General features: G+C 41.6%; 1 protein-coding gene across 2 annotated transcripts; it reads right to left on the bottom strand.

Moving 5' to 3' along the window:
• Window positions 1-5,266: 5,266 nt before the first annotated feature.
• Window positions 5,267-55,719, bottom strand: OTUD4 (OTU deubiquitinase 4). Of its 2 annotated transcripts, XM_075860383.1 has the most exons (20): window positions 55,087-55,719; window positions 49,388-49,471; window positions 47,474-47,524; window positions 46,163-46,209; window positions 43,201-43,273; window positions 38,909-38,990; window positions 37,541-37,688; window positions 33,463-33,520; window positions 31,327-31,438; window positions 30,296-30,360; window positions 28,054-28,154; window positions 25,701-25,813; window positions 25,437-25,605; window positions 24,926-25,088; window positions 24,439-24,559; window positions 14,570-14,619; window positions 11,173-11,302; window positions 10,525-10,782; window positions 10,363-10,403; window positions 5,267-8,215 (listed from the first exon to the last, which is right to left on the bottom strand). In XM_075860383.1, the coding sequence occupies exons 1-20, from the start codon at window positions 55,240-55,242 to the stop codon at window positions 7,085-7,087; spliced, it is 3,153 nt and encodes a 1,050-aa protein (XP_075716498.1). In that variant the 5' UTR covers window positions 55,243-55,719; the 3' UTR covers window positions 5,267-7,084. The 2 variants fall into 2 exon arrangements, with proteins under 2 accessions (XP_075716498.1, XP_075716499.1); XM_075860384.1 differs by lacking the exon at window positions 47,474-47,524.
• Between the last annotated feature and the right edge of the window lie 69,925 nt (window positions 55,720-125,644).

The raw sequence follows: 125,644 nt of genomic DNA, 5'->3' as shown, positions 1-125,644 counted from the left end.
CTGTAAACAGTTTTGCTGTTTAGAGGAGCTATAAAACGGACCTTCCTTTGAGCTAGTTGAGAATCTGGAGCATTACATTTGTGGGTTCGATTAAACTCTCCAAATGGCTAGAAAAAGAGAGCTTTCATGTGAAACTCGACAGTCTATTCTTGTTCTTAGAAATGAAGGCTATTCCATGAGAGAAATTGCCAAGAAACTGAATTTCCTACAACGGTGTGTACTACTCCCTTCAGAGGACAGCACAAACAGGCTCTAACCAGAGTAGAAAGAGAAGTGCCCGCTGCACAACTGAGCAACAAGACAAGTACATTAGAGTCTCTAGTTTGAGAAATAGACGCCTCACAGGTCCTCAACTGGCAGCTTCATTAAATAGTACCCGCAAAACGCAAGTGTCAATGTCTACAGTGAAGAGGCGACTCCGGGATGCTGGCCTTCAGGGCAGAGTGGCAAAGAAAAAGCCATATCTGAGACTGGCTAATAAAATTTAAAGATTAATATGGGCAAAAGCACACAGACATTGGACAGAGGAAGATTGGAAAAAAGTGTTATGGACAGACGAATCGAAGTTTGAGGTGTTTGGATCACACAGAAGAACATTTGTGAGACGCAGAACAACTGAAAAGATGCTGGAAGAGTGCCTGACGCCATCTGTCAAGCATGGTGGAGGTAATGTGATGGTCTGGGGTTGCTTTGGTGCTGGTAAAGTGGGAGATTTGTACAAGGTAATAGAGATTTTGAATAAGGAAAGCTATCACTCCATTTTGCAACGATATGCCATACCCTGTGGACAGCGCTTGATTGGAGCCAATTTCATCCTACAACAGGACAATGACCCAAAGCACAGCTCCAAATTATGCAAGAACTATTTAGGGAAGAAGCAGGCAGCTGGTATTCTATCTGTAATGGAGTGGCCAGCGCAGTCACCAGATCTCAACCCCATAGAGCTGTTGTGGGAGCAGCTTGACCGTATGGTACGCAAGAAGTGCCCCTGTAATTGCTGCAAATGGAGCATTCTTTGACGAAAGCAAAGTTTGAAGGAGAAAATAATTATTTCAAATAAAAAACATTATTTCTAACTTTGTCAATGCCTTGACTATATTTTCTAGTCATTTTGCAACTCATTTGATAAATATAAGTGTGAGTTTTCATGAAAAACACAAAATTGTCTGGGTGACCCCAAACTTTTGAACGGTAGTGTGTGTGTATATATATATATATATATATATATATATATATATATATATATTATATATATATATATATATACCATAAACAAAAGAACAAGTAACAGCACCAGGACTTCAGGGTTGGGGAGATGTTGGTTTATTCACCACCAGGTGGAAGAATGAGCAACGTTTCGGTTCACACCTGAACCTTTCTCAAGCTTCAGGTGTGAATCGAAACGTTGCTCATTCTTCCACCTGGTGGTGAATAAACCAACATCTCCCCAACGCTGAAGTCCTGGTGCTGTTACTTGTTCTTTTGTTTTTGGTATTCTTATCTAAGGAGTTGATTCGTCCTTCTACTGGTAACGTGCACATGGCCTGATGTTCAGTTTGCATTGAGTGCTGTGTTTTCCTCTACTATATATATATATATATATATATATATATATATATATATACACATATACATACATACATATGTATGAATTTGGTGTCACCATATCATATTGAGCCACAGAGTAAAGTTAAGTTGTCGTTTTTACCACATGGTGAAAGCTGTAAAAACCAAACCCGAAAAACAATTGAGGAATCTGTTTTTTCCAATTTCAGCCCGCAAATAATTTTTTTTCAGATTCCCAGTACATTATATGGTACTTTAAATGCTACCAATACAAACAAAATTTCCTTACGCAAAAAATAAGCTCTCACACCACTAATGACTAATGGAAGGCGGCGAGTGGAAAAACGAACATGAAAAATAAAAAAATGGCTGCGGCGGAAAGGGGTTAAAGGAATGGTTGGATGAGTTGTGTGGAAACTCACCAATAGGCAAATGTTCCCCCAGACAAAATTCCAAAATCTTGTACAAAGCTTTCCCAGAAGAGGGGAAGTTGTTTCAGCTGCAACTACATATTAATGTCTATGGATTTAGAATGGGATGTCATAGTAGGTGTAATGAGTAGATATACCAATACTTTTTCCCATATAGTATAAGATGTGACTGCTGCAACTTGCGGTCACACGTGACGGATACGGAGTTTATCCACAACAATGGGTATTTGTTGGGGATTTTGACTTTGACAATGGGGAAAGCCTGCAGCGATACCGCAACATAAATTGACATGCTGCGGATTTAAGATCTGCACTGCAGGTCAAACCGGCTGTTTATACTCTGATATTAGGCGCCAAAGTACACTTGAACATGCATGCAAACAACTTCCCATTGACTTCAATGGGAAACATGCTGTGAAGTTTGTATGAGGCCTATTTTTACGCTACTGAAATAAAAAAAATAAAAAACAAACTGCATAAAAATGGGCTACCTGAAAAACAAGTGACATGTCAGTTAAAGCGTTTTAGGAGCTGATTTTTCCCGATGGAAGTCTTTCACATTGATGCTTTAAAAAAGCTCTAAAAATACGCTTGCAAAATTTTAAAAAAAGCTTTGAAAACCAGTTTTACTAGCCGATTTTGAAAGACCCTTTTTCTCAAATAGCCTGTAACATTTGCCGTGTAAGCATCGCCTAATTCATGTATTCAGAACTTATTTTTTTTCCACAGCGTGTAAATGAGAATTGTTCAAATCATACACATTTTGCCGGTACTGTAAAAGCTGTGGATTTTCTGCACAGAATGTCCACCCAATGTAATCATACCCTAAAGTTTGACATAAATGAAACTATAAGGCTATGTTCACACAGATTTTTTTTGCACACCGTTTTCCACGTTTTTCGCCCGCGGCCATTGAGCGCTGTGGGCAAAAACGCTGCGAAAAACGCTTTCTCTGCCTCCCATTGATGTCAATGGGAGGTCAGAGACGTAAATGCCCGAAGATAGGGCATGTCGCTTCTTGTATCTGAGTACGGGCTCAATAGAAAGTCTATGAGCCCGTACTCCGATACATCGGCTTTCCGGAAAAAGCCGAACAGAAACGAAGCGGCCGAGCACGCACCCAAGCGCTTCTGCCGCTCCGCTTTAGAGATTGGTGGGGGTCTCATTGCTTGGACCCCCTCCAAATCAAAAGTTCTGACATGTCACTAGTTTGTTGAACGTTTAGTTACACTTTAAGTTACAATAACCTCCTATAGATATTTTACTTTCTCCAGAAACTGCGTGTTTTGCCATGATTGGGTTTTTCAAAATTCACCTGAAGCTCGGAAACTAATATTCTTCCCGACTAGTTTTTGATGGGTAGCCTAGCCAGTAAGCTTTTGCAAGACCTTACCCAGTCTCATATGAACTTCATGGGGGCATACACATCCCAAAACTACAACTTAGCCTCAAATGGTCGACAGGAGTAGAAACTCAACAAGCAAATTATTGGTAGAAAAGTATTCCACTGATTAAATTAGAAGAAAAAACAGATTTCTCCAGAAATCTCTCGCCATTCATTAGAGCCTTCTCCCATGCATTAATACCACCAATTCAATCTCTTCAATTCCTGACCTTTGTTGATGCTGCACAAATCCAGAATATAGAAGACCAGCTGTTTAGCTACTGAATAGAATAAGATGATCTAATCCCGGTTAATATCTCCCAGGGACAGGACATAGTGCCAAAGGCTGGGAGTTCAGAATATGACCACCACATTGGTCCCTGAAGTTCAGCATCAACAATTATTCATTTACTTGCATTGAAGGTAAAGGCTCATTGTATCCTGAAACCTATAACATTATTAAATATAGATGAAAGAAATGAAAATGCGGCACTCGCCCGTTTGCAAATCTTCTTAACTTTATTGTGTCACCTTGGCGAGGGTAAAAGCATTACAGGGAGGACAGCTAGTTGTAGGTTACAGCCTGTTTCGCGCTGGAGATCGCGCTTCTTCTGAATGCTACAAGACCGTCTGTTTTTATGCTGAGCACCGCCCGAATTTTGCTTAAATGAGAAAAACCCTGATTCCACTTGCATCTATATGCCTGTTCCATGCTGTGAGGATTGAGAGTGGTGCCGACTTCCTTCTACTGTGCTTGATTTATAACATTATTAACTGCTTGGACACTGCGATTTAAAATTCTTTGCAATTGTACACAGTGTTTTTTTTTCTTTTATTTAATCAATAAATTGCCTCTTCCCCCTTAATGGCACTCATGCTGGCCACCTACTCTGCCTACTACTCTTTCCAGCCATTTGGTCTCTACAAAATATATTGGGATCCCGATTGGTCTTTGGTATTCTAAAAAGGTATATCAACCAAGAACAGAGAACTTGACGATAGATAAAGATACATGGTTGACATTCTCTGACGCACCCCTTATAAACACTATTCTCATCATGCCACCCTCCTCACCCTTTCAGCTTAAAGAAAAAAGGATATAGAAACAAAATCTGCCCTTTAAGGCTATGTTCACACGGAGTATTTTGTAGGAGGAATATCTGCCTCAAAATTCCGTTTGGAACTTTGAGGCAGATTTTCCTCTCCCTGCATGCCGTTTTTCGCCCGCGGCCATTGAGCGCCGCGGGCATAAAACACCGTGAAATACGCTTTCTCTGCCTCCCATTGAAGTCAATGGGAGGTCAGAGGCGTAAACGCCCGAAGATAGGGCATGTCGCTTCTTTTTCCTGCGAGGCAGTTTTACTGCTCGCGGGAAAAAGACGCCGACGCCTCCCATTGAAATCAATGGGAGGCGTTTTCGGGCTGTTTTTGCCGAGTTTTGCGACGCGGTTTCCGCGTCAAAAAACTCAGTGTGAACATAGCCTTTGTTTTTTTTTTTCTCTTTCTTTTATATTTTCTTGACTGTGTTTTGACTCATCTTTCTTTGTCCTACTTTAGGTTTATCCCAGACATGTAGTGCTTTAAACATTCGCATAAAGCTAGTTCCAAGGTACCATTTCCAATATTGTCTTTCCCTCAATAATTTTTAATGATGCCCTTGTTATTCCGTTCAACATTTTTTGAAAAATAGGCACCTGTACCCATTTGTATAATACAACTAAAAAGTTAGCAATTATTATTATTTTTTTTTTTTAAAAAAAGATATTGCCATAGTTTGTTAATATGCCCAGCTGGATGAAGTTACATACCTTTATCCTTAACACATACAATGCTGATTTTTTTAGATTGTCATTTATGAAGATAAATTAGCCATGCATATTCAAAGTAAGTTCAGTTCATATTTTATTTATTTGTTAGGAAATATTTTTTACTAAATATAAATCAAGTCAAACATATAAACAATTTTTTTTTTTAGATAATATAAATACATAAGAAATAAAGTTCTACATACCAAGGCGTCAGTAGCACTTAATCCTTTAATCTGGATTTATGTAGTAAATAAAAACCAACAAACTTAACATGTAAACATAACAGCAAAAGCTGTTTCAATAGCACACCACACACAAAAGATATAAAGAACAATGGCATACAGTATGCTTCTGAGAAACTGTCCCTGGAAACAAGAGGCATCAAGTACATTTTATTTGCAAGAAACCGTTCAAGTCCACCTCAAGCTTTTAAAAAAAACGCAAAAAAAAACCTCTATATAAAAGAAGGGTAATAAATGAGGACATTAATTATTTCAGCATGACAAAAACAAACGTTTTTATTAAACAATGAATATTTAAAAAAAAAAGAATCTATAACAAAGTGAAAAGAACGTCTTAGGCCTCATGCACACGACCGTAGCCCTGTGCACGGCCGTGATGTTCGGGTCGGCCGGCTGCGGAGTGACTCCCAAAAATCGCGGGCCGTGCACAAGGCCGCGGCCATTATTTCCTATGAGCCTGGACCGCAGAATACGGCCGTAATAAGACACGTTCTTTCTGCGTTCCAGGCTCTTAGGCCATGCACGGACAGTGGAAACCACGGTCGTGTGCATGGGCCCATAGGAATGAATGGGGCCGCAATTCTCCCATGGATCATCGGGGGAATTGCGGCCGCAAAAGCACGTTCGTGTGCATGGGGCCCTAGTTTTATAGAGAGATTTAAAATAAAATACTCAATGTGCTTACACGTCTTTTCGATATGTCAGTGCAAAATAGAGCATATATCTTTGCTTTCACAAGTTCTGTCTGAACACAAGCCCCCAATTCTTTATCCTGTAGCCTTAGGTTATTGCTAGCAGCTATATAGTCCAATGTTACACCCTCAATCTAATTCACTATGGCCTCTGGTGCATGTCTCGCCATCACAAATGGCATGATATCCTATAAACTTCCCAAGATTAAACAATGAACTGCTAAATAATGGTACTAGAAATTACCATGAGACAGAGGGGCTGTGAAAAAAAATACTCAACATTCCCATGATGACTTGGAAGTTACACAACAAATACTGTTAATTTCTTTTAATTGCCGCATAGACATGCAACGCTTTTTGCCCCCTCAAAACAGTGAAGCGGTTCAACAGATTGCTATTTACAACACGTCACCAGAAGTAACAACATTCAGGTTTCTCCTCTGTATAGGAGATTTTTTTTTTAAGATGAAAGGCCTTTGGAATGGAAGCACAATCAGAAGCAACAGCCATCAAAAATGGATCGGTAGTCTTAAAGAACAATAAGGCATTCAAACATACAGCCAACTCCATATAGCGTAACAATCTGATATATCACTGCAATTCTACTAAGTGCTGAGAAACTGGAGATCGGGCTGTACAATCTGTCCTCTTCTTACCACATTGAATGGTTCTGGGGATAAAAGGTCTGCATAAACACATGAGTACCACACAGTCACTTTATTTTAATCTATACCCACTATCAGTCTATTTTACAAGAACAATAATAGTAGGAAACCCAAGTGGTAGAAATATAGCTAGGAAGACAAAACAAAAACATGGGCCTTTGCCCCTCCCCCCATTTCTCAACCATTACCTGAACTTTAAAGAATATATGATTCGCTTTATTTTCTTGAGTACATATTGTCCAAATAAATATAAAGAAAACATACAAACATTCTTAACGGAGATCAGCCAGGAACCTCTATTCATGTTGCGGTTTATAAGCATCTCCAAATTGCCGTCTTCGATTTGGCCTGCCTCTGATATTTCGGTAGGAACCATCTTCTCTGCCTCTTTGTCCCCTCCAGCCCTCATCAGTTCTATTATACTGGTAGCCTCCCCTGTTGTTTTGATAATATCTGTCATTTCGAGGCCTCCTACTACCATATGACTGATTGTAAAAGTTTTTTGATCTTCCACTATTTAGCATGTTCGATACCTCCCGCTCATCCTCGGAGCTCTCTTCCTTTGCTCTCAGTGGCCTCCCATCAGGTGGAATGATCTGTGTTGGGGCTACTGGTACTGAACCTACTTCCTGCTCTATTAATTTTTTGCCTTCTGGTATTTTAGTTAAAACCAATGGAGACACTTGATCATCAGTCAGTTTAGCTGGAATCTTCCGCTGCTCCATTCTGGCGATATCTGACAATATCAGTGGTTCGCCAATGTCCACTGTGGTATTCAACCCAGGCTCTCTGGCAATAGCAGCAGCAGGCAACAGAGGCCTAACTGGTTCATTGAGAAAATGATGGGATTGATTTATTGCTGCTTGAACTGTATTATTTTCTAAGACAGTCCCTGTTGAAATGTTTTCAGACAAACTTGTATCCTGAGGGTTAATGAAGATATTATGCCGTACCATTGGGTTTTCAATAAAACCTTGATATGGATATCCATACCAAACATGTGGGAAAAATGGAGAAGCTATGGGAAGCGGTCCCATATAGGAACCCTGCCCAAAAGAAGGTTGTGGGAACATTGTCTTGTTTGATTGCAGGTCTTCAAATCCACTACCCTGTGCATGGAGTTGGCACATTTCTTCTGATGAATGAGGTTGCGACATTTCCTCAGCAATGATGGGGATTTGGACAGGTAGGGTTTGAACCACTGTGGGACATACATTTGCAGGGTGTTCACTCTGGTTCTCATTCCTCTCCACACTCTGATGAGCAAAAACTGAAGGATCAACTTCACTTTGGTTTACCGCAGCTTCTGGTACCCAATGGTTTTGTGGGTAAACATGAATATTTGGATACATCCTGCAAGTATTTAAATAGGCTTGATGAAGAGGGTGCAGGTATAAGTGTGGGGGCCACATTGGACATGTATAAGCCTGCGAAAAATAAGTCAAGAGACAAAATTAAGATCTAGTCTATTTATCGTGGTGCAATTCTAAACAAATCAAACCATTATAATCCTAAAAACAAAATGAACTAAAAAGGGAATAAAAACGTCTGTTAAATCACAGGATATAGATATCTATAGTCGACTGCGCTATGGATTCCGTCAAAATAGCGGAACCCTGTCACAAAGGTGACAAACGGAAACATTTAGCAACATTTCCGTCACCATTGAGATCAATGGTGATGCAAGCGGAAGCCAAGGTTTCTGTTTGCATTTCCGTTGAGGGGCTAACCAGACGCAAACCTCCGACGGAACCACTCAACAGTAGGGCAACACTGATGTGAACAGGCCCGAAGTGTAGTAGAAAAAAACCAGAGCCGACAATTAGGACATATGTGCCGCTCATTCTGAGTAATTGAATCATTAGTTGAAAGGGGCTTGTTCAAAATAATAGCAGGGAGGAATTAAATTGGTGAAGTCATTCCTTATGTGGAATAACAGGTGTCAATTTTGGCCCTTATTTAAGGTAGGAGGGTGGCAAATGTTTCAAAAGTTGGTTATAGTGCATTTCCTTGTGAAATACTGGGGAAAATAGTAGTTCCAGATATTGTTCTGATGAAAAACGTACTTTGATTAAAAAGTTAATTGGAGAGGGAAAAATATATAGAGAAGTGCAGCAAACCATAGGCTGCGCAGCTAAAATGTTCTCAAATGCCTTGAAGTGGCAACCAAAACCTGAGAGCTGTGGAAGGAAACGGGGAATTACTGTTCAAATGGATCGAGGAATAGCTAAAATGGCAAATGCTCGGCCAACGATCACCTCCAGAAAGATCAAAGAAGATGTGAAGTTAACCAGTGAGGACTGCTACAATCAGAAGACCATTAAGTGAAGCCAACTTACCAGCAAGAGCTCCCCACAAAGTCCCGTTGTTGAAAAAAAATGCACTGAATAGGTTAAAATTTGCCAAGGAACACATTGACTGGCCCAAAGAGAAATGGCGCAACATTTTGTGGACTGATGAAAGCAAAATGGTTCTTTTTGGGTAATGTGGCCGCAGACAGTATGTCAGACAACCCCAGAGCACTGAATTCAAGCCACAGTACACTGTGAAGACAGTAAAGCATGGTGCTGCAAAAATCACCATATGGGGATGTTTCTCACACTAGGTGTTCGGCCTATTTATCGCATACAAGGGATCGTGGATCAGTTTGAATACATCAAAATACTTGGAGATCATGCTGCCTGATGACGAAGAAGAAATGCTCTTGAAATGGGTGTTTCAACACGCCAATGACCCACAGCACACCAGTAAGCAAACACCATCTTGGTTACAGACAAACAGGATTGAGGTGATGGAGTGGCCAGCCCAATCCCCTGACCTCAATCCCATAGAGAACTTGTGGGGTGACATAAAAAATGTGGTTTGTAGTCCAGAACTGTGGAAAGTAGTCCAATCTTCCTAGCCTGGAATACCTGTTCAGAGGTGCCAGAAATTGGTTGACTCCATGCAACACAGATGTCAAGCACTTCTCAGACACAATGGTTATGCCACTAAATATTAGATCAGTAACGTGAAATCTGAAACATTTTTTCAGTTTATACATGACATTTTTGCGTTTTTAAAGAATAATGCGGTCACTGCTCATTTTTTGAACAGCCTACTATACCTTTTTCTTTACTTTCTGTAAAGGATTAACACAAACTGGATACATGTTGTTATTGTTTTGATTTGGAATTGAATGTGTAGTATTTCCACTGCATTTGCATTTTAGCAAATAAAAATTATAATAACGATTTTGCGCCTTATTTTCTTTTCTTTTTTTTAAACTCACTGCTATTTTTTCAACACTGCTGTATACATATATATATATATATACACACACATTTTTTTTTTTACCGATTATGTATGGCTGATACCGTTATGCCTACACTGTGTAAACTATCACCCCCACTACTCCCCTCAGGTTCCCCAAGATCGGCAATGAAGAATATAATTTTTATGCAAACTAAGATAAAGAGTGTTCGTTGCAACACATTATTCTGCCTTAAGTTACAAACAAAACAATATATTTACAATGGACAGGATAGTCAAGCATCTGTAAAATCAAAGTCCCGCAACATGACAGAACACTAACCTTTATGCCGAGGTTGTAAAAGAAATGAAGGATGCTTTTATCTGGGAGGGGGGGGGGGGAGAGAAAAGAAATGTATAAGACTTCCAAACATTTGTTTTGAAAAACAGCATATATTTATTTTAAAACAACTGAATGACAAGAGTTCACATCAGTCGGACTTACCGGCAGGTAGGTCATCTCCATTCTTACAGAGAGAGTAGGGGGGAGGGGCAGTAGCTCGCTCTCCTTTTTCATTTACAGGAAAACCAGGATACAGAGGGTCCTGGTAAGTACTCAGTGACTGTGGCATAGGCAGTAAAGGCTGGTTAACTGCTGGAATTGAAACTGGAAGTGGTGAGAACTGGGCTGACGTCACCTGAGGTTGTAATAAAGAAGGGTCAGATCCAGCTGTAGGTGAAGTGGGTATATCCGCTGAAATCCCTGAAAAAAAAATAATGCCGATGCATCAGCCACTATGGAACTCTGGATTTTTATGAACATGTAATATCAAGTTCTTTGAAAAATAAACAGATAGAACATCATGAAACTAACTTACTTGCCATGTGTTTGCAGCAACTACTCTACTGGACTGTGGTTTGTCATCTTCCCCAGAAAATTTGTCATATCCATCCATCTATCTATCTATGACACACAAACACACCCGCACGCACGCACGCACGCACGCACACACACTGCAGAATGTTTGCCACATTTCTGTCAATTCTAATAAGTCATATCTCTCTTCATAGTTCAGTAAAGAATGCCTATTAATGTGTTGCTGCCTTCTATGCAATGTACTTACGGACTAGGAAACTCAGACAGGAGACTAACCTGACCAAGGCAAGACCACGGCGGGTACAGAAGGCACTGCGGTGGGTGTCTGCTGCTCAGCAGGGGTTGGAAGAACTGTGACATCATGTAAAATAACAGATTCAGAGGTAGCAAGTGGCTTTGTTATTTCCTGCCAATTAAAGATCAGCAATAAGCAAACATTTTATGTTCCACATATACATAAACCCCTCTTATGCGCTAGGATTTTTGTAAAACCGATGGACACTGGCATCACTTACTTTCCTGCAAATCCTCATACTTCTTAATATTAAAAAGGCTTTCATTGACAATTTTCACCTAGCATCCCTTTAGAATAAACATTCTTGTGTCTTTAAAGGAACAGTGTCATGGCAAATAATTTTTTTATATGTTAAAGATGTTAGTGCTGTAATAAAAACGTTTATATTCATTTGTGTGTTTGTGTTTTACTGTTTCTTATTTTTACACTTTTTCTTCCCTATGGGGGCTGCCATTTTTTGTTCCATTTCTGTGTGTGTCGATTAACGACACACACAGACATGGAGTACGGCAGCCACAGTCCCATAGGGACTGTGAACGGCTCCCGTCCCATTCACGTCCGTGTACGGCGTCTGTGTGGGAACTGCGCATGCGCCGCTCCCACACAGTCCTATTCGAAATTGGCGCCGTCCGGCGCCATTTTCCTGTGGACCGGAAGTCGCGGCCGGACTGTAATATTACTACTTCCGGTCGCGGCTTCCGGACTTGTGCACATGGAACAGCGGCAGCAAAGGGAGCGGACGGGCCGGAGGGAGCCGCGGCGGCAGGAGCAGGTAAGACATTTCAATGTATGTTAGTGTTTGTGTGTGTTTACTACTGTATGTAAACCTACTACACTGTGGGTTACCTCAAAAAATGGCGACACACAGTGTAGGAGGTTAAACCTTTCAAACCCCTCGTTTATCCCGGCACTAGCCAGGATAAAGGAGGGGGGGATGCTGAGAGCTCACTAGAGCGAGGGCTTTTAACCCAATGTTGCAATGCTGCAACATTGGGAACAGCTCCATCTAGTGACCAAAAATGGGTAGTATTATAAATTAGAAATAATTTATAATATTTCCTGGACTCGTGCAAAAAAAAAAAAAAAATTTGAACAATGTTTAATCACCCACACACTAAATGTTTAATTTTTAAAAAAAAAACATGTTTTTAGGGCAACACCATGCCTTTAAGATCTAAACGATGGTACAGCAGCCGGTATGTGTAGTTTAAGGCTAGGGGTACAGAGTAATTCATCAAGCTTGCAGGTCTCAACGTGGCCACATTCGCTTTTATTACTGCCATGCAGGCACCACACAGTGATCTTTGGCAGTGCTACCTGTGTTGCGGCCAAAGTCACTGTGTAGCTCTAGCTTTTTTTTTTACCACTGGGCGTCAAAGTGGCGAGTCTATCCCCTAGGCAACTGCTATATATAAATAAAAATCTAAATTTTTTTTTTCAATACTTCAGGCGATTTTCAATTTGAATCTCGAGTTTCTTATTGTTTTCCTGTTTATTTAACAGTAATACCAAGAGATAATTTAACACATTTTCTTTATATAAATAACTTAATATATTGCTATAATTATTGGACGTAACTTCACAACTTTTAACCTCTGCAAATACTTTTTTTTAAAATCATAAATACAATTGGAAAAATGTTTATCTAATTGATTATAACTTCTGTGTGCCCTGGCAGGGAACAGGTTAACAGAATCTATAATCAATGAGGCACTGTGTGCACTAACATCCCCCTCTGCCCGTCACCCACTCAGCCGGTCTCAGACATTGCAGGTGAGAGCAGTGTAAATTGCAGCAGTGCCAGGCAGATGGCACCGTGCGGGCACTCTGGGGAGAGATTACATTGTAGTGTCTGCGGTCTGAGCAGGACCTTGTGCAGTACCGGCCCCACCATGGGGTTTTAAATAAATTACATTAAGGCTGGATTCACACGACCGTGAAAAACAATCTGTGTGTCCATTTTGCATCAGTGTCCCCAAATTCTCATCCATTTCCAGTCCGTCTGTCCGTTTTTCACGGCCATTAAAAAAAAAAATATATGAATTTCATTTGTCAGAGTTTTTTGTCCCAATCCCCTGAAAACACCACAGTGCCCATGTAGATAGTGCTGCAATGTCCCTGTAGATAGTGCCACAGTGCCCACATAGTGCCACAGTGCCCATGTAGATAGTGCCCACATAGTGCCACACTGCCCATGTAGGTAGTGCCCACATATAGTGCCACAGTGGCCCTGTAGATAGTGCCCACATATAGTGCCAGTGCCCACATATAGTGCCACAGTGCCCACATATAGTGCCACCCCCCCCCAATATAGAGCCACAGTGCCCATGTAGATAGCACCCCCCTAGTAGATTGCTGCACCCCCTCCCTTGTAGATCGCAACCCCCCTCCCTTGTAGATCGCATCGCTGTAGCTGCCACTAGGAGCTGAATCCCCGGCCAGAGATTGCCGACACTTTGGCCGGGGATTCAGCTCCTAGTGGGAGCCACAGCGGCGCAATCAACAAGGAAGGGGGGGGGGGGTTGCGATCTACAATGGAGGGGCGGTGAGATATGCAAAAGGTGTGCCGTCTACAATAGGGCGGTGTGGATATATACTAGGAATCTCTGCTTCCCCACGGAACTGCTGTTCCGTACTGTATCATTTTGTTCAGTACAGAACATGGGGAAGCAGAGACAGGATGGGCAGATCAGGCAGTGACAAGGCGGCAGGGCGGAGCTTCCCCTTGCAACTTGGCACGACGGCGCCACTACAGAATCGATTCAACGATTCTGTTAAAAAACAGAAACGTGAGAGCCCTTAGGGGCGAATTAATCAAATTAATCGTCCATATTCCCCAGGAAGCCAAAGAAAAACCTTAAGGGGATCATTATGAGCATTCCTCTTCCACCTCTATTAAGTGGTAATTAACAGTACCGATTAATCGTGTTTACTACAATCAAAATAATATAGGGATGGGGAATTATAATTGTATATTAAATTTTTACGCCATTCTTTCTTTCTTCCTCCGATTGGTAAAACAGCCTTGCCACTATAAAATACCTTCACTCTAAAGATATGTTCACACAGAGTTTTTTGCAGGCAGAAAAATCGGCCTCAAAATTCCTTCAAAAACATAAGGTGAAAACTGCTTTCTCTGCCTCCCATTGATGTCAAAGGGAGGTCAGAGGAAGAAACGCGGGAAGAAAGAGCACGACGCTTTTTTTTACCGCGAGCCTTTTTTTCGGATGAGATTTCGGATGGTTTTTTGCGCGGTTTCCGAGTAACTCTTACAAACTTAGTACTGTCTGGTAATCACATGATCAGCATATCTTCACTGGCAGGAATAAAATATTTAAATAAATGGGATCCACATGGTGTTGTGAATGTTGCACCTACCTCACTTAATTTCTGCTCAATCACTTCTGGAGGCTGTGCCAGTTTGGAGGCTTAAAAAGGGAAAAAACAATTATTTTTTTTATTTTTTAAAAATGTTAATACTGTAAGACATGTCAATATAATGATGCTATTAACCCTTTCACGACCAAGGACGAAAATGAACGTCATGGTCGGGTGCTAGTTCCCGCACCATGACGTTCATTTTCGTCCGCATTTCAAACTGTCACTCTGTGTAAACACAGAGTGACAGACCCGCGCTGACAGCTGTCCTAGACAGCCGAGACATCAGTCTCGCCGGACAGCGGACCATCGCCGCTGCTTTCGCCAGTTAACCCCTTAAGTGCGGCGACGGATTGCCGTCGCCGCATTTAAGTGGTTTGAAGCACATCGGCAGCCCCCACGAAGTGATCGTGGGGGCTACCGATGCTTGTCACGGCAATCGGAGGTCAGATAATGACCTCCGGGTTGCCATGTACAGAAGCCTCGGAGGAACAGCCTCCGGCCGTTCCTCCTCTGCTTCCTGTCAGTGTGACAGTCACGTCACAATGACAGTTAGAGTACATTACACTACGTGTGTAGTGTAATGTACTCTAGCAGCGATCAAAGCTGCAAGACTAAGTGTCCCCTAGTGGGACAAGTGAAAAAAGTAAAAAAAAGTAATAAAAATGTTTTCAAAAAGTGTAAAGATAAAAGTTATAAGTGATATAAACACAATGCTTTTTTCCCTATAATAAGACTTTTATTATAGGAAAAAAAAAAGAACACGTTAAAAAAAAGTACACATATGTGGTATCACCGCGTTCGTAACGACCCCAACTATAAAACTATAATGTTATTTTTCCCGCACGATGAACACCCCAAAAAAAATCAATAAAAAACTACGACAGAATCACAATTTTTTTGGTCACCACCGCTCCCTAAATAAAGACTAAAAAGTGATCAAAAAGTCGCATGTACCCGAAAATAGTACCAATAAAAACTTCTATCCGTCCCGCAAAAAAACAAGCCCTTACACCGCTTTTTTGACTAAAAAATTAAAACATTATGGCTCTCTGAATATGGTGACACAGAATTATTATTTTTTTATAAATAAGTCATTTTATTGTGCAAACGCAAAAAAAAAGGACCAAACCTATATACATATGGTATCGCCGTGACCGTACCAACTCGCAGAATAAAGTAAAAATGTCATTTATAGCGTACGGTGAGCGCCGCAAAAAGAAAACCTAAAAAACGGTGATCAAAAAAGTGATCAAAAAAAAAAATCGCATGTACCCCAAAATGGTACCAATGAAAACGACAGATTGTCCCGCAACAAATAAGCCCTCACACGTCTCCGGTGGTGAAAAAATAAAGTTCTGTCTCTCAGAATATGGCGATGCAAAATGTGCAGAGTGTCCAAAAGTGGATAAGATCGGGCGCCATTTATCAGTGCGACACCGGCCACATATCTATGAATTATTATTTATTTACCCCATTATTATACCCTCTTATTATACCCTGATGTACCCCGCACAGATTACATATACCCCCACATTATAAACTGAAATACCAGCGAAACCCAAAACAGAAAAACTACCAAGCAAAATCTGCGCTCCAAAAGCAAAATGGCGTTCCCTCCCGAGGTCTGCAGCATGCCCAAACAGCAGTTTGCGCCCACACATATGGCGTCCCCATACCCGAGAGAACCCCCTTAACGTTTTATGAGGTATTTGTCTTCTGTGGCACAAACTGGGCACAACATATTATGCACTAAAATGGCGTATCAGTGGAAAATTGAAACTTTCACTTTGAACCATCCGCTGCGCATTAACCCCTTTGCGCACTATGACTTAATTGCCCGTCATGGTGCGGCGGTGATGTATGGAGCGGGCTCACATGCTGAGCCCGCTCCATAAGCTGCGGGTGTCGGCTGTGTATTACAGCAGGCCCCCTCAGTACTAACGGACAGGTACAGCGATCGCTCTGTTACAGAAGCCTGTAAGAATAACAATATACTGCAATACATTAGTATTTCAGTATATTGCACCAGTAATCCAATGATCGCTGGATCAAGTCCCCTAAGCGGATTGATTAATAAAATGTGTAGAAGAATTATAGTTATTAGTAGTGAGAATTATTTTTTTTAAAGTTAAAAAAACAAAACACCTTTTCGCATTATTCTTCTAAAGTAATGTAAAAAAATGAACAAAATTGGTATCGCTACGTCCGTAAAAGTCCGAACTATTACAATATACCATTATTTAATTTGCAAAGTGCACACCTTAAAAAAATGTAATAATTGAAACCGCCAAAATCGCTGTTTTTTTTTTTTTGTCACCTTCGCTCTAAAAAAAAAAAATGTAATACAACTTTTTAATCACTTTTTATGTAAAGAAAAATGGTACCAATAAAAACTGCAGCTCCTCCCGCAAGAAATAAGCCCTCCCACCGCTCTATTGATGGAAAAATAAAAAAGTTATGGCTCTTGGAAAGCGGGGAGTGAAAATCTAAAATATGAAAGCAAAAAATGGATCAGTCCTGAAAGGGTTAATTAATTTCGAATGAAAAAACTTTTGACCACATGTGGGGTATTTCTGTAGTCGGGAGAAATTGCTTTATAAAAAATGGTTGTTTTTTCCTCCTTTATCCCTTGTGAAAATGAGAAAATGCAACATTTTAGTGGGAAAAATGTTGATATTAATTTTCACGCCCTAATTCTAATAAACTCTGCAAAAGACCCGTGGGGTGTAAATGCTCACTATACCCCTAGAAAAATTCCTTGAAGGTTTTTCCAAAATGGGGTCACTTTTGGTGGGTTTCCACTGTTTTGGTCTCTCCAGTGCATTGCAAATGCGACATGGCACCGAAAACCATTCCAGCAAAATCATAAATCCAAATGGCTCTCCTTCCCTTCTGAGCCCTGCTGTGGGTCCAAACAGCAGTTTATTACCACATATGGGGTATTGTCGTAATCGGAAGACATTGCTTTACAAATGTTGGGGTGCATTTTCTTCGTTATTCCTTGTAAATAATAAAAATTTCTATGTTGTTTCAGAAAAAAAGTACATTTTAATTTTTACAGACTAATTCCAATATATTTAGCGAAAAACCTGTGTGGTCAAAATGCTAACCCTAGATAAATACCTTAAGGGGTCTAGTTTTCTAAATGGGGTCGTTTATGGGGAGTTTCTATCGTTCTGGCAGCTCAAAGCTTCTCCAAATGTACAGTGGGGCCTAAAACATTTTCAAGCAAAATATGAGTCCTGAAAGCCTCCGGGTGCTCCCTGCCGTGTGTCCAAACAACGCATTAGGGCCACAATGTGGGTATTTCTGAAAACAGGGTGATAGATTTTGTGGTGTGTTTCTTCATTCTCATGCTCGCTTTACAAAGAAATTGGTCTTCAAACTGATACTTTTATGAAAAAAAGTGTAATTTTTTTTTTCACCTGCTATGTATTAAATTTAGCAAAAAACTGTGGGGTCAAAATACTTACTATACCCTTAGGTAAATACCTTAAGGGGTCTAGTTTTCTAAATGGGGTCATTTGTGGGGGTTTCCATCACTCTGAGACCTATGAGCCTCTGAAAACCTGGCTTGGTGCAGGAAAACAAAATGTACTTCAAAATTTATAAAATTATTATTCAATTTGTAAGTCCTCTAAATTGCTGAAAATGTATTTTATTTTTTCAAAAGTGCTGCCAAAATAGGGTAAAGAGATAGAAATATATATTTAATTAAAAAAATTGTACAGTATGTGTGTGCATATGTGACATATTGCAGTTAAAAATAGGGAAAAAAGGTAATTTTTACAAAATTTCTTCCATTTTTCTATTTTTTAATTAATTTCCGCAAATCGTATCAGTCTACTTTTACCACTAAAATAAAGTACAACATGTGACGAAAAAACAATGTCAGAATTACTTGGATATTCAAAAGTTATTCTCTGATAAAGTCAGACATACCAGATTTGACAAATCTGGCTTGGTCATTAAGGTACAAACATGCCCGGTCATTAAGGGGTTAAGCCATTATAAACTCAACAACCTGAGACCAGTGATCGCTGCACTTGTTTTTCTTTATTTTCTATTAATGGTGCTAGAGAGCAGATTTGTTTAGATATAGTCATATTTACTATTCACTATGGATCCATTGTTTAGTTGGACTTTTCCATCAGTTTTCCTGCTGCATAATGTAATATTAACCCTTTCCCGCCGCAGCCATTTTTCAGATTTTCACTTTCGTTTTTTTCTCTCCATATTGCTGTATGAGGGCTTGTTATTTGCGGAAACCAAGGTGTAGATTTTCACGGAACCATTTATTGTACCATACGATGTGGTGGGAAACTGGGGAAAAAATATTTGTGGGGGGGGGGGGGCAATAGGAAAGAAAAAACAGCGATTCCTCAATATTTTGGGGGGAGGGGTTTGTTTTTAGGGCGGTAAAAACAGCACGTTAACTTTATTCCACGGGTCAATACGATTACGGTAATACAAAATTCTTATCGTTTTTTTATGTTTTACTGCTTTTACAAGGAAAAGACAGATTTTTAATAACACATTCGGACAGCCATAACTTTATTTTTCTGTCAATTGATTGGTATGAGGGCTTATTTTTTGTGGGGCGAGATGTAGTTTCTGTTGGTACCATTTTGGGGTACATGAGACTTTCTGATCACTTTTTATTCCATTCGTTGTGGGAGATGAAGTGACCAAAAAAACTGTGATTCTGGTGTATTAAAAAGGGTAACTAAACGTTTGACAAACTTCTGACATGTCATCGTGACAGGTCAGAAGTTTTGATTGGTGGGGTTTGGACCACTGAGACTCCCACCAATCGCTAAAACGAAGCGGCAGAAGCTCTCGTGTTAGCGCTCAGCCGTTTAGTTTCTGTTCATCTTTTTCCGGAAAGCCGATGTATCGGAGTACGAGCTTATAGACATTCTATGGAGCCCGTACACCGCTACATTGATTTCCGGAAAAAGATGAACAGACACGAAGCGGCTTAGCACTCACACAAGTGCTTTTGCTGCTTTGTTTTAGCGGTTGGTAGGAGTCTCTGTGCTCGGACCCCCACCATTCGTGGTGGGGGTAATTTTTTACGGCGTTCACCGTGTGGACTAAATATTATATTGTAATAGTTCAGACTTTTACGAGTCTATACCAATTATGTGAAATTTAGTTCTTTTCATTGTGCTTGAGGGAAAATGGGAAAAGGTTTTCTTTTTTTTTTAATTTAGTTTTTTTTCAATAAAATTAAAAAAAAAATATTGACTTTTTTACTTGTCCCCTAGAGGACTTGAACCAGCGATCGCTCTTTCATGATGTACTGGAATACTTATGTATTGCAGTATATCGTGATACGGAGAGCCCCTTATGAGGCCCTGCCGGAGGCAGGGCTTCATAGAAGTAAAGAGATTGCGTCGCGGTGGCCATTGCAATGTTACAGCGGGCCTTCGCCTTTTTTCTAGTCATTTAAATGCTGCAGTCGCTTTTGACCGCAGCATTTAATGGGTTAAAAAAGCGGTATCCCGCTCATTACCCTGCATTGTCGGCTGCAAGATACAGCCGACACGCTCATTCTATGGAGCGGGCTTATATCGCTCCATATGCTCCCACCCAACATGCGCTGTATATATACGGCGGATGTCGGGAAGGTGTTAAAAGGGGTTTTCCAGTTTTTATTTATTTTTTTACTTATTGGTAGAATAGGAAATCATACAGGTTTCTAATATACATGTATTTAAAGTTCTGCTCACATACCCTTATTATATCAGTGCAGTTGTCTTTATAATTTCTGCTCCTCAATAACCTATTATTCACCTGTTATATACATGGACAGTGTTACCTGAATGCCAGGGGTCACATGATGTGGGTCACATGAATGCTGCCATCTTTAGTCCATTCAGTTATCCTATGGGTATTTCTATGGACTAATCTGCGAGCTATACCATTTATATATTTATTTTTTGACAGACAACTGCACAGATATAAGGAAGGCATGTGAGCAGACCTTTAAAAACATGTATATTAGAAATCTGTATGATTTCCTATTCTATAAATAAATTAATAGAACAAATAAAAATCGGACAACCCCTTTATGCTTCTAGATTGCCTATAATCAGTACATATCACTACGCAGTAACACCTACTGACTCATATAGATATGCAATTTACACTGCGTGCAATAGCTGGACCAGGAGGAAAAGCTGACCTTAAAGAGGCTCTGTCACCACATTATAAGTGGCCTATCTTGTACATAATGTGATCGGCGCTGTAATGTAGATTACAACAGTGTTTTTTATGCTAATGAGCTAATGGCTGGAGGTAATGTATATTCATTATCAGGACACTGCAGTAATGTTAGTGTTCGTGTATGAGGCTGCAGATAGCGATATATGTATATCGCTATCTGCAGAGTAAATGAATGGAGAGAAGTGTATGACGCTGATTGGTCAGCGTCATACACTTCTCTCCACAACACCCACTTTGTCATATAGTAAAACACGCCCAGTTGTCCATTGAGAAACTCATTAGCATAGACCTAATATAGGTCATAACTCCGTCAAAAATGATCGTTTTTCTAAATAAAAAAACTGCTGTAATCTACATTACAGCGCTGATCACATCATGTACAAGATAGGGCACTTATAATGTGGTGACAGAGTCTCTTTAACTAGTTGCCGACACAGGACGAGTATGCTCGTCCTGAGCGGAGAGCACTCCGCGCATTAGGACGAGAATACTCGTCCTGTGTGACAGCCGTCTGTGCGCGCGATCAATAGCGGTGCAACGGCTGTAATACACAGCCACGGCTCCGCTCTGACAGCGGAGAGGAGAGAAACATCTTCTCTCCGCCGTTAACCCCTTGAATGCCGCGATGAAAGCTGATCGCGGCGTTCAAAGAGGGGGGACTGCACATTGATGGCGTCACAGAAAATAACTGTGACGCGATCAAAGCCCACAACTTGTATGGGCAGACAGCACAGGGTCCATTGAAGGACCCCAGGGCTGTCTGAACATATATTTCGTGTTGTTAGGGTATACTGAGGTATGTCCTAACAACTGCCTGTGTACAATCAGTACACAGGCTAATGTACTGGCATATAGATCTATGCCAGTACATTAGTTACAAAATAAAAATGATAAATCCCTTTATGGGATTAAAAAAAAAAGTTAGATGAATGTAAAAAAAAATAATGAGAAATAAATAAATAAAAAGTATAAAAAAAAAAATACACAGAAACACACATTTTCTATAATAAATAAACTTTTTAAAATATAAGTCCCAAAACATGAAATATAGACATATTTGGTATCGCCACGACCGTAACAACCTGTACAACAAATGTATAACATTATTTATGATGATCGGTTTATGGTGTAAAAAAAAATAAATATTAAAACTGCAGCGAAACTGCTTTTTTTCTGCATTTTCGCCAAAATAAAAATTTATAGAAATTAAACGATAATGTATTTGTACCAAAAAATGGTACCTACATAAAGTACAACTCGTCCCGCAAAAACCAAGTCTCATGCAACTACGTCGTACAAAAAATAAAAAAGAGTTATGAGCGTCGGGATGCAAAGAGGGGAAATGTAAAAAAATTGGCCGTGTCCTTAAGGGGTTAAAGACTGAGGGCCAAGAGAATATTTTCGTTTTTGCCTTTATATTTTTTTTAGACTTTTATTTGTATTATTTCTTTTAAAACATAATGTACTGTCATATATTTATATATGTCATATTTATATGAAAGTACATTACTGCCTGTTAGTGTCCCTCTAGTTGCCCGAAATGACGTAGAGAGAAACTCCTGCACACTGGGCAGTACAGTTTCTGTGGCAACCGTACACCGGTGATGTATATGTTCGTCATTTTGCGGTAAGGGGGGTCAAAGAAAAACGGTCACCTTCCAGGTTTACCTTAGAGTGTTTTAATATTTATTTTTAGATCTTAAATATTTACAGCAGTATTTTCAGTGTCTTTTACAAATTATGCCGTAGGTACCAACATCTTGTATGCCTTAAAGGCAACCTGTGACGTTGAAAATGCAGACGAATCTGCAGGCAGCAGAGGAGCGAAGTATATATATATATATATATATATTTTTTTTTTTGTAGCACAAGATTGTGTTACTATTAATTTAAACCTCTGCTCATTCTGGGCTTAGAAGTCCAGTGAGCGGTCCTAATTACTGATTTACAGCGATCACTGTATTAACACTCATACAGGGAATGCTGTCAATCAATCAGTAGGACCACCCACTGGACTAAGCCCAGAATGAGCAGAGATATAAATGAATAAATTATAAGTTAGTATAGTTGCCAACATTTTTTTTTCCCCAGGGACACATAGGGTGTGGCTTAGTTGGTGGGTGTGGCTAATGGGGCATGGCTTTCTTCGGGGAATTTCTGCATGCAAATAAATGAACAAAAATGTCTTCATTAGTTTGGCTGACAACTATTATGGTGGTCAGTATCTCTCACTGGTTATCCGCTTCTTTACAGGCAGATGATGTCTCACTTTATAACTAAAGCTAGGTAATATGTGCTTCCACTACCGGTAGCGTAAAAAACAGTAAATGGTGCTACACCCCCCTAGGAGATGGTGCCACACACACCGCCCCCCCTAGTAGATGGTGCCACACACACTGCCCCCCTAGATGGCAGACGCACCCCTAGTAGAGGGTGCCAGACACACACACCCCCCACCTAGTAGATGGTGCCAGACACACACACCCCCCACCTAGTAGATGGTGCCACACACACCCCCCTCGTAGATGGTGCCACACACACACACACCCCCCTCGTAGATGGTGCCACACACACACCCCCCTCGTAGATGGTGCCACACACACACCCCTCTAGTAGAGGGTGCCAGACACACCCCTAGTAGAGGGTGCCACAGACACACCCCTAGTAGAGGGTGCCACAGACACACCCCTAGTAGAGGGTGCCACAGACACACCCCTAGTAGAGGGTGCCACAGACACACCCCTAGTAGAGGGTGCCACAGACACACCCCTAGTAGAGGGTGCCACAGACACACCCCTAGTAGAGGGTGCCACAGACACACCCCTAGTAGAGGGTGCCACAGACACACCCCTAGTAGAGGGTGCCACAGACACACCCCTAGTAGAGGGTGCCACAGACACACCCCTAGTAGAGGGTGCCACAGACACACCCTTAGTAGATGGTGCCACAGACACACCCCTAGTAGATGGTGCCACAGACACACCCCTAGTAGATGGTGCCACAGATACACACCTAGTAGATGGCGCCACCACCCCTTAGTAGATGGTGCCACACACACACTCACCCCCCCTAGTAGATGGTGCTACACACCAAGCTCCATTGGGGCTCCATCTAGGAGTGGAACTCTCAGCCATAGCGTTGCCAACGCTCTGGCTGGGGATTCCTCTCCTAGAGGTGGCCCTGACGTCACGGTCCATATATGGGGAGTAATGTCAGGGACTCCTCCTGGACCGGAATCCCCGGCCAGCCCACACTCTGGCCGGGGATTCCGCTCCTGGAGGAGTGACTAGCAGGGCAGAGAACAGATAGTTTCCTGCTCTGCCATAATATTCAATTGTATCTGAGGAAGCAGATACAAGTGAATATGGCAGTTGCCAGGACACGTCTTGGACAGTAATTTGCCGGGATGGTCCCTGTAAATTGGTGTTTCTTGCAAATTGGATTGCATTTTTAACCCAACAGGTTCCCTTTAATGCTAGACAGGCTCTGTGAAATCAGCACTTTGTCCAAAAAGCTTCTTCTCTAGTGAAGTTCCAGTTAGTCCAGATAGAGATAATTGTAGAAAGGCTTAGAGGGGGAGGGCATTGTAGCCTGGTTTATAGTAAACATAAAAAAATAAAGAATAGTAAGCCAACCTTTGTTTTTTTGATCTTCTACATCAGACTGCCTCCTAATGCTTTTTCCATTAGTCAGAGCTGGGATCTTTTTCAATGGTAATATATCGGAACTCTGTATAGAAGTATCAACAGTCGAAGCCTGTATATTATATATATGTAAATAAAATAAAAAGTAGCTTAGAATAGATATTGACTGTAGGAAGATGCATATTACTTTATCAGTTATTAGAGGGGTTGTCAATATACTTTCAATGAATGATTGGTAAGGGTCCAAACCGCGAGACCCCCTGTGCTCAGCAGCACAAAGTTGTCACATATAGTAACTTTATAACCATCGGCTTTGTAATGTACATCAAATCCATCAAACCTATCAAGCAATAGGAAGCCATTTGGCTTTGTTTCCCCCGTGATTTAGAGCCTTGGTAGATTTTTGGTTCATTACAAAGCTTCTTGTATTGGCTTATTTTATTAAGATGAATGCATTAAAAACACACAAATAACTTACAGAGAGGGCTGGAAACGCATCAGTGTCTCTGCTTTGCATTTCATACAAAGACTTGGATTCCTCGATCACTTGTTTCTCTCTTCTTTCCTCTGGAGTTAAACCAAAGTGACTACTCTCTCGTTTGAAATAATTGGATTCCTCAATTTGCTCCCGCTCAAGCTTTCTGTAAAAAGAGGGCAAAAGAAGTCATGTTTATCACATTTTTTCCCCCAAATCACGTAATATTTGGACAACCCCTTTTATATTGCATGTCCGCTAACAGCAAACGGATTGCAATAAAAAGTAAAGTGCCATGTAATTTTGCCCATATAAACAATGTAATATTTTGAATTCCATTACGGACACTGGGAAAAAAGTGCCCTATTTTTACCAACGGTTTAGGAATTTACAGGCGTTTGGCAACCATGGGAAGGAGGCGACGATTATTTCCAAAGTATATGGCTGGTGTCATTTACTTCAATTAAATTTGAAACCAGAATTCCAATCTTTGTAACACTTCACAGCAGTTTACCTTCCAGGCACTTTCGGAGGAGTCCTGCTCCGTCCCTTGCTCTCAATTAGGGTAGTTTGATCTGAAGACAACACATGCGGCTTGTTTGTGGAAGTTTGTTGCAGGCGAGAGGTTAGAGGCTGAGCTTTTACAGCTTTACTATAATTCTTTTGTCCTCTGTAATCTCTCTCTAAATATTAGAAAGAAAAAAAACATATGAAGTTAGAATAACCCCTCCCCCATTATCTTAATACATAGAACCAATCCATAAGGATATATGCTTACCTATATGGCCACCTGCAGAGGTCTTCTTTATTTTTTTTCCTGCAACAGTGTTCCAGCCATCTACACTAGTGTTCAGGGAAATTGATTTAAGGTTTTTCATCTGAACAGTACGTCTACAGAAACAAAAGAATTTGTAAACAACTGATCAGAGCAAAGCTGAAGTTGGTTCAAAATTCTATGCAGACAAATTTCTTAAAGGTCGAGTGTCACGAAAAATAAATTTTTGATATCAATTTGCATTTAGTGTTTTATTATAAAATCTTTTATTTATGTGTGTGTTTGTGTTTAACTTTTTTATATTTTTTAACTTTTTCTTCTCTATGGGGGCTGCCATTTTTTTGCCATCTCTGTATGTGTCGATTAACGACACATACAGTGATGGAATACGGCACACACATCCCCATAGAGAATGCAAACGGGAGCCATTCCATCAACTATAGCGTACGCGGTCTGTGTGGGAGCGGCGCATGCGCCGCTCCCACACAGACCAAAAGTCAGGTCTTCGCTACAGCGAAATCCGGCGCCATGTTCATGTCGACCAGAAGCCGCGGCCGGACTGTGAGATAACGACTTCCGGACGTGTGTTCTGAAGCAACCGGAGCAGACCGGAGCGGACGGACCGGAGGGAGCGGCGGCGGCAGGAGCAGGTAAGTTAGGTCTGTGTATGTACGTGTTTTAGTGTGTGATTACTACTGTATGTAAACCTACTACATGGTGTGTTAGCTCAAAAAATGGCGACACACAGTGTAGGAGGTTTGACCGTTTCCCAAAAACATTTTTTTATTGAACTATTCAGTTCTGAAGTGGCTTTGGGAGGCCTATATATATATATATTAGAAACTTCCATATTCACCCTTTTGTAAAAACTCCAACACTCAAATAATTCAATGTTTTTAAATAGTAATAGTCGTTTCATAAAACTTGACATGTCAAAGTAACATGTCAGAAGTTTTTACTAGTGGGGGGGGGGGGCAGAAGCGCTTAGTCCGGAACAAGCTGTGGTTTTGCTATACCTTTGCACCAAAAATACCCCAATATATATATATGAATAATTATCTTTATTGGTGTATGATGTGTAGAGGGGGAGGGGCATACGAGCCCATGATGAGCATGGTGGTAACGGTGTAAAACCCGCTGAACTAAACAAACAACCTGAAGATCGGAGTCGGACACACCAGAGATCAATTAAAAAGGTATAAATTTATTATTGAATAAGATTAAAACAACAAACAAATAAATAAAAGCATAGCGATGATTACCACAGTACAGATGGACAACTAAACAGTGATATGCAAAAAATGGCGCTGTATCAGAAACAAAGGGGCAGAGCTGTGCAATGAATAACTCAAGGCACACAAATGTGCATGTATGAGGCCACAAAGGGCCGAGAGAGCCTGCTCCCCTGATGTCACATGAAACTATACATAAACCTATATAATCACAGCAACCAAGAAAGCAAGAAAACAATCAGTATACATTGAAAATAAACATGGTATGGTTCAATAATGGGTATAGCTGTGTATACACCGTATATTATCTCTGCACAGTGCACTGAAAACCTTACCCATGTCATGGACAACACTGTCTGGCGTCACACCCCGACGCACGTTTCGGCCAGAAGCCTTCGCCTGGGGGTCAAGCTGTGGTTTTTATTAGTACCGTTTTGGTGTACTGCACATGTGACTTTTTAAACACTTTTTTGGGAGGCGAGGTGACCAAAAAAATAGCAATTCTGGCCTTGTTTTTAAGGCGCTCACCTTGCGGGATAAAGAACGTGACAATGTTATAGTTCGGGTCATTAAATTTTTTACTTTTTTCTATTAGTTCTACTCGGGGATTTGAAAAACCACATTTCTGATCAATGATATACTTCTGTATTGCAGTGTATTATGCCTTACAGTTTTACAGGGTCTAATAGGCTTCCTGCTGCCATAACAACCCATCGTCACCATGCAATAGAGTCGTGGGGGGGGCAATCGGTCTCTAACCACTTAGATTCGATGGTCGCTATTTACTACGTCATCTAAGGGGTTAAATAACTGGGATCGGAGTTCTCAGATCCTGGTCGTCTTAGCAGTCTCAGATGTAGTGTACAGCCGACACCAGCTGCTGATCGTGCAGGCTCAGTTTCTGCACGTGTAGTATTTTGCAGAAAGACCTTCCTAACAATGAGATCCAAGTAAGATAAATGTCAGGAAACGGTTAAGGCTACTACTGCCAACACCTTGGGTTATGTACAGTATGTGTCTATACAGGTACAACAAGGTTGTTGACCGTGGCCAAAAGAAACTACCACTTTAAAACACCAGTGTAAGATTTGAGCACAAACTCAGGAAATAAGAAAAATACATACTTTTGTCCCAGTTCCTCCACAAAAACAACTGTCGGTCTGTTATCCCCACCAACTTCCTGGATGTGCGCATTATAAAACATTCCACCTGACTCCAAGCGGACCTATAAACCAGTGATTACAATATTGGTTTAAATGATCATAGTGCACTTATAAAATGCTGAGCAGCAAAAGGGTTTCCCAAAAATATCTTAAATACAGTAAATTATACACTAAATGTGAGAAGAGTCATGAGCAATCAATGTGCGCAAAAGTTTCATTACCCTGTATTTGTTGTGCAGATAATGTACACCCACTCGTCACTGATTGACAGCTGTCTCCCCACTACTATTATAATTGACAGCTGTCTCCCCACTACTATTATAATTGACAGCTGTCTCCCCACTACTATTATAATTGACAGCTTTCTCCCCACTACTATTATAATTGACAGCTTTCTCCCCAGAACTATTATTATTGACAGCTTTCTCCCCACTACTATTATAATTGACAGCTGTCTCCCCAGAACTATTATCATTGACAGCTTTCTCCCCAGAACTATTATTATTGACAGCTTTCTCCCCACTACTATTATAATTGACAGCTTTCTCCCCAGAACTATTATTATTGGCAGCTTTCTCCCCACTACTATTATAATTGACAGCTTTCTCCCCAGAACTATTATTATTGACAGCTTTCTCCCCACTACTATTATAATTGACAGCTGTCTCCCCACTACTATTATAATTGACAGCTGTCTCCCCACTACTATTATAATTGACAGCTTTCTCCCCAGAACTATTATTATTGGCAGCTTTCTCCCCACTACTATTATAATTGACAGCTTTCTCCCCACTACTATTATAATTGACAGCTGTCTCCCCACTACTATTATAATTGACAGCTTTCTCCCCAGAACTATTATTATTGGCAGCTTTCTCCCCACTACTATTATAATTGACAGCTTTCTCCCCACTACTATTATAATTGACAGCTGTCTCCCCACTACTATTATAATTGACAGCTTTCTCCCCACTACTATTATAATTGACAGCTTTCTCCCCACTACTATTATAATTGACAGCTGTCTCCCCACTACTATTATAATTGACAGCTTTCTCCCCAGAACTATTATTATTGACAGCTTTCTCCCCACTACTATTATAATTGACAGCTGTCTCCCCACTACTATTATAATTGACAGCTTTCTCCCCAGAACTATTATTATTGGCAGCTTTCTCCCCACTACTATTATAATTGACAGCTGTCTCCCCACTACTATTATAATTGACAGCTGTCTCCCCACTACTATTATAATTGACAGCTTTCTCCCCAGAACTATTATTATTGGCAGCTTTCTCCCCACTACTATTATAATTGACAGCTTTCTCCCCACTACTATTATAATTGACAGCTGTCTCCCCACTACTATTATAATTGACAGCTGTCTCCCCACTACTATTATAATTGACAGCTGTCTCCCCACTTATTATAATTGACAGCTTTCTCCCCACTACTATTATAATTGACAGCTTTCTCCCCAGAACTATTATCATTGACAGCTTTCTCCCCACAATGATTATCATTGACAGCTTTCTCCCCACAACTATCATTGACAGCTGTCTCCCCACAACTATTATCATTGACAGCTGTCTCCCCACAACTATTATCATTGACAGCTGTCTCCCCACAACTATTATTATTGCCAGCTTTCTCCCCACAACTATTATTGCCTACTTTCTCCCCACAACGATTATTATTGACAGCTTTCTCCCTATATGGCCTCATGCACACAGCCGTGCCCGTAATCATGGCCCGCGATTGTGGGCACGGCCGGCCACCGACGCATTTTTAAAGTATGGGAGCACGGCCTATAAAAAACGAAAAGTAGGACATGCTCCATAATTCCGGGCACGGTTCTACGGCATGGACACCTATCCATAGCAATACGGAAAAGCGTCCGCGGCCAATAGAACTGGGCGACTCCTTAACCTCGGACCGTTTTACGGTCCGCAGTTACGGAGATTTTTTTTACGGTAGTGTTCATGGGGCCTAACTGTGCATAGGGAGAAAGCTGTCAATTAGCAGCAGGTTGAGGGAGCCCACGACTCATGAATGCAACTAATAAACTAAGTTTCTGAAAAAATACATTAGTCATACACAACTGATATACCGCAGAAATCAGAGTTCCTGACACTACTTCATGCTGCCCTCAAAGGGAACCGGTCAGCAGGTTTATGCTGGCCCCTCTAACATAATAACTTACCTGACATTTGTCTCCAACAGAATACTGCATACCAGCAGCGATGGAGAAGTCAAGGTTTTGCTGATCTAAAATACAACACAGTAAAGAAATATAGAAAAGTGTGATCAATATCAAAATTTCAAGAATATAATTATCGATCTAATCATAACGCTTTCATTTCCAAGAAATGTTCACAAAACGTAAAGAATATAGAAAAAAACAAAAGTCAAAATCAGACTCCTTATCTGAGCACTCTCAAAAGAAAACCTAAAACATTCAAATCCTTACAGAACAAGTAAACTAGACAAAATTACTTATACATTTAAAGAACTATTTTATTTGAACAACTTCTGTCATATTCCACTGTAAACCATTCACAGATAATTCATTTCTTGCAGTATACATAGTGTTACAGGACACAATGTAAACGTAATACATTAAATATAGCCCAACCTATAGGAGCTTACAATCTATAAGAAATAAGGGGGAACCAACAAGCAATTATCAGATAGAGGCAGAGTTGGAACAGCAGCTCTGGGTGAACTTGACATATATTCCTAACTAGTGAACTGACAGGACTTCATCCCTTTCCAAAAAAGTAAGTCCACTAGTCCACATGTATTATGCAGCACTATTCTGCAAGTAAAATCGAACAGAAATGCCAGAGGAAGCTCCAAACGCAGAGAAGGAGAATAGACCGATTCGACAATTACATTTTCATTAATGACTTCAGCGTCTGTCACATCCGCTCTATTTTTTATTAATGCTTTTATGACTGTGGGTATTTTAGGCCTTGATGCTTATAGCAAAACTTTGCCTTTTGGAAAGCTGCATTTTAGAGAGGACTTTTAACTTTTTGTATAAAAGTCTATACCGTGGCATTAGCCCTTTAATTTAGGTGGGGCAGTCAGGAAGGGGTAAAGAGCCCAGCACCAATAATAGTGGAGGCGGAAACAGTATGAAATATTCCACTGTATATAAACTCTTGTTCTGACGGTTTTCTTTTGCTAGTTTAGATACACGGTGGCTAGTTTTTTCTTTCATATTTTTACCTTTTTGTGATTTCATCCAAACCTCATACTCCACATTTCTATACACTCCGGGATTAAGTGATCGAATAACAGATGGGGAGACAGAAGAATGTCCAAACTTTCTTTGGGGAACCTGCAGAAACAAATACGAGCCTTCAGTGCTACATTAATGCGCAAAACTAACATCGATGACAAGTGGGTCTCTGTTTACGTTATGTATTATAAAGGCAAAATAAGTCATAAAAAATTGGTTTGTATGTTCTTCTCCATGTTTGTGAGGCTTTCCTCCCACACTCCAAATACATACTAATGGATTAACAGGATTCTCTGTACAGCCCTGCAGAACATGTTGGAACTACAGTATATGGCCAAAAGTATGTGGTAACCCCTTCTAACTATTGAGTTCAGGTGTTTCAGCCACACCCATTGCAAACAGGTGTATAAAATGAAGCACACAGCCATGCAATCGCCAAAGAAAAACATTGGTAGTATCAGCTATAGTGACGCACATAGTGACTTTAAATGTGGCACTGTCCTGGGATGCTACATTTTGAAATCTGCTAGATCTGCACGAGTGTCACCTGTATGTGCTATTATTGTGAAGTGGAAGGGCCTAGGAGTAACAACTTAGCCATGTAGTGTTATCACAGAGCTGTGCCGCCGAGTGATGAAGCACATGGTGCGTAAAAATCACCTATCCTTTGTTGCATTGCTCACTGCAGGAGTACCAAACTGCCCCTGTGACATCAGCACAAGAACTGTGTGTCAGGAGCTATATGAAATGGGTTTCCATGGTCAAGCAGCTGCACACAAGTCTAAGATGACCATGTACAATGCCAAGTGTCGCCTGGAGTGGTGTAAAGCACGCTGCCACTAGACTCTAGAGCAGTGGAAACGTGTTCTCTGGAGGGATCAATCACATTTCACTACGTGGAAGTCAAATGGATGAATCTGGAAGAACACTACCTACCGGAATGCAAAGTGCACTGGTGGAGGAAGACTTACGGTCTGGGGTTGTTTTTTAAGGTTTGGGCTAGACCCCTTATTTCCAGTGACGGATAATGTTAATGCTTCAGCATACAAAGACATTTTGAACAATCGTATGCTTCCAACTTTGTGGGAACAGTTTGAGGAAGGCCCTTTCTTGTTCTAGTAGGACTGTGCCCCAGTGCAGAGCGAGGTCCATAAAGACATGGTGTGATGAGTTTGGTGTGGAGGAACTAGAGTGGCCCGCACAGAGCCATCACCTTAACCACATCGAACACGTTTGGGGATGAATTAAACACTGACTGACCCAGAGCTTCTCATCCAACATCAGTGCCTGACCTCACAAATGCTCTTCTTGCTGAATGGACAACAATTACCACAGGAACACTCCAAAATCTTGTGAAGGCTGGTATAGCCCCAACTTCATATTAATGCCCATGGTTTTGGCATGCAATGTCCAACAAGCTTAGGAGTCCACATTGGCCACAGTATTTAGAAGCAACAGCAAATACATTTCAATTCCTGGAAATACTGGTGAGCCAATCCCATGAATCCAGTATATAAGTCAATTAATAAAATGGCATCCAAGATACCCATAAAGGGTTAAACTTAGTGCTCCAACTACACAGTACCCAAAGTCAGTCAGCTGCTGTCAGCCAATGACAGACAGAGCTCTCCTCACAAAGCACCACACAAATCTCCTTTCTAGCTGGATGATAGAGATTGAGATATATATATATATCAGTGAAGGAAATAAGTATTTGATCCCTTGCTGATTTTGTAAGTTTGCCCACTGTAAAATTAACCTAGCCTAAAAATTCTAGACTGTTCATGTCTTTGACAATAAACTTGCATTTAAAAGTGTTTTTTCAGCCACTTGACTTTTTCATTTTGATACGTGTCAATTAGCTAAGCCATAAAACTGTTAATGCTGGGACCCCCATGAAACCAAGAACGAGTGGTCCCCAGTCCCCCCTGCTCACAGCGAGATATGGTCAAGAATGGGTGGGCATAAATAGAAGTTATGAAACAGGAGAAAGAGCACATTCGGTAGTTTTTGTAGTCCCCATTCATTTTGCTTTGGCCTTACTTTGTTTGCAAATCATTCCAGTATAGTCCAACCAAGAGTCATCAGTATAAAAAAAATAATAACACACACACACGACATACCTTTCCATCCTTGTGAGATTTAAACCCATTCATATCGGCAATACTCGGATTATTATTTCTGCAAGAATTTAAAAACATTATTCTAATAAACACCACAGCGAATCTGGAGATGAACAGTTTTATACCTTGAGCTATAAACTTAAAATGCAAGTGTAGACTTTGCCCCATCATTAAAAAAATCCCGTCAATTGCTCCTCACATATTAGTCAATCAAAATAATTAATAAAATGGCATCCAAGATACCCATAAAGGGTTAAACTTAGTGCTCCAACTACACAGTACCCAAAGTCAGTCAGCTGCTGTCAGCCAATGACGGACAGAGCTCTCCTCACAAAGCACCACACAAATCTCCTTTCTAGCTGGATGATAGAGATTGATATATATATATATATCAGTGAAGGAAATAAGTATTTGATCCCTTGCTGATTTTGTAAGTTTGCCCACTGTCAAAGACATGAACAGTCTAGAATTTTTAGGCTAGGTTAATTTTACCAGTGAGAGACAGATTATATAAAAAAAAAAAAAACAGAAAATCACATTGTCAAAATTATATATATTTATTTGCATTGTGCACAGAGAAATAAGTATTTGATCCCTTTGGCAAACAAGACTTAATACTTGGTGGCAAAACCCTTGTTGGCAAGCACAGCAGTCAGACGTTTTTTGTAGTTGATGATGAGGTTTGCACACGTTAGATGGAATTTTGGCCCACTCCTCTTTGCAGATCATCTGTAAATCATTAAGATTTCAAGGCTGTCGCTTGGCAACTCGGATCTTCAGCTCCCTCCATAAGTTTTCGATGGGATTAAGGTCTGGAGACTGGCTAGGCCACTCCATGACCTTAATGTGCTTCTTTTTGAGCCACTCCTTTGTTGCCTTGGCTGTATGTTTCGGGTCATTGTCGTGCTGGAAGACCCAGCCACGAGCCATTTTTAATGTCCTGGTGGAGGGAAGGAGGTGGTCACTCAGGATTTGACGGTACATGGCTCCATCCATTCTCCCATTGATGCAGTGAAGTAGTCCCGTGCCCTTAGCAGAGAAACACCCCCAAAACATAATGTTTCCACCTCCATGCTTGACAGTGGGGACGGTGTTCTTTGGGTCATAGGCAGCATTTCGAGTTGAGTTAATGCCAAAGAGCTAAATTTTTGTCTCATCTGAACACAGCACCTTCTCTCAATCACTCTCAGAATCATCCAGATGTTCATTTGCAAACTTCAGACGGGCCTGTACATGTGCCTTCTTGAGCAGGGGGACCTTGCGGGCACTGCAGGATTTTAATCCATTACGGCGTAATATGTTACCAATGGTTTTCTTGGTGACTGTGGTCCCAGCTGCCTTGAGATCATTAACAAGTTCCCCCCGTGTAATTTTCGGCTGAGCTCTCACCTTCCTCAGGATCAAGGATACCCCACGAGGTGAGATTTTGCATGGAGCCCCAGATCGATGTCGATTGACAGTCATTTTGTATGTCTTCCATTTTCTTACTATTGCACCAACAGTTGTCTCCTTCTCACCCAGCGTCTTACTTATGGTTTTGTAGCCCATTCCAGCCTTGTGCAGGTCTATGATCTTGTCCCTGACATCCTTAGAAAGCTCTTTGGTCTTGCCCATGTTGTAGAGGTTAGAGTCAGACTGATTAATTGAGTCTGTGGACAGGAGTCTTTTATACAGGTGACCATGTAAGCCAGCGGTCTTTAATGCAGGCACCAAGTTGATTTGGAGCGTGTAACTGGTCTGGAGGAGGCTGAACTCTTAATGGTTGGTAGGGGATCAAATACTTATTTCTCTCTGCACAATGCAAATAAATATATATAATTTTGACTATGTGATTTTAGTTTTTTTTTTTTATATAATCTATTTCTCACTGGTAAAATTAACCTAGCCTAAAAATTCTAGACTGTTCATGACTGACAGTGGGCAAACTTACAAAATCAGCAAGGGATCAAATACTTATTTCCTTCACTGTATATATATCTATATATAGTGTGAGCTTGTTTCTAGTTCCTCTGGTGTATGGCAAAGTTGATATTTGCCAAGTAATTAAATTATATATAACGCCTATATAAAAAGGGCAATTCTCTAGTTGTAAACTTATTCCATTAAAGGGGTTTTCCCACAAACGCATGTATCCCTTATCCACAAGATAGGGGATACATGTGTAATCGTTGGGGGTCCGACCTCTGGGACCCCCAGCGCAGAGAATGTGGGGGACCGAAAGACCCCTTTGAGAATGGAGCACAGGTGCACATGCTTGACCAGCGCTCCATTAATTTCTACGTAGCTGCCAGGGACAGCAGTCCCAGAAAAATGAACGGAGCGCAGGCCGCATATGCGCACCAGCGCTCCATTCTGATTGAGCACTTCGAAAAACGTACTGTCACCCGTTCTCCTCATCGCTGTGGGTCCCAACGGTCAGACCCTTAGCTATCCCACACGTACCCCCTATCCGGTCTATAAGGGAGACATGTGTTTTGTGGGAAAACCCTTTTAAGAGTTCCTTCCAATACATATTCTACAACCAAAACTTCTTTTGTGGGTAGGTTATGTAGGGCGGATGGAATAACTAGTGATCTCCACTGAAATGTATTACTGTAAATATGACCCTCCATGAAGCTTTACTATCCAGTGTGTTCTTTCAGCCATCTACTGTACTTTGAATGTCCCCCACTATCTATAACCCTCATACAGACCTTCTGTATATTTGTTTCTTCATTTTAATCCTTGAAAGAGAAATCTACACATTTTATTTTTAGTTAGATGAATGTTCGTGGTATGCCATTTCACAATGTTAAATGAACTTTAAACCCTGTAGAAATTCTTTACATTTTATTGCATGCTAACTACGTATTCAATCATATACGACTACACCTTTGCATAAGTTACTTGTATAAAACACTAAAATGGTTGTGTAAGCAAAGACAAATCCTACCCTAAGATATGGGGTTCTTCGTTACTTTATCTGTTATACTCCTCGAGGCTCGGTCATGGGTTTTGATTTTTTTAAACCACATACTTCCCCTTATTCCTGGCGTTCTCTCGATTCCAACGGTGTAACTTATATTTTGGCCCTCTTTAGGAGGACATTCTACTTCCACTGCTCAGCTTGCCTCTTGCATGGCTGTGATGATGATGTCTCCTCCTTTCTTTACCTTCACTCAAAACTAGCATATGAGGCATCAAGCTCAGCAAGGGCTGAAGCGGGACGACGGTAATGCGCTGTGGACGCCAGAAATAGAGGGAGGTACGTGGTTTAAAAAAAAACGAGAATACATGACAGGTTCTCTTTAAAGAACACAGCTGCAATGGGGCGGTGTTTGGCCGTATGTATGTCCATATCATTTATGTTAAGATGGGAGAAGTCATATACAGCCTTATTTAATGAAACCTCCATAACCTTTTAAGCCTTTTCTTTTTAGCTCAGTTTTACAGCTTAAAGAGGCTCTGTCACCACATTATAAGTGTCCTATCTCCTACATAAGGAGATCGGCGCTGTAATGTAGGTGACAGTAATGCTTATTATTTTAAAAAACGATCTATTTTCACAACGTTAGGAATCTTTTCTGTGAGATTCCAGCAACGGATATGAAATCTCGCGAGATTACGAGATAAACGAGATTTCGTATCCGTTGCTGTAAATCTCACAGAAAAGAGTCAGAAGTGTCAGGATTCTGAGTACACATGACGTCCAGGCTGGATGGTCATGTGTATTCATTATCAGGACACTGTAGTAATGTTAGGGCTTGTGTATGAGGCTGCACATAGCGATATAACTATATCGCTAGTGCAGTGTAAATGAATGGAGAGGAGTGCATGATGCCGATTGGTCAGCGTCATGCACTCCTCTGTACAACGCCCACTTGGTCGAAAGTAAAAGTACGCCCACTTGGGCATTAAAAAAGCTCATTAGCATAAACAAAAATCACTCCTAACGTTGTGAAAATAGATTGTTTTTTTTAAAATAAAAAGCATTACTGTCACCTACATTACAGCGCCGATCTCCTTATGTAGGAGATGGGGCACTTATAATGTGGTGACAGAGCCTCTTTAAATTACAGCATATTAGAATTGCTCTTACCCAGCAACTTCAATTTCCCCATCGGATCCTGAAGCTTCACTGATGTAGACCTCTTCTTCAGGTTTTGAGTCAAAAGTATCTGCTTTGAACACATGTTTTGTAACACAAACCTCAAATACCTTTTCATAGAGCAATTCATAAATGATAGCTAAAAAAGGAATGAAAGAGAAATAAAACATTACCCCTGAAACATTTTAGGTGAACTGCTTAACTTAAAATTCATCTGCAGATCAGTAACACTATTATAATACATAAGTACATTTTTTTTATAAATTATTAGCAGAGCTAACTGTATTTTGGAGTCAAACTAAAATATATATTTAAACCTTTCCCAAACCTTATGCTAGCAGATAGGTAAGCCAGCAATGCCATAAACAATCTATACCCGGGGGCATAAATACCTATAGAATAAAGGAAACCTGGTATAGTCCATCAGGTGTGGAAGAAGATACACTGTTTATTGTACAGTGTATGCTTCCTTACTTCTCCAGACTGGGCGATCAGAGGGATCTAAGCCTTTTTCTGTAAAATTGACAGAACAGAACAACGTAGAGAAAAATGGTATAGAGAACGTAACTGAAAAGATGACCTAATTTAAAGAGGGCATCACCTCTCCTGACCTGTCTGTTTTAGTGAATACTTGGATTCCCCATAAAATAACAATTTTGGCGGATCTTTTTCCTCTGTTATTCCTCTTGGAAACAGATGAATAAATTAGTAACTGGGTGTTACCATTCCCCTTATCCAAGGTGCATGTCCCTACCCAGTATAACTCTGTCAGCAATGATTGGACAGTGTCAGACTGCGTAAGGACACACCCCCAACTGGTAACACCCAGCTGGCAATTTATTCATAAATTTGTAGGAGGAATAACATAAAAGCTACACAATACAGAGTTCGAAGAAAAAAAAAAAAAAACTATTCCAGAATTGTTTATCTATAGGGAATACAAGTATTTACTAAAATAGACATGTAAAGAGAGCGGACAGGTCCACTTTAAAAAAAAAATTGTCTTGTGAAAGTTTATTTTTTCATGCAGCATGGCGCTAGTCACATTGTAGTTGAATGGTTATAAAAATATAACACGTTTACTCAGCAGTAACAGAAAGTTTACATTAGCACTGAATAGATTTGCGTTATATGTCACTTGTTGTATGGCTGATCTCTCACCCAGTGCCATCATGGTACAACATCCCTGCTTTAAATATCTCATGGAATCCATGCAATGATGACCAAGCACCATTCTGAAGTCCAATCTGCCAAGACTCATTACTAATTGCTAGCTTTTGGATATACACTTATAAATAAATTTTCTAACATGAGGAGTGAAGTTGTCTAAATATTACTGCTTTACAGTAGTTTACTTACATTGGCACATAGCGGCATTCTCAGCAAAACCCACAGGGTATATGATGTCGTAATGGTTTCCATTAGAAAAACAGAGCATTATCTAAAACATAAAACCCACATATGTATATTACTGTAATATTTCACATTCTTCTAAAAAAATTACAACATGTTTTCTTAAAGTTACAACTATCTTACCATGGCTGCCATGCATTCCAGGGACATAGGGATCAATTCTTTTAAGTGCATTAAAGGGGTTATCCGTTTTTTTTTTTTTAATTGAAGGCCTATCCTTACGGTAGGCCATCAATATTAGATCATTGTGGGTCCGACTCTCGGCACCTCCGCCGATCTGCCGTTTGAAGGGGCCATTGCGCTCATACAAGCACAAGAGCCTCTTCATTGTTTCCATAACTTCCGTCTCGTTCGTACTTTGCACAGCTGCTACAAATGTAAGAGTTCACACAAGGTATTGTACCACTGTCCCATTCAAGTGAAGGCGAGGGGTTGCTATGGCAACTAGGGGCCTATTTGGGAGTGCTGAAGGCACGACCCAATAGATCGCATGTCAGTTTTACACGGATAGGCAATAATGCTTTGGTATAGAAATGCATTATATCAGCGATCAATGAAACACAATGCGAATAATTAAAGTTCATCAAAAAAACATTACAATTTCATATAAAAAAACACACACACACACACACACACACACACATGTATATATACACACACACACAGTGTGTGTGTATACTATATGTGTTTGTGTACACACACACGCATATATATATATATACACACACAAAAAATCTGTATATATATATATAAAATATGTATATTATATGTGTGTGTGTGTATATTATATATGTGTCTGTATGTATGTATATGTATTATATATATACACACACACATTACACATATTTATATATATATACACACACACACACACACAGTATATATACACACACACACACACACACACACACACACACAGGGTATAGTCTGAATCATAATGACCCATACAATAAAGTTATCATGTTAATTGACCTGCAGTGTATGGCATATAAAAAAAATATAGATAAAAAAAAGTTAAATCAATAACGTTTATATTGCAGAACTGCAGCTTTTTTTACATTCCCCAGAAAGAGTTAATAAAAATGAATCAATAATTTACAATGCATTCGCAAAGTCGTCAGACCCTTTACATTTTTTTCACGTTTTGTTATGTTGAGGCCTTGTGATATAATAAAAATCTAGTTTTTCCCCATCATTCTACACTCAATACCCCATAATGACAAAGTGAAAACAGAATGTTATTAATCTTTGCTAATTTATTGAAAAGCAAAAAAACTAAAATATTGCATTGACATAAGTATTAAGACCCTTTACTCAGTACTTCGTTGAAGCACCTTTGGCAGCGAGAACTACCTCCAGTCTTCTTGGGTATGATGCCACAAGGTTTGCACACCTGGATTTGGGGATATTCTGCCATTCTTCCCTGCAGATCCTCTCACGCTCTGTCAGGTTACATGGGGACTCTCGGTGGACAGCCAGTTTCAGGTCTCTCTAGAGATGTTCGATTGGGTTCAGGTCAGGGCTCTGCCTGGGCCATTTAAAAGGGAATGTGTCGCTAGAATTTTTTTTTTAGTTAAACAATTATTATTTAAGTGATTACACATAGTTTTAATTTTTTCACAAGTCAGGAAATATTATAAAATAGATTCTAATTTATAACATTTCCATGTGATGGTCACTAGAGGGAGCAGTTCCCAAAATTGCAGCATGGTCAATGTGGTAAAGCAACCTCATTGCTTTATGCTGCAAATTTGGGGTAGACACACTCGCTCTAGTGTCCTCACACAATCCCCCCTCCCTTATTCTGGCTAGTGCCAGGAGAAGGAGGGGTTTGAATCTTCAAACCTCCTACACTGTGTGCCACCATTTTCTGAGCGACTGCAAAGTGTAGGAGGATTAGATAGTGCTAAGCAGACAGTATGACACGAATATAATACACACACATCACATACACAAACATAAATTACCTGCTCCTGCCGCCTCCGCTCCTATGCCTTGTGTCTTCGCTTCCTTGAACATATGGCCGGAAGCCGCGGCCGGAAGTATTCATCTTACTGTCCGGCAGCGGCTTCCGGTCCACATGAAAATGGCGCTGGATTTCGCTCTGCTAACGAGCTTCGTTTTGGTCTGTGTGGGAGAGGCGCATGCGCCGTTCCCACACAGACGGCGTACGCTGCAGAGAATGGAACGGCTCCCGTTCGCATTCTCTATGGGGATGTATGTGCCGTATTCCATCTCTGTATGTGTCGTTAATCGACACATACAGAGATGAAAAAAAAATGGCAGCCCCCATAGAGAAGTAAAAGAAAAAAGTAAAACGTAGAACACAAGAAAATAAAATGTATGTTTATATCATACTAAAAGCAGTATGATAAAAAAAAAAATTAATGACACCTTCCCTTTAAGGACTTTCACAGAGTTGTCTCTAAGCAACGCCTGTGTTGTCTTGGCTGTGTGCTTAGGGTCATTGTCTTTTTGGAAGGTGAACCTTTCGGCCCAGTCTGAGGTCTAGAGTACTCTGAATCAGGTTTTCATTAAGAATATATCTGTACGTTGTGACATTTGTCTTTCCCGCAACCCTGACCAGTCTCCCTGTCCCAGCTGCTGAAAAACACTCCCACTGCATGATGCTGCCACCACCATGCTGCACTGTAGGGATGGTATTGGGCAGGTGATGAGCAGTGCGTGGTTTCCTCCAGACATGACACTTCGAATTGAGGTCAAAAAGTTCAATCTTGGTTTCATCAGACCACAAAATCTGGTTTCTCACATTCGGAGCGTCCTTTAGGTGCTTTTTTTAAAAACTCAAGATGGGCTTACTGTGCTATAAAGTCCAGATTGGTGGAATGATGGTTGACCTTCTGGAAGTTTCGCTCATCTGCACACAGGATCTTTAGAATTCAGCCAGAGTGATCGTCGGGTTCTTGGTCACCTCTCTTACCAAGACCCTTCTCCCAACGATTACTTAGTTCTGTGGGGAGGCCAGCTCTAGGAAGAGTCCTGGTTGTTCCAAACCTCTTCCATTTAAGAATTATGTAGGCCACTGCGCCCTTGGGAACTTTCAGTGCAGCAGACTTTTTTTGTACCTTTCTCCAGATTGTGCCTCCACACAATCCTGTCTGAGCCCTACATGCAGTCCTTTCCTCATCATGACTTGGTATTTGCTCTGATATGCACTGTCAGCTGAGAGACCTTATATAGACAGGGGTGTGTCTTTCAAAATAATGTCCAATCAAACCAAATTTACCGCAGATGGACTCCAATCAAGGCGTAGAAACATTTCAAAGAGGATCTAGAGAAATGGGGGCACCCCAGAGCTAAAATTTAAAGTGCAATATAAAAAAGTCTGAATATTTATGTTTATGTGAAATATGCATTTTTCCATTTTGAATAAATTTGCTAAAATTCTGTTTTAACTTTGTCATTATGGGGTATGGAGTGCAGAATGATGGGGAAAAACATAAATTTTTTTATTTTAGCACATGGCCTCAACATAACAAAATGTTAACAAAAGCAAAAGGGTCTGAAGACTTTCCCAATACACTGTATATGTACCCCAAAATTGTTCCATTGAAAAACAACTTATCCCGCAAAAAGTCCTCATACAGCTACATAGATGGAAAAATGAAAAAAAAAAATTTGTAACTCTCGGAATGCAGTGAAGCAAAATGGAAAAATCCTGTGGTCCTGAAGGGCAAAATAGGCTTGGTCCTCAAGGGGTTTAATGGATGCCATCATAGCCTATGGGTGGGTTAAAAGGATGCCTAACAGTGGCATCTGTCAGCCATAGGCTATAATAGTATCCCTTTAACATATATACGTCATAGAAAAGGCCATATAAGATAAATAGGGTAATGAGAGTTCATGACGTATCCATTAAATGAATACTATTATAGCCTATGTGTGATGGATGCCACTATTAGGCATCCGTCACAGCGTACGATAATCATTCGTGAGCTTTTTTCGTGTGCACATTCCCTTACGGTAAGATATGTTATTGATAGCTATATTGGACTTTTATCCAGTATTATTCTTAGATTAGAACTTCTCCGTATAGTATTTAGGGACCAGTTTCAGGTAAAGGAATTCAAAATGGTTTTTTTTTCCCACCAGTAATAGAAAAAATAAATAAAAATGTACCGGATTGTACCTAATGCACACTGAACCAATAGCATAACAAACATATTAAAATTGTACAAAAAAAATAAAAAAAAAAAAAAAAAAAAAATTGAACTAACCTTATCAGAAAAGCCATTATCAGTGACACGAGCAGGGGATGCATTAGGTTCTTGATAAATTATAAAATCTTTGCTAAAGAGAAAAAAGAGGCAGAAATGCCGTTAGTTTTTTAATCTAAGAGATTTTACCTCATGAAAACATATTACAGTATTCAGAACAAAAGAACTAAGCAGAGGGAAAACGTCCAGCATATGACATCTGTAAGATATAGCATGGCCCTACATATTACAAATGGAATGCCATGTAAAAACACATTCGGACATAAAAGAGGGCCTGTCCGGTCAGGTGCTTCTCTAGATTGTATCTGCTTTCATATACAAAGAACAAAAAGCTCTCTGTAGGGGGAAGCGGCAGCCTGCCCGGGAGAGAGTAATATGCTCAGCACATGCTGCCCTTTCCTAGAAGGACATCGCTCTGTAGGATTGTTGTTGTTCTTCATCATGACGTTTATCAGACTAGTCACTGACCTAATTTACTTGCTACTAGTAAAGATATATAAATGTATTAAACGTTGCAATCCTCCCCACTTTTACATTTACTTACAAGTATTAATTAAAAAAATTTAACATTACTAGAGCTAGTGTAACAATTTGCTGGAAAAACATTTCATTCCTATATGGGTTCTTTATTTATTTATTTTAAATGGAAAATTGGACACTATACATAGATTACTCTTAAAGGGGTTGTCTACTACCGGACAACCGATGACCTATCCAGCGGATAAGTCATCAGTATATCATCTGTGTGGGCACCGGGTGTTATTGCCCATTATGCGATGTACGGAGCCGGAAGAAGTCAGCTCTGTACATAGCATAGCGGCCGTGCTGCAGAACTGCAGCTCTGCTCCTATTCACTTGAATTGCAGCAGAGCTGCAGCTCAGCCGTTATTCCGCGGCCGGAGCCAACTGCTTCTGGCATGTACGTCCGATGCCCGGAGGCAGCCGGAGCGGCTTAACGGTGCGGGGTTCGGGTGTCAGACCCCCACAGATCATGTACGGATGACCTATCCGGTGGATAGGTCATCAGTTGTCAATCATACATATAAAAATCAGATTAATGCGGTTCCTGCATCTTGGACCCACACGATCATGAAAAACTGGGGGCTCTGTTCCCCATTTCCAAAGGAGAGTTTGATGTGTGTGTGTGTGTGGTAACTTTATATTAATCCCTTCCTGCCGCAGCCCTTTTTCAGATTTTTGTTTTTTCCTCCCCACTTTCCAAAAGCCATAACTTTTTTCCGTCTATATAGTCCTATGAGGGCTTGATTTTGACGGGACGAGTTGTAGTTTTTTGTAGCACCATTTATTGTGCCATATAATGTACTAGGAAATGGGAAAAAAATTATTTGTGGGGTAGAAAATGAAAAAAAAACAGCGATTCCTCCATTGTTTTTTTGCGTGTCGTTTTTACGGAATTCATTGTGCAATTAAAACAACATGTTAACTTTATTCTGTGGGTCAATACGATTACACCGATACCAAATATATATAGTTTTTTCTATATTTTACAAGTAAAAACCTAAGTATAAAAAATTTAATTTATTTTGTGTCGCCAAATTCCGAGAGCCATAACTTTTTTATTTTTCCGTCGATTAAGTGATATGAGGGCTTATTTTTTGCGGGATAAGTTGTAGTTTTTAATGATACCATTTTGGTGTACATACGACGGTTTGATCACTTTTTATTTCATTTTTCGTGGGAGATGAGGTTACCAAAAAATAGAGATTCTGGCGTTTCCAATTTTTTTTTTACAGCGTTCGCCGTGTGGATTAAATAATGATGTATTGTAATAGTTCAGACTTTTACGGACGCGGCGATACCAATTATGTTTATTTTTTTTTTTACTATGCTCTAGGGGGAAAATGTTTTGTTTTTTTTTTAACTTTTCATTTTTTATTTACATAAAAAACAACTTTGACTCATTTTTACTTTTTTTATAAGTCCCCCTAGGTGACTTCAACCAGCGATCGTTAGATGTCTTGCACAATATACTGCAATACTAATGTATTGCAGCATATCGTGATTCTGACAGGCTTCTATTAAGCCCTGCCGTAGGAACAAAGATGGCAGACCTGGGGGCATTCATTAGGCCCCCAGGCAGCCATAGCAACCATCGCCCCCCCAGCGATTGCATTGCGGGGGCGCGATGAGCTGTTAGAGGGGGTTGCCTCCCTCTTTCGAACGATTTAAATGCTGCGGTCGCTATTGACCGCAGCATTTAACGAGTTAAACGAGCGGGATCGCGCTCGAGCGCAATCCCGCTCGTTACTCTGAAGTGTTACAGCCGACACCGGCATCGTATGGAGCAGGTTCACTCCGTGAGCCCGTTCCATACTTCCCCTACCCGACTTTGGCGTATGGATACATCAAATGTCGGGAAGGGGTTAAAGAGAACATGAGTTAAAGAAGTCTACAGCCACCACTTCATTGATAAAAGTGAAGGCTTCATTCGCATCTGCATCAGGGCTCTGTTCTGGGGTTCCGTCTGAGCTTTCCGTCAGGGGAACCCATGAGTGGAACCCTGACTGAAACAAATGTAAACCATAGATTTCCATTTGCATCACCATTGATTTCAATGGTGACGGATCAGATGCAAATGGTTTCTGTTTGTCACTGTTGTTTAAGTGTTCCATCGTTGTGACTAAATAAATACCATAGTCGACTGCGCTATTCTTTCCGTCAAAACGACGGAACCCTTAAACAACGGTGATAAAAAGAAACCATTTACATCGGATCCGAAATCAACGGTGAAGCAAACGGAAACCTATAGTTCCCCTGACGGAAAGCTCAGACGGAAACCCATGAATGGAGCCCTGACACAGATGTGAACGATCGTCAATGATTTCTAGAGGTCTGAATGTCCTAGCTGCCAGACTCCATGAACATTAATATCACTACCCATACTAATTATGTTTCTTAATTATTTATTTTGCATACAAGTAAAATAACGGACATTACTTACTTGAACATTAAAGAAAGGGCACTTATTTCAACTTGACCAACCCATTCCTACAATGAAAAATGTTTAGATTAAAAAGAAGGTTCCCAACATCATCAGACACACGATAAATACATGACATGTATATGATGGACGGTTACTGGATTAACCTTTTATGGTATAAATAAATAAAACATTTTTAAATAAAACTCTGTTTTGTGAAACTTTCTAAATACTTTTTATTAAAAAATATTTTTACTTTTTGAGATACAGCTGCTTTGTATCCTGTATACAGAGCAGCTGTATCTTGCGCTGGGACGTGAATCCATCAGGTCAGCGGCACTGACTGGTTCAGTGACAGCGGGTCCCGCGTGTCAGATCCACCTGTCATCGATCACATCTAAGTTCATAACTTAGATGTGATCGGTAATCGCTCGATCCTGCATCTGCAGACACTTAACCCGTCGTGACCTGATAGATTTACGTCTCAGCGCAAGATACAGCAGCTCTGTATACAGAAAACAAAGCAGCTGTATCTCAAAAAAAAAATCCAAAAAATCCAAAACGCGTATCTGGCCTTTAACTATTGATAGGATATTCCCGTAAAACTCTTGCCCATGCTGCATATTTGGTATTGCAACTCTGCTACATTTAAGGGAATGGGTTGACACAGCACACAGTGGCATCAATCATAACGTACAGAACCCTTGAAAAGCGGTAGGTACCCTGAAGCACATCTGTACATAGGGAACCCATTTCAATGATCACCAAAGGAACTGCAATCTAAATGCTCGTTTTAATTAAGCATTACTTAGCACGCAATACAATCAATGGATAGCCACTGATTTCAATGAACGCCAGCAGAACTCCAGAGCAAAGAGCCACTTTTGCCATTGATTTTTGTAGCTAGAAACACTGTGTCCTGATCAGGGGATCTCCCAAATTGCTTACATTTGATCTAATATAGTGTCTTGCAGGCTACGGTCTAACCCAACCCCTCTAAACCCAGATCTTCATCTTTTTTTCCATCTCTTTTCTCACAAAAAAAATTAGTGTCAAACACTAGCTGACTGATATGTCATCCTTAGAAATACAAAATCCCCCATTCATCCTCTCGGTGGCTGGAAGAAGTTCTCTCACGGAAAAGGGAAGAATTGGACTCTTGGTGTACCATCAGAGATTCACCAGGGATATTTATCAGACTATTTTAATTATTAGTCTGGTAAACAATATTATCCCCCTGCCTGTTTATATAAACGGTTTCCTAGTTTTGGATGTTTATATATCTGGTTGTATATTTATTGAAAGTTATGCTTGCCATAGCCTCCGGCCCACCTGTGGATTTGCCAGACGCTTCAAATGCTCTTCAAAAGAACCCTCAATAAACTAAAAAAACAAACAAAAAAAACACAGCAGTTTAAAATGATGACAAAGGATATTTGCATAGCAAGATTATTTGAGAAGTACGGTATGTGTTTCAATGTATAAGCACACAAAGATTGCATTCTGTATTGGGGCACCATCTCCATATGCTGCTGTGTGTATATCCTAGTGCTGATCACTTGGTTGGGAGACACTACTCTGTGGACCCCATGCCCCTTTCAAACGACATTTTCCCTTGGACCTTTGAAAGCTCCCGACGCATATGTCAAATGCACCCATAGGCTTCAATTATACAGACAGAGGTCAAAAGAGTTCTTTTGGTCTCCATCGGGAGGTATACATGGGTAAGAACTTTTTTTTTTTTGCATGTTAGAATAGCGTTTTAGACTACGCTGTTCTATCCAGTAAAAACAAAAAACCTATACGTTAAACATTTACTTTTTTTTAACACGGTAGCCTATGTGTAATAGATGCCAACGTATGGCATCTGTTACAGACATCTCTTAAACGGATACATCATGGGCTTTTCAATAGCTTTTCATGACATATCTGTTAAACGGATACCATTGTAGTCTATGGGTGACAGATGCCTTTGTTAGGATTGGTGACAGCCTCCCTTTAACGAATACAACAAACTGAGATCATTAAACGCAGCATGAAAAGAGAATAAGGGTACAGTTTGTGGTGACGTATATATTTGCCATTGCATAACATATAAATAATAATAAATAAGACAAGCTTGTCCACTTCTGGGACCCATAATGCTACTGTTAAAGTTTGTTCGGGATCAGACAAAAAAAAAAAGTCTACTCTTTTTGTTTCCAAAAATATTAACACTCTTGCCCATTGTCTTTGGTTGGTATTGCAGCTTCAATCAAGTGAATGGGGTTGAACTGCAATACCAGAACATAACATGGGGAAGAGCAGCTCTAATTCAGAGGAAACAATTAATTAAGCAAACCCTTTTTTCTAATCCCATACCACCGATTTAAATCTCTGGTAAGGAGCCACGAAGAACACTTGTCTCCAACCTTTCATATCAATGCAAGTAACAGGGCTGGTGCTGCACAGATTTAGTGTGGTCACCTGGCCGTGCTCCATGTCACTGTAGCGACAGCTTATACATTAACTCATGTTTTCAACCGGTTTCTCCCTGCAGAGCCAACATAGATATAAAAAAACAGGAGGGAGATGCCCACTGAAACAAATGGACCCCTACGATTTATAAACAGCATCATCGTGGCCCTTCAATGGCAGGGCTGTACTCCATTCCTATCTCTGTTTTCTCGGTGGTTCCAATTAGATGACCACCCTTTGTTCGCTATACATGCCTTTAAAGGGGTTGTCCACCTTCTGACAACTGATGACCTATCCACCGGATAGGTCATCAGTATATCATCGGTGTGGGTCCGACACCCGGACCCCGCAAATATAAAACGCTCCGGTGGCCTGCGGGCACCAGATGTTGTGGCACATAATGCAATATACGGAACCCAGAAGCAGTTGGCTTCATACATAGCATAGCGGCCGTGATGCAGAACTGCAGTTCCGATCCTATTCACTTGAATAGGAGCAGAGCTGCAGTACTGCAGCTCGGCCGCTATTCATTGGCTGGAGCGAAGGGCTTCCAGCATGTATGTCCGGTGCACAGAGGCACCGGACCAGCTGATCTGTGCGGGTGTCTGACCCCCACAGATTATGTACTGATGACCTATCTGGTGGATAGGTCATCGGTTGTCGGAAGGTGGAATATATGCGAAGAGGAGTTGTGAGACGTAGACAAACCCATTTATTTTGCCATGCTATCTGGAGACAGTGCCAAGGGGTCAATGAGCACAGGTAAAGAGAAATTCTCATTTTACTTACTGCTTCAAAGTGGGTACGATTTTCACGCAGATATTTTATACAGGATTGCCTGACTTCCAGATGTTGTGCCTGAGTGTGCAAAACCTAGAAACAAACACAACGACCATATTACATAATCAGCCACATCATACTATGCCATTTTTTATTTTATTTTTATCACTGCCAATTATCTACTAGGACTAGTTTATATTCAGGGTATTTAGCTATTAAATGAACATCCCATTGTATAAATTCTGATGTAAAAGGCAGCAGAGCTACAAAAAGCAAAAACTGTATTAAAGTGACCCAACGGTATCAGGAAAAAATGATAAATGCGATGGGGCATATGTAGTAATATAACCTGGTGCCCTCCAGTTGTGCCCTTCTGCCGTGGATTCGGCGTTTAAGGGTCCCCCTCTGTGTTGTCTCAAAACGGCCACAGGGCTTCTCAGACTGAGTTTAAGACACTCCCACTGTTCATGGATTGGATAGAACTGCTCACGTGAGCAGCCCTGGCCAATCCAAGAACAGTGGGAGTGTCTCACACTCGTAGTCTAAGAAGCACTGCAGCCATTTTGGGACAGCCCAGAGGGGGACCCTTAAACGCCGAATACACGGCAGAGGGGCACAACTGGAGGGCACCAGGTTATATTACTCCATATACACCATCATATTTAAAATGTTGTACCGGGACTGGAGGGTCGCTTTGATAGAAAAGCACTAGGAGCAATACTAAATCAGAAAGGTGAGTAGTGTTACTCATCACTGGCTATAGCACGGATCAGATATATCATTGTATTCCCACACACAACTCTCGTTGTATGACAATACTTACTTTCATACACTAGACATTGGATAGAAGAGGTAACAGATTACAATTTTATGGAAGCAGTAATGCTATGGTCCTGAAACAAAGAACCAAAAACCAGGGTAATGATAAAAGGAGGCTAAAACTTTGTTGGTTTTTCCACTTAAGTAAATGGACTTGAAGCGTCCTGTACAGTTACTTCCAAGTTTACAGACAATATAGTAAAAAACTTCCATTTCTATACATTCCCTAATGGAGGTAGATGCACGATATACTGTACATCTCAGAATGGAGGTAGCTGCACGATATACTGTACATCTCAGAATGGAGGTAGCTGCACGATATACTGTACATCTCAGAATGGAGGTAGCTGCACGATATACTGTACATCTCATAGGAGGTAGCTGCATGATATACTGTACATCTCATATGAGGTAGCTGCACGATATACTGTACATCTCATAGAATGGAGGTAGCTGCACGATATACTGTACATCTCATAGAATGGAGGTAGCTGCACGATATACTGTACATCTCAGAATGGAGGTAGCTGCACGATATACTGTACATCTCAGAATGGAGGTAGCTGCACGATATACTGTACATCTCATAGGAGGTAGCTGCATGATATACTGTACATCTCATATGAGGTAGCTGCACGATATACTGTACATCTCATAGAATGGAGGTAGCTGCACGATATACTGTACATCTCATAGAATGGAGGTAGCTGCACGATATACTGTACATCTCATAGAATGGAGGTAGCTGCACGATATACTGTACATCTCATAGGAGGTAGCTGCATGATATACTGTACATCTCATAGGAGGTAGCTGCATGATATACTGTACATCTCATATGAGGTAGCTGCACGATATACTGTACATCTCATAGAATGGAGGTAGCTGCACGATATACTGTACATCTCAGAATGGAGGTAGCTGCACGATATACTGTACATCTCAGAATGGAGGTAGCTGCACGATATACTGTACATCTCATAGAATGGAGGTAGCTGCACGATATACTGTACATCTCAGAATGGAGGTAGCTGCACGATATCCTGTACATCTCATAGAATGGAGGTAGCTGCACGATATCCTGTACATCTCATAGAATGGAGGTAGCTGCACGATATCCTGTACATCTCATAGAATGGAGGTAGCTGCACGATATCCTGTACATCTCATAGAATGGAGGTAGCTGCACGATATACTGTACATCTCAGAATGGAGGTAGCTGCACGATATCCTGTACATCTCATAGAATGGAGGTAGCTGCACGATATACTGTACATCGCATAGAATGGAGGTAGCTGCACGATATACTGTACATCTCAGAATGGAGGTAGCTGCACGATATCCTGTACATCTCATAGAATGGAGGTAGCTGCACGATATCCTGTACATCTCATAGAATGGAGGTAGCTGCACGATATACTGTACATCTCAGAATGGAGGTAGCTGCACGATATACTGTACATCTCAGAATGGAGGTAGCTGCACGATATCCTGTACATCTCATAGAATGGAGGTAGCTGCACGATATACTGTACATCTCATAGAATGGAGGTAGCTGCACGATATACTGTACATCGCATAGAATGGAGGTAGCTGCACGATATACTGTACATCTCAGAATGGAGGTAGCTGCACGATATCCTGTACATCTCATAGAATGGAGGTAGCTGCACGATATCCTGTACATCTCATAGAATGGAGGTAGCTGCACGATATACTGTACATCTCATAGAATGGAGGTAGCTGCACGATATCCTGTACATCTCATAGAATGGAGGTAGCTGCACGATATACTGTACATCTCATAGAATGGAGGTAGCTGCACGATATACTGTACATCTCATAGAATGGAGGTAGCTGCACGATATACTGTACATACCAGGGAATCTAGTTTGTTTACTACAGAGAATGCAGCTTTAGGTGTACATGCCCTTGAAACTTAGACCAAGCTGATGATCCGGTGAGCATTTTTTGTATTAGTGATTGCGCATTAGAAATTGCTGAATTTCACTACAATACCAGGGAAATGCTCAGTATCTGGAATCTTTATGGAATGCGATTACAAATAACAAGTAGATACAAGCACGGCATAAGAACATATAGAATAGACAGGTGCTTCAAGCTGCCCCTGGCTGCAAATATTTCACAGAGTGCAGGAGCCACCATTTGTACTGGTATATATATATACACACACAGCATTCACTGTTTTCTGTGATATTGAAATTGTGCTCCCACAAAATATCAAAAGGTTACACACACACACTGTTTTTGCCCCTTTTCCAATGTCTTTTTGCATATTTGTCACACTTGAAAGTTTTAGATCATAAAGCGACCATGTTCACACGTAGAAAAAGAAGTGGCTTAAAATGACGGAGCCGAAAATTAAGCTTCGTTTTTCATGGTGTCAATGAAAAATCGGCTCCAAAAATGCCTCAAGAAGTGACATGCTACCTCTTTTTACGAGGCTTCTTTTTACAGGGTTTTTTATTTATTTAGAAAAACGATCAATTTTGACAGAGTTATGACCTATTTTAGATTTATGCTAATGGCGTGTTTTACTTTTTGACCAAGTGGGCGTTATAAAGAGAAGTGCATGATGCTGACCAATCAGCGTCATACACTTCTCTCCATTCATGTACTCAGCACATAGTGATCTTGCGAGATCATGCCGTGCTGTCACATACTCACACATTAACGTTACTGAAGTGTCTCGAGAGTGAATAGACATCGCTTCCAGTCAGGATGCGAGGTCTATTCACAATCCCGACACTTCGGTAACGTTTGTGTGGGACTTCATGACAGCAAGCATGATCTCGTGAGATCACGCTTGCTGTCATTAACTCCCACGCAAATGTTACCGAAGTGTGAATAGACATCGCGTCCTGGCTGGAGGTCTATTCGATATCGATCCGTTTGAGGGTACACAGCATCAAAATAGAATCGATATTTCGATGCATCGTGCAACCCTAAATGCTGTGGCAAGACCTTAAACAAGCAGTTTATGCTCGAAAGCCCTCCGATGTAGCGGAATTAAAACATTTCCGCAAAAAAGAGTGGGCCAAAATTCCTCTACAATGTAAAAGACTCATCACAAGTTATTGCAAACATTTGATTGCAGTTGTTACCGCCAATGGCAGCGCAACTAGTTATTAGGTTTAGGGGCAATTACTTTTTCACAAGGGTGATTGATAGAGGTTTTCAATAAATCTTTATCCTCAATAAATGGAATGATCATTACAAAGCTGTATGTTGTGTTTACTCGCGTTTCATTATCTTTTATTAAAATAAGTTAGATGATTTAAATGTGACAAATTAACAAAAATAGAAAAAAAAACGGGGTAAATAAGTTTTTATTTTCTACGGAACTCTACATACATTCATGGAAATAGAATTAAAAAAAAATACCAGCAGGTTTAACAGTGTACAAATAATCACAGCTTTAGGCCCCATGCACACGAACGTGTTTTTGCGGCCGCAATTCCCCCGAAAATCCACGGGAGAATTGCGGCCCCATTCTTTTCTATGGGGCCATGCACACGACCGTAGTTTTTATGGTCCGTGCATGGCCCGGGAACCCGCACCGCAGAAAGAACGGGCATGTCCTATTACGGACATCTTCTTCTCTTTGGGCTCATTGAAAACAATGACGGCGGCCATGTGCATGTCCCGCGATTTGCGGGCGGCCCGCGGCTGACAGTCCGCAGCCGGCCGACCCGAAAATCACGGCCGTGCACACGGCTACGGTCGTGTGCATGAGGCCTAACACCTTAGTAGGGAGCAGTGAGGGACAGGTCTTAGCAACTGGTACAAGATAGAGCACATGCCAGCGTATAATAACAGAATTTTGGTGGGAATAAGGACTCATGCACATGGCAATGCCATATTATGGGCCAGTGCCATCTACACTAGGGACCATATTCTCACTTAGAAGAAATGCTTATAGTGAAGAAAATCTCCATACTACCGAATGTAATGGAGCGTGTCAAAATTTTTTGCTATTGGATTTTTATCTGGAAAAAAAAAAACTCATGTGCCCCATGAGGTATAGTGTGAACCTACAGATATGTCGAATTTCTATACCACGTGCATCTGTAATACGGCTGTGGGCATGAGGCCTAAATGTTTAGAAGCCTGTAACCATCAAAGACAGATGAAGCAGATGTAGCAGGGTCTAGGGTCCATGATAAGAGTGCCTCATTACTTATTATATTAGATGTATGCTGATGACAGGTTCCGGTTAACGCTCGGATTGGTTTATAATATACGCACTGGGCACAATAACTGCCTGGTACAGGTTTTACCACATTTGCAGCCGAGCTGCTTAAGGCTTTGTTCGCATCTGCGTTCCGGTTTCCCGTTGTTCCACTCTGTCATAGGAGCAGAACTACGAATAAACCGGAGTCACTGAATCCATCGCACGACAGAAACCAACAGCACCCGACAGAACCCATTGACTTTAATGGTTTCCATCGGGTTATATGTAAAAAATGACGGTATCTGCCTCAGACGCCGATGTAAACACAGTCAGGTGTTGAGGTAACAGTTCTCATGTTCACTTATTGCCTTCTTTATATGCCCTATGGGAGCAAAAAACTACAGGAGGGGGTTACATGTCATAAAAGGGATGGTCCAGGAACATATATTGCTAAAAAAAAACAACAACAGGGCACTAGATATCATCTTATTTCCAGAGACTGTGGGTAGAAATGATAAGGGGGGAGGGGGGGGGGAGGTATTGACTTCCTTCCGTCCATACATATTTACAGGCAGGTGAATATAAACAAACACTGCCCCCTACAGGAGAGGCGCTGGAACTGAGGGCCCCAGTTTGGAGACCCCTATAACAGAGCTGACAATATTGACAACCTCACGTGCGGCGCGGATATTACCTGCTCAGCCACTGCCCTGAATAGACAGGAGCCGTCCTTGGCAATCTTCTTCCTGTACAGCCCATTGGACCTCAGATAAGTGTCCATTGCAGCCTCCTCTGTATTCCCAGCATTGCCGGGGACAGGGGCTGCAGCTTCTTCTCTGTGCCCGTCCATGGCTGCTCACCTGCCAGAAAGCAAACGCCGAACCGAAAGTCAAGAAAGGCCAGCTGATCGTCCTTATCTAGCCCGCATGGGAAAGGGTGAGCCGGGCATGGGGAGGAGTGGGGCCGTGTGGCATGGAGCCTGTATGAGGGGGGCATGAGAGGGGCACAGGATCTCCACGTGTAGTGCCAGCTAGAGGTGACAGACAGGGCCCCCTGCTACTGAGCTGCAGCCAGCATTGAGCCCGGGCACATGACTACGAGCACAGGGAGGGCGGAACAAGCACACGGAGCCGCCGAGGACACAACCAGAAACGAAAGTGGCTCCGGATGAGAAAAGTTTTGTTTTCAGTTTAGATAGTAGTGTGAGCGGGACGGTGAGAGCGAGCACAGGGCAGGGAGGAGGAGGAGCAGGAAGTGTCGGCTGCGATCACCGCGGACAGGCGCAGAGCGGCGGACGGCCCCTTACTGCAAGTGCCACTCACTGAGCACACTGGCAGCAGGCGCTCTATACCCATAACGGGGGCTGTGTACTTCTAATGGAGAGGTATAAAACTGTATACTGCTAATGATGGAGGGGTAGATCACTGTATACTGCTAATAATGGAGGGAAGGAGCACTGTATACTGCTAATGATGGAGGGGTAGATCACTGTATACTAATAATGGAGGGGTAGATCACTGTATACTAATAATGGAGGGGTAGATCACTGTATACTGCTAATAATGTAGGGATAGATCACTGTATACTGCTAATAATGGAGGGAAGGAGCACTGTATACTGCTAATGATGGAGGGGTAGATCACTGTATACTGCTAATGATGGAGGGGTAGATCACTGTATACTGCTAATGATGGAGGGATAGATCACTGTATACTGCTAATGATGGAGGGGTAGATCACTGTATACTGCTAATGATGGAGGGGTATAAAACTGTATACTGCTAATGATGGAGGGGTAGATCACTGTATACTGCTAATGATGGAGGGGTATAAAACTGTATACTGCTAATGATGGAGGGGTAGATCACTGTATACTGCTAATGATGGAGGGATAGATCACTGTATACTGCTAATGATGGAGGGATAGATCACGGTATACTGCTAATGATGGAGGGGTAGATCACTGTATACTGCTAATGATGGAGGGATAGATCACTGTATACTGCTAATGATGGAGGGATAGATCACTGTATACTGCTAATGATGGAGGGATAGATCACTGTATACTGCTAATAATGGAGGGATAGATCACTGTATACTGCTAATGATGGAGGGATAGATCACTGTATACTAATAATGGAGAGATAGATCACTGTATACTGCTAATAATGGAGGGATAGATCACTGTATACTGCTAATGATGGAGGGGTAGATCACTGTATACTGCTAATGATGGAGGGGTAGATCACTGTATACTGCTAATGATGGAGGGGTAGATCACTGTATACTGCTAATAATGGAGGGATAGATCACTGTATACTGCTAATGATGGAGGGGTAGATCACTGTATACTGCTAATAATGGAGGGGTAGATCACTGTATACTGCTAATAATGGAGGGGTAGATCACTGTATACTGCTAATAATGGAGGGGTAGATCACTGTATACTAATAATGGAGGGGTAGATCACTGTATACTGCTAATAATGTAGGGATAGATCACTGTATACTGCTAATAACGGAGGGATAGATCACTGTATACTGCTAATAACGGAGGGATAGATCACTGTATACTGCTAATAACGGAGGGATAGATCACTGTATACTGCTAATGATGGAGGGATAGATCACTGTATACTGCTAATGATGGAGGGGTAGATCACTGTATACTGCTAATAATGGAGGGATAGATCACTGTATACTGCTAATAATGGAGGGGTAGATCACTGTATACTGCTAATAATGGAGGGATAGATCACTGTATACTGCTAATAATGGAGGGATAGATCACTGTATACTGCTAATAATGGAGGGGTAGATCACTGTATGCTAATGATGGAGGGGTAGATCACTGTATACTAATAATGGAGGGGTAGATCACTGTATAGTGCTAATAATGGAAGGGTAGATCACTGTATAGTGCTAATAATGGAGGGATAGATCACTGTATGCTGCTAATAATGGAGGGAGAGATCACTGTATACTGCTAATGATGGAGGGAGAGATCACTGTATACTGCTAATGATGGAGGGGTAGATCACTGTATACTGCTAATGATGGAGGGGTAGATCACTGTATACTAATAATGGAGGGGTAGATCACTGTATACTGCTAATAATGGAGGGATAGTTCACTGTATACTGATAATGGAGGGATAGGTCACTGTATACTGCTAATGACGGAGGGATAGATCACTGTATACTGCTAATGATGGAGGGATAGATCACTGTATACTAATAATGGAGGGGTAGATCACTGTATACTGCTAATAATGGAGGCCTAGGTCACTATACTAATAATGGAGGGGTAGATCACTGTATACTGCTAATAATGGAGGGCTAGGTCACTATACTGCTAATAATGGAGGGGTAGATCACTGTATACTGCTAATGATGGAGGGGTAGATCACTGTATACTGCTAATGATGGAGGGGTAGATCACTGTATACTGCTAATGATGGAGGGGTAGATCACTGTATACTGCTAATAATGGAGGGGTAGATCACTGTATACTGCTAATGATGGAGGGGTAGATCACTGTATACTGCTAATGATGGAGGGGTAGATCACTGTATACTGCTAATGATGGAGGGGTAGATCACTGTATACTGCTAATGATGGCGGGGTAGTTCACTGTATACTGATAATAATGGAGGGGTAGATCACTGTATACTGCTAATGATGGAGGGGTAGATCACTATACTGCTAATGATGGAGGGGTAGATCACTGTATAATAATGGAGGGATAGGTCACTGTATAGTGCTAATAATGGAGGGATAGATCACTGTATACTGCTAATAACGGATGGATAGATCACTGTATACTGCTAATGATGGAGGGATAGTTCACTGTATACTGCTAATGATGGAGGGGTATATCACTGTATACTGCTAATAATGGAGGGGTAGATCACTGTATACTGCTAATGATGGAGGGATAGTTCACTGTATACTGCTAATGATGGAGGGGTAGATCACTGTATACTGCTAATAATGGAGGGGTAGATCACTGTATACTAATAATGGAGGGGTAGATCACTGTATACTGCTAATAATTGAGGGATAGTTCACTGTATACTGATAATAATGGAGGGGTAGATCACTGTATAGTGCTAATAATGGAGGGGTAGATCGCTGTATACTGCTAATAATGGAGGGATAGTTCACTGTATACTGATAATGGAGGGATAGGTCACTGTATACTGCTAATGACGGAGGGATAGATCACTGTATACTGCTAATGATGGAGGGATAGATCACTGTATACTGCTAATAATGGAGGGATAGATCACTGTATACTGCTAATAATGGAGGGGTAGATCACTGTATACTGCTAATGATGGAAGGATAGATCACTGTATACTGCTAATAATGGAGGGGTAGATCACTGTATACTGCTAATAATGGAGGGGTAGATCACTGTATACTGCTAATGATGGAGGGATAGGTCACTGTATACTGCTAATGATGGATGGATAGATCACTGTATACTGCTAATGATGGAGGGATAGTTCACTGTATACTGCTAATGATGGAGGGGTAGATCACTGTATACTGCTAATAATGGAGGGATAGTTCACTGTATACTGATAATAATGGAGGGGTAGATCACTGTATAGTGCTAATAATGGAGGGATAGATCACTGTATACTGCTAATGATGGAGGGGTAGTTCACTGTATACTGATAATAATGGAGGGGTAGATCACTGTATACTGCTAATGATGGAGGGGTAGATCACTATACTGCTAATGATGGAGGGGTAGATCACTGTATACTGCTAATGATGGATGGGTAGTTCACTGTATACTGATAATAATGGAGGGGTAGATCACTGTATACTGCTAATGATGGAGGGGTAGATCACTATACTGCTAATGATGGAGGGGTAGATCACTGTATACTGCTAATAATGGAGGGATAGGTCACTGTATAGTGCTAATAATGGAGGGATAGATCACTGTATACTGCTAATAATGGATGGATAGATCACTGTATACTGCTAATGATGGAGGGATAGTTCACTGTATACTGCTAATGATGGAGGGGTAGATCACTGTATACTGCTAATAATGGAGGGATAGTTCACTGTATACTGATAATAATGGAGGGGTAGATCACTGTATAGTGCTAATAATGGAGGGGTAGATCACTGTATACTGATAATAATGGAGGGATAGTTCACTGTATACTGATAATGGAGGGATAGGTCACTGTATACTGCTAATGACGGAGGGATAGATCACTGTATACTGCTAATGATGGAGGGATAGATCACTGTATACTGCTAATAATGGAGGGATAGATCACTGTATACTGCTAATAATGGAGGGGTAGAGCACTGTATACTGCTAATAATGGAGGGCTAGGTCACTATACTGCTAATAATGGAGGGGTAGATCACTGTATACTGCTAATGATGGAGGGATAGATCACTGTATACTGCTAATAATGGAGGGGTAGATCACTGTATACTGCTAATGATGGAGGGGTAGATCACTGTTTACTGCTAATGATGGAAGGATAGATCACTGTATACTGCTAATAATGGAGGGGTAGATCACTGTATACTGCTAATAATGGAGGGGTAGATCACTGTATACTGCTAATGATGGAGGGGTAGATCACTGTATACTGCTAATAATGGAGGGATATATCACTGTATACTGCTAATAATGGAGGGGTAGATCACTGTATACTGCTAATAATGGAGGGATAGATCACTGTATACTGCTAATAATGGAGGGATAGATCACTGTATACTGCTAATAATGGAGGGGTAGATCACTGTATACTGCTAATAATGGAGGGATAGATCACTGTATACTGCTAATAATGGAGGGGTAGATCACTGTATACTGCTAATAATGGAGGGGTAGATCACTGTATACTGCTAATAATGGAGGGGTAGATCACTGTATACTGCTAATAATGGAGGGGTAGATCACTGTATACTGATAATAATGGAGGGATAGTTCACTGTATACTGATAATGGAGGGATAGGTCACTGTATACTGCTAATGACGGAGGGATAGATCACTGTATACTGCTAATGATGGAGGGATAGATCACTGTATACTGCTAATAATGGAGGGATAGATCACTGTATACTGCTAATAATGGAGGGGTAGATCACTGTATACTGCTAATGATGGAAGGATAGATCACTGTATACTGCTAATAATGGAGGGGTAGATCACTGTATACTGCTAATAATGGAGGGGTAGATCACTGTATACTGCTAATGATGGAGGGATAGGTCACTGTATACTGCTAATGATGGATGGATAGATCACTGTATACTGCTAATGATGGAGGGATAGTTCACTGTATACTGCTAATGATGGAGGGGTAGATCACTGTATACTGCTAATGATGGAGGGATAGTTCACTGTATACTGATAATAATGGAGGGGTAGATCACTGTATAGTGCTAATAATGGAGGGATAGATCACTGTATACTGCTAATGATGGAGGGGTAGTTCACTGTATACTGATAATAATGGAGGGGTAGATCACTGTATACTGCTAATGATGGAGGGGTAGATCACTATACTGCTAATGATGGAGGGGTAGATCACTATACTGCTAATGATGGAGGGGTAGATCACTGTATACTGCTAATGATGGATGGGTAGTTCACTGTATACTGATAATAATGGAGGGGTAGATCACTGTATACTGCTAATGATGGAGGGGTAGATCACTATACTGCTAATGATGGAGGGGTAGATCACTGTATACTGCTAATAATGGAGGGATAGGTCACTGTATAGTGCTAATAATGGAGGGATAGATCACTGTATACTGCTAATAATGGATGGATAGATCACTGTATACTGCTAATGATGGAGGGATAGTTCACTGTATACTGCTAATGATGGAGGGGTAGATCACTGTATACTGCTAATAATGGAGGGATAGTTCACTGTATACTGATAATAATGGAGGGGTAGATCACTGTATAGTGCTAATAATGGAGGGGTAGATCACTGTATACTGATAATAATGGAGGGATAGTTCACTGTATACTGATAATGGAGGGATAGGTCACTGTATACTGCTAATGACGGAGGGATAGATCACTGTATACTGCTAATGATGGAGGGATAGATCACTGTATACTGCTAATAATGGAGGGATAGATCACTGTATACTGCTAATAATGGAGGGGTAGAGCACTGTATACTGCTAATAATGGAGGGCTAGGTCACTATACTGCTAATAATGGAGGGGTAGATCACTGTATACTGCTAATGATGGAGGGATAGATCACTGTATACTGCTAATAATGGAGGGGTAGATCACTGTATACTGCTAATGATGGAGGGGTAGATCACTGTTTACTGCTAATGATGGAAGGATAGATCACTGTATACTGCTAATAATGGAGGGGTAGATCACTGTATACTGCTAATAATGGAGGGGTAGATCACTGTATACTGCTAATGATGGAGGGGTAGATCACTGTATACTGCTAATAATGGAGGGATATATCACTGTATACTGCTAATAATGGAGGGGTAGATCACTGTATACTGCTAATAATGGAGGGATAGATCACTGTATACTGCTAATAATGGAGGGATAGATCACTGTATACTGCTAATAATGGAGGGGTAGATCACTGTATACTGCTAATAATGGAGGGATAGATCACTGTATACTGCTAATAATGGAGGGGTAGATCACTGTATACTGCTAATAATGGAGGGGTAGATCACTGTATACTGCTAATAATGGAGGGGTAGATCACTGTATACTGCTAATAATGGAGGGGTAGATCACTGTATACTGCTAATAATGGAGGGGTAGATCACTGTATACTGCTAATAATGGAGGGATAGATCACTCTATACTGCTAATAAAGGAGGGGTAGATCACTGTATACTGCTAATAATGGAGGGATAGATCACTGTATACTGCTAATAATGGAGGGATAGATCACTGTATACTGCTAATAATGGAGGGGTAGGTCACTGTATACTGCTAATAATGGAGGGATAGATCACTGTATACTGCTAATAATGGAGGGATAGGTCACTGTATACTGCTAATAATGGAGGGATAGATCACTGTATACTGCTAATAACGGAGGGATAGATCACTGTATACTGCTAATAATGGAGGGGTAGGTCACTGTATACTGCTAATAATGGAGGGATAGATCACTGTATACTGCTAATAATGGAGGGATAGATCACTGTATACTGCTAACAATGGAGGGGTAGATCACTGTATACTGCTAATAATGGAGGGGTATAAAACTGTATACTGCTAATAATGGAGGGATAGATCACTGTATACTGCTAATAATGGAGGGATAGATCACTGTATACTGCTAATAATGGAGGGATAGATCACTGTATACTGCTAATAATGGAGGGATAGATCACTGTATACTGCTAATAATGGAGGGATAGATCACTGTATACTGCTAATAATGGAGGGATAGATCACTTTATACTGCTAATAATGGAGGGATAGATCACTGTATACTGCTAATAATGGAGGGATAGATCACTGTATACTGCTAATAATGGAGGAATAGATCACTGTATACTGCTAATAATGGAGGGATAGATCACTGTATACTGCTAATAATGGAGGGGTAGATCACTGTATACTGCTAATAATGGAGGGTTAGATCACTGTATACTGCTAATAATGGAGGGGTAGATCACTGTATACTGCTAATAATGGAGGGGTAGATCACTGTATACTGCTAATAATGGAGGGGTAGATCACTGTATACTGCTAATAATGGAGGGGTATAAAACTGTATACTGCTAATAATGGAGGGATAGATCACTGTATACTGCTAATAATGGAGGGATAGATCACTGTATACTGCTAATGATGGAGGGATGGATCACTGTATACTGCTAATAATGGAGGGATAGATCACTGTATACTAATAATGGAGGGCTAGATCACTGTATACTGCTAATAATGGAGGGATAGATCACTATATACTGCTAATGATGGAGGGATAGATCACTGTATGCTAATGATGGAGGGATAGATCACTGTATACTGCTAATAACGGAGGGGTAGATCACTGTATACTGCTAATAACGGAGGGATAGATCACTGTATACTGCTAATAACGGAGGGATAGATCACTGTATACTGCTAATAATGGAGGGATAGATCACTGTATACTGCTAATAATGGAGGGATAGATCACTGTATACTGCTAATAATGGAGGGGTAGATCACTGTATACTGCTAATAACGGAGGGATAGATCACTGTATACTGCTAATAACGGAGGGATAGATCACTGTATACTGCTAATAACGGAGGGATAGATCACTGTATACTGCTAATAACGGAGGGATAGATCACTGTATACTGCTAATAACGGAGGGATAGATCACTGTATACTGCTAATAATGGAGGGATAGATCACTGTATACTGCTAATAATGGAGGGATAGATCACTGTATACTGCTAATAATGGAGGGATAGATCACTGTATACTGCTAATAATGGAGGGATAGATCACTGTATACTGCTAATAATGGAGGGCTAGATCACTGTATACTGCTAATGATGGAGGGCTAGATCACTATACTGCTAATAATGGAGGGATAGATCACTGTATACTGCTAATAATGGAAGGATAGATCACTGTATACTGCTAATGATGGAGGGCTAGGTCACTGTATACTGCTAATATTGGAGGGATAGATCACTGTATACTGCTAATAATGGAGGGGTATAAAACTGTATACTGCTAATAATGGAGGGATAGATCACTGTATACTAATAAGGGGAGATTCACACGAACGTTGCGTTTTTGCGCGCGCAAACAACGCAGCGTTTTGCGAGCGCAAAAACCATTTGACAGCTGCGTGTGTCATGCGTGTCTGATGCGCGGCTGCGTGATTTTCGCGCAGCCGGCATCATAGAGATGAGGCTTGTCAACGCCCGTCACTGTCCAAGGTGCTGAAAGAGCTAAATCTTTCAGCACCCTCGACAGTGAATGCCGAACACAACAGCGAAAAACCTGTAAAAAAAAAAGATAAAGTTCCTACTTACCGAGAACTTCCCGGCCGTTGCCTTGGTGACGCGTCCTTGGTGACGCGCCTCTCTTGACATCGGGCCCCACCTCCCTGGATGACGCAGCAGTCCAAGTGACCGCTGCAGCCTGTGATTGGCTGCAGCCTGTGCTTGGCCTGTGATTGGCTGGAGCTGTCACTTGAACTGAAGTGTCATCCCGGGAGGTCGGACTGCAGGAAGGAGACAGGAGTAATCGGTAAGTTAGAACTTCGTTTTTTTTTTACAGGTTAATGTATTTTGGGATCGCAAGTCACTGTCCATGGTGCTGAAACAGTTTAACTCTTTCAGCACCATGGACAGTGACTATCTCCTGACGTCGCGTACCGATAATTTTTTTGCCGGGATCGGCCAAAACGAGTTTGGCCGAACCCGGTGAATTTCGGTACGCTTGTCCGGCTTCGCTCATCGCAAAGACACTCCGTTTGGATGTTCGGAAACAGAAAAGCACGTGGTGCTTTTCGGTTTTCATTCATCCTTTTCACTGCTGTTGCGCGAATCACGCTCGTCCCACGGAAGTGCTTCCGTGTGGTGCGCGTGATTTTCACGCACCCATTGACTTCAATGGGTGCGTGATGCGCGAAATACGCAGAGTTATTGAACCTGTCGCGCTTTTTGCGCAGCAGACAAACGCTGCGCAAAAAGCACGGACTGTCTGTACTGCCCCATAGACTTGTATTGGTCCATGCGTGCCGCGTGAAAACCACGCGGCCCGCACGGACCGAATACACGCTCGTGTGAATCCCCCCTAATAGAGAGATAGATCACTGTATACTAATAATGGAGGGATAGATCACTGTATACTAATAATGGAGAGATAGATCACTGTATACTAATAATAGATAGATCACTGTATACTAATAATAGAGATAGATCACTGTATACTAATAATAGAGATATAGATCACTGTATACTAATAATAGAGATAGATCTCGCTGTATACTAATAATGGAGGGATAGATCACTGTATACTAATAATGGAAGGATAGATCACTGTATACTAATAATGGAAGGATAGATCACTGTATACTCATAATGGAAGGATAGATCTCACTGTATACTAATAATGGAGGGATAGATCACTGTATACTAATAATGGAGAGATAGATCACTGTATACTAATAATGGAGGGATATATCATTGTATACTAATAATAGAGAGATAGATCACTGTATACTAATAATAGAGAGATAGATCACTGTATACTAATAATAGAGAGATAGATCTCACTGTATACTAATAATGGAAGGATAGATCACTGTATACTAATAATGGAAGGATAGATCACTGTATACTAATAATAGAGATAGATCACTGTATACTAATAATAGAGATATAGATCACTGTATACTAATAATAGAGATAGATCTCGCTGTATACTAATAATGGAGGGATAGATCACTGTATACTAATAATGGAAGGATAGATCACTGTATACTAATAATGGAAGGATAGATCACTGTATACTCATAATGGAAGGATAGATCTCACTGTATACTAATAATGGAGAGATAGATCACTGTATACTAATAATGGAGGGATATATCATTGTATACTAATAATAGAGAGATAGATCACTGTATACTAATAATAGAGAGATAGATCACTGTATACTAATAATAGAGAGATAGATCTCACTGTATACTAATAATGGAAGGATAGATCACTGTATACTAATAATAGAGAGATAGATCACTGTATACTAATAATGGAGGGATAGATCACTGTATACTAATAATGGAAGGATAGATCTCACTGTATACTAATAATGGAGGGATAGATCACTGTATACTAATAATGGAGGGATAGATCACTGTATACTAATAATGGAGAGATAGATCACTGTATACTAATAATGGAGAGAGAGAGAGATCACTGTATACTAATAATGGAAGGATAGATCACTGTATACTAATAATGGAAGGATAGATCACTGTATACTCATAATGGAAGGATAGATCTCACTGTATACTAATAATGGAGGGATAGATCACTGTATACTAATAATGGAGAGATAGATCACTGTATATTAATAATGGAGGGATAGATCACTGTATACTAATAATAGAGAGATAGATCTCACTGTATACTAATAATGGAAGGATAGATCACTGTATACTAATAATGGAAGGATAGATCACTGTATACTAATAATAGAGATAGATCACTGTATACTAATAATAGAGAGATAGATCACTGTATACTAATAATGGAAGGATAGATCTCACTGTATACTAATAATGGAGGGATAGATCACTGTATACTAATAATGGAGGGATAGATCACTGTATACTAATAATGGAGAGAGAGAGAGATCACTGTATACTAATAATGGAAGGATAGATCACTGTATACTAATAATGGAAGGATAGATCACTGTATACTAATAATGGAAGGATAGATCACTGTATACTAATAATAGAGAGATAGATCTCACTGAATACTAATAATGGAAGGATAGATCTGTAAAGGATCTGCCAGGCACAGCTTCGGGGTTAACTCCCATAATTAATCAGTCAGCACCTGAATCTACATCCCTGAGACTGACTCCAGCTTCCACCACTCAGGCTGGCAGGCTTTGGAGTGGGAGAGCCTATCGCAACCTGGCCAGACTCCGCTAGCTCCCGCCCTCGGTCTATTTAAGCCTGCCCTTCCTGTCCCTCGGTGCTTGTGATTCTTTTCGTGTGGTTTCCTGGCCCAGCTACAGCTCCTTCTATTTTTGATCCTGCTCCATACAGACCCTGGCTTACTGACTACTCTTCTGCTCTTCGTTTGGTACCTCGCACACTCCTGGCTTGACTCTGCTCGTTCACCACTCTGGTTGCTCACGGTGTTGCCGTGGGCAACTGCCCCTTTCCCTTGCTTGTATTCCCTTGTATGTTTGTCGTGCACTTACTGAGCGCAGGGACCGCCGCCCAGTTGTACCCCGTCGCCTAGGGCGGGTCGTTGCAAGTAGGCAGGGACAAAGTGCGGGTAGACTAGGGCTCACTTGTCTGTTTCCCTACCCCCCCGTCATTACATAATCACAAGCCCATACCTAGTCTACCCTGGTCCCTGACACCACTATGGACCCCCGTGAGACCCTGGCTCAGCAAATGCAGGGTCTCTCCCTACAGGTCCAGGCCCTGGCTCAGAGGGTCAACCAGCCTGATGCTACCTTGGTAGTTCCCCTCACCTCTTGAACCCCACCTCAAGTTGCCCGACCGGTTCTCAGGGGACCGGAGGGCTTTTCTCTCATTTCGGGAAAGTTGTAGGCTTTACTTTCGTTTAAAGCCCCATTCCTCAGGTTCTGAGAGCCAGCGGGTGGGTATAATTATGTCCCGGCTCCAGGAAGGGCCCCAAGAGTGGGCCTTCTCCTTGGCTCCTGACGCCCCTGAACTTTCCTCCGTTGATTGTTTCTTTTCTGCTCTCGGACTTATTTATGACGAGACTGACAGGACTGCCTTTGCCGAGAGTCAGCTGGTGACCTTACGTCAGGGTAAGAGACTTGTTGAGGAGTATTGTTCTGACTTTAGGAAGTGGTGCGTAGCTTCTCGGTGGAATGACCCTGCCTTAAGGTGCCAGTTTAGGTTGGGTCTGTCGAATGCCCTGAAAGACCTGCTAGTTAGCTATCCCTCTTCTGACTCCCTAGACCAGGTTATGGCTTTAGCGGTACGACTTGACCGACGTCTCAGGGAACGACAACGTGAACGTTTGTGTTTTCTCCTCCGACTCCCCCATGATGCCTCCCGAAGTTCCGTTGCTTCGTTTCTCCCCAAAAGACTCAGAGATACCTATGCAACTCGGGGCCTCCGTGTCCCCCCAACAACGTAGAGAATTCCGCAGGAAGAATGGTCTCTGCTTCTACTGTGGGGATGACAAGCATCAAGTGAACAACTGTCCTAAGCGTAAGAATGCAGCCAGAGAACTTCCGCGCCTAAGTGATCATCGGGGGGAGGTCACTTGGGCGCACAGGTATTTCCCGTAAATAGGAAACGTACTAAGATCTTGCTTCCCTTTCAGGTCTCTTTTGGTGGTAGGTCTGCTACCGGCAGTGCCTTCGTGGATTCAGGGTCCTCTACTAATATCATGTCTGTGGAATTTTCTATGTCTCTTGCTATGCCTCTGATTGATTTGCCTAAACCTGTCCCGGTAGTGGGTATCGACTCCACTCCTCTTGCTAATGGTTATTTTACACAGCATACCCCTGTTTTTGAACTCCTTGTTGGCTCCATGCATTTGGAGCAGTGCTCTGTACTGTTGATGCAGGGATTATCGTACGATTTGGTTCTAGGCCTTCCCTGGTTGCAGTTGCATAATCCCACGTTTGACTGGAATACTGGGGAGCTAACCAAATGGGGTAATGAATGTTTTACGTCATGTTTTTGTGTTAATTCTATTTCTCCCCCTGAGGAGGCGAACACGCTACCAGAGTTTGTTCAGGACTTCGCTGATGTTTTCTCTAAAGAGGCCTCCGAAGTGTTACCTCCTCATAGAGAATACGATTGCGCAATCGAATTGGTACCAGGAGCTAAGCTTCCTAAGGGTAGGATATTTAATCTTTCTTGTCCCGAACGTGAAGCCATGAGAGAGTATATCCAGGAATGCCTCGCCAAGGGTTACATTCGTCCCTCTACTTCTCCGGTAGGTGCTGGCTTCTTCTTCGTAGGGAAGAAGGATGGTGGTCTTAGGCCATGCATTGACTACCGTAGCCTGAATAAGGTCACGGTAAGGAACCAGTATCCCCTTCCTTTGATTCCTGATCTCTTCAATCAGGTTCAGGGGGCCCAATGGTTCTCTAAGTTGGATCTACCGGGGGCGTATAACCTTATCCGCATCAAAGAGGGGGATGAGTGGAAGACTGCGTTTAACACGCCCGAAGGCCATTTCGAATACCTCGTCATGCCCTTTGGGTTGTGTAATGCCCCTGCGGTCTTCCAGAATTTCATAAATGAGATTTTGAGAAATTACCTGGGGATATTTCTTGTAGTGTACCTTGATGACATACTGGTGTTTTCCAAGGACTGGTCCTCCCACATTGAGCATGTCAGGAAGGTGCTCCAGGTCCTTCGGGAAAACAAACTGTTTGCCAAAACCGAAAAATGTGTGTTTGGGGTACAGGAAATACCATTTTTGGGTCAAATCCTCACTCCTCATGAATTCCGCATGGACCCCGCCAAGGTTCAGGCTGTGGCGGAATGGGTCCAACCTGCCTCCCTGAAGGCGTTACAGTGTTTTTTGGGGTACGCTAATTATTACAGGAGATTTATTGCTAACTTCTCGGTCATCGCTAAGCCTCTTACGGACCTCACTCGCAAAGGAGCTGATCTCCTCCACTGGCCTCCTGAGGCTGTCCAAGCTTTTGAGGTCCTTAAGAGGTGCTTTATCTCGGCCCCGGTGCTGGTTCAGCCCAACCAAATGGAGCCATTTATCGTGGAAGTTGACGCATCTGAGGTGGGAGTGGGGGCTGTCTTGTCCCAGGGTACCAGGTCCCTCACCCATCTCCGCCCCTGTGCCTACTTCTCCAGGAAGTTTTCGCCAACTGAGAGTAACTATGATATTGGCAACCGCGAACTCTTAGCCATTAAATGGGCATTTGAAGAGTGGCGCCACTTCCTGGAGGGGGCTAGGCACCAGGTAACGGTCCTTACCGACCAAAAGAATCTGGTTTTCCTAGAATCTGCCCGGAGGCTAAACCCGAGACAAGCTCGATGGGCGTTATTTTTTACCAGATTCAATTTTTTGGTTACCTATAGGGCTGGGTCTAAAAATATTAAGGCTGATGCACAGTCGCGTAGCTTCATGGCCAGCCCTCCTTCGGAGGAAGATCCTGCTTGTATTTTGCCTCCAGGTATAATCATTTCCTCGATCGATTCTGATTTAGTCTCTGAAATTGCTGCTGATCAAGGTTCAGCTCCCGGGAACCGTCCTGAGAACAAGCTGTTTGTTCCCCTGCAATTCCGGCTAAGGGTACTTAGGGAAAATCATGACTCCGCACTATCTGGTCATCCAGGCATCCTGGGTACCAAACACCTCATTACTAGAAACTATTGGTGGCCTGGGTTGCCTAAAGACGTTAAGGCCTACGTCGCCGCTTGTGAGGTTTGTGCTAGGTCCAAGACTGCCAGGTCCCGACCAGCGGGCTTACTGCGTTCGTTGCCCATTCCCCAGAGACCTTGGACACATATCTCCATGGATTTTATCACCGATTTGCCTCCATCCCAAGGCAAGTCGGTGGTGTGGGTGGTAGTAGACCGCTTCAGTAAGATGTGCCACTTTGTGCCCCTCAAGAAACTACCCAACGCCAAGACGTTGGCTACCTTGTTTGTCAAACACATCCTGCGTCTCCATGGGGTCCCAGTCAATATTGTTTCGGACAGAGGGGTACAATTTGTTTCATTGTTTTGGAGAGCCTTCTGTATGAAGTTGGAGATTGATCTGTCCTTCTCCTCTGCCTTCCATCCTGAAACCAATGGCCAAACTGAGAGGACTAATCAATCTCTAGAACAATATTTAAGGTGTTTTGTCTCTGACTGTCAATATGATTGGGTCTCATTCATTCCCCTCGCCGAATTTTCCCTTAATAACCGGGTCAGTAACTCGTCAGGGGTCTCCCCCTTGTTCTGTAATTTTGGGTTTAATCCACGGTTCTCCTCCGTTTCACCTGGTAGTTCCAACAATCCCGAGGTAGAGGTCGTTCATCGGGAACTGTGCACAGTCTGGGCCCAGGTTCAGAAGAACCTAGAGGCGTCCCAGAGCGTACAAAAAACTCAGGCTGATAGGGGGTTAGCAGAACGTTTTCTGTTTATGGTCGGGGATCTGGTGTGGTTGTCGTCTAGGAACTTGCGTCTCAAGGTTCCGTCCAAGAAGTTTGCTCCCCGGTTTATTGGGCCGTTTAAGGTCATTGAGGTCCTCAATCCTGTCTCCTTCCGGCTGGAGTTACCCCTGTCTTTTCGTATACACGACGTGTTTCATGCCTCCCTCCTTAAACGCTGCTCCCCGTCCTTGGCTCCCTCGGGGAGACCTCCTGTTCCCGTCCTCACCCCTGAGGGGGTGGAATTCGAGGTGGCCAAGATTGTGGACAGCAAGATGGTCCAAGGCTCCCTCCAGTACCTGGTCCATTGGAGAGGATACGGGCCCGAGGAGAGGACTTGGGTACCCGCCCGGGATGTTCACGCTGGGGTATTGGTCAGGAGGTTCCACCTGCGTTTCCCCAGTAAGCCAGGTCCACTTAGAAAGGGTCCGGTGGCCCCTCATAAAAGGGGGGGGGGTACTGTAAAGGATCTGCCAGGCACAGCTTCGGGGTTAACTCCCATAATTAATCAGTCAGCACCTGAATCTACATCCCTGAGACTGACTCCAGCTTCCACCACTCAGGCTGGCAGGCTTAGGAGTGGGAGAGCCTATCGCAACCTGGCCAGACTCAGCTAGCTCCCGCCCTCGGTCTATTTAAGCCTGCCCTTCCTGTCCCTCGGTGCTTGTGATTCTTTTCGTGTGGTTTCCTGGCCCAGCTACAGCTCCTTCTATTTTTGATCCTGCTCCATACAGACCCTGGCTTACTGACTACTCTTCTGCTCTTCGTTTGGTACCTCGCACACTCCTGGCTTGACTCGGCTCGTTCACCACTCTGGTTGCTCACGGTGTTGCCGTGGGCAACTGCCCCTTTCCCTTGCTTGTATTCCCTTGTATGTTTGTCGTGCACTTACTGAGCGCAGGGACCGCCGCCCAGTTGTTCCCCGTCGCCTAGGGCGGGTCGTTGCAAGTAGGCAGGGACAGAGTGGCGGGTAGACTAGGGCTCACTTGTCCGTTTCCCTACCCCCCGTCATTACAAGATCACTGTATACTAATAATGGAGAGATAGATCACTGTATACTAATAATAGAGAGATAGATCTCACTGTATACTAATAATGGAAGGATAGATCACTGTATACTAATAATGGAAGGATAGATCACTGTATACTAATAATAGAGATAGATCACTGTATACTAATAATAGAGAGATAGATCACTGTATACTAATAATAGAGAGATAGATCACTGTATACTAATAATGGAAGGATAGATCTCACTGTATACTAATAATGGAGGGATAGATCACTGTATACTAATAATGGAGAGATAGATCACTGTATACTAATAATGGAAGGATAGATCACTGTATACTGCTAATAATGGAGGGGTAGATCACTGTATACTAATAATGGAAGGATAGATCACTGTATACTAATAATAGAGAGATCACTGTATACTAATAATGGAGGGGTATATCACTATACTAATAATAATGTTAGGATAGATGACTGTGTACTGCTAATAATGGAGGGGTTTGTCTCTGTTTGTTGACGTGCCAGTTATTGCCTCTTGTCGCAAACTGAGAGGGACAGAATCCTTCAGCTTCTTCAAGGCTTGAGAAAGACTCTATGTTTTACTGGTCGAAACGTTTCTGTCTTAGGGTATGTGCACACACACTAATTACGTCTGTAATTGACGGACGTATTTCGGCCACAAGTACCCGACTGAACACAGTGCAGGGAGCCGGGCTCCTATCATCATACTTATGTACGATGCTAGGAGTCCCTGCCTCGCTGCAGGACAACTGTCCCGTACTGTAATCATGTTTTCAGTACGGGACAGTTGTCCTGCAGCGAGGCAGGGACTCCTAGCATCGTACATAACTGTGATGCTAGGAGCCCGGCTCCCTGCACTGTGTTCGGTCCGGTACTTGCGGCCGAAATACGTCCGTCAATTACGGACGTAATTAGTGTGTGTGCACATACCCTTATATGGATGTATGACGAATAGATACTATTGGAGATGTGTGCTGTGGTCTGAACTATAGTGGAGATAATTGTCTGCCCATCACAAACAAAGGAGATGCATTAGTATTTTCTTTATATCTTTCCCTCATTTTGATCCACTTCTAGCTTTGGCTCCAAAAAATTGTCTCAAGTTTGTAATGTGAACTTCTTTGCTGATCTGTGTTCTGTCTGGATCCTCGGGGGTTCTTTAGTTTTCTATTAGCGATGATTGCTCATGCGTTTTTTCTGCATCATGCACCTATTGAAGTCACGGACGTCATCTGTGTGCTGTCCGTGATTCACGCAACAGTTGCTAAAGAAATGATGTGAAATAGAAAAACACCTCCTTCAGTTTTTTTTGCTGACATAAAAAAACGCGTGACATACGCGCGTAAAAAAACAGAAACACGCACCGTATACGGCTTTCACACGGAACTGCAACAAAAGAAAAACGCTGCGTTTTTTTACTCGCGCAAACCGGACACGTTCGTGTGAATAAGGCCTTAGTCTTGCAAATGGTCCCTTCGTGTTATCCTGTGCCCTGCTACCTGTATCCTGTATCCCATGTTGTAGTTGTTCCTGTGCCCACTATAGTGTTGGAGTCTAGTTCTGCCATCTGCCACGTCTGCTGTGTTACACCATGTCTGGTATCATCTGCCTCGCCTGTGTCACCTGCCGTCGAGATCCCATCTGTGCCTAGCCGATGCTACGGTCTATAGACTATCACAGGTACCCTTGTGCTTGGACTATATATATTAACTTGGTACACTGTAGTTTGGCCAGCTGCCATCCTACTACTGGGGTGTGGCCCGGTGGGTCCACACAGCCACAGATCGTGACATTTGGCATTGCTGCCTGGTAACCAATGACATCCCAATGCATGGAATACTGGAAAGCTGTAAAGTCTAATCCAATCTTCAACCAGTGTCACTTCTCATCCAACTAGAAAAGGATACAGAGGTGAAGAGAAGATAATATGTACAAACAGTAGGTGCCATGTTTTCTGGGAAAATGTTAGAGCATTGTCATATACTTTTGTAAAGCAATACTTTATTTTTTTTTATAAGGGAGGTGTGTTATTTGCATCGACACAGCCGGGAAGCACAGTTATACAATAAGTTAACATGTGGAATGGTATTTATGTGTATTGGGTGTGAAAATAGAACATGGATGAATGTGAAGGGGACTTGTTTAAGAAGATGGCAAACTGGACTCCCCAAATGTACAATAATAGGGTAAAAAAACATATTAAGTAGACGAGTTGGGAAATCCTCATATGATTGATGATTTATATGATGGGGAGCTAGGAGGAGAAAAGCAAAGTGAGTGTAACAAATTAGGGAATTGGTGATTGGTTTCCACTAGAAATATTTTGTAGCCTTTGGCAATATGGTTGGTCCCCAAGACACTGGCAACGTGGTATAAGAGTAATTGAAAGAAAAGCTGTATACAAATGTTCGCATTGAGGTGAAGGCACTATGCATCCCAAACTTCTCATTATTACCCACCTACCTTTTACGCTTTTCAAAATGGAAACATCACACTGTCTTCCACCTATTTCACAGGGTCACTATATACATCTATATATTATATAGACATACATACACAATGGCAGGAATTTATCAATCGTTCCATGGCAGTTTTTTGGCGTAGGAAAGGTGCAGAAGTCACAATTTGGTGTGATTGGGGCAAAAGTTGTCACTTTTTTTCGCACTGTATAAAAAAATAAGTGGAACTTAAAGCTTACAGGGGGCAGGGCCTTCCACAGCCCGATGCACTTAATTTTCTATGAGACACACATACACACACGGCCAAAAGTATGTGGACATCTCCTAATCATTGAATTCAGAAATATTTCAGCCACACCAATTGCAGACAGGTGCAAAACGACCATACAATATCCATAGACAAACATTGGTAGTAGCATGGATTGTACTCAGAGGCGTAGCTAGGGGTTTAGCACAGGGGGGGAAAAGCATATCGGAGTGGGCCCCAACCCAGTAGGCACCCCCCAACGCATTTTTAACAACTGCAGAGGCGCAACCTAATCATAGTGGTTATCATTGTGAATGAGCAGGTGTGCTGTGCTGTATACGCTTCTATATTATCATCTATGGTAATTAAAAGTTTGAGAGCAGTATAAAAGGCTGTCTTAAAGAGGCTCTGTCACCAGATTTTGCAACCCCTATCTGCTATTGCAGCAGATCGGCGCTGCAATGTAGATAAGAGTAACGTTTTTATTTTTAAAAAACGAGCATTTTTGGCCAAGTTATGACCATTTTTGTATTTATGCAAATGAGGCTTGCAAAAGTCCAAGTGGGCGTGTTTAAAGTAAAAGTCCAACTGGGCGTGTATTATGTGCGTACATCGGGGCGTTTTTACTACTTTTACTAGCTGGGCGTTCTGACGAGAAGTATCATCCACTTCTCTTCAGAACGCCCAGCTTCTGGCAGTGCAGACACACAGCGTGTTCTCGAGAGATCACGCTGTGACGTCACTCACTTCCTGCCCCAGGTCCTGCATCGTGTCGGCCACATCGGCTACAGTTGATTCTGCAGCAGCATCAGCGGTTGCAGGTAAGTAGCTACATCGACTTACCTGCAAACGCCGATGCTGCTGCAGAATCAACTGTAGCCTCTGGTGCCGATGTGTCCTCGCTCGTCCGACACGATGCAGGACCTGGGGCAGGAAGTGAGTGACGTCACAGCGTGATCTCTCGAGAACACGCTGTGTGTCTGCACTGCCAGAAGCTGGGCGTTCTGAAGAGAAGTGGATGATACTTCTCGTCAGAACGCCCAGCTAGTAAAAGTAGTAAAAACGCCCCGATGTACGCACATAATACACGCCCAGTTGGACTTTTACTTTAAACACGCCCACTTGGACTTTTGCAAGCCTCATTTGCATAAATACAAAAATGGTCATAACTTGGCCAAAAATGCTCGTTTTTTAAAAATAAAAACGTTACTGTAATCTACATTGCAGCGCCTATCTGCTGCAATAGCAGATAGGGGTTGCAAAATCTGGTGACAGAGCCTCTTTAAGTACATTACACATGTATAGCCTCGTTTAAATGCGATCTACTACATTATGCAAAACAGTAGAAAAGAAGGGGACTATTATATTAAGAATGATTAACAGGAGAAGACACGGCAGCCGTCTCAATATCAGAGACACATCCTAATCTATAGAAGTTTGATAGGAGGTATTGTACAGGGATGATGGGGGTAATATCAATGGATGATGGCTGCTTCAGCTATCATCCCCGTATATAATCACCATCATCCCTGTATATACCAGCCATCATTCCTGTATATAACCTCCATCATCCCTGTATATAACAGCCAGGTTGGTATATACAAGTATGATGGGGGTTATATACAGGGATGATGGCTGGTATATATAGGGATGATAGGGGGTTGTGTACAGTGATGATTGGGGTTATTTTCAGTAATGATGGCTGGTATATACAGGGATGATGGCTGGTATATACAGGGATGATGGCTGGTATATACAGGGATGATGGCTGGTATATACAGGGATGATGGCTGGTATATACAGGGATGATAGTGGGTTGTGTGCAGAGATGATGGGGGTTATATACATGGATGATGGCTGCTCCAGCTATCATCCCCATATATAACCCCATCATCCTTGTATATATATCAACCGTCATCCCTGTATATACCAGCCATCATTCCTGTATATAACCTCCATCCTCCCTGTATATACCAACCAGGCTGGTATATACAGGGATGATGGTTACATACAGTAATGATGGGGGTTATATACAGGGATGATGGCTGGTATATACAGGGATGATAGGGGGTTGTGTACAGAGATCGATGCTTATATACACGGATAATGGCTGCTTCAGCTATCATCACCATATATAACCCCCATTATCCCTGTATATGTCAACCATCATTCCTGTATATAACGCCATCATTCCTGTATATAACGCCATCATTCCTGTATATAACGCCATCATTCCTGTATATAACCTCCATCATCCTTGTATATATCAGCCAGGCTGGTATATACAAGTATGATGGGGTTTATATACAGTAATATACAGGGATGATGGTTGATATATAAAGGGATGATGGTTGATAGTTGCTATATATATTGGGTAGTCAATCCATCATCCCTGTTTTAACCCCCATCATCCCTGTTTAAAGCAGACATTATCCCTGTATAATTTCAGAACGGGATACATCGGGGAGGGGTGCTTGCTCACCCTCTCCTCACACGCAGGCAGGCTTCTTCTGTTCCTGGCAGGCAGCGTTAGACGTATGCACTAGCAGACGTGCGTAGCATGCACGCACGTCTGCTAGCTTGAATGATTGTGTGACCGCGCACAGTTCTGGTGAGAGCGGCGAGAGAAGAGCGGAGCGGTGGGAGAAGAGCAGAGCGGAGGGCCCCACCATCTCAGTGGCCACTGCCCCCCCCCCCCCGCTAGCTACGCTACTGGTTGTACTGAACAGCTTATTTACTCCAAACATGGCACTGTCATAGGATGCCAAAAAGTCAGTTTGTGAAATCTCTGATGTCCTACATCTGCCCCGGTCAACTGGAAGTGCTATTATTGTGAAGTGGAAACGTCTAGGATTAACCGCTCAGCCACAGAGCTGTAGATCACACAAGCTCACAGAGAGGTGCCACCGAGTGCTGAAGCATGTGACACGTAAAAATCGAATATCGTATGTTGCATCGCTCACTACAGAGTACCAAACTGCCTCTGGAAGTGACATAAAAAGACTTCTGCGTTGGGAGATTCATGAAATAGGTTTTCATGGTCAGGCAGCTGAACATAAGCCCAAGATCACCATGTGCAATGCCAAGCGAAGTGGAAATATGTTCTCTGGAGTGATGAATCACATTTCACTATGTGGCAGTCTGATGGATGAATCTGGGTTGGCAAATACCAGGAGAATGCTACCTACCGGAATGCATAGAGTTTACTATGGGGCAATATTATAGTAGCTATGTTCTTGTGCATAGGGGGCAGTATTCTAGTATTTATATTCTTTAATATAGGGCTGTTTTTAGTAGTTATATTCTAGTACATAGGGGGCAGCATTATAGTTATAATCTTTTACATAGGGACAGTTTTTTTATAATATGATTTTTATTAGAAGAGTTTTCAAATTACAAACTGAATTAACAAATATCCATATGACAAAATATGCATAAGTGATAATGAGAATAGTACAAATGGGTAAAAGAATGCACTAAAAGTTAGGCTTGCAACTAATGAGCAGCAAACAGCAATGTAGCACATATAGCATAAGACCAAAGTAAAGCATGTGTTGAGCAACACAAACATTATTATTAGAAAAGGAGTATATATGATAAGCGTGCTGCATAGGATAAGAGAAGGAAAAAGAAAGAAATGGGAGAGAAGCAATAAAGAAAAAAGTCTTCATGTTGCCAGATGGGGGTCACAATATCAAGCGTGTTTCGTCTTTAGTACCATACAGGAGAATTCGATCTCAAAGTAACCATGTAGCAAAATGTGGACCAGACTTATAAGTGGACCATGGCAACCACATGAGCATGACACGGTCAGAGTGGTCAGAATCTTCAGCCATGAGTGATTCCATTCTATAAAGAAGGTTTATCTCAGCCACCCATTCTCTAATCGTGGGGGGTTCAGTGGACTTCCAATGTGTAGGAACTATAGTACGAGCAGTTGTCAGGAAATTTCTAAGGAAGCACCACAACAGACCCTGCAATTTGGGCGTAGATATCAAAAACAACCTGCCAGAAAGATTGTAGAATCGGACAAGACACCAAATGTGGATCATCATTTCGGTCCCCGTGCCGCAGGGCCAGCACAAATCGGACACCTCAGGGTAAAATTTGTGCAAAATCTGAGGGCACCAATACCATCTAGTTAAAATCTAGAAATCCTCTTTCTGGGCATGATGTGCAGTAGGCATTTTGTGTGTTAGGAGAAAAATTCGATGTTACTCCAACTATGATAGGCTTATGCTGAGCTCAGCGTGCATGTATGCAGGAGGAACTCAGATGGAGTGTCTAAGAGGAGGGTATAGAGCGTACAGATGTCTCGATCAGGTGTGTACGATTGAAGTAATATTGACTTAAAAGTAGTAGCTGTGGCAGTGAGGAGTCCTCCAAGCAGAGCAGAAAATTACCAGGATATCAGCATATTCTTACCAGGAGACAGTCCTCCCAGGGCAGATCCCTTGAATTGTTGAAAACGGAGGAATTTGAGAGCCATCAGTCAACACATGACTTAGCCTAGTGTCATTTGAGGAAGACCAAGCCATAAAAGCAGTCATATGTACCACAGGTGGAAATTCCGGGTTGTCAAAGGGGGGCTTAGAAGTCTAGGTCTACGTGACAAACCTCTTCTAATTAGAAGTCTGTAATAAAGAGTGAGGAAGTGTTGCGTGAGAACAGGAAGCGTAGCAAGGGCTGATCTATCGTTTGGCAAGATGCATGTTAGGGATCTGAGGGATAGTGAGACAATGGTGCTTTCAATTGTCACCCACTGTTTGGACCATTATGGAACCAGTCAACTACTCTCATCAGGACCGTGGTCTGATGATACAGAGAAAATTCAGGGACACCAGCTCCACCCTACAATTTAGGGCGGGACAGAACTCTGATTAAGAAGTAGTCTCAGAGTGCCCCAGACAAATTTCTTGAGTGCACCCTGGAGACTATTCAAGAATGTCCCAGGGAGGTAGAATAGGGGCTGCCTGGAAGAGATACAAGAAATGCGGCAGTATGTCCATTTTAATTGCATTCATGCGACCAAACCAGCAAAATTGAGGATGTCAAATCCCGAAGAGTGCCTTGTCAGAGACTAGGGAAATTGAGAGAGTATAGGTTCACAGGATCACAAGGGACCTGGACTCCCAGGTATTAAATGGTTTGCCATTTAAACGAAAAGGATTACCTAAGGCGTTCCACAAGGCCAGGAGGCAGAGTGATGTTGAGAGCCTCCGTCTTTGTGTAATTTACCTTGAAGTTTCAGACCTTTCCAAATCTCTCAAATTCATGAACAAGGGCTGGGAGAGAGATACTGGGGTTTGTAATTTACGTGTACAGTCAGCGTAAAGAGACAATTTATTATGAGTACATCCTATTTCAATCCTAGTGATATCAGGAGAATTACAAAGGGCTTATTGCTAGATGCCCCATCGCTATGAAAGAGAGCAATGGCGATAGAGGGCAACCTTGTCTTCTACTATTTGCGATGGGAAGAGGAAGAATACATACCATTGACTCTCACCCTAGCAGTAGGTCCTACCTAAAGGGAGAGAATTTTCTCAAACAAGTTGGAGGCAACTCCTAGCTGTTGAAGTGCTGACCTTAGGAATGTCCAATGGATCTGGTCGAAGGCCTTCTCTGCGTCGACCGAGATCAAACACTTCAAAATTGACATTTTCCACACATAGGTCAACAATAAAATGGTGTTATCCTGAGCTTCCCTATGGCGGACAAAGCCTGCATGATCAGAATTACAGTAAGAGGGCCAGGCTTTATTTATTTTTAAACATTTTTTATTGAACATTCCAAAGCGGTACTGAAATGCTGAATATACACTTCATTTTACAGAATGTAACATTTTAAGTTTACAAACAAACTTTGTCTGATATGCAGTAATACTTGTACTGGAATCCTAGAAAACAGCATAGAGCTGTACATTTGCAGCAATACAGTACAATATGTATATGAACAACTATAATCACCAATTACATGAAATCAAATGTCCCAGACATCTAACATCTTACCCAATAATCCCGGGCCTTTTCTTGTTCCCTTTTCTCTTGATGCATATCCCCGACGAATCTCCCGTCCTAACATATTTCAATTTCCCCAGATTCCTTTTGAGATCTTCTGTGAGATACCATGTTGTGTATTAGAATCCTGCCATCATTTCACCAATATCCGCAGCGGAAAACTGCACAACAATAAATTGTTTCCATCTTTTGAAAAAAAAAATTTTCATTATGTTTTTCTGCTTCAATCCTATCGGAGTACAGATATATTTTTTAACTGTTGTATCAACTGATCTAAGGGTGGCATTTTTAGTTCATCTTTTGGCAACTAATAATACTTTGTGTATCAGCGACGGTAGAGATGCAGAAGAAGTTTCCTCATCCGTCTCCGTAAAGGTCAATAAGTGGAAGAGTAGAGGCATAGGGGTCATCTGCAATGACCCATCCTATAATTTCTTAATGTAATCTAAAACGTCTTTCCAATATCGCTGAGTGTCAGGGCACAACTAAATGCCATGATACGGATCAGTATGCGGTTGATTCCACTTCGGACAGGCATGCAATATATTTGGGCAATTTGCACTGGGTGGTAAGTTGAAAGCATAGACGGCAGCATGCATCAATTTGAAATGTGTCTCTCTCCAAACCTCGTTTATGACCTGCTTTCGGACAACGTTCTATCTTTCCAGGATATGTGTATTAATGTCTGAGATTTTTAATATATGCATCCAATATGCAAAGTGGTTCTTAGGATATATCCGAATATATAGATCTTTGAGTGTTTTTATATATGACAGATAACGACTTTCTATGTGGTTTATCCCCAATAAGGCCATCAAATGCATTATCTACTATTTATTTTACACCCCCCCCCCCCCCTGAGGAAGCACCCTCAGCAAAATGCTGATTGGGGTATTTGTGGCGGAGCGAACATTGGTTCATACAATTCCTTTTGCTGCTATGGGTAAGGCTGGTTTTAGCTATATCTGCATGCACTGACTGTTTCTCCTTTTCTTCTTTCCTAATAGTCAATATATGTTTACAGGGATTTGAGTTAATCAGCATGAGTCCCTATTTTGGGTCTGAATTAAAATCTTGCAGTTCTGTACTACATACAGCCTTAATATATTCTTTACATGTCATCCAGCAAAGTGTCTTGCTCCATAAAACTTCACTAGAGTCATGTCTTTATATGTTTTTTAATACATCGATTGTTGTATTTATGTAATAAAATTGTTATACTTTTTCATATGTTTGTCTATATGCTCTGGTTCTTTCTTGTATGGTCTATGTATTTATTTTTCGAAGTTCCCTACTATTGTTGTACAGAAGAACTTTATTTGCAAATACTGGAGAAAGTGTGATGGCGGAACCCCAAATTCACCTACCAATTCAGTTAAAGTTTCCAATCGAAACTTCTGAATTGTGCAATATATGCCCTACTGTTTTTATACCGTTCTGCTTCCACATATTACTTGACTGTCCGGCCCTGAATTCTATATGCGACCATAGCGGCAGATATTTGGACAACTGATATGAAAAGCCATACTTTTTTCTCGCTTCCTTCCAACACATAATGGTATCCCTCAGCAGAGTAGAACCCTTGACATATCCCAGAAGGGATGCCAGTTTTGTGTGTAACAAAGCTGCTAGATCACATTCCCTTGCTAGCGCAGTGTCTAATCTGTAGTTGGAATAATAATTAGAACAATGTATCCCATCTAAGACATGTCAAAAAAGGCTAGCAATATTATATCCCCTCAAGTGTGGAATATTCACCCCACCCTGCCAGTGATAACCTTGTAATTTACTCAGCGAAATGCGTGAGCGTCTGTTCGATCATATGAATTTGGAGATCTTTGTGATGTAGTAGGATAGGTAAAGTCTGCAGTGGGTATAGTAACCTGGCAAACGAGATCATCTTAACTAGATGGCATCTGCCAAACAATGATAGTGGTAAGGTGATCCATCTTTCGAGTTCCGTTTTTATGTTGCGGAAAAGTGGTTTGTAATGTAAAGTATATAAGGATCCCGGCGTTTTTCCTATATGGATCCCTAAATAAGTTATGTGGCTCCTCGCAATTTTTATGCCTGTCTGAAGGATCTCCCTATCCCTTGAGTGGTTGTGCGGAGTTAAGCCCAGTGGCGTAGCTATAGGGGTCGCAACTGCGACCGGGCCCCGTAGCTAGGGGGGGCCCGCAGGCCCCCCTCACCACACTAGCGCTGCAATGATTGCTCTACATTGCTGGGTCCCTGCTGTGGTACAAAAGAGACCTAGTAATGTAGCTTAAAGCATTGGTGGCAGCTCAGCTGTCAGAGAGTCATTGCGTGGAGGGGGAACAAGAGGGTGGAAAATGAATGATAGATGAATCCACCCATCTTACGAGACCCAGGCCCGCCCACTGTGTTGTCCACCCAATCAGCTCACTTCTTGCTGTTTCCGTCTTCCTCGTGACCTGTGCAGAGGGAAAGGAATGGCTGCAGCAAGAAGATCGTGTGCATGTCTGCAGCTCCCCTGCAGTACGAGCTGCTCTCTGACCCCACAGCAGATAGAAGTAGCAACAAGTAATCCAGCTATTAACCCCTTCACTGTGTGTATGTATGTCTGTCATGCTGAGCAGTCACACCTCCGGGCTGACCTTTTAGCATAACTGACAAAGTCTATCTATCTCTCTCTATCTATCTCATATCTACACTGGCGTAGCTATAGGGGTCGCAGCGGTCGCAATTGCGACCGGGCCCCGAAGCCAGGGGGGCCAACAGCCCCCCGCACCACATCAATGAAAAGTTACTATAGTAAATCGGGCCGCGGGCCCCTGTTACTATAGTAACAGACTGACCTTACCTTCCTGGTTCCGGATCGCAGCGGAGGTCCTGACGTTAAGCGCTGTGCGCAGCGCAAGACGTCACAGCGCTATGCGCCGCACACAGCATCGAGAGGACAGAACTACCGCCGCGGCTGAAGAGGAAGGTAAGATTAGTTGCCCTGACTGGCGGGGTCCGACTCCTGGGACCCGCCAATCAGCTGTTTTGAAGGGGCCGCAGCACTCATACGAGAGCTGCTCCCCTTCATTCCGATCACACTGAATCCGTGTCGGCGATTCACAGTGTGAGCGAGTAGTGAAATGAAGGGGAAGCAGCTCTCGTACGAGTGCTGCGGCCCCTTCAAAACAGCTGATTGGCGGGGGGTCCCGGGAGACGGACCCCGACACATCAGCTATTGATGGCCTATCCTGAGGACAGGCCATCAATGTTAAGGGGCTGCACAACCCCTTTAAAGGAACAGTGTCGCCACAAAAAAAATTTTCATGTCAGTTTTATGTTAGTGTTTTATTAAAAACGTTTTTATTTATTTGTGTGTTTGTGTGTTACTTTTTTCTATTTTTACACTTTTTCTTCCCTATGGGGGCTGCCATTTTTTTTTTCCATTTCTGTATGTGTCGATTAACGACACATACAGACATGGAATACGGCAGCCACAGTCCCATAGGGACTGCGAACGGGGCCCGTCCCATCCACTTCTGTGTACGCCGTCTGTGTGGGAACAGCGCATGCGCCGCTCCCACACAGTCCAATTTGAAATGCGTGCCGTCCGGCGCCATTTTCCTGTGGACCGGAAGTCGCGGCCGGACAGTAAGATTACTACTTCCGGTCGCGGCCGGACAGTAAGATTACTACTTCCGGTCGCGGCTTCCGGACTTGTGCACTTGGACCAGCGGCAGCAGACGGAGCGGACGGGCCGGAGGGAGCCGCAGCGGCAGGAGCAGGTAAGAGATTTCTATGTATGTTCGTGTTTGTGTGTGTGTTTACTACTGTATGTAAACCTACTACACTGTGTGTTAGCTCAAAAAATGGCGCCACACAGTGTAGGAGGTTAGACCGTTCAATCCCTTCGTTTATCCCGGCACTAGCCAGGATAAAGGAGGGGGGGGGGGATTCTCAGAGCTCACTAGAGCGAGTGCTTTTTTCCCAATTTTGCAGCAAAAAGCAATGTGGTTGCTTTACCACATGCAATGCTGCAATTTTGGGAATAGCTCCATCTAGTGACCAGCACTGGGAAATATTATAAATTAGAATCTAATTGATAATATTTCCTGACTCGTGAAAAAAATAAAAAAAATTTGAACAATGTTTAATCACCTAAACACTAAATGTTTAATTAAAAAAACAAAACATGTTTTGCTGGCAACACATTCCCTTTAAGCCTACGATGTAGCAGGCTTAGAGGGCCCATGAGACAGGATCACAGATTGTGTGATGCTGTCTGCTGGGCCCTGTATCTAAGCCAATCACATGGTAGGCTTAGATACATGGCCCATGCGTGATCCTGTCTGCTGGGCCCTCTATCTAAGACAATCACATGGTAGGCTTAGATACATGGCCCATGTGTGATCCTGTCTGATGGGCCCTGTATATAAGCCTACCACACTGTAGGTTTAGATACAGGGCCCCATCACACTAATTTATACTGTATAAGATTACTGTCTGCTGGACCCTGTATCTAAGCCTACCTTGTGGTAGGCTTAGATACAGGGTCCCACAGACAGTATCACACATGGGCCCTGTATCTAAGCCTAACACATGTGTTACTAATCGTTTTTTGTGGTTTTTCTTACAGGTTCGGTCGTTGGACTACGGCGGATTCCAGGACTACTTCGATGACGGCTTTTTCTTTAATATCAATAAAATGGTTAATGAGGGTTGTGTGTTTTTTTTATTTTTATTTCAATAAAATATTTTTTCTATGTCTTTGTGGTTTTTTTTAAACTATATTACTACCGCCTTAGTAATGGCCGCCGGCTGATTGACAGCATCCATTGCTAAGGCGGGGCTTAGTGTTAGCTGGTGCAGAGGCTATCACTAACCTCCTTTATTACCCCGGTACCCACCGCCACCAGGGGTGCTGGGAAGAGCCGGGTACGATCCAGTACCTGACCATCTGTAGTGATGGTCGGCCACTGGGGTGGCCGCAGGCTGGTATTATCAGGAGGGGTTAGGCCAGAAATGGAGGCCCTTCCCACCCTGATAATGCTAGGCTGCTGCTGCTTTATTGTATCTGGCTGGTTATGAAAAATGGGGGGGATCCCACGTCATTTAAAAAAGAAATAATAATTGGAAAGAACGATGTGGGCCCCCCCCAATTTTCATAACGAGCCAGATACAACACAGCAGCAGCCAGCATTACCAGGGTGGTAGGGGCCACTGTTTTTGGCCTTCCCCAGCCTAATACTACCAGCCTGCCCGTCACTACAGATGGGCGGGTACTGGTTCGTACCCGGCTCTTCCCAGTACCCCTGGTGGCGGTGGGTACCGGGGTAATAATGGGGGTTATTGTTGGCCTTTGCACCAGCTAACATTAAGCCCCTCCTTAGTAATGGAGGTTGTCAATCAGCCAGCGGCCATTACTAAGGCGGTGATAATAAAGTTTAAAAAGATACAAGCACATAGAAAAAATATTTTATTGAAATAAAAAAACACAACTCTCATTAACCATTTTATTGAGAATAAAAAACGCCGTCATTGAAGTCCTCGTATCCGAAGTCCAGCAACCGAACCTGTAAAAAAACACAAACACACAAAAATAATCAGTAACACATAAAGAAGCAAAATTATTCTTACCTTTCTTGGGTCCTATATCTAATCCGGAGCTGCAATGTCAGCGAGCTGGGCCTATATCTAATCCGATCATGTGTGATACTGTCTGCTGAGCCACTGTATCTAATCCTATCATGTGTGATACTGTCTGCTGAGCCACTGTATCTAATCCTATCATGTGTGGTACTGTGCTGAGCTGTGTATCTAATCCAATCATGTGTGATACTGTCTGCTGAACCACTGTATCTAATCCTATCATGTGTGATACTATCTGCTGAGCTCTGTATCTAATCCTATCATGTGTGATACTGTCTGCTGAGCTGTGTATCTAATCCTCTCATGTGTGATACTGCAGGCTGAGCTGTGTATAATCCTATCATGTGTGATACTTCCTTCTGAGCCACTGTATCTACTCCTATCATGTGTGATACTGTCTGCTGAGCCACTGTATCTAATCCTATCATGTGTGATACTGTCTGCTGGGCCCTATCTCTAATCCTATCATGTGTGATACTGTCTGCTGAGTCATTGTATCTAATCCTATCATGTGTGATACTGTCTGCTGAGCCACTGTATCTAATCCTATCCATAGTTTATAGGGTCGTAGTGCTATAGATAGGTTATCTCCTATACACACATACATTTTTTTTGGGTGGACATATATGTATTGGGGCTATTTCCCCTGACATTTTAAGCCCTTCGTGACGCCCCGGCTGCTAGTGCTGCATTGTTGGGTCACTTAGACCCAGCGATGCAGCTGAATGCTGCGGACCGTCGGCCATGAGAAGTTTGCGGGGGGGCCCAATAAGAACTTTTGCATCGGGGCCCATGAGCCTTTAGCTACGCCCCTGGTTAAGCCTAACAGTTCACACTTATTTTGATTTATTCTGAGTCCAGCAAACGATCCATAGGTACGAATCAAGACGTTCTGTAGGTGTTGTTCTGGGAGGGAGAGAAAAAATAAGATATAATCAGCAAACATAGCTGGTTTCACTTCTTCTTTTCCTATGTGTATACCAGTGAACATCTGACTGGTCTCTAAAACATATTCCAGCGCTAAGTCGAACAGAAGTGGCGACGGGGCATCCCTGTCTCGTCCCTTTATGTAAAGTAAAGGTTGGGGATCTAAATCCCGACGTACATACGGCTGCAGTAGGATTAGCATATAATGAAGCTAAATACATTCTAAACCCCCCTTGAATATTAAATTTGTCCAAGACCAAGTTCAGCCATTGCCACCCAACATTATCAAAAGCTTTTTCAGCATCTAAAGAAACAAGTGCTGATTTGTTGGATAACGATGGCCAAGCCTTAATCTCATCCATCACCCCTATAACTTTCCTGATATTAGTCACTGCCGCTCTGCCTTTAATTAAACCTACTTGGGAGGGGCCCACCAAAAAGGGCATCATTGTCGCTAGTCTAGCAGCCATTATCTTAGAAATCAGTTTAAGATCCTGATTGAGTGAGATGGGTCTATATGAGCCTGGTTGCAATGTATCCTTTCCCGTCTTAGGTAAGACTTCCATATAGGCCGCATCAGGTACACTGGTACCCTGCAACAATGAATTAAAATAGGACAATAGTGTCGGGGATATTTGTTCGCTTAAGATTTTGTAAAATTCAACAGGATAACCATCCGGTCCTGGCGCTTTGCTATTCCACAGATCTCCAATAGCCATTTGTAACTCTTCAATTGTTAGTGGAGCATTAAGATCTTCCTGCTGTTCAGGAGTCAAAGTAGGTAGAGACAAATTAGAAAGGAACTGCGTTCCTTAGTCATCATTTTGTGAGTGCATATAAGTTTTGATAAAAGGCTTTTAGAATGTTATTTATCTGTCTAGGATCAGAATGTGTATGTCCCTTTATCATCTTTTAACCTGGTTATATGTGTTCGTGGTCGAAAGCCCCTTGATAGTCCTGCCAATAACCTTCCGACCTTTTTCCCGAATCCAAAAAGTTCAGCTTCATAAAGCGATCTACCAAATTTCTCCTTTCTGTCCAACCACATTTCAAAATTGTGTTTGACTTCTATCCATTTAGCTTGCTTGGCAGGTGTCGGATCAGCCAAAAAAGTAGAGTATGCTCCCCTAACAATGTCACTATGCTCTTTATATTTTTGAAAGGTCTGTTTTTTCTTGTATGTTACATGGGCTATGTCTCCCGCGTATGACTGCTTTAGCCGTTTCCCACTATAACGTATGATCAGACCTGTGTGCGTCATTATCACTATCATATTCCAACCACCAGTCTCTCAATGTATCTTGAAAGCCATTATCATTAGCTAGGAAAGTCGGAAATCTCCAAATAAAGTCTCCCCGTTTGTAGGATGGGTGTCTGTTAACAATAACCTCACTGGAGCATGATCGGACATAATCATAGCTGTTATATCCGCCTGTCCTACCCTTTTGTAGCAAATGCAAACTCAAGAAAACCGTCTAAACGAGACCAAGATTTATGATATGACAAAAAAAAAGTATATTCCCTATCATCCGGATGTACATGTCTCCAACTGTCGCTTAAGCTTGTAGCATGTAAGGCTCCATCTGTAGCGAGAGATTGTGTGTCAACATTTCGTTTTCTAGCCTCCGCACTATTCATGACGGAATTAAAATTTCCAACCAATTTAGTAGTACAAGGATCCTGTAAAGGATCTGCCAGACACTGTGTTGACGCCCGTGGTTAATCAGTCTGCATCTGTTCCTAGGTCTGATAGAGTGACTCGATCTGCTACCACTCAGGCTGGTAGGCTGAGGAGTGGGAGAACCTATCACAGCCTGGCCAGACGGTTCTAGCTCCCGCATTCGGTCTATTTATACCTTCATTTGCTTCTTGTATTTGCCTGTGATTCTCTAGTTTCCTGGCTCTGCTGTTCCAGCTATTACTATTGACCTCTGCTTCATATTGACCCTGGCTTTACTGACTACGTTCCTGCTCTGCGTTTGGTACCTCGTACACTCCTGGTTTGACTCGGCTCGTTCACTACTCTTGTTGCTCACGGTGTTGCCGTGGGCAACTGCCCCATTTCCCTTAGCTTCTGTGTACCCTTGTCTGTTTGTCTATCGTGCACACACTGAGCGTAGGGACCGCCGCCCAGTTGTACGCCGTCGCCTAGGATGGGTCGTGCAAGTAGGCAGGGACTGAGTGGCGGGTAGATTAGGGCTCACCTGTCTGTCTCCCTACCCCGTCATTACAGATCCATTAACAGTTCAGATTGAAGAGCCTGAAAATGGGTGCGATTGTTAATGTTAGGTGCATAAACATTGTAAATACTTATTTCTCCTATCTGACTGTCCAATAAGACATGCCGTAAACGTCCCTCGGCATCTATGTGCTTTGAGTGTACTGTGGAAGCGAGATTCTTATGTAACAAAATCATAACCCCATTTTTCTTATGAACTGCTGGGGATCCAAAAACCTCTCCCACCCAGTATTTGCGCATTAAAAAGAAATCCTTTTAGTCTAAATGCGTTTCCTGAAGCAGGGCTATATCGGCTTTGAACTTATTTCAATGTTTCAGGACCATAGATCTCTTATGGGGGGATAGAAGACCCTTAACATTCCATGTCACTACTCTCATAAAACAAGAAAGGAATATAATGTTATGATAGTGAGGCGTGATGAGAATAAGGCAGGGAGAGCCATGTGCCATAAAGTTTGGGAAATACAGGGTATACATGCACCAGTAGATATAATTAGGTGTTTCAGTAATGTCTGCCATTTAACAAATAACAATAACTTGCAACAAGCATTTCTTCTATCTCAATCTCCTTCAGAGAACCACAGTTCTTTTTATTTATTTATTTTTAACTGGTTCCCGACTGCTGGCTGTATTTTTACGGCCTGCGGTCAGGGTCCTTAAAACCCGAGCCATAGACTTTTTACGGCTCGGGTTTTAACTTGCTGCCCGCGCGATCAGGCAGCTGAATGTCGGGTCTCCGGCTGTCAGTGACTGCCGGGGACCCTGAGGAGAAGATAGAAGCAGCTTTAGCTGCTTCTGTCTTCTCCGATGTCTTTTTACACAGCGCTCAATGAACGCTGTGTATAGGAATAGAGGCAGCGGCCGCGCCGCTGTCTCTATTCCTCCCGGTGATCATGTGACTGGTCACATGATCGCCGTGTGCCGTTACTTACAGACTGCTGCTGGGTCTAACAAGACCCAGCACAGCCCTATTAGTGACAATCGTCACTATGAGAGGGCTGATTTCCCCTGTAACTGGGGCTGCTGTGCAGCTCCAGTTACAGTGGAAAAACATGGTGTAAAAGAAAGAAAAAAAATCTATAAAGTTCCCCAAAGGTCTTTTTTGACCTTTGGGGGACAGACCATAGTAATAAAAAAATAATAAAGTAAAGTGCAAATTTTTTTTAAATAATAAATACACATAATATACCCACCCCCAAAAAACAGTTCCCCCCGCCAATCATTGTTGTAACGCTAGCGCTGACCCAATTACCCTAATATAGACATGTAATATATTAAAATTTACGGTAGACAATGACGATCACAAATAAATGGTCTATTTTAGGGTAAAACTATGTTATTACCCAAAAAAATAGCTGAAACGTAAAAAAGCTTATTTTTTTACTATTATTTTCAAACTTTATAAATAAAAATTCTAAAATAGCAAAAAAGGTGTGTACAAAAACGATAAAGAATGAAACCTGCATTGTCTACGGAAAAAACGTTGCAAAAATCACGTCGTTAGCCCAACAAATAAAAAAGTTATAGCCATTTAACTAACGCGTGCTAAAAAGGGCTAAACGATGAACTGGTTAACTTTTTAACTTTTTTCTTAGCTTCCAGAATCTATCCTTGATATACTGTAGTTATCAAACATCTGGCCAAGCATATAAGAGATATTTAAAGAACAACAATAACCATAAGTATCAGCATCTTTGTTAGCACGTACTTAAAGAGGCTCTGTCACCACATTATAAGTGGCCTATCTCCTATATAAGGAGATGGGCGCTATAATGTAGGTGACAGTAATGCTTTTTATTTAGAAAAACAATCTATTTTAACCCCTTCCCGCCCAATCACGTACAGTTACGTGATTAAAACTGGTGTCTTACCGCCTTTTCACGTAACTGTACGTGATGGAGATTAAGCTGGCTCAGGAGCTGAGCCAGCGACATCACCGCCGGGTGACAGCTGTATGTTACAGCTGGCACCCTGAGGTATCGGCCAGGACCGGAGCGAGCATCCTATCCGGCCGATTAACCCCTCACATGCTGCGTTCAATAGAGATCGCAGCATGTGAAAAGTTTATAGCCACCGGCACCCCAGCAACGTGATCGCTGGGTTGCCGGTGGCTGCAAAGGCGATCGGAGGGCTAATACTTACCTCCCGGTCCGCCAGTAACGGAATCCTCCTATGCCCCGTCGTCGGCGGGGCCCAGGAGGCTTCCGGTACCATCGGCAAGATGGCGCCAGCTCAGCTTCCGGCTCAGAAGCTGAGCCGGCGTCATCAGCAGTGGGGGTCCGCTGTATGTTACAGCGGACACCCCGATCTATCGGCAGGAATCGGAGCTAGCTCCGATTCCTGCCATTAACCCCTTCGATGCAGCAATCCATTGTTATCGCTGCATCCTAGAGGTTTGTAGCAAATCGGCAGCCTTGCCACGCTATGGCAAGACTGGCGACTGCTACCATGGCAACAGGAGCCCTAACAATGGACTCCTGTCTGCAATTACGTAAACTGATTAGGCCCCGCCCAGAGGCGGAGCCTGATCGACTTGCTGTCAGTGAACAACTGACAGTTCCAATGCATTGCACTACATAGGTAGTGCAATGTATTAGAACATCAAACAAACAGTTGGACCTTCAAGTCCCCTAGTGGGACTAAAGAAAAGTGTAAAAAAAAAAGTGTAAAAAAAGTAAAAATAAAAGTTGTAAAACATACAATAAAAATTTCAAGTAATAAAATAAAACACAATCGCCCTTTTTCCCTTATCAAGTCATTTATTATTGAAAAAAATAATAAAACCATACATATTTGGTATCGCTGCGACCTTAACGGCCTAAACTATAAAAATATTATGTTATTTATCCAGCGCAGTGAACGCCGTAAAATAAACCCCTCAAAAACACTGCCATAATTACTGTTTTTTTGGTCACTGTCTTCCAAAAATTGAAATAAAAAGTGATCAAAAAGTCGCACGTATCCAAAAATGGTACCCATAAAATCTATACCTCGTCTCGCAAAAAACAAACCCTCACACCGCTCCATCGACGAAAAAATTAAAGTTATGGCTCTCACATCTAGGCGACAGAAAAAATACATTCTCTTTCCAAAAGTAATTTTATTGTGCAAAAAGTTATAAAAAAATTCTATAAATTAGGTATCGCCGGAATCGTACTGACCCGCAGAATAAAGGTAACATGTAGTTTATAACGCTTGGTGAACGCTGTATATTAAAAACTAAGAAACTATGGCAAAATTGCTGTTTTTTTGTCACCTTGCCTCCCAAAAAAGGATAACAAGTGATCAAAAAGTTGCATGTACCCCAATATGGTACCAATAAAAGCTACAGCTCGTCCCGTAAAAAAAGAGCCCTCATACCACTACGTCTATGAAAAAATAAAATTAGTCAAGGCTCCAATAAGCCAGGAAATAAAAATATGCAGTTGTGCCAGCCCGAGGGGAACGTTTCTTCTGTTTCAAAAGGCGATGTATCAAGGCACTAAAATTAGGGAACCAGGAAGGGGAGGGCCCAAACATATCTGCTGGAAGCGAGGGCGTCCGTATTATACCAGGACAACACTTTCCCGGCAAAATTCTCCAAACTGCAAAGGTGCGGAGTGTGGACCAAAAGGGGGATAAGTAAGGACATTTATCAGTGCGACACCGGCCTGTGCAGAAAGGATCGATCACAGCGTAACACACATCTATGGATTATTTGATTATTTTTTTTACCTTATTATTATACCACCTGACTATGCCCCTGATGTATTCTGCCCAGCTCACATAATCCCCACATTATAAACGGAAACAACAGTGATACTCCAAACAAAACTATTACCAAGCAAATTCCACGCTCCAAAAGCCAAATGGCGCTCCCACCCATCTGAGCCCTATAGCGTGCCCAAACAGCTGTTTACGTCCACATATATGGCATCGCCATACCCGGGAGAACCCTTTTAACAATTTTTGAGGTGTGTGTCCCCAGTGGCATAAGCTGGGATCGACATATTTGACAATGAATTGGCATATCTAGGGAAAAATTTTAATTTGTACCTTCCGCAGCGCAATCATTTATGGAAAAGACACGTGGGGTGAAAATGCTCACTACACCCCTTAATAAATGCCTTGAGGGGTGCAGTTTCCAAAATGGGGTCACTTCTCAGGGGTTTCTTTTATTTCACATCAAAGCCTCTGCAATTGTGAACCAATACTTTATATGTCGCCAAATTAGGCCTCAATTTTACATGGTACTCTTTCACTCCTGAGCCCTGTCGAATGTCCAGGCAAAAGATTAGGGCCACATGTAGGGTGTTTCTAAAACCGGGAAACACTGCATAATAATTGAGAGCTGTCTTGTTATGGTGGCACAAGCCGGGCACCACATATTGGCATATCTATGGAAAAAATCCCATTTTCACTCTCCCACATCGTGTGCACACGAATTTCTGCAAAACACCTGTGGGGTTAACATGCTCACTACACCCCTTGGTGAATATCTTGAGGGTATTGTTTCCAAAATGGGGTCACTTCTGGGGGGGATCCACTGTTTTGGTTCCACAGGGACTTTGCAAATGCGACATAGCGACCAGAAACCAAATGCAGCAAAATCTGTACACCAAAAGCAAATGGTGCTCCTTCCCTTCTGAGCCCTGCCGTGTGCCCAAACATCAGTTTATGACCACGTGTGGGGTATTGCTGTACTCCAGAGAAGTTGCTTTACAAATGTTGGGGTTCTTTTTTTCCTTTATTTGTTGAGAAAATTAAAAATGTGGAGCTAAAGCTACGTCTTATTGAAGAAAAAGGATTTTTTTTATTTTCACTGCCCAATTCTAATAAAATCTATGAAACACCTGTGGGGTCAAAATGCTCACTACACCCCTAGATGGATTCCTCAAGGGGTGTAGTTTCCTCAATGGAGTCACTTTTTTTGTGTTTTCACTGTTTTGTCCCCTCAGGGGCTTTGTAAATGCGACATGGCCTCCGCAAACCATTCCTGCTAAATTTGAGCTCCAAAAGCCAAATGGCGCTCTTTTCCTTTTAAGCCTTGCTGTGTATCCAAACAGCCATTTATTACCACATGTGGGGTATTGTTTTACTCGGGAGAAATTGCTTTACAAATGTTGTGGTGCTTTTTCTGTTGTGGAAATTAGAAAAAATTTGCTAAACCTACATTTTATTTGAAAGAATGTAGATTTTAATTTTCACAGCCTACTTCCAATAATTTCTGCAAAAAACCTGCGGGGTCAAAATACTCACTACACCCCTAGATAATTTCCTCAAGGGGTGTAGTTTCCCAAATGGGGTCACTTTTGGGGGGTTTCCACTGTTTTGGCACCGAAAGAGCCTTTCAAACATGACGTGGAGCCTAAAATATTTTCTAATAAAAAGGAGGCCCAAAATCCACTAGTTGCTCCTTTCCTTCGGAGGCCGGTGCTTAAGTCCATTAGCACGCTAGGGCCACATGTGGGATATTTCTAAAAACTGCAAAATCTGAGCAATAAATATTGAGTTGCATTTCTCTGGTAAAAACTTCTGTGTTACAGAAAAATAGATTAAAAATGAATTTCTGCAAAAAAAAAATTACATTTCAACATTTCACCTCTACGTTGATTTAATTCCTGTGAAACGTCTAAAGGGTTAAGAAACTTTCTAAATGCTGTTTTGAATACTTTGAGGGGTGAAGATTTTAAAATGGGGTGACTTTTTGGCGCTTTCTAATATATAAGGCCCTAAAAGCCGCTTCACAACTGAACTGGCCATTGTAAAAATAGCCTTTTGAAATTTTCTTGAAAATGTGAGAAATTGCTGCTAAAGTTCTAAGCCTTGTGACGTCATAGAAAAATAAAAGGACGTTCAAAAAACGATGCCAATCTAAAGTAGACATATGGGTGATGTTAATTAGCAACAATTTTGTGTGGTATATCTGCCTGTCTTACAAGCAGATACATTTACATTTAGAAAAATGCTAATTTTTGCAATTTTTCACAAAATGTTGGTGTTTTTCACTGATAAATATTGAATTTATCGACCAAATTTTTCCACTATCATAAAGTCCAATGTCTCACGAGAAAACAGTCTCAGAATCGCTTGGATAGGTAAAAACATTTCGGAGTTATTACCACATAAAGTGAAATATGTCAGATTTGAAAAAATGGGTCTGGTCCTGAAGGCCAAAATGAGCTCGGTCCTGAAAGGGTTAAACCACTTTATGAGCGATTTTTAGCTTTATGCGAATGAGTTTCCTAATGCCCAAGTGGGCGTGTTTTTGCTTTAGATCAAGTGGGCGTTGTAGAGGAGTGTATGACGCTGACCAATCAGCGTCATACACTTCTCTCCATTAATTTACACTGCACTAGCGATATAGTTATATCGCTATGTGCAGCCACATACACAAACACTAACATTACTGCAGTGTCCTGATAATGAATATACATTACCTCCAGCCAGGACGTCATGTGTATTCAGAATCCTGACACGTCTGTAGCGTCTCTGTGAGATTTACAGCAAGGCAAACGTAATCTCGCGAGATTACTATGTAACCTGTCATTTCAAACGAGATTACGTTTGCCTTGCTGGAATCTCACAGAAAAGATTCAGAAGTGGTCAGGATTCTGAATAAACATCACGTCCCAGCTGGTAGTGATGTATATTCATTATCAGGACACTGCAGTAATGTTAGTGTTTGTGTATGTAGCTGCACATAACGATATAACTACAGGGTGGGCCATTTATATGGATACACCTAAATAAAATGGGAATGGTTGGTGATATTAACTTCCTGTTTGTGGCACATTAGTATATGAGAGGGGGGAAACTTTTCAAGCTGGGTGTTGACCATGGCGGCCATTTTGAAGTCGGACATTTTGTATCCAACTTTAGTTTTTTCAATGGGAAGAGGGTCATGTGACACATCAAACTTATCGAGAATTTCACAAGAAAAACAATGGTGTGCTTGGTTTTAACGTTACTTTATTCTTTCATGAGTTATTTACAAGTTTCTGACCACTTATAAAATGTGTTCAAAGTGCTGCTCATTGTGTTGGATTGTCAATGCAACCCTCTTCTCCCACTCTTCACACACTGATAGCAACACCGCAGAAGAAATGCTAGCACAGGCTTCCAGTATCCGTAGTTTTAGTTGCTGCACATCTCGTATCTTCACAGCATAGACAATTGCCTTCAGATGACCCCAAAGATAAAAGTCTAAGGGGGTCAGATCGGGAGGCATTTCTTCTGCAGTGTTGCTATCAGTGTGTGAAGAGAGGGAGAAGAGGGTTGCATTGACAATCCAACACAATGGGCAGCACTTTGAACACATTTTAAAAGTGGTCAGAAACTTGTAAATAACTCATGAAAGAATGAAGTTAAAGTAACGTTAAAACCAAGCACACCATTGTTTTTCTTGTGAAATTCTCGATAAGTTTGATGTGTCACATTACCCTCTTCCCATTGAAAAAACTAAACTTGGATACAAAATGACCAACTTCAAAATGGCCGCCATGGTCAACACCCAGCTTGAAAAGTTTCCCCCCTCCCATATACTAATGTGACACAAACAGAAAGTTAATATCACCAACCATTCCCATTTTATTTAGGTGTATCCATATAAATGGCCCACCCTGTATATCGCTAGTGCAGTGTAAATGAATGGAGAGAAGTGTATGACGCTGATTGGTCAGCATCATACACTCCTCTGTACAACGCCCACTTGGTCTAAAGTAAAAACGCCCACTTGGGCATTAAGAAACTCATAAGCATAAAGCTAACAATCGCTCATAAAGTGGTTTAACCCCTTGAGTACCCAGCTCATTTTGGCCTTGAGGACCAGACCCATTTTTTCAAATCTGACATGTGTCACTTTATGTGGTAATAACTCTGGAATGCTTTTACCTATTCAATTGATTCTGAGACTGTTTTCTCGTGACATATTGTACTTTATGTTAGTGAAAAAATTTGGTCGATAAATTCATTGCTTATTTGTGAAAAACACAAAAATGTAGAGAAAATTTGACGAAATTATGATTTTTTCCAATTTTAAATGTATCTGCTTGTAAAACAGATAGTAATACCACACAAAATAGTTACTAATTAACATTTCCCATATGTCTACTTTATGTTTGCATCGTTTTTTGAACATCCTTTTATTTTTCTAGGACGTTACAAGGCTTAGAACTTTAGCAGCAATTTCTCATTTTTAAGAAAATTTCAAAAAGCTATTTTTTTCAGGGACGAGTTCAGTTCTGAATGGGTTTTGAGTGCCCTATATATTAGAAACCCCCATAAAACACCCCATTTTTAAAACTGCACCCCTCAAAGTATCCAAAACAGCATTCAGAAAGTGTTTCAACCCTTTAGGCGTTTTACAGGAATTGAAGGAAAGTAGAGCTGAAATGTTCAAATTTCATTTTTTTTTACAAAATTCATATTTAATACATTTTTTTCTGTACGACAGAAGGTTTTACCTGAGAAACGCATCTCAATTTTTATTGCCCAGGTTCTGCAGTTTTTATAAATATCCCACATGTGGCCCTAGTGTGATAATGGACTGAAACACAGGCCTCAGAAGCAAAGGAGCACCAAGTGGATTTTGGGGCCTCCTTTTTTCAGAATATATTTTAGGCACCATGTCAGGTTTGAAGAGGTCTTGTGGTGCCAGTGGAAACCCCCAAAAGTGACCCCCATTTTTTAAACTACACCCCTCAGGGAATTTATCTAGGGGTATAGTTAGCATTTTGACCCCACAGGTATTTTGCTATATTTATTGGCGTTAGTCTGTGAAAATGAAAATCTACTTTTTTTTCTGGAAAAACTTAAAAATGTCAAATTTTTGCAAGAAATAAAGGAGAGAAAGCACCCCAACATTTGTAAAGCAATTTCTCCTGATTACGGTAATACCCCATATGTGGTAATACACTGCTGTTTGGACCCACGGCAGGGCTCAGAAGGGACGGAGCACCATTTGGATTTTGCAGCTCAGATTTTGCTGAATGGGTTTCTGGGGGCCATGTCGCATTTGCAGAGTCCCTGAAGTACCAGTACAGTAGAAATTCCCAAGGTGTGATCCCAATTTGGAGACTATACCCCTGAAAGAATTAAATTAGAGGTGTAGTGAGCATTTTGAGCGCCCTCGTGTTTTTTCTAGATTTTATTAGTATTGGTCCGTGAAAATGAAAAATATTTTTTTTCCAATAACCTGTAGATTTAGCTCATAATTTTTCATTTCCACAAGGAATACAGGAGAAAAGACACCCCAAAATGTGTTACACAATTTCTCCTGAGTAGGGAAATACCCCATATGTGGTTGTAAACGGCTATTTGGACATACGGCAAGGGTCTAAACGGAAAAAGTGCAATTTCGTTTTTGGAGTGAAGATTTTACAAAATTTGTTTTTGACGCCATGTTGCATTGCGCTGAGGTACCAGTACAGTGAAAACTCTCGAGAAGTGACCCCATTTAGGAAACTACACCCCTCAAGGAATTCATCTAGAAGTGTAGTGAGCATTTTGACCCCCAAAGGTTTTGCAGAAATTAGTGCACAGTGGATGTTGCAGATTGAAAATTGCCATTTTCCACAGATATGCTATTTCAGTGCCCAATGTGTTGGGCCCAGCTTGTACCACTGGAGACATACGCCCCATAAATTGTTAAGCGGTTCTCCAGAGTACGGTAATACCCCATATGTCATCATAAACTGCTGTTTGGGCACACTGCCAGGCCCAGAAGGAGCACCATTTGGCTTTTGGAGCGCAGATTTTGCTCGGTAGTAGTTTTGTTTAGTGTTTTAATTGGTGTTTCAGTTTATAATGTGGGGGCATATGTAAGCTGGGCGGAGTATATCAGGGTATATGTAAGCTGGGCGGAGTGCATCAGGGTATATGTTAGCTGGGTGGAGTATATCAGGGTATATGTAAGCTGGGCGGAGTACATCAGTGTATATGTAAGCTGGGTGGAGTACATCAGGGTATATGTAAGCTAGGCGGAGTACATCAGGGTATATGTAAGCTATGTGGAGTACATCAGGGTATATGTAAGCTGGGCGGAGTGCAACAGGTCACATAATAGGATGATGTAATAATGGGCAGAATGAATAATAAAATTAATTATCCATGGATAGTGACGTACGCTTTGAACCAATCCTTCATGCGCAGGCCGGATTTTTGGGTGTAGGAGTCTCACTTCTAAAGGGTGTCTGCGGTGTTGTACAAAATATCCGCACTCCAGTATTGACTAATCTTTGACTTCTTCACTAGCCCCATATGTAGCACAGACCCCAAAATGTCATAGTTTCCGCTGCATTTACAGGGTCTACCAGTGGGGGCTGCAAATAATCACGTGGGGTTTTAGGTGAAGAACTGCTACACATTTAAATTAGTTTGGGCCATCGTTTTGCGTTCCAAGAGTCATAACTTTTTATTTTTCCGTTGACGAGCTGTGTGAGTGCTTGATTTTCATGGGATGAGCTGTCGTTTTTATTAGTATCATTTGGGGGTACATGCGATAATTTGATCAGTTTTTATTCCATTTTTTGTGAGGTGATAAGACCAAAAAACAGAAATTCTTTCACTTTTTTTAAAAAAATTTTAACGCCGTTCTCTGTGCAGTATAAACAACTTGTTTACTTTATTCTGCGGTTCGATACGATTATGGCAATACCAAATTTATATAGTTTTTATATGTTTTACTACTTTTACAAAATAAAAACACTTTTCTAAATAAAATGTTAGTGTCACCATATCCTGAGAGCCATAACTTTTTTATTTTTTTGTCGACGGAGCTTTGTGAGGGCTTGTTTTTTGCGTGACACACTGTAGTTTTTATTGGTACCATGTTTGGCTACGCGCGACTTTTTGATCACTTTTTATTCCATTTTTTGCGAAACAACGTGACCAAAAAAGGAAATTCTGCCATTGTTTTTTATTGTATTTTTTTTTTTACGGTGTTCACCGTGCTCACCGTGCGGGATAAATTAATATATTTTTTTAGGTCAGGCCAATACGAACGCGGCGATACCTATTATGTCTAGTTTTCTTTTTTTTTTTTTCCCTTTTTTTTCTAATTATAAAGGGCTTGATCAGGGAAACAAGGCGATTATTGTTTTTATTATGTAAAACTTTTATTTATTTATCTTTTTTGTAACTTTTTTTAACTTTTTATTTTACACATACTAGGGGACTGGAAGATCTGATCTAATGATCCCCTGTACAATACACGGCACTACTTCTGTATGTACTTGTGTAGTGCAGTGTATTGTAACTGTCACTTTACAACTGACAGTTGAGCCTATTACATCCTGCCTTGGGTAGGACCGAATAGGCTCCCGTACCTGTCAACCAGGAAGCCGTTGCTAGGCTTCCTGGTTGCCATTGCAACCATCAGAACCCCGCGGGGGGAACAATGGGGTGCAGAGGGAGCCCCCTCCCTCTGTATCAATCACTTAAATGCCGCTGTCGCTATTGACAGCGGCATTTAAGGGGTTAAACTACAGCGATCGGAGAGGACAGTGATCGCTGTAGTTGCAGTGGGATGTCGGCTGTACAGGGTGGGCCATTTATATGGATACACCTAAATAAAATGGGAATGGTTGGTGATATTAACTTCCTGTTTGTGGCACATTAGTATATGAGAGGGGGGAAACTTTTCAAGCTGGGTGTTGACTATGGTGGCCATTTTGAAGTCGGACATTTTGTATCCAACTTTAGTTTTTTCAATGGGAAGAGGGTCATGTGACACATCAAACTTATCGAGAATTTCACAAGAAAAACAATGGTGTGCTTGGTTTTAACGTTACTTTATTCTTTCATGAGTTATTTACAAGTTTCTGACCACTTACAAAATGTGTTCAAAGTGCTGCCCATTGTGTTGGATTGTCAATGCAACCCTCTTCTCCCACTCTTCACACACTGATAGCAACACCGCAGAAGAAATGCTAGCACAGGCTTCCAGTATCCGTAGTTTCAGTTGCTGCACATCTCGTATCTTCACAGCATAGACAATTGCCTTCTGATGACCCCAAAGATAAAAGTCTAAGGGGGTCAGATCGGGAGACCTAGGGGGCCATTCAACTGGCCCACGACGACCAATCCACTTTCCAGGAAACTGTTCATCTAGGAATGCTCGGACCTGACACCCATTATGTGGTGGTGCACCATCTTGCTGGAAAAACTCAGGGAACGTGCCAGCTTCAGTGCATAAAGAGGGAAACCCATCATCATGTAGCAATTTCAGATATCCCGTGGCCTTGAGGTTTCCATTGATGAAGAATGGCCCCACTATCTTTGTACCCCATATACCACACCATACCATAAATTTTTGTGTTACAACAGTCTTGGAGGGATCTACCCAATGTGGGTTAGTGTCAGACCAATAGCGGTGGTTTTGTTTGTTAACTTCACCATTCACATAAAAGTTTGCCTCATCACTGAACAAAATGCTCTGTGTAAACTGAGGGTCCTGTTCCAATTTTTGTTTTGCCCATTCTGCAAATTCAGTGCGCCGATCTGGGTCATCCTCGTTGAGATGCTGCAGCAGCTGGAGATTTTAAGGGTGCCATTTGTGAGTAGTTAATATCCGCCGAAGGGATGTTCGACTGATGCCACTCTCCAGTGACATGCGGCGAGTGCTACGCTGTGGGCTCTTGCTGAATGAAGCTAAGACAGCCACTGATGTTTCTTCATTAGTGACAGTTTTCATGCGTCCACATTTGGGCAAATCCAACACTGAACCAGTTTCACGAAACTTGGCAAGCAGTTTGTAAACTGTAGCATGGGAGATGGGTGGTCTCGTAGGGTGTCTTGCATTGAAATCTGCTGCAATGACCCGGGTACTGCGTTCACCAGACATCAACACAATTTCTATCCGCTCCTCACGTGTTAACCTCTGCGACATGTCAATGGCTGTAAACAAAGAGAAGCTTGTAAATAACTCATGAAAGAATAAAGTAACGTTAAAACCAAGCACACCATTGTTTTTCTTGTGAAATTCTCGATAAGTTTGATGTGTCACATGACCCTCTTCCCATTGAAAAAACTAAAGTTGGATACAAAATGTCCGACTTCAAAATGGCCGCCATGGTGAACACTCAGCTTGAAAAGTTTTCCCCCTCCCATATACTAATGTGCCACAAACAGGAAGTTTAATATCACCAACCATTCCCATTTTATTTAGGTGTATCCATATAAATGGCCCACCCTGTATATTACAGCCGACACCTGATGAAGATGGAGCGAGCACAGCTCCTGTGCCCGCTTCATCCTCAGGGCGTTACTATACGCCCATTTTCGGGAAGGGGTTAATAAAAATAGTGTTGTGGTTTTTTTTTACACAGCTTTCTCTGATCTCCTCACGGATCTCACAGAAATGAGGAGATCAGAGAAAGTGACAGGAGCTCTCTCCTGTAGATGACGTCACAGACTGACCAATCACATCAATCGCCGGCATTGGGGACTGCTAATTGGTCCCCAGGCCAGTAACAGAGACGGTTAGCTGTCAATGACAGCTGCCGCCGCTATTATATCACTATGTGATTTCACATAGTGACAGTTTATGCCTTCTCCGCAATAGTACGGCGAAGGTCCGCTGCAATGAGCGGCCTGCGACGTACTATTGCGGAGAAGGTATGCAAGGGGTTAAAATAGATAATTTTTCTAAATAAAAAGCATTACTGTCACCTACATTATAGCGCCGATCTCCTTATATAGGAGATAGGGCACTTATAATGTGGTGACCAGAGCCTCTTTAAACATAGTCTGCGTAAAATAGGCTAACGGTATAACTGACATGTCGTTAATTTTCCAAGAGAAAGGGACAAAAGCAAGATAGATGTAGCACTCACTACTCACAGCCCGGCCGAGGAAGAAAAGTTCTGTACACAAAAAGAATGTCTCTCCAGCCTTTCTCAGGTGTGCTGTCTTACATTCCGCGGTGTTTGGAGTAATCTTTTATCTTTAACCCCTTAATGACAGGGCCTGTTTGGACCTTTAATGACCAAGCCAGATTTGTCAAATCTGGTATGTCTGACTTTATCAGAGAATAACTCTGTGAAAATTTTGAATATCCAAGTAATTCTGACATTGTTTTTTCGTCACATGTTGTACTTTATTTTAGTGGTAAAAGTAAACTGATACAATTTGCGGAAATTAATTAAAAAATAGAAAAATGGAAGAAATGTTGTCAAAATTACAATTTTCCCCTATTTTTAACTGCAATATGTCACATATGTACACACATACTGTACAATTTTTTTAATTAAATATATATTTCCTTCTCTTTACTCTATTTTGGCAGCACTTTTGAAAAAATAAAATAAATTTTCAGCAATTTAGAGGACTTACAAATGTAATAATAATTTTATCAATTTTGAAGTACATTTTGTTTTCCTGCACCAAGCCAGGTTTTCAGAAGCTCATAGGTCTGAGTGATTGAAACCCCCACATATGACCCCATTTAGAAAACTAGCCCCCATAAGGTATTTATTTAGGGGTATAGTAAGTATTTTGACCCCACAGTTTTTTGCTAAATGTAATGCATAACAGGTAAAAAAAATAAAAATCACTTTTTTCATAAAAGTATCAGTTTGAAGACCGATTTCTTTGTAAAGCGAACATGAAAATTAAGAAACATACCACAAAATCTATCACCCTCTTTCTCCTGTTTTCAAAAATACCCACATTGTGGCCCTAATGCGTTGTTTGGACACACGGCAGGGCCCCAAAGGAAGGGAGCACCCGGAGGCTTTCAGGACTCATATTTTGCTTGAAAATGTTTTAGGCCCCACTGTACATTTGGAGAAGCTTTGAGCTGCCAGAACTATAGAAACTCCCCATAAACGACCCCATTTCGAAAACTAGACCCATTAAGGTATTTATCCTGGGGGTATAGTTAGCATTTTGACCACACCGGTTTTTCGCTAAATATATTGGAATTAGTCTGTAAAAATTAAAATTTACTTTTTTTTCTGAAACAACATAGACATTTTTAATATTTACAAGGAATAACGAAGAAAATGCACCCCAACATTTGTAAAGCAATGTCTCCCGATTACGACAATACCTCATATATGGTAATAAACTGCTGTTTGGACCCACAGCAGGGCTCAAAAGGGAAGGAGAGCCATTTGGATTTCTGATTTTGCTGGAATGGTTTTCGGAGCCATGTCGCATTTGCAATGCACTGGAGGGACCAAAACAGTGGAAACCCACCAAAAGTGACCCCATTTTGGAAAAACCTTCACGGAATTTTTCTAGGGGTATAGTGAGCATTTAGACCCCACGGGTCTTTTGCAGAGTTTATTAGAATTAGGGCGCGAAAATTAATATCACAATTTTTTCCACTAAAATGTTGCATTTTTTCATTTTCACAAGAGATAAAGGAGGAAAAAAACAACCATTTTTTATAAAGCAATTTCTCCCGAGTACGGAAATACCCCACATGTGGTCATACGTTTTTTCATTAGAAATGAATTAACCCTTTCAGGACTGATCCATTTTTTGCTTTCTTATTTTAGATTTTCACTCCCCGCCTTCCAAGAGCCATAACTTTACATTTTTCCATCAATAGAGTGGTGTGAGGGCTTATTTCTTGCGGGAGGAACTGCAGTTTTTATTGGTAAAAATTTTTGGTACATAAAAAGTGATTAAAAAGTTGTATCACATTATTTTTTTTAGAGCTAAGGTAACAAAAAAAAAAACTGCGATTTTGGCGGTTTCAATTATTAAATTTTTTTAAGGTGTTCACTGTGCAAATTAAATAACGGTATATTGTAATAGTTCGGACTTTTACGGACGTAGCGAAACTAATTTTGTTAATTTTTTTTACATTAGTTTAGAAGAAAAATGGGAAAAGGTGTTTGTTTTTTTTTAACTTTTAAAAAAAAAAATCTCACTACTAATAACTTTAATTCTTCTACACATTTTATTAATTCCCTTAGGGGACTTGATCCAGCGATCATTGGATCACTGGTACAATACACTGCAATGCTAATGTAGACCGCATTCCAAATTATTATGCAAATGTTATTTTTCGCTGATTTTCCTAAATAGTCGATGCAAATGACAGTCAGTATAATCTTCAAGCCATCAACCGTTGGAGTATAATGCAAATTTTATTGAACAAATCTCCTAACAACAGATTTTTTTTTAGAAGTAAAAAACTCAAAATACACTGTTTCAAATTATTTTGCACAACAGAGATCAAAACATTTTTAAAGGTTGTAAAGAGAACTAAAATGGTAATTTGTTGAATTTGCAGCATCAGAAGGTCATATTTACAGAAATCAAAAGCTCTTTCAATCAAAAAGAAACTTAGCAGGCCAAGTTATATGTTAACATAGGACCCCTTCTTTGATATCACCTTCACAATTCTTGCATCCATTGAATTTGTGAGTATTTGGACAGTTTCTGCTTCAATATCTTTGCAGGATGTCAGTATAGCCTCCCAGAGCTTCTGTTTTGATGTTAACTGCCTCTCACCCTCATAGATATTTTGCTAGAGGATGCTCCAAAGGTTCTCAATAGGGTTGAGGTCAGGGGAACATGGGGGCCACACCATGAGTTTCTCTCCTTTTATGCTCATAGCAGCCAATGACACAGAGGTATTCTTTGCAGCATGAGATGGTGCATTGTCATGCATGAAGATAATTTTGCTACGGAAGGCACGGTTCTTCTTTTTGTACCACGGAAGAAAGTGGTCAGTCATAAACTCTACGTACTTTGCAGAGGTAATTTTCACACCGTCAGGGACCCTAAAGGGGCCTACCAGCTCTCTCCCTATGATTCCAGCCTAAAACATGACTCCGCCACCTCCTTGCTGACGTCCCAGCCTTGTTGGGACATGGTGGCCATTCACCAACCATCTACTACTCCATCCATCTGGACCATCCGGGGTTGCACGGCACTCATCAGTAAACAACACTGTTTGAAAATTAGTCTTCATGTATTTCTGAGCCCACTGCAACCGTTTCTGCTTGTGAGCATTATTTAGGGGTTGCCGAATAATAGCTTTATGCACACTTGCAAACCTCTGGAGGATCCTACACCTTGAGGTTCGCGGGACTCCAGAGGCACCAGCGGCTTCAAATACCTGTTTGCTGCTTTGCAATGGCATTTTAGCAGCTGCTCTCCTAATCCTATTAATTTGTCTGGCACAAACCTTCATCATTATGCCTTTATCTGAACGAACCCGTATGTGCTCTGAATCAGCCAAAAATCTTTTCATAGTACGATGATCACGCTTACGTTTTCTTGAAATATCCAATGTTTTCATACCTTGTCCAAGGTATTGCACAATTTCACGCTTTTCGGCAGCAGAGAGATCCTTTTTCTTTCCCATATTGCTTGAAACCTGTGGCCTGCTTAATAATGTGGAACGTCCTTCTTAAGTAGTTTTCCTTTGATTGGGCACACCTGGCAAACTAATTATCACAGGTGTCTGAGATTGATTACAATGATCCAAAGAGCCCTAAGACACAATACCATCCATGAGTTTAATTGAAAAACGAACAATTAAATGTTTATGACACTTAAATCCAATGTGCATAATAATTTGGAACACGGTGTACACACATGTACACATCACAGACACACAAATATGCACATTACATGCACATTATACACATATAAAGTACACATTGTAAACAAACATGCACTTACTTTTATGTAGGATATTTGTGAAGGGAGTTCAGCAGGTTGATGGGGTGAGATTCTTCACTCCAGCACTTCTGCTCACAGCCCGACACAGGCACCGACAGTCTCCCCTCCCTCACGTCCTGACTGGTAACAGCAGGAGGAGAGGTTTTGTGAAGAGCAGGGAAGGGGGGCTGGAAGGGGAGTTTTTAGCGTAGCACAGGGAGTTTTAGTAATATCAGCACAGACCACGGCTGCTATTATAGTCGGACGGCAGTTCTTAGCTGCTGTGCCGGCCGCCCCCTTACAAATGCTGTACCATGCCGCCTGAGCCGACACTGATCGTTTGGACGGCAAGCAGGCGGCTCACTGTTCAGCGGCCCATCTGGCATTTGAACTGCCAGATGGCCAGTCCGGCCCTGCCAGCGTGTCTTAGGAGGGAGATGCCGCCGAGCACTCACACGTCCATGGCCGCGGCCGTCAGAGGGTTAGTCAGAACGACGGGCCGCGGCCATAGACGTTACATCTCTTTTATACAATAAAATTGTATTAAATAGTAGACTGAGATAGGCGGATAGGCGTGGACAGGTAATGTACGTACATGGTGTAGTGTTGGATTATGCTGTGCGCCTAGACCTTTTAAAGTTCAGATGAGTAACACAATTTTATTTGAGGCTTAATACAGGATATAATTGGAAGCAGCGTACCTAATTATTTATTTTTCTAAGTTATTAACGTCTTTTATGTTGCTTTGCGGCGTGCTGCTCCATGGCGACGAATCGTCGGTCGAGCGAGCAACACATACAAAAAAGTTTCCAGAAGTATCAACCTTCCGGTGAAGTCCAGCTGATCGGGAAAAGGACCTTTTTAAAAACAGCGGGGGACAAGGAGGATAACGCAGACTGAGATGACTTCTGAGTATGGATTTCTCCACACTTAAACACCTCGCCAAAAACAGTACATTCAACCCAGTAACCCCCACTACTTACAAGTCAGCAGGAATGCTCTGGTCCACTCTGCTGGACGAGGCTTATGCACATGATAAGATGTGCAGTAGCAAGAAGAGCGATTTTAATAAAACCTCTAAACAGCTCAACATGCTCGCTAAATTGATCTGTGTTTATGAGGAGACGTGGAAGCCTGATAACTCAGAAATGAAGAGTGATTCCCCAAATTTTCACTGCCAGTGTTGTGTCAACAATGTGAAGCAGGTTTGTGCTTTGGAGACACAACTGGCAGAGAATGCCCAATGTAAAATTGTTAGAGATAAGAAAATTTGCATGATGGAATGCAGGTGATAGTTTTGAGAAATCATGGTGATGGTATTGATGAAAATTCACTGTATTAAATAGTATATATAATTGTGCTCCCACAATATAGAAAAATTTGGGAATTCACTGAAGTGACATTTGAGTAAATTATATCTTTTATTATAGTAGCTCGCTAAAAACAGGGGTAACACACCACTGTGAAAAAAGCCCCACCGTGTATATTAAAAAATGTATTAAACAGTAAACACTGAATCATTTAGATAAGTATATCTCAGTGTTTATAACGATATTTACCGGAATCAGCATTTAACCTGGGCACAACAATAGTACGAGCCCCAAGAACACACCAGGGTCCGTGATCAACACCGGAATCTCCTAGCGCTGGGTCCACCACAATGCTACTGTCCCCTATGCAACAATCCCATATACAAAAACGACCCTACGCGTTTCAAATACTCATCCTCAGGGGTCTGTATCTTGGTCACTCTGGCCTAATTACCAGCGATAAAATATTCAACAGCAGATATTCTGCTGCGCATCACGGAAGGATGCTCGCGTCGATGTCAGCGGCATACTTCATTTCGGGCACTGAGTTGCTATAAGCACCAAACTCCACCCCTCGTACTTGGCGGCGCTGTACGAACGAACCAATCACAGCGCCCCCTGAATTCGTGACACCTGTCCATGTGACTCCCGGCCGTCAGCTGACAACCAAGAATCATCATCGACCGCATCTGAACGAACACGCAGGCGCAGTGGAAGCCACGGACGCATCGCCCATGCTGCCAAGAAAAAGCAAGGTAAGAGCAGAACGATATAGAATATGGGGTATATCTTGCGGGACAGTTACCCACCGCAAGTGGACTACCTCAAAACAACTCTTTTATTGTAAACACATATTGGATAGATGAATGCGGTGTCCCTCACATTACGAAATTTGGATTAAAAACCTGTTGTACACGACCTAGCCAATTGGCCATATCAATCAGAGTGCACTATGCTGAACACCCACCCACCCACCCACCCGTTAAAGCAACCAAATATTAGCCCGGCTGCCTAAAGATGGATGATATTGCATGTTAAATAAAGCACGTGTAATTAGTCTGCTTGTTTAGACCCGCTGGTTGTGTACATGCCAGTCTGTGGATCCATTGGGCTTCCTTGCGTAGAATTAGATTGTCCCAGTCGCCTCCTCTTTTTGGAGGTCTAATAAGTTCAATTGCTTGAAACTTTAAACATTCTGCACGACCCTGGTGTTTAGCATGTACGTGTTTCGATATCGGGGTATCCCTAGCATGGACAATATCTCCAACATGCTCCCTTATCCGGCGCCGAAATTGTCGCACCGTTTTACCCACATAATTAAGGGGGCATGGACATGTGATAAGGTAAACCACCCCCGCTGTTTTGCAGTTAACAAAATCCCGAATGTCGTACTCCTCTTGTGTTGCGACACTCGTAAACCTGTTCCCTTTGAGGATGAAGTCGCAGGCCTTGCAGCTACCACATCTATATGTACCTGGTGTTTGTCTATCCAGCCATGTGCCCCTCGGTATAATAGGGTCAAAACAACTATGCATGACTCTATCCCTAATGTTCTTCCCTCTCCGATACGTGACTGAGAGCCATTGTGTGATCTGGTCTGCCAAATCTATATCAGCACTGAGAATACGCCAGTACCTTTTTAGGATTTGCATGATGTCATTTTGTTTCGAATCACAAGTACCTATGAGTCTCGTAACTCGTTCTTCTTTACGTTTTTTAGGAACAAGGAGACTTTTTCTGTCTGCGTCCCTCGCTCCCTCATAGGCCTTCCTGATTACACCCATGGGGAAACCTCTGTCCTTCAATCTGATTTTGAGCTCCTGTGCCTGACTCTCAAAATCACCCATGGAGCTACAATTCCTAAATTGGCCTTTTGGAATGCTACGTTTGAGGGAATAGGGATGACAACTGTTCCATTGTAAGAAACTATTGGTTTCTGTTTCCTTCCGGTGTACCTTGGTGCGAATTGTGCCTTCCATTGTTTTTGTAATTTTTAAATCTAGAAAGGACAGTTCTTGATCACTAATCTCGCACGTGATGGTATTGATGCACAGCTGACTGAGTCTTATGCTGTGATCAATGCATTTAAGGATAAGGCGCCATCTACAGATGCAATCATGGCTAAGTTAAATGTTGAGCTTGCTGCTAGGTCACAATTGGTAACCAGTATGCAAAATATCATAAAGGATTTTATGTTACTGGCCTTGTCTTTTTGACAAAAGTCAAGGCCTGATTCCGCTGTAAGTTTGCACTCTACAGGGCAAAAAAGGGGAAGTAGAAAGAATGATGGATCAGATGTCCCAAATCGTGATCCCATCCAGAAACCTGAAGGTAACACTGTTACGAAAGTGTTACGCAAATGTAAGCGTAAGATATTTAGAAGTGAGTCCCTAGCCATGCAGAACTTTGAGAGATCACGCACTGGTGACTGCCCTAAGTCCAGCAGAGCATGTGCTATTAAATGTTTTGCATGTGCCGGCCAAGGCCATATTGCGAAGTACTGCGAGTCTTTGGGTACTAAGAAATGTGGGCCTGTTAAATGTTTTAAATGTGGTCAGATGGGACATATTGCTAGGGACTACCACGGCTTAAGCAACCATGGAAAGCCTAGCAAAATGGCCATGTTACAACAAACGGCGGATTTAGACAAAATGGCTGCATAAGTGTCCCCTTACAGCCTTATGTGCTCCGCCACGTACTCAAGGGTCAAAATTACCAACCACAACTGGGGAGGAGTTTAGGAAGTTGGCCCTAAAGTGCATGTTCAGTCAGGTGTTATGTCTGTAATGTTTGTTTATGGTCTGTTGTGTTTGTCCCCAGTTGTCCGTTTGTTTTCATTTATGTTTTCATTTTGTGGTTACTTCACAGATTCTATTGTGGTATAAACCAAAAAAGAAAAGAAAAAAGATCCAGAAATATATCAAGGCACTCTCAGGTAAACATAATTTATATAAAGTCAATTTTATTTAAACCTCCGAATATTTTCAGATACATTAAAGAGGCTCTGTCACCAGATTTTGCAACCCCTATAGATTACAGTAACGTTTTTATTTTTCAAAAACGAGCATTTTTGGCCAAGTTATGACCATTTTCGTATTTATGCAAATGAGGCTTGCAAAAGTACAACTGGGCGTGTTGAAAAGTAAAAGTACAACTGGGCGTGTATTATGTGCGTACATCGGGGCGTGTTTACTACTTTTACTAGCTGGGCGTTCTGACGAGAAGTATCATCCACTTCTCTTCAGAACGCCCAGCTTCTGGCAGTGCAGATCTGTGACGTCACTCACAGGTCCTGCATCGTGTCGGCACCAGAGGCTACAGTTGATTCTGCAGCAGCATCAGCGTTTGCAGGTAAGTAGCTACATCGACTTACCTGCAAACGCCGATGCTGCTGCAGAATCATCTGTAGCCTCTGGTGCCGACACGATGCAGGACCTGTGAGTGACGTCACAGATCTGCACTGCCAGAAGCTGGGTGTTGTGAAGAGAAGTGGATGATACTTCTCTTCAGAATGCCCAGCTAGTAAAAGTAGTAAACACGCCCCGATGTACGCACATAATACACGCCCAGTTGTACTTTTACTTTTCAACACGCCCAGTTGTACTTTTGCAAGCCTCATTTGCATAAATACGAAAATGGTCATAACTTGGCCAAAAATGCTCGTTTTTTAAAAATAAAAACGTTACTGTAATCTACATTGCAGCGCCTATCTGCTGCAATAGCAGATAGGGGTTGCAAAATCTGGAGACAGAGCCTCTTTAATATATACATACAAAAAGTTTTTAAAAAAAATCTCCTGGCCAAGAGAGGAAGGATGACATATAATCTGATACACCTTTACATATTAATTAATTCCCTCATATAATACGTTTGTTCTCCCTAAGCATAGGGACAGATAATAAGTTTGGAACAATCGCTAGGTTGTGTTCACACTTGCGTTTTTTGACAAAATAAATTTTATATCCTCAAGGTGGCCACCATACCTATTTATGACAAGTAGAAATATTTTTAAAGATATAATCTCCTATGTAGTGAAATTCCAATCCTGGGAGAATAACCATCCCATGGTACATAAGCTGTTTGGACGGCAGATTTTTATATTGTTTGGCTCTTCCCTCCTATTGCATACAGCCTTGGATTTTGGGGATGATAAGTAATAATAGGCAGTCTATTTGGTAGACGCAAGGTCTAAAAATATCCCCCTCGATCAGTTTTCCAAGATTTCGTATGGTAACTTGTATTTTTACCTCTGATGTTCCGGTGAGCCTCTGTAATCCATGTGCGGGAGCAATCTGTTAACAGGTGGGACGAAAAAGCCTTCCAAAGGCAAATTCCAGGCTATATATTCATCTGTTTCTCAGCCCACTTTGGAGCTCCACCGCAAGGTCGGATGGCTTTAGATTTTCTTCTGAATATCCGTTTATTCCACACCGTGCACAAGGAGGCACAAGGTCCGGGAGGGCAAGAGCATATGCCGGCAGTAAGGTGAATTACAATTCACATGATGTCTCCTTCCATATCATGTCTCCAGATTTGGTCAGGGATTTGCAGGGCCAGGTATAGACGTCACTACCTGCCCAGCTTGATTAAGTCAGCTGACGCGTTTCATCCCTACACAGGTGGTATATCCCTAGTTATCAGTAATATGTATTTATACTGTATGGGTGTTGCCTGTATTTATAATGTATAATTAGAAAACCACTCCAGGAAAACAGCAGAATCAACCATTGGATAGTGGTGTATTTGCGCCCAATGTTTTAATTGCTCTCTATTAGGATAACGTTGAAGTTATTTTACTGTGAACTCGGGTAGAGAGGTGCGGGCAGGTAACATAAGATCACGGTGTAGTGTTTTATGTTCTACTGTTCACCTAGACCTGGGAGGTTCAGACAGGTAACACAACTTCATCTGATGCAAGTGCAATTAAATACAGCAAATAATAGTATGGCTGATTATTTTTGTGTTTAACTGGATTGTTCCTTTAGGAAAGTTTGGACAGGGGGAGGTATCCCTGGCAATACACCCATATCTTGATTTTAAGATCATGAATTTGGTAAGAAGGGGATATAGTTCCACAAACCTGAGAATTGTGAGGAACCACAAAACAGTGCTTCACCCACAGCTCCCCTCAGATATCCTAACCTATAAGGGCAGCCATCCATATCTATCGGTACAGATGGATGTTGAAAGAAGGAGGATGCTGTCCTCAGCCAAGGTAGGACCAGGTGCTTAGACACCAGTGTTGGGATACCGAGGGGTGCTGTGAAATGAAGGCCAACTCAATCAAACTTAAAATACATGGGTCAAGGGTATTGGTGTTGGTATCAGATGCAGAATGTTTCATATACCATCCACGCGACTAACTGCAGTGAAAGAGGCATACTCCTCCCAGGAGCATATTGTACCGTTAATCCCGTACTAGGCATTGAGGTGGCGGATCAGAAGGGAAGAACTCTCAAATGAGGCTCAACATCCGTCCAGACACCCCTGTGAGACTACATACGATTCCTCTTGGGTTTGGTATCGAACTGAGAAGAATTCTTGCTAGACTTTAGTGAGTAATATCAACAACCAGATGAGGTGGTGTCCACCTGAACCTTCAATGGTGTCGCAGCGGTTATCACGATTGTTATCTCTAAAATTAAACATTCAACAGAGGGTGTGATATGTCCACACTGCTCAGATTAGAGATGACAGGAAATGGGGGGATATTCTCTCTGTTCCATCTCGCGCCTGCCTACACGGCAGAGGTGCAGCCTTCAAAAGGACTCCCCATTCATCGCCATCAGACCCTAAAGCCTTTCCTGACTCACTCTAGTGACGTCTTGACACATTATTTATCCTTTTCTCTCCAAGGTTCACACTTAAAATTATATTATATCAAGAAATGAAGCCATGGGACAGAATGATAAACTATGTCCTGTAATTTTAATGGTTAACTATTCAAGGTTAAATTTTAATATTGGATTATTTGCATGGCGTGTCTATTTGGACATTGGTGAATTGGAATTCCTTAAATTTGTTTGTTTGTTGCCTGGAGATTGACTGCATTCGCTGGTTATAAATATTTTATGAGGTCTCTAGTTATTTTTTATAGGAAATGAGAGGAGGACAATGTTCAATGGTTCATTTTAATGTTACATGTTTCAGTGAAGAAAATCATGTGATTTATTTTTCTGCATTAACAAAATGTTTAATAAGATTACATGTATAAGTGAATAACATGACAGATATAATATATACTTTCTACCTTGATGCTTGCGGCAGCCATCTTTAGTTAAAGAAGTAAATGCTATAGACCCCATTTATTTAAATAGTTAAAGGGACTGTGTCGCTAGAAATTTTTTCTTTTTTTTTTTAGTTTAACAGTTAGTATATACATGATTAGACATTGTCTTATTTTTTAAAATTTTTTCACAAGTCAGGAAATATTATAAATTAGATTCTAATTTATAACATTTCCATGTGCTGCTCACTAGACGGAGCAATTCCCAAAATTGCAGCATTGCAATGTGGTAAAGCAACCTCATTGCTTTATGCTGCAAATTTGGTGTAGACACACGCTCTAGTGAGCTCACAGAATCCCCCCTCCCTTATCCTGGCTAGTGCCAGGAGAAAGGAGGGGGTTTAATCTTCTAATCCTCCTACACTGTGTGCCGCCATTTTTTGAGCGAATGCACAGTGTAGTAGGCTTACATACAGTGGTAATCACACAGTAAAACACAAACATACACAAACATAACTTACCTGCCGCCGCCGCTGCCGCCGCTCCCTTCGCTCCGTCCGCTCGCTCCGCTCCTAGTACTTGCTTCTAATCACATGTCCGGAAGCCGCGACCGGAAGTAGTCATCTTACTGTCCGGCCGCGGCTTCCGGTCCACAAGAAAATGGTGCCGGATGCGCCGTTCCCACACAGATGGCGTACACCATAGTGAATGGAACGGCACCCGTTCGCATTCTCTATGGGGATGTATGTGCCGTATTCAATCTCTGTTTGTGTCGTTAATCGACACATACAGAGATGAAAAAAAAATGCCAGCCCCCATAGTGAAGAAAAAGTTAGAAAAAATAAAAAAGTAAAACACAAACACACAAATAAATAAAATTTATTTTAATACACTAAAATCAAATTGATCTAAAAAAAAAATTTCCGTGACACCCGTCCTTTAACAAAAACAGCCTTGTTTCCCTTAGCACCTAGTTACAGCTCAGCTTTCATTTCTTAAAGGGATTGTCTGAATTTGTCAAATTCTTTTTTGTCTGAAAGGTACCAAGAAAAAAATTGAAATCTGTCCAGGTTATGTGATCACACAGGTGCTTGGCTCATTAGTTACAGCACAGTTATTACATCTGTGTCTTTTAATCCCTTTGAGACACAGCCAATTTCCGTTTTTCCATTTTCGTTTTTCCATTGACGCATTCCAAGAGCCATTAATTTGTTTTACATTTTTTTCATCGACAGATGAGGGCTTGGTTTTTCGAAGACGAGTTGTGGTCTTTAAAGAGGACCTGTCACCTCTCCTGACATGTCTATTTTAGTAAATACTTGTATTCCCCTTGAAATAACAATGCTGGAGCATATTTTCTCAGAGCTCTGCATTGTGCTATTCTTCCGTTATTCCTTCTAGAACTTTATGAATAAATTGTAACCATTCCCCTTGTCAAAGGGGCGTGTCCCTACACAGTCTCCCCCTGTCAGCACTGATTGGACAGTCTGTCTGTGTAGGGACACACTCCCAAGTGGTGACACCCAGTTGACAATTTATTCATAAATTTGTCGGAGGAATAACAAAGGAATGGTACAACTCAGAGTTCCAAGAAAAGGAGCTCCAGAATTGTTATTTCTTGCGGAATACAATTGTTTACTAAAACAGACATGTCAGAAGTGGTGGCAGATTCTCTTTATTGGCACCATATAACGTACTGGAATACTGAAAAAAAAATCTTTGGTGTGGAATGGAAAAAAACAGCGATTCCACCAATGTTTTTTGAGTTTTTGATTTTAGGGTGTTCACCATGCACTAAAAAGGACATGTTAACTTTATTCTGCAGGTCAATACGATTACCGCGATACCAAAATTATATTTTTTTCATTGTTTTACTATTACAAAGAAAAAACTATTTGTTAAAAAAAAAATTAGTTTTGTGTTACCGTAACTTTTTTATTTTTCCATCGATTGAGCGGTGTGAGGGCTTACTTTTTGTTGTCATTTTTATCGTTACCACATTGGTGTACATGAGACTTTTTAACCCCTTCACGACCAGCCCACGTAGATTAACGGGCTGCCGTGCTGGGCTTTTCTCCTGCAGCCCGTTAATTCACGTGGTGCCAGAACAGAGTGCACAGCGCTCTCCTGTGCTCTGAATCTCTCAGCACACGCTGCTACTAGCAGCCTAAGTGCTGAGAGAAGACATCAGGACCGGATTGGTGTCGGTCCTGATGACATGATCACCATGATAAACTTATCATGATGATCACAGCAAAGTTTGTTGCAGCAACAAACTTTCGTGCTGTTTGTTACAAGGTTTCTCCTCCCTCCCTGTCAGATCGTTCTGAGACAGTGATAGAGAAGAAGCACTGTGCGGAGCAGCTGCTGTGTGTCTCCTATAAAGACACACCGACTGTGAAACACACAAAAACACCTCCACATAGATAGTTTAGTGTAGGCAGCTAGTTATAGTTTAGGTAGATAGTACTCAGACTAGGACAATTAATTAGTTAATTAATAATCAATTAGGGCTTAGAATGTGTGTGTGTATATATATATATATATATATATATATATATATATATATATATGTGTGTATATATATATATATATATATATATATATATATATATACACACACACACACGTAATATATATTATATATAGACATATATTTGAAATTTGTTAATACTAAAAATTAATAATTAGGGATGTTATATATCTATATAATCAAATAGATATATGCGTACATGTATACACACATATACTTATATAAATCTCTTCATATATTTTACACGTCTGTAAATTCTAAATACATTGATTCATTGTTAGGCTGTGTTCACACAGAATTTTTTTGCAGGAGGAAAATTCCTCCTGCAAAAACTGCTCCAGACGTTTTTTGCACAGTGGTTTGCCAAAAACTCGTCAAAACACTCGTCGAGGTGTTTTTTTTACCCTTCTGACTGATTGAAATGGAGTTTTGGAGGCGGAAACCGCCTCAAGATAGGTCATGTCGCTTCTTTTTACCGCGATGCGTTTTTTTTGCTCACGGTAAAAAAGCTCGTCCAACTCCCATTGAAATCAATGGGAAACATTTTCGGGCGGTTTTTGATGAGTTTTGCGGAGCGGTTTCCGCGCCGAAAAACTCATAAAAAAACCTCTGTGTGAACAGGGCCTTAGGGTTGTTCATAAATGTATTGATCAATGGATTAGTGGACTTTTTCTTTGTTACTTTTATTAAAACTGTTACAAAAAATAAGTAAAAAAAAAAAAACATAAAAAATGGCACGCAAGTTATATACCACTAAGGGTATGTTCACACGGCCAAATTTCAGACGTATACGAGGCGTATTATGCCTCGTTTTACGTCTGAAAATACGGCTCCAATACGTCGGCAAACATCTGCCCATTCATTTGAATGGGTTTGCCGACGTACTGTGCAGACGACCTGTTAGGGCGGGTTCACACATAGCGGAATTTCACTTAAATTCCGCTGCGGACACTCCGCAGCGTTAATCCGCAGCGGAGCCGTTTCTCCATTGACTTTCACTTTAATTTAGCAGTGTTCGTTTACACGATGCGTACAATTCCGCTGCGGAGCATAGGCTGCGGAGCGGAATTTGGTGTCCGCAGCATGCTCTGTCTGTTGCGGAGCAGTGGCGGACTGGTTGCGGACTCATGGCGGAATTTCTCCATTGACTTCAATGGAGAGTCAAAATTCCGCAATGAAGTCCGCAGATCTTATGTGTGCTGCGGAGCGTATTGTTTTTACTACCATGACATTTCTTCATTCTGGCTGGACCTATGTATTTCTAGGTCTACAGCCAGACTGAGGAAGTCAATGGGGCTCCCGTAATGACGGGAGCGTTGCTAGGAGACGTCTGTAAATAGTCACTGTCCAGGGTGCTGAAAGAGTTACGCGATCGGCAGTAACTGTTTCTGCACCCGGGACAGTGACTACCGATCTCAATATACATGTATCTGTAAAAAAAAATATAAGTTCATACTTACCGAGAACTCCCTGCGTCTGTCTCCAGTCCGGCCTCCCAGGATGACGTTTCAGTGTAAGTGACGGCTGCAGCCAATCACAGGCCAAGCACAGGCTGCAGCGGTCACATGGACTGGAGCGTCATCCAGGGAGGTCGGGCCGGATGCCGAAAGAGGGACGCGTCACCAAGACAACGGGCGGTAAGTATGAATTTCTTTGACTTTCACTAGGGAAAGTGCTGTCCCTTCTCTCTATCCTGCACTGAATAGGGAGAAGAGAAGCACTTTTCCTGCAGTCCGCAGCGGCCAGTCCGCATCAATTTTCTGCACATTTTGTGCAGATCCACTGCAGAATCTGCAACGCAGATTCTGTGCGGCATTGATGCGGACAGTTGCGGAGGAATTCCGCCATGTGTGGTCATGCCCTTATTTACGCATCGTCATTTGACAGCTGTCAAACGACGACGCGTAAAAATACAGCCTCGTCAAAAGAAGTGCAGGACACTTCTTTGGACGTTTTTGGAGCTGTTTTCTCATAGACTCCAATGAAAACAGCTCCAAAAACGGACGTAAAAAACGGCGTGAAAACGGCGCGAAAAATGCGAGTTGGTAAAAAAACGTCTGAAAAGCAGGGTCTGTTTTCCCTTGAAAACAGCTCTGGATTTTCAGACGTTTTTGTTGACTACGTGTGAACATACCCTCAAGAGGCATTTGCTCTCTTGGATTCTGATAGTGAATGGGGTCACTTTTGGGGGGTTTTCGCTGTTTTGGTCCCTCCACGGCGTTGAGCTCCAAAACCCAAATGGCGCTCCTTCCCTTCTGAGGGCTGTAATGTGTTCAAATATAAGTTTATGACGACATATTTGGTATTGCCGTAATCAGGATAAATTTCTTTACAAATGTTGGGGCGCTTTTTCTCCTTTATTCTTTGCAAAAATAAAAAATGTCTATGTTTCTTCAGAAGAAATGTAGATTTTCATTTTCACAGACTAACGCCAATAAATTCAGCAAAAAACCTGTGGGGTTAAAATCCTTGAGGGGTGTAGTTTCCAAATTGGGGTCACTTTTTGGGGGTTTCTACTGTTTAGGCACCACAAGACCTCTTCAAACCAGACATGGAGCCTAAAATATATTGTAATAAAAAGGAATCTTCAAAATCCATTAGGTGCTCCTTTGCTTCTTAGGCTGGTGCTTCAGTCCATTATCACACTAGGGCCACATGTGGGATATTTCTAAATACTGCAGAATCTGGGCAATAAATAATGAGTTGTATTTCTCTGGTAAAACCTTCTGTGTTACAGAAATGTTTCTATTACAAATGAATTTCTGCAAAAAAAATTACATTTGTAAATTTCACTTCTACTTTGCTTTAATTCCTGTGAAATGCCTAAAGGGTTAAGAAACTTTCTAAATGCTGTTTTGAATACTTTGAGGGGTGAAGTTTTTAAAATGGGGTGAATTATGGGGAGTTTCTAATATATAAGGCCCTCAAACCCACTTCAGATCTGAACTGGTCCATGAAAAATTAGGTTTTGGAAATTTCTTGAAAATGTGAGAAATTGCTGCTAAAAATCTAAGCCTTGTAACGTCCTAGAAAAATAAAAGAATGTTCAAAAAACTGTGCAAACATAAAGTAGACATATGGGGAATGTTAACTAGTAACTATTGTGTGTGGTATTAAAGAGGCTCTGTCACCAGATTTTGCAACCCCTATCTGCTATTGCAGCAGATAGGCGCTGCAATGTAGATTACAGTAACGTTTTTATTTAAAAAAAAACGAGCATTTTTGGCCACGTTATGACCATTTTCGTATTTATGCAAATGAGGCTTGCAAAAGTACAACTGGGCGTGTTGAAAAGTAAAAGTCCAAGTGGGCGTGTATTATGTGCGTACATCGGGGCGTGTTTACTACTTTTACTAGCTGGGCTTTCTGACGAGAAGTATCATCCACTTCTCTTCAGAACGCCCAGCTTCTGGCAGTGCAGACACAGCGTGTTCTCGAGAGATCACGCTGTGTCGTCACTCACAGGTCCTGCATCGTGTCAGACGAGCGAGGACACATCGGCACCAGAGGCTACAGATGATTCTGCAGCAGCATCGGCGTTTGCAGGTAAGTCGATGTAGCTACTTACCTGCAAATGCTGATGCTGCTGCAGAATCAACTGTAGCCTCTGGTGCCGACACGATGCAGGACCTGTGAGTGACGTCACAGATCTGCACTGCCAGAAGCTGGGCGTTCTGAAGAGAAGTGGATGATACTTCTCGTCAGAACGCCCAGCTAGTAAAAGTAGTAAAAACCCCCCGATGTACGCACATAATACACGCCCACTTGGACTTTTACTTTTAAACACGCCCACTTGGACTTTTGCAAGCCTCATTTGCATAAATATACGAAAATGGTCATAACTTGGCCAAAAATGCTTGTTTTTTAAAAATAAAAACGTTACTGTAATCTACATTGCAGCGCCTATCTGCTGCAATAGCAGATAGGGGCTGCAAAATCTGGTGACAGAGCCTCTTTAATATCTGTTTTGCAAGCAGATACATTCAAATTTAGAAAAATGCAATTTTTTGCAAATTTTCTATAAATTTTGGTGTTTTTCACAAATAAATATTTAATTTATCGACCAAATTTTTTCACAGACGTAACGTACAATATGTCACGAGAAAATAATCTCAGAATCGCTTGGATAGGTAAAAGCATTCCGGAGTTATTACCACATAAAGTGACACATGTCAGATTTGAAAAAATTGCCTGCGTCCACAAGGCCAAAACAGGCCTGAAGGGGTTAATCACTTTTTATTTTTTTTTGTTTTTTTGGGGGAAACCAGCAATGCTTCTTGTATTGTGAATTTTTTTTCCTGTGGAGTATACCCGGAGAGTCAATTGACGTGATATTTTAATAGTTCAGACTTTTACAGACGTGGCAATACCAATTATGTTTACTTTTTTACTGCTCACAAAGTTTTTTGGTAAAAAAAGGAAAGGTTTTTTTGTTGTTTGTTTTTTAACTTTGTTATTTAACTTTTTTAAAAAGGACTTTAACCCCTTAATGACCGCCGATACGTCTTTTTACGGCGGTCATTAGTGGGCTTTATTCTAGAGCGCCGCTATTCTACGTCGCTGCTGTAGAATAAAGTAAACAGAGCAGGGAGCCGTGAAATCTCCCTGCCAGAGGCAGCTGAGGGCTGGGGGCGTCCCTGCTCTGCCGGGTGAGATCGATATTAGTATCGATCTCACCCGTTTAACCCTTCAGATGCGGTGCGTAATAGCGAGCACCGCATCTGAATGGTTTTGGAGAGAGGGAGGGAGCTCCCTCTCATCTCACTGACACCCGGCGATAAAATCGCCGAGTGTCTGTGTCTTCTATGGCAGCCGGGGGTCTAATAAAGACCCCCAGGTCTGCCTGGAGCGAATGCCTGCTAGATCATGCCGCAGGCATGACCTAGCAGATGCCTGTCCGTTTTAAACGGACAGGCAGTAATACACTGCAATACAAAAGTATTGCAGTGTATTATAATAGCGATCGGAGGATAGTGAAGTCCCCTAGTGGGACTAGTAAAAAAGTAAAAAAGTTTAATAAAGTTAATTAAAAAAAAAAAGTGAAACAAAAAAAATGAAAAACCCAGCTTTTCCCCTTACAAAATGCTTTACTATTAAAAAAAACTACAATAAAGCAAAAAAGTTACACATATTTGGTATCGCCGCGTCCGTAACGACCCCGACTATAAAGCTGTTACATTATTTAACCCGCACTGTGAACGCCGTAAAAAAATAAACTAAAAAACAATGGAAAAATTGCTGTTTTCTGTTAATCCTGACTTAAAAAAAATGTGATAAAAAGTGATCAAAAAGTCGCATCTACTCTCAAATGGTACCAATAAAAACTGCAAGTCGTCCCGCAAAAAACAAGACCTTATACAGCTATGCCGACGCAAAAATAAAAAAGTTACAGCTCTTCGAAAGTGACAATGGAAAAATGTAAAAAATGGCTTGGACATTAGGGCCCAGAATGCAAGCAGGGGGAAGGGGTTAACATTCGATAGTTAGATCGCGCGTGCAATATACTGCAATATTTATTTATTTACTGCAGTATATTGCCTGGGGTTACTATAAACCCCTCACCTCAAGGCCTAATAATAGATCACAAAAAACTGACCTAGGGGCCTTCAATAGGCATCCGGCTGCCCTGTAAACCATTCAGCACATCTGAAATTTTGTTGCGGGGGAGGAGAGATCGGGGGACCACGGCATATGACGGGTTAAACAGGCAGGATTGAAGTTATCTCCGATCAAGGCCGTTGCAGCCTAAGTGGTTTGAATCAGCCGCCACCTGCCACGTATAGTGCGCACTCAGCTCCAAAACCCACGCCATTTTGTATTGGCGTACATCCGATATAATAGTACATCAGATGTTGCCAAGTGGTAAATAAGCATGCATCTGTGTAAACATGACATGACCAGAACAGCCTAATATTAATGGATGCTATCATGCTAGAGAATACTGCTATACCTGGGGTGTAGGTGATTGATTGTTATTGTATTGCCATGCAGGAGGGAAGAAGCAGGAAAATGTATAGAATAGTTAAGTGAAGATTTTAATTGAAACAGGGAATATATATATATATATATATATATATATATATATATATATATATATATAAAATGTAAAGCTATTACTGTGGTTGTTTAGTTAGGTACACTTCCTGTTTAAACACTTGTGGAAAAAATATTTGTCTATATTAATTTTAGTGTTTTGAGTTTTTTTTACAACACTAGTCTTAAAATTATGTTAAAAAAGTAAATTTAATATTTTTTTAAGTGTTTTTATAAAATCCACTAGATGGCACAACTCTTCTGCTAATGAAAAGTCCACCAAATTGTAAATACTACTTTCCACAGTACATGCAAAGCTCTTAATGTCTAATGTTAGTATTACTACTGTATAAATGATGGACAATGTTTTTATTTATGTATAAAGGATGGTACTATACCACTCAACCTGTTATATATCTGTTTCACCCAATTCTTTCCCCATTTAAGCGAAACCAAATGAGGCCAATAGGAGTCGAAGCGTTTGGCTCTAGGAACAGTGTCAATAACTTTTCGTTCTAGTGATTTGTGAGGGGCCTCGGACCCCCTCATTACTAACTTTTGACCTGTTTGAAGATAGGAGGTTTTTTTTTTGTCCACATTTACCATAAAGGGATATTAAACAAATACTGAACATGACTTAAAAGGGGTTTCCTGTCCATAGTAATGAAGGCATATTGCTTGGATATGCAATCTCTATCTGATAATGGAGGTCCAACCACTGGAACGACCTAAGAAAGTACTTTCGTGGACAAAACGTGTAAACGACACAAGACTCTGCCACCACGTGAGGAAGGGTCGGCAATTGTCTCCTGCTGAAGTGTTGTGTCTCTGGCATGCTTTTTGTTGGATGCTAGCCGGGACAAAACGCTTGACAAGCTTACTCTGAGCGTTTGAACACAGCTGGTCCCACTGGTTTATAGGTTAATCTTTTGTGCGGACACGAAGGACAACGATGGCGATTCATATTAATTATCTGTACTGATTTGGATAACTCGGAGGGCAAACACATATGCTCTGAGTTATTACCGATGTCTCAGCTGTAATGCCTGCAGTTGCTGACAGCCAACATTCTCTACTTACCGGCAGCCGCGACTCCAGGACACTGAGAACTTGCCGGCGTCTACCTCCCCAGAGACCCCAGCACATGCGTCTGCATCTACCTTCTCCTTCCCCTAGGGTGCGCACTCGTTCCTGGTCTTAAAGGGTCAGCGCGCGCTCCAGTAAAAGTGTCCTTGTCCTATCCCAACTCATCCTGGACTTTAAAAAGGACTCTCCCCCCTTCCTCCTTGCCTGAGCGTTGTTGTGTCTTCCCATGTTTGTTCTGCAAATGGTTCCTTAGCTGTATCCTGTTTTCCTGTATCCCGTATCCCTTATCCAGTAATTGAGTTTAGTTCCAGTGCGAAGTCTAGTGTCGGAGTCGAGTTCACCATCTGTGACCAGTGCCCATGCCAGCCCGAGGGTCCAGACGACTACGCTACTTCTGCCAAGTCAAGTCTCTGCCAAGTCAAGTGTCTGCCAAGTCTTCTATCCAGGTATTCTAGTCTTAAAGACTATCGTTGAATTTTGTTTGGCCAGCTGCTACTCCGCTACAGCGGAGCGGCCCAGTGGGTCCACATACCCCACAGATGAGACATCAGCATTATCATGAAGTTACATTCGTGTGTACATGTGTCAATATGAACCATATTTCTGGATATACTACTTATGTTGTCAAATTGGATGGATTTATTGAGCAACTATTTTAAAATGTGAACTACTGTGCAGCACCTGGTAATTTACATCATGGGTGTTTAAACCTTCTGTGGCACTTGTATTGCATGCCCAACTTTAATCACACTGGGGCAATAGGACACATTAATACATCTGCTATTACAGCCTTGACCATAGGGCCAATCCACAGTATATACTCCTTTTCCCTTTCAATAACCTAACTGGCCTATAAATTGGTAGTTTTTTCATGAATTTATATACTTGGTGTTGCTTATTCATTTATTTATGTATGCACTATATGAATTTTGCATTGATATCTTTAAAAGTCTACGCATTGATGAATTATATGTCCTGTCCCTTGTATATTTATTCCCTTTATGAATTTATGCACTTGCATTATGTGTTTTTTACTTACTGGCCAGTGAGTTATTGATTTGTTTG

Source organism: Rhinoderma darwinii, chromosome 1, assembly GCF_050947455.1.
Source record: "Rhinoderma darwinii isolate aRhiDar2 chromosome 1, aRhiDar2.hap1, whole genome shotgun sequence".
Lineage (NCBI taxonomy): Eukaryota > Metazoa > Chordata > Amphibia > Anura > Rhinodermatidae > Rhinoderma > Rhinoderma darwinii.
This window is presented reverse-complemented; position numbering and strand designations above follow the sequence as displayed.

Coding starts and splice junctions, on each gene's coding strand:
- OTUD4 (XM_075860383.1), bottom strand. CDS start 55,242: ATGGACGGGCACAGAGAAGAAGCTGCAGCCCCTGTCCCCGGCAATGCT. Junction 14,620..24,438: donor AGAAGATCAAAAAAACAAAG/GTTGGCTTACTA, acceptor TCCCTTTTTAAG/CCTCCAAACTGGCACAGCCT. Junction 11,303..14,569: donor TTGAGCAGAAATTAAGTGAG/GTAGGTGCAACA, acceptor TTTAATTGGCAG/GAAATAACAAAGCCACTTGC.